The 144179-nt window shown below is 40.8% G+C and overlaps 1 protein-coding gene and 1 pseudogene across 4 annotated transcripts; one reads left to right on the forward strand and one right to left on the reverse strand.

The window, feature by feature from the left end:
• The first annotated feature begins 1887 nt into the window (after positions 1-1887).
• On the forward strand, positions 1888-71472 carry AP1S3 (adaptor related protein complex 1 subunit sigma 3). 4 transcript variants are annotated; one of them, XM_070071503.1, is made up of 6 exons: positions 1888-1941; positions 53716-53894; positions 55596-55704; positions 64446-64583; positions 65322-65395; positions 69554-69692. In XM_070071503.1, the coding sequence occupies exons 1-5, from the start codon at positions 1903-1905 to the stop codon at positions 65352-65354; spliced, it is 498 nt and encodes a 165-aa protein (XP_069927604.1). In that variant the 5' UTR covers positions 1888-1902; the 3' UTR covers positions 65355-65395; positions 69554-69692. The 4 variants fall into 4 exon arrangements, with proteins under 4 accessions (XP_069927604.1, XP_069927603.1, XP_051705087.1 ...); XM_051849127.2 differs by lacking the exon at positions 1888-1941 and adding an exon at positions 2267-2406 and having other exon boundaries at positions 69554-71472; XM_070071502.1 differs by lacking the exon at positions 65322-65395 and having other exon boundaries at positions 69554-71472.
• A 31542-nt stretch (positions 71473-103014) lies between these two features.
• Positions 103015-103323, reverse strand: LOC127491834 (non-histone chromosomal protein HMG-17 pseudogene; annotated as a pseudogene).
• Positions 103324-144179: the final 40856 nt, after the last annotated feature.

The raw sequence follows: 144179 nt of genomic DNA on the forward strand, positions 1-144179 counted from the left end.
TTCTGAGTGTGGTGTGAGAACCTGGAGGGAAGAACTCAAATGGGAGAAGCCCAGGAGAACTCTCACTGCTCACCTCGGCGAGGTTGGGAAGGAAAGCAAAGGTCGGGGCTAGTTAGGATCCCACCCTGCCTCTCCTCCTTCACTTCCTCTCCCACAGGGGCCACACAGTGAGGGAACTTTCTCCTGCTTGAATCTTGGACTTACTCGACATGGCAAGAGCACTGGGATTTCTTTCACAACGAAGCTGCCTGCAGTAATCCCACCTCTGTCCCACCAGGGCTAAAACTCTCCAGGCAGAAGGTTTGCGTGTTTTACACAGGATCTGCAAGGTGGCTGGCATGGAGTTGGACCTTTCCTGGCACCAAGGCTGACTGCTCAGGTAAAGCCGAAAGGTCTGAGAGGGAGGGAAACAGCCTGTGGGAGAGGGTAGGCATTTAGAAGGCAGCTCTCCTAAATACACTTCTCTTTCAGCAAAAATCACCCCAGAGCTTGGGGTTTAAGAGTTGTCAAATAATCCAAATCATGCTTCAGGCAGACACCATTACGCCAGGTGTGGTGACAAATGAGGACAGCAGGCAGCTGGGCTTTTAAAGGCTTTGAGGCTGCACTTGCTGCTGTCTTGATTGTTTTAGGGTATGCTATGCCTTGATGTAGAAAAGACTGATTGCCTGGGGCTCCTGCCTATCTCTCAGACATCTTTTCTCTTAACTCCAGCACTGAGGTTTTCTTTGAGATCTTTCCAGAAGGCTGGCTCTCTCCTCTCTCTACCCTCTCCCCCCCTCCCTCCACTCTCCCTCCTCTCTCCCCTCTTCTCCCCCCCAATGTATCCCTCCCTCTCCCCCCTCTCTCCCCTCTTCTCCCCCCCAATGTATCCCCCCCTCTCCCCCCTCTCTCCCCTCTTCTCCCCCCAATGTATCCCTCCCTCTCCCCCCTCTCCCCTCTTCTCCCCCCTCCAATGTATCCCTCCTTCTCCCCCCTCTCTCCCCTCTTCTCCCCCACAATGTATCCCCCCCCCCCCCCCCCGCCATGTATTTGCCTTGAAACTTCCAGGTCTCAAGTCTCAAGTCCTCTCCCCACAGCGAAGCTTCCTCCACCACTTGGCTAAACTTCTGCAGCTTCCCTGTGCCCACCCTAGCGACCTGCTCATCTTAGCATTTCTCATTTTACTTTGTCGGAATTTATTTATGTGTTTGTTATGCCTTGTCCTACAAGAGGATAGACGCTCTAAGAGAAAGACAGCTGGGTGTTTCAGGCAGGATCCAGAAGTTCCTCCCGCAGCTTGGCGCGGGAAGTCAGTACTGATAAATATTTGTGGCATGGACGCGTGGGTGGATGGAGCTCCCCTTACATTCTGGTCACCTGAGTTGGCTCACCTCCTGCAGAAGGTGCATGGCAGCTCCCGGAAACAGTTTCACCTGTTTGAATGCAGCGGCAGCCCAGGCAATTGTTCTTAACTTTTTCAGGGTCACGATTGTCTTTCTCCAAAGAACCTAAGTATACATTCATTTTTATGCTCACAGTTCTGCTTAGAAATTGCGGCTTGGCGCCTCACCACCCCCCATCCAAAAATAATAATACTCCCAAGATTTAAAAATCAGGGGAGCACAGAAAATGAAGAAGGCTCAATACCACAAGTTCTTAGTGACAGAACAGTTTAAAGGAACTTCTTAAAATGACCCACGTTCTTGGATTGCAGGGTTTACTTTAAAAAATCACTTCTAGTTCTTCTACCAACCGCTCGCTCCCTCCTTACCCGATTAGGAAAAGACACAATTTTCTCCAAGTGTATCGGGAAGTGTTTTTTTTTTTTTTTTTTTTTTTTTTTTTTTTTTTTTTTAGGTCTAACAAACGTTTGTCGAATGAATGACGGGCACACTTGCACCGCCTCATCTATGAAAGCTGATGACAGCTCCCAGGAGCTTTTGGTGCAGGTTGGTCCTGGTGGGTACCTGCGCGATTCTGGCCAGCCCTGGCCGCGGCAGCAGACACGGCCCCAGGCAGAGGCGCGAGCGCGCGCGCGCGCAGGTGCATTCGCACCTGCTGCTGCAGCAGCTGCCGGGCCAGCGCGGGGCGGGGAGGGCAGGAGGAAAGGGAAGGAGGAGAGGAGGGGGGAAGGGAGGAGGGGAAGAAGGAGGGAAGAGGAGGAGGAGGGATAAGAAGAAGAGGAGAGTGAGGGGGAGGAGGGAGAAGGGAGGAAGACGCCGGTGAGGAGCGCCAGGGGAGGAGGCGAGCGGCGCGGGGAGGAGTCTGCAAACTTTCAGTTCGAGGGCATTGTGGGAAGCAGCCATGGTCTGAGGCGGCCGCCTCACCTGTCAGCCGCGCGGGCTCCTGCGCTCGGCTCCGGCCCTCGGCGTCCACTGCGTTCGCTCGTCACAGGGCGGGGACGGCGGCAGCCTGGCCACCATGGTGAGTGCGGCGAGCCGCGGGGCGGCGCCGGCCCGGGGGCGTGCGCGCTCTCGGGAGGCACCTGCGGCCGAGTTGGGGTGCGGCGAGCCCCGCCCGGGCCCCCGAGACCCGCACGGCTGTGTCCCCGCCGCCCGGGACGGTGCGGGAGCGCGGGGGAGCCGGGGCGGCTGCTCGGGGATTGCCTAGGCAACCGCGCGTCCTGGCTCCATTCATTCCTTGGCGGGGCGCTTAGCCTGCCAGGCAGCGTGCGGGGCTCTGGGGAAGTCGCGGGGGACCAGGTGGGATTCCTGCTCTCAGGGAGCTTGTGGCTCTAGGAGGCGGCGGCGGAGGGAGGATGCCCTGTGATGTACGCGCAAAATAAAGGTAACTTCCGAGAGTGAGGAGGGCTCTGAGCACAAGGATGTGAAAGGGAACTTTTGACTCAGGGAAGGCCTCCTTGGGGAGAGAGCATCTAAGCTACTGGCCGGCGGCTGCAGGTAGAGCCACCACCATCTGGTAGGGAGCCCCGTGGAAGCAGAGCCCTAGACGCTAAAGTAAGGACTTTGGTTTTTGTTCCAATGATGTGGGTAGCATTTCAGCAAGCAAACTGACCTTGTTCGTTCGGTGCTTTGGAAAGCTCCCTCTGGCTGTTGTGATTGGATTGTGGTGCGTGTGTGTATGGGGTCGGGGGGCGGGTAGGACAAGCAGGGGAGAGATGCTGGGGTTGCGTGTGGGTGGCAGCAATAAGTAGACCACCCCTGCCTTCTGTGGGACAGCGGTTTAAGAGTGCAGTGGTGTGAGCTGCACCAACTCCACTTCCCAAACCCCAGCAAGAGACCCACTCTGCACATTGTAGGCTCAGCTGTCCCACCGCAGGCCCAGGCAGCGAGCAGGTGGGCCCTCAGGTTGAGAGTGATAATCGACATGGAGAGCGGTGGGGTGCCGAGCCCTGGGTCAGGAAACCCACAGATGCTGACTCCCAGGACACTTTGGCCACACACACAGGTGGTGCCGGTTTTGTTGGCTGAAGGTTTACAGCTTGATGCAAAAAGGAAGCTGTAAATATAGGGACAGCTCTGCTGACTTGCTGAGGTTTCCCAGGGAACAGTGTGGTGGAATGCCCAGCCCACCTTGCTTGTCGCACAGAGGTCGAATAAAGCCCTGAGTTTCTGAGTGGTAAAAGGCTGCTGCTTCCATTCTGTGGGTTGGGGAAGGGTATGGGAAAAAGGGGTTCCATGTCCCACCTGCTGTGCAGTTTTTTCTTTTTAAAAAGATTTATTTCATTTATTTGAAAGGCAAAGTGAGAGAGAGAGAGAGAAAGAGAGAAAGAAAGAGGTCTTCCATCTGCTGTTTCACTCCCCAAATGGCCACACAGCTGTGGCTGGGTCAGGCCAAAGCCAGGAGCTTAGGAGCTTCTTCCTGGTCTCCCCATGGGTGCTGGAGCACTTGAGCCATCTTCCACTGCTTTGCCTGGGCACATTTGTGGAGCAGCCGGGACTCAAACTGGCACCCGTATGGGATGCCAGTGTCACAGGCAGCAGCTTTACTCGCTATGCCACAATGCTAGCCCTAAGAATTTTGTTTCTTCTTGTTGCTGACATGTGATGAGTTGATTAGAAATGCAGGAAATGTTCGTGTTTTTGGACACTTGTGATAAGCCAGGGGTACTATGATATCTCTTTGCATTCATGATCTCAGTTTGATCCTTTTGATAAGTGAATGACATTAGGAATTTTGTGCTTTGTATTTTGCCTACTCCGACCTGTTCTAGCTGTGTGACCTTGGACAATTCCTTCATCTCACTCTGTCTCTGCTCATTATAAAAAATATTTACTTAAAAGAGAGGGAGAGAGAAATCTCCCATCTTCTCTGGATCCTGCAATGGCTGTGGCTGTGGCTGGGCCAGGCCAAAGCCAGGAACCTGGAACTCAATCCAGGTCTCCAACGTGTGTGGCAGGGACCCAAGAACTGGAATTATCCCCTGCTGTCTCTGAGGACGTGTGCTGGGAGGAAGTTGGAATTGGGAGTGGAGGCAGACCTCAGACCCAGGCACTCAGATTTGTGATTTGGGCATCCCGAGCATCATCTTAACCTCTGAGCCAAACGCCCACCCCATTGCTCATTTTTAAGTGCAGATAAAAATTTCTCTGAACTGATAAGGTGGGGGTTTTCCCAGTGTAACTCAGGCACCTTAGTACATAAAGCCTTTTCTGAGGGTCATGACTATTTTTCTTTTTCTTTTTTTTTTAAGATTTATTTATTTATTTGAAAGTCAGAGTTACTCAGTGAGAGAAGGAGAGGCAGAAAGAGAGAGGGAGGGAGAGAGGTCCTCCATCTGCTGGTTCACTCCCTAGATGGCTGCAATGGCCGGAGCTGCGCCGATCTGAAGCCAGGAGCCAGGAGCCTTCTCCAGGTCTCCCACTGGGTGCAGGGGCCCAAGGACTGGGGCCACCCTCCACTGCTTTCCCAGGCCACAGCAGAGAGCTGGATCGGAAGTGGAGCAGCTGGGTCTTGAACCAACACCCGTATGGGATGCTGGCGTTTCAGGCCAGGGCGTTAACCCACTGCACTACAGCGCCAGCCCCTCTTTTTTTTTCTTAAGATTTATTTTTTTATTTGAAAGGCAGAGTTACAGGGAGGCAGAGATAGAGAGGGAGAGAGAGAAATCTTCCATCCACTGGTTCACTCCCCAAATGGCTGCAACGGCCAGAGCTGAGCTCGTCCGAAGCCAGGAGGCCAGGAGCTTCTTTACTTCTTGGTCTTCCACGTGGGTGCAGGGGCCCAAGGACTTTGACCATCTTTTACTGCTTTCCCAGGCCATAGCAGAGAGCTGGGTCGGAACTAGAGCAGCATGCCCATATGGGATGCCCGCACTGCAGTCGGTGGCTTTACTCACTATGCCACAGAGCTAGTCCCAAAACTATTTTCACAACAGCACCACAACATTGATTTAGCCATTGCATTCTCACAAGACTAAGGTGAAATGTTCTTTAGCCTACACGACAGATTGAATGCTGAGATAGGTAGGAGAGCCCACTGTCTTCAATGAGGCCAGACATTACGAGATTTGTATAACTGCAAAACAATGCTCCTTTTTTCACTGAAAAAAATTTTTTGGCTTTGGAACATATTGTTATTGGTCATAAAATGTTATGTATAATGGGTTTATTATAACTTTAAATGAATTAATAAATACCTCCCTAATTTTTTCCATTTTAATATCTAACACAATATTAATGGATTAACATATAAACAGAAAGTCCTTTGGGGTCTCAGCTTTGAAGAGTGTAATGAGTCCGAAACGTTTCATAATCACTGTCATGGAGTGTGACGGGTACCATGAGTGAATCCGTATGAACGTGCACTGAGCAGCTTTCCTGAGTGTGTCTCATCTGTCATTACTGCCATGTGCTAGGGAAGAATTGGTGGCCTTTGCCAGCGTCCAGTAGTTGAAGATCCTTGCTGAGGGCCGGTTTGTGATTCCCTCTTAGTCCTCGCTCCTCTTGGTCCTGACTGTTGTCTGCTTTTACACTGGGGAGCTGGAAGAGGCTTCAGCTTGCTACCAGTGAGTGGTTTCCAGCACGGAGATTTCCAGTTTCATGCACACCGGGGCTGTGCTGGTATCTGATCTTACTGTTCACAGCAGCTGTAAACATCTTCCTCTTACCTTTGTTTCAGAAATCTCTACCTTGTTAAACAATGCTGGGAATCCTAGGGGCTGTGAGCCCCCTGTGCTTAAAATCTTATCAGGAAAAATTTACTTTGCAGTGGTTGACAACGCTGATGGGTAAGGGGGGGGGTTTGTTATCACTGCTCCTTTATTTTTTTTCTCTTAAGAAGATAGCTTGAGGATTGACAGATGGTTTTGGAAACACCATTTGGAAAAATGCAGGTGGACTTTGACAGATGCATCCCATGTGCTTTGGAAAAGTTAAGATGACTTTTTAAACCATGTTGTGAACAAAATAAAATCACCCACTGGAAGAAACTCAACTGGCTACCCCTATGGAAATGCTTCATTTTGTGTTGAAAACCCAGTTATAATACATGTTATTTAGATAAAGTGAGATACACATCATGCTACAAAGATCAAATGTGTGTGTGTGTGTGTGTGTGTGTGTGATTTTAATTCTGAATTAGAAAGAACTCTTCCGACTGAACTATGAGGTTGTCTCCTATTAGCTGGATACAGCCTGTGTGTGCATTTTCCTAACTCAGGTTGAAAACAAAAGCCTCCCCATTCATTGTAATCTCAGCACCTTACACAGAAACAGGAAAGGTACAAAGGAGTTGGGTGGAGCAATTGAACTATGGACCTGTAGATCCTGCCTCGCCCCCTTCCCCCTCCAATTTATCAATTTTATTGTCTGAAGCTTGAATTCTTTGGAATAAGTATGTAGTTATTTTGGCAGTGTAAATTCTAGTTTGAGAGTGAGGGAGTGTATTATAGTAATGAGTGTTTTCCTCCTTTAAGGTTTGGTCTGGGCTGCTGGCCAGGAGTTGCTGTGGGGTAGGGGATTGGGAACAGGAGAGAGAACTAACCCTTCGCGGTACTCCGATGTCCCAAGAGGGCCCACCTGTAGCAGGGCCTTCCCGCTGGTCTCCTGACAACTCCACTGAGACTGTGTTTCCCCCTCACCAGGACTATGACTTCTGAGTTCCTTGATTCATCTTTTTGTGGTGAATATTGTCAACTGCCTGCAATTTTTGTAAGGTGTTTTACTAACAACTGCAGGAAGTAGACTAGAGGTATGCTATTTGCCACACTGTGTTGTCAGTGTCTGTTCTTTGGGGTCCTGTGAATTATTTGATTATTGACTAAGGTGTAATAGATGAAGTTATTTCTCACAGTTCCCCAACAAACACATACACATAAACAAACTCCTTTAACAGTTCCCAGAGACAAGGATTTCTTGACATCTCCATGAAACACTCTTTCAATTTTATTTGGTTCTTACTATAGCCTGAGGCCTGAGACCACTGTGGTCTCTTTCTTCCAAGGAATATGTGAGGCCGGCCAGTGGGGCTGGGAGTCTGTGGGCTCCTTCAGACATAGGTAGAATGTTCTTCAAAAACAAACTGTCAGCTGTGGCTAGAAAGCCTGTCTCCAGGCCAACTGGCATCTCCCCACTAATAGCTTCTTGGGCTGCATGTGTGACCTTGCAGCCTTCAATCACAGCTTCAGGGTGGCTGCAATCTTTTACCCAAAGCTAGCAGAGGAGGGGGTCTGAGCCCCTGAGGAGACAGTCTCCAGGAGACCCCCGCTATCTCCATGATCTCCAAGCCAATCAACATACATATGTGAAATCCCCTGTCCAATGGGCACCCCCAACAGGATAACCCAATGAACAGATAGTAATGCCTTAGAAACCCGGGCCACTTCCTCAAAGCCAGTGTCCTGCTCCAGCATTCCGCCTGGTCTCCTCCCACCAGACGCTTTCTCTGTTGCTTACCAGTTATATAAAAGTTTCTGCCTCTTTGCAAATTGTTTCCCAGCTTTTTATTTCTATACTAAGCTGAGGAAAAGAACTTACGAGACTAGCTCCGGCAACCGCCCTCCCCTCTGTGACCCGTGACAATATGTCCCTGCCTCTTCCTTGGAAGCTCTCTGTCTGGCCAACCTTGTGCTTCCCTGACACCTCTTTCTGCCGGGATTCTCTTGTGTAAGTATCCTAGGCACTTACAAAGAAAAACTCTCTGAACCATTGGGGGCCCCCACGCCTTCTGCAGCAGAGGCAAGTGCTGCTCAACTGTTCTCCACGATGTACTGTGGTGTCCAGCTGGAGGAACGAGTTTTCAGCGTGGTTGCTAGTTGCAATGAATTAAGAATTTTAGCAATGGCAGGTGTTAGGCTGTCACAAAACACACCAAACACCGGAGTAAGGGAAAGGGTTTATTGGGGAAAATCCAGCAGACCAAACGGAAGGGGTGAAGAGGGCAAAAGAGAGAGAAGGAGAGTATAAGAGAGAAGGAGAGAGAGAGAGGAGAGAGAGAGAGGAGAGGAGAGAAGAGAGCCACCTGTTCAGGAACAGGTCCTTTTAAAACTTTGCTAGAGGGCGGGCAGGGAAGCAGGAGCAGCGAATCCCATTAGGATGGGGGTAGGGCTGACACTGGTGGTTGGGCCACGGCTTCTAGCAATGGTGAGGGGGAGTGGGGGAGGAGGGTGCTAGAGCCTAGGATGGTGTCAGGGTATAGATTGCACCACAGATAAAACTGCACCATTTTCCTAACAGCAAGGGACTATCACAAATCATTCAAGTTAGAAATGGGATGCCAATGACCAGTGGGAGGAAGCTGGCCTGGGAAAAATCTATGTTCAGTCCGGTATTAAGGGTATTAAGAATCCTACATATACTTTCATAAATTTTTTAAAAATATTTATTTATTTGAAAGGCAGTGCAACAGAGAGGGAGAAACAGAAAGAGAGAGAGAGACAGATATCTTCCATCTACTGATTCACTCCTCAAATGGCCAAAACAGCCAAGACTAGGCCAGGCAGAAGTCAGAAATTAGAAACTGCATCCTGGTATCCCATGTGTATGATAGGAGGACCAAACACTTGGACCATCTTCCGCTGCCTTCCTAGGCACATTAGCAGAAAGATGGATTGGAAGTGGAGCAGCTGAGACTTGAATATGTACTCTAATTTGGGATGCCAGTATTGTAAGCAGTGGCTTGACCACAGTGCCAACCCTGGGATCCTCAATTTTAATGTCCTCATTGGATCTGCTCTACCAGGATTTCTGGGCTCATAAGAAATGATTGGAATGTATTGAAGCTCAGTGGACACCTAGATGCAGGAACTTCCCTTCCACCCTAGGTCTACCAAAAAGGAGGAACTATGGCTGCGGTTTGCAAACTTGGGTGCCAACTCACTTTATGTACTCATCCTTTTAGAGGGAGATGCCAAAGAACAAACACAACTGATTCCTAGGGCACTATTTAGATTTGAAAGTAAAGCACAAGTAGATTTGGATCCAAGATACAAAATTCACATGCACATTAAAGGTAAAACCCTAAGACATATCTTGTTTATGGTTAGTTAAGCCTGAAGGTCAGCCCTTCAGGCTTAACTGCCATTTCTGCTGTTACTATTCCCTGGAAAGGAAAATTTGAATGTTCTGAGACAGAGGACAGCCAGCTTTCTCTGTAAATATTTTAGGCTTTGAGGACTCTACAGTCTCTGTCATTATTTCTCAAGTCTTCCGTTGTAGCACAAAATCAGCAATAGACAAGATGCCAATGAATGGGGCTGTGTTTCCATAAAACTTTATGTACAACAAAAGGTGGAGGGCCAGATTTGGCTAACAGATTGTAGTTTGTTGACCCATATTCTAAGGTAACTTTCTCTGATTTGTATGGTGGGCAAATAAATTGGATACTTGTGCCTCACAGGCAGGACTGGCTATGTCATTTACAGAGCCCAGTGCAAAGTGAAAACGTAGAGTCCCCTGTTAAAAAAGCATTGAGAATTTTAAGACCATGACATTAAACAGTAAACACATGTGCATGCACACACACACACACACACACACACACCTCTATCTGTTTATTTGTCTAGCCAGCTAACTATGCAGCTATCTATCTGCTTACCTATCATCAGCCATAAGCCTTTCAAAGTACTGCCTTTTCATTTGGTCTCATGACCTTAAGAATGCTGATAGTCTAATCTACATCAACGATCTTTTAAAAAATAAGGGCGAAAGGGAGAGGCTTGGTCTATGACAAGGCAGTTTCATCTCACATGATGTTTGCAGTTTGTTGGTGGTAAGCTTTGAAAAGGTGTGATGGATATGGTTGCCTGCCTCTTAACACATTTTGTTTGCAAATGAAGATGATTTTGTTAAGGTATAAAGGTCTTGGGGACAGATTTTTAGTGCTGAGTAGGTTGCAGTAAGAAGAAAAATTTAAGTTCTTAATAAACATTTAAGAGACCATTACCATACAGGAGTATAGCCTCTTGAACAAAGCTTTTAAAAATTCAGATTAAGAAAGATGAAATAAGCATGCTATGAAATATGAGCAGGACCCTTAGTTATTAATGTTGTATTCAACTTCAAGGTCACACTGAAAATTGCCTGAAACTTCCTGCTCTCTATTTCCAGTGTCTCTTTTCTCCTTGGATGATTTGAAACAGAACAAAACTCCAGTCTGCCTCTCACAGGACTCTAGGAGAAAATTCGATCAGAGCAAATTTCCCATTTCCCTATAGGAAAAAAGTTAATCAACGAGGAGATGTCATTGGCATATTCAAAGTTGATTACTCTGTCCAGGGAACATGATAAATGGGGAAATAATCTATTGACCCCCATTTCAGGGCATTTTCCGCTTGTTCACCTTGGTGTTCTTAACTGCAATGGTTATTAGGAAAGGAAACCCCATTAGAATAAGATGTGCTTCTTGATTGGAAGACTTGTCATGCTGCTGGATGACAAATTTCTTATATGCATAGCAAATCTAGACTAGCATAACAGTGAAAAACTCTGAAGGATGTTGTTCAAGTCATGTAATTGCTACAGGAATTGAGGGGGAGATGGGAGGGACATGGGAGACATGGGCTTTGGGCTGAGCACAGCAGGGTGGGGTGATCCTGCATTTAGCTTTTCAGAGAAGAGCAGGTGCGTGAGTGTTTGGACATGGATGTGAGTGGGAGGAGGCTAGTTAGCAAAAAATAGAGGAAGGACGTGTAAATCCTGGAAGTGACCTGGGTGAGAGTTGACTGCAGACCATAGGAACAGCTTTCTTCTGATCTCCCACCTCTACCTTTTCTTCCTCTTGCTCTACCCTTCAGTCTTCCCTATAAGAAATTATCCGGTATATGAGGGAGTGGTATTTCTCTCAAGTGGATTTACCAGATAGCTAAAAGAGAGCAAACTTTTGAAAATATGAAGTTCTTAAAATATAAATATTAATATTCTCCTCCGGCATTTGGGGGAATGGATCAAAAGGAGCTTGAGGCTCGTTCAAGGAAGGGCCTTACTTGATTCAGCTGTGTTTGGGGATGACTGTGCCTTCTTATCAGACAAGTTGCAATGCTACTGATTCTGCAGGTGTGTGCAGGGTCTCTGTGTGTGCATATTTTGTCTCTGAGTTCACTGGTTCCTCTGCATATCTCTAAAAAGTCATCTACTCTTATCTCCCTTCACTGCCTGTGTATCTGCCCACACCATGTTCCTGTACCACTTCACTGTGTGGTTTTGACAAGAGGAGCTCAGTTTTTGTTTTTAAGTTGACAAATAAAATTCAATGTATTTGTGAAGTACAACATTGTATTTTGATACATGCCTTGTGGAATGACTAAATAAAACTAATTAACATGCATTACCTTGTAGGCTTTATTTTTTTGTGGTGAGAACACATAAAATCTACTTTTTCAGCATAATTGAAGTATAGAATAAATTGGTTTATTTTTAAGGTTTATTTATTTATTTGAAAGGTGGGTTTACAGAGGCAGAGGCAGAGAGAGAGAGAGAGAGAGAGAGAGAGAGAGAGAGAGAGGTCTTCCATCCCCTGGTTCACTCCCCATAACGCTGCATCGGCCAGAGCTGGGCTGATCTGAAGCCAGGAGCCAGGAGCTTCTTCCAGGTCTCCCATGTGGGTGCAGGGGCCCAAGGACATGGGCCATCTTCTGCTTTCCCAGGCCATAGCAGAGAGCTGGATTGGAAGAGAAGCACCGGGACTTGAACTGGCGCCCATATGGGATGCCAGCACTGCAGGCAGTGGCTTTACCTGCTATGCCACAGCGCCGGCCCCAGAATAAATTGTTCATACCTATAGTTACCACGTTGTACAACAGGTCCCTTGAATTTATTCCTCCTACGTAACTGAAATTTTATATCTTTGGCTGACATTTCCATAGTTTTCCTCCTCTCAGCTTCTGCTCTCTGCTTTTATAATGTCATTTTCCAAATATGAGAGAGACTGTATGGTATTTACTATGTAATTACAGAATTATAGATAATATGCACCTCAATTATTTTACTTAAAATAATTGGGGCCAGCACTGTGGCATAGTGGTAAAGCTGTCACCTGCAATGCTGTCATCCCATGTGGGCACTGGTTGGAGTCCAGCTCCCTGTGCTTGAGAAAGCAATGGAGGATGACCCAAGTTCTTGGGCCCCTGCACCCACATGGGAGACCTGGAAGAAGCACCTGGCTCCTGGCTTCAGCCTGGCCCATCCCCAGCCATTGCAGCCATTTGGGGAGTAAACCAGTGGTTAGAAGATCTGTGTGTGTGTGTGTGTGTGTGTGTGTGTGTGTGTGTTTCGTCCTCTTTCTGTATAACTCTGACTTTCAAATAAATAAATATTTTAAAAAATGTCTTCCAAGTTCATCCATGTTTTGCAAACAACTGGATTTCCTTCTTGCTAAAGGCTGAATAGTATCGTATTGTGTGTATGCAGTGTATTTTCTTTTTCTGGTCATCCATCGATGGACGTTTATGTGGATTGTATATCTTGCATATGGTGGGCAATGCTACAGTGGACATGAGGGGTGAAAACATCTCTTCAGCACACTGATTTTGTGTCCTTTGGGTATCTACCATGTAGTAAGATTGGTGGATAATTTGGTCGTTCTGTTTTTAATTATTCGAGGAGCTTCTATACCTTCTTTCATAATAGCTATACTAATTTATAGTCCCACCAAGAGTAAGCAAGGGCTTGCTTTTCTCTCTCTCCCTCTTTCTCTCTCTCTTTCTCTGATGCAAGTTAACACTTATCTTTCATCATTGTTTTGGTAGTAACCTTTCTAACATGTTTGAGGGTGTGAGGTGATGTTTCACTGTGGTTTTAATTTGGATTTCTTTTTTTTTTATTTGACAGGCAGAGTTAGTGAGAGAGAGAGAGAAAGAGAGGTCTTCCTTCCGTTGGTTCACCCCCCAAGTGGCTGCTATGGCCGGGCCACTGTGCTGATCTGAAGCCAGGAGCCAGGTGCTTCCTCCTGGTCTCCCACGCGGGTGCAGGGCCCAAGCACTTGGGCCATCCTCCACTGCACTCCCGGGCCACAGCAGAGAGCTGGCCTGGAAGAGGAGCAACCAGGACTAGAACCAGTTTGCATTTCTATGGTGATTGGTGATGTTGAGAATTTCCTTCATCTGCCTTTGGGTATTTGTAGTTCTTCTTTTGAGAACTATATGTTTGGGTCCTCTGCTCATTTTTTAATGAGATTATTTGTTTTTTAGCCATTGAGTTGTGTGAGTACCTTGTATTTTTGCACCTTAGCCACTTATCAGATATATGGTTTGCAGCTATTCCACAGGTTGTGTCTTCACTCTGTAGATTTTTTCTTTGCCATGGAGAATGTTTAGTTTGATGTATAGGGGAGCTTAATTTAATAGCAGTTTAAGACAAACATCAGTAGACATGTAGAAGAGCAAGCTATTGCTTGGAAAGATTGTTGGACTGGAGAATAAGGAGTTGCATGTTCTGTTCTCAGCTGTGTTGATGGCTTCATCAGGTCACTCAGCTTCCTTGGGACCCATTCTCAGTTGTCAAATGAGAATTTAGGCCTGTGATGTGGCAGGTTAAACTGCCACTTGCAATGCCAGCATCCTATATTGCAGCACTGTTTTGAATCGTGGCTAGTCTTTTTCCTGCTAGTGCACCTGAGAAAGCAGTGGAAGATGACCCAAATACTTAGGCCCTTGCCACTAATGTGGGAAACCCAGAGGGAGTACCTGGCTCCTGACTTTGGACTGGCCCAGACCTGGCTGTTGTGGACATTTGTGGAGTGAACCGGTGGATGGAAGATCTTTTTCTCTCTGTCTATCTTTGCCTTCCTCTGTCACTCTGCCCTCCAAATAAATCAAATAAATCTTTAAAAAAATCCTTTACAGTTCTGAAAGTCTATTACCAACTACAATAAGATGATAATAGGGGTCAGCATTGTGGCACAGCAGGTTATGGTATAGCTGGTGTCCCATATGAGTACCAGTTGGAGTACTGGCTGCTGTACTTCTCATTCAGCTCCCTGATAATGGGCCTAGGAAGGCAGCAGAAGATGGCTCAGGTACTTGAGCCTCTGCATGAGAGACCCAGTTGGAGTTCTTTGCTGCTGTCTTTTTCTGGACCCAGCCTCAGCCATTATGACCATTTGGGAAGTGAACCAGCAAATGCAAGATTCATTCTTTCTCTCTCTCTCTCAAACTCTGCCTTTCAAACAAATCAATAAATCTTTAAATAATTGTAATGTATCTCCCCAAGCCTGGTATACATTATTTCCTGAATGGATCAGAATTGGAAGCAAGGATGGTCTGATGATAAACAGTTGAACATTGTGTCCTGCTGCTGCTGTTGCTCCAGCCTTGTGCAGCTTGCAGGTAAGCGTTTTCAACTGGCATGAAGGTACAAGGGCTGAGCCAACACACAGTGCCTGTAGCTATATACCAAGTCCTTGTGTTGCTCCTAAGGGGTGTGTGTGTGTGTGTGTGTGTGTGTGTAGGCATCATAGTAAGTGCAGGTTTGGTTTCATCAGCTCAAGTGTTGCTTTGTTGTAGCTACACATTAGTTGAAGACCTATCAGAACTTGAGATTAAGAGATATCAACAAAACTGATTATGTTTCTGCTCCTACAAGAAAAAAATCCATAAATAAATTATTTTGTATGCCATCCTGAGTGGTAGACTTGTTTCAAGAGCAGAGAAAATGAAGCTGTGGTCACAGTAAATGGGGAAACATGAAGTTTAGAGGGGGCTTGAGAGTATATTCTAGACTTGGAAAGGGAGGCATGTTTTTTTGGACCTGAGGGAGAAGAGGCTGGGGAAATGGGTTCTAATAAGATGTGTTTGGGAGCCAGCAAACAGGTTGGCTTGGCTGTGTGTAGCAATGAATGTGTGGGAAACATGCATACGCACCCCCAGGGCCCCAGAAATTGAGTCCCCAAGAGCGAATGAAGTCATTTGGTGGAGGACATAGAAAGGCAGATGCCATTTTTTTCTTGTGATCTGCAGAGCAGTTGTAGAAGGTCTGGCTTCTCTCCTTCAGTTCCCAATCACCAGTTCATAGACGTGGGATGTGAACAACTTAAAAGGCGCAGCTTGGGACCAACACACCCAAACTGAATCTGTCCTTTCGTGTTTTCTCAGATGGTAGGAACTGTAGGACATGCACAGGTATTGCTGACTTTAAGTTCTAAGTGAAGCTAAATGTTTTAGGCTCATTTTGTTTTGTATTGCACAAGTTAAACAACCACACACATCAGAAAAAAACTTGAACCCCTCTTTGTCCATGCCCAGTTTGAAAGAAGAAAATGCAGGTGATAGCTATTTATTGCACAGCTATATGTCCATCCATGACTATTAACTTCCAAACTATTGAGCTTACTTAAGAAGGCAACGTTTTACAACATAATGGGATGAACATGAAAGCCATAGCTCTGGTATGGGTGTAAAGTGTTTGGGGAAAGACCTTTATCCTGCTAATTGCAAGGTGAATTACTTTCAGTCTGAAGAAAAACTTTTTAAAGTGACTTTCCTTCAAACCATGGACTTGTCTGATTTATTAGTAAAAATCAATATCAAAAGTGCCCTTTAAACAATGATAAAAAGTAATTTTTGGAGCAACTAGCTTAGCAAACATTATACTGTTAAAATTTGCATTGGTGCAATTTTTATCCCACATTAATTAGAGGGTGAAAACACTGGCATTCTAAATATCACATTAAATCTTCCTAACAAGAGTTCCATTGTGACTTTTTAGCAAAATCAGCTTTTAAAACACAAATCTCCAGAGCTCACTTTTATTATTTGTGAATATAACTGCATCCTATCAGCTAAGAGTTTAAAGGGCAGATTATATAATTAAAATTTCAGTTATCATATTTTTGTAGTAATCTTTGCATCATGAATGCTTCTATAATATCATTCCAATTTAGAATTCTATTCTGCAGTAGAGTGTTGGCTTTGGAAGCTGGACATTTAAGACCTTGAGCAAAAGTGACCAAAAAGACAAAATATTTCTTTTTTGTTACCTGTGAAATAAGACAATCACAATCAGAGTGGCACCTCCCTTTCTTTGCAAAGCCTCTTGAAGCAGTATTTTTGTCACACTCTTGATTTATAATTAAATGTCAGTTATACTGCCAACTATGATTATTTATGGATGCCAATGATTTTATAGTTTAGTCAGTAGCTGCACATTGCTAAAATTAGGTTAGATTTCTGGATTTTAAAATAGTTATTTAAAAATTTTGGCCAGAGAAAGAAGTGAGAAAATAGAGTGTGCTTTTCTCCTCTGAGTGACGTAAAGAATGGTTATTTTTATCAAAAAGAACCCCAAAACATCTGTTGCATTCTCTTTCAAAAGCATTTTATGCAATTTGGCTATTTTGGCATGTCTGATTAAAACACCACCACCACCACCAACAAAAACCAAGTGTTCAGAATTGAACATGTTAAGTCCATCTGCACTTTACTGGTTGCTGTGACCTCCAGATGGGCCAGGGCCAGTCTTGTTTTGGTTGTTATTTACTGGGTGAATTCTGTGTGAAGAGCTGGAAGCCCCCAGGTAAAGAACAGATGTACATCTATTTCACTGCCCACCCTTAATCACCATTGCACTGTGAAAGTCGAAAATCTGCTGGAAAGAATCAATGTGATTTGACCATGAGATGTGGTTCACTATCAAATGATTAGCCCTGGAGTTTACTTAATGGCAATTGAAATAGTTTTAAACTGTTTCCCCACAACTGAAACTTAAATGTATGCCCATTTAATAATGTTACCTGCAAAGCAGTCAGTAGTTCTTAAAACTTTTTGGGCTAAGAAGAACTTGGAACGTCTGCTAAAATTTTTGGACATTTTCCCTAGATCAGTGCTTATAAATCCAGACTTTTTGCATATATTTACAGGAAGTTGACAGATTCTCCTTCTCCTTCACATTGTTCTTGGGCCCTGGGCATTTCTGATAAGGCTATGGAGTCCAACCTGCATTTGATATACCTCATCCTACTGCCTTTACCTTGATGATTCTTGGAAAGCCATTTAAGTGTCAACAACTTAATTATATTTTTCCTCCTCCTCCTTGTTCTCTTTTCTTCTCCCTCTCATCCTCCTCCTCCTTGTCTTCAACATGATAAATTGACCAGGTTTGTGGATTAAACAATATAATGCAAGCAAAGGTGCACTACACCTTGCCTGCTGTGCAGTAGGGCTTTAGATTGGGAAAACAATTGTCATGTGGAATACCGTGTCATGTGATGTGCAGCATATTTGAATTTTCTGAAGGGAAGTCTCCCTGAGAAGTTGGGTGATGATCAGAAGATTTCTTGGGAGAGCATAGAATCAGTAGCAAGGGTTAGTGTTCCCTAACTCATTGCTGTTGCATCTATTTCTACTCCAGGTAAATGAGTCAATGTAAGATACTCCAAGCAGACAGGGCACTTTTCTCCCCTGGGGATGTTCACAATTTCTTCCAAATCGTCGTCTTTTCCAGCACTCTAAGTAGATCTTTGCTGCTAACACATTTTTCTTCATACAGCCTTCTATAGAGTAGATCCTAGCACTATAGGTGTCATTCCAACCATGTCTTACTAAGATTATACCATGGTAGTGTTGATCTGACCACCTCTTCTGAAGAGGACTAATCTCATTGCCTATGGGACACTTTACAGATAGTCCCCCTAACTTGGCAATGAAAATAATCTTTGTGAATAGTCTGTAGTGTGTTGACTCTAGTGCTATGTATCTATTTAACATAGACCCAAGAAGTTCATGTTAGGGATCAACTGTCCCATTTATCCTGCACATATGTGAAGACTGCATTTGATTGGTGGGAGAAATTGGTGTTTGGATGGTGGGAAGACTTTGGCTTAAGGGTCAGACAGATCTGGGTTGGAATCCTCTCTGCCACTTACTAATCTTTGAACTCAGTCACTGATGTAGGTTCCTGTCCATGGCCTTCTATGTATATTTGATATCTCTTATTGGATAATGGTATCATGATTGTTGTGACTTGTGGTTTATCATGTATCCTGATTCTCTTAGCAATACTGCATATTTTGACCTGGAACCCTGGTTTTGCTCAGAAAGACTCATCTGATTTCTGGATTTGTTCTTGGCAAGTGCCCAATGGCAGTAGTTTTTTCCAAATGCACAGGGATGGAAGGAAAAGATAATCACGTACAGTCTGTCAAAGAGGTTTATCATCAAATGTATTACTTTAGATTCCTCATATAATCCAACTGGTAATAAAGCTCATTCCGATAATATTGTACACTATGAAATGCAAAGTAATATATAAATAAGCATTGTGGTTCATATGCTTAGATTGTTTGCTCTGGCATTTAGAAAAATTACAACCCACTACCTCAGTTTTTCTTATGGACTCACAGGTTAGGTTAGTTTTACAGATCAATGAGTGCATTCCTTTTAGGTTAGTAGCACCACAGTCCTCAGAAATCTAAGATGGTTCATAAACTTAAGAGAGAAAGTGATTGTTATCTTGAGAGGTGGGTCACACCCTAAAGAACCATTACTTGGGTCTGTCTGGAATTAATTAACTCAGTCTCTTTGCTTGCCTTGGAGGGCATCCAAAATCAATCCTGGATGGTTTCTCCCTGAATTAGCTCCTCCAAATTCTTCCTCTCAAAGAAATGTGTCCTACACTGGAGCCCATGATTGAAATTTACCAAGTAAGGAGAACCAGTGGCTATGTCCTTAGCTTGCTAGCAAAAAAAGAAAATTCTAAAAAGCTTTCCAATGTGGTTTATAGAGTAATGATATTTATTTTCAGAATCAGTGGTATTGTTTTACTAATTCTGTCAACACTATTGGTAAAATGCCACGGATACATAAGTTAAATACTAAACCATATCTATTTATGATATAGATTTGGGTCATTGTTCTGTCAGCTTAAAATCTGTATAGTTTTAGAACTCATTAGTTTAATATGCAATCTTCATTTTGATTGAAGTGCAACTAAGAGTTTCTGTGTTTGAAATGAAAGAATGTTTTGCAAACAGTGATTGTCACACGATCAGTGAGAATATTGTTTGTGAATTTGTTAGGGTTTTTGGACAACTAGTCTTTCATGCTCATGGACTGACAGTTTTGGCCTGGAAGGTCAGGAATGGTTTAAATGTGACCTGTTTATGTTTTTGTTTTTTAAAGATTTATTTATTTGAAGGGCAGCATTACAAAGGGAGGAGGAGAGAGAAAGAGAATTGTCCATCCATCTGTCCGCTGGTTCATTCCCCAAATGTCCACAACAGCCAGGGCTAGGCAGGTTGAAGCCAGGAGCTTCTTCTGGGACTCCCATGTGGGTGCAGGGGCCCAAGCACCTGGGTTGTCCTCCACTGTTTTCCCAGGCACATTAGCAAGGAGCTGGATTAGAAGTAGAGCAGCAGGGACTTGAACGGGCACCCATGGGATGCTGGCGCTGCAGGCAGGGTTTTATCTGGTATGCCACAGCGCTGGCCCCCTAAATGTGACCCTTCAAGCATATCTGGTTTCAGAATTCAGTGGTATCTGATGAGCAGACACACTTTGTCATGCTTGCTTCCTTATTAAGCATATTAATGAGGGTAGGCTCTGCTGGGGCTGCCAACTGTGAAGTAGATGGGGCAAAAACAGAAAATGACCGGCAGCTTCCCATTGTGAACAAGACAAAGAGCAGAGCTGGAGACACCCAGGGATGCCCAGCGTGCCCACCCGTCTCTTTCCTGTGATTTTTCTCTGACTTACTTAACAAAGACTTCCTCCCATATCACCACGGTCAGGGCTCCTCAAGATTGGGAAGTCCAGGCCACTTCCTCTTCTTGAAGAAGCCTCTGTATGGAAAAACGAAGCATCCAAACAAGGCTGTCCATACTGTGGCGTGTTTTAAAGCTTTTTGCTTAACAAGGTCATTCTTACATCATGCATAAAATTCTGTGCACTTTATTTGGCTACTTAGAAACTATTTTGAAGATTTATACAGATGTATTGATCCAGTGGACATGCAAAGAGCTAGGGCTGCTAAAGGGAACACAGACAAGGACGTATGAAGAATGTCTGTCTTCCTGCCCCCTGGGGTTCCTGGGTGACAGCCTGAAGAGTGCCACAGTTCTACTTTTCAGGCCTCTCTGGTGAGGGCTGCTCTGTCCTCTCACCCCCTCCCTCAGAAGAGCTCCTCTGATTCTGAGGATGATTGCTCATCATTGACCCACACTGGCTCTCACAGAGTCCGTCTTTTAGAACAGGACACACAGTGGGACACGGCGACTGTGCTGGAGTAGATTTAGTCTGGCCGTGTCCTCCAAACAGGGCTATAGTTGCTAAAATATTCAGAGCTGAGAGTGCACTGCTAACCTGCTCGGCTATTTAGTCCAGTTCTACTTACAGCTATGGGAAGTTGTACAAGCTCCTTAGCCCCCGTGAGTCTCAGTTGCTTTAGTTAAAGGTGACAAGTCATTGTTATTCAGCTCATGTTCTTGTTATGGGGGTTAAGTGATAAACTACTTAGCACGAACCTTGACGTGTAGTAAATGATATTCCAGATAACACATGAACTTACTGCTATTTGCTGTGCTTTTCATTCCTTCTCCACCATTTACTCTCTTGTCCTTCGGCTCAAACAGGCAGTTGAGGCCCTTGAGTGGATGGCGTGGAGATGCTGTCCTCCATTGTTAGGCAACAGTTCAAAAAGACAGACTTGGAAGTCAGAGAAATCATTCATTCAGGTTTTAAAAATGTGTGTTCTGAGATCAAACTGAGATACATGAAGCAATATGTGAATTTGTGTTGTTTTTTTCTGATACTTTTGAGCTCAGTTTACCCATTTTTTGTGAATTTACTGCACATGCCTAAGTTTATTTCTTCCCTTTCCCTGTGCTACTGAGTAACAGGCTGCTGGCCTCAAAGGCAGTAGAATTGAGACCAGGCTCCATGAGTCCTCAGAAGCCCCCAAATTGTTTAACCAGAGCTGCTCCAATTTTACTTTTTACTCTTTGGACTTAACTTTTATTCAGCTCTAGAGTTTCTATGTTTTAAAAAAAAATCCCCAAAACATGAAAACCACTTCTCTAAGGTCAAGTGGTAAGAAAGGGAACCAAAATTTACCGCCTTTATTGTATACTTAGGAACCAAAAAAGTCAGAAAGGGAACCAAAATTTACCGCCTTTATTGTACACTTAGGAACCAAAAAAGTCAGAAAGGGAACCAAAATTTATCGCTTCTACTTTGTAAAGGATCACATATCTACATGCATAAACAGGTCAAGGCTTTGGCCAATAAATATGATGTTTGTGTTATTCTGTAATATTTGTCTTCTGACTGCTGACCTGAGAATTCTCTGTATTCCATGATTTTAAAGAATATATGGTTATTATTGCCTTTTGGATAACCAACGTAGTGTCAGAGTTGAAAGGAATCTTGGAAATCATCTCAGGTCCATACTCCAGAGATGCTAGTCTGCTTACATAACGGCATAGAACTGGTCCTTGGCAAAATCTAGGCTGTGAAGCACATTTTACGCCACTGTGCCATATTGTTTTCTGTGGCTATTATTTTACTGGCTAAGTGGTAATCAGGCAGGGAATAACCAGATCTTAAACCTCTTATAGGATACCTCAAAACTACCAAATTGCATTTTCTTATTATCTACGGCCTATGCCTAAGAGACCTCAAGACAGAAGCACCACTCCTAAATCCCAAGTAACCATTAACTTAATGTCTCTAATGGTGAGTGGTGTATAAGGGTGCTTCAGAGTGTTCCTAGAAGGGTGGCCTTTTGGAGCAGTGAGTTATGCCACCACTTTGGATGCCCTCATCCCATATCTTCAGTGGTTTATTCAAGTCTCAGATACTCTATGCTTCTGAGTCAGATTCCTGTTAATGCACCTGGGAGGTAGCAGATGATGGCCCAAGTATTTGGGTTTCTGCCATCCACATGGGAGACCTGGATGGAGTTCTTGGTTTCTGTCTCAGTCTGCCCTAGCCCTGGCTGATACATTTGGGGAGTGATATTGGTTTTTCTTTGTTATTCTGCCTTGCAAATAAATACATATTCTTTAAAAAGTTCATGGAAAATAGAATTAAATGATGTTTATTTTGGTGCAAGAAAAGTTTGAAACATACGTCATTTTTTCATAATATATATTTTCCAAGAAGTTTATGGAGACCCCTTTCATGACTTTCACAATTTTTTTGGCACCAAAATAAACATAATAATAAAATATTTTAATTCCATTGTCCACAAACTAGTTGAAGTCCCTTAGTACACAGATGAAAATGTTAAAAATGGAGCTAAAACAACATGATGGAAAAAATGGGCTAAGGGCTTAGATAATTCTCCAAGGAAGATATGCAGATGACCAATAGGTTCCTAGAAAGATTCTCAGCATCACTAATCATTAGGGAAGTACAAATTCAAACCACAATGAGATAATATTTCATACCCTTTGGCATGGCTACCATTAAAAATAAAAAAAAAAAAAAACAACAACAACAAAAGCAAGGCAGGGGCCAGCACTATGACCTAGAGGGTAAATGCAGTGTTGGCCTCCCACATGGACGCCCATTCTAGCCTCAGCTGCTCCACTTCCCATCCAGCTCCCTGCTAATGTACCTGGGAAAGCAGCAGAGGATGGCCCGAGCACTTGTGCCCCTGCACCCACGTGGGAGACCTGGTGAAGCTCCTGGCTTTGGACTGGCCCAGCTCTGGCCATTGTGGCTGTTTGGGGAGTGAACCAGCACATGGAAGATCTTCCTCTGTCTGCCGCTTCTCACCCCCGCCTCCTCTCTGTAACTCTGCCTTTCAAACTCTGCCTTACACATAAACCTTAAAAAAAAAATGGCAGAAAGTAACATGTTTTGGCAAGAATGAGGAGCAATTAGAACCATTGTACCCTGCTGGTGGGAATGTAAACTGATATACCCACTGTGGAAAACAGTAAGGCAGGGCCTTAAAATATTAAACATAGAATTATCAATTGATCCAGTGACCCCACTTCTGGGGATATGCCCAAACATGATGAAAGTAGGAGCTTGCAGGTAAATTTGTAAACCCAAGTTTGCAGCAATGTCATTCACAATAGCGAAAATGTTGAAGCAACTGGGGCATTCATTGAGTTATGAATGAATAAACAAAATATGATCTGTACATGCAAAATGGAATGTTATACACTGTTGGAGGGAATGAAAATTAGCAACCACTCTGGAAAACAGGGGAGATATCTTTAAAAACTAGAAATAGAACAGTCCCACTACTGGGATATATCCAAAAAAACCATGAAATTGCGTGTTCCTCATATGTAGGAGGTTAAAAAAAATCTTCAATCTGAATGCAGAATGCTAGAAACTGGGAGAGTGAGAGAGGGATAGAGGAAGTTTGGATAAAATAATAAATGAAGCTGGATGTGGCTCACTAATTGTGACAAATATACTAATAGAAGATGTTAACATTAGGGGAAGCTTTGAGTGTGGTATATGGAAACACTGTACTACTTTTTGTTTTGCAAATTTAGAACTATTCTGATGTACAAAGTTTTTTTTTTTTTTTTTTAAATAAATTTTGCTGCACGCTGCAACATGGATGAAGCTTGAGGACAATGTGCCAAGGGCAATAAACCAGACATAAAGGACAAATACTGTACAGCTCCATGTGCATGAAATACTTGGAGGGATCAGATTCATAGAGAAAGAAGGCAGAGTGGTGATTGCCAGCTGGTAGGGGAGCGAGGAATTCAGTTTGAGAAGAAGAGCAATCTTAGAGACGCATGGTGGTGAGTTGCAGAACCGTGGATGTGTTTAATACCACTGAGAACTGTACACTTAAGAGTTTAGATGGTAAATTTTATGTATATTTGACCCCAATAAACAAAGCACTTTTAAAAATTGGGCCAGATCTTAAACTATAATAGATAATACCATCCTTAAAAGAATATTACAATGAATAAGTCTCTAAGAGGAGAATTTGTTGATACCATAGTCTATTATAAGTAATAACCACCTAATTGATTAGGAGTTTAATTTTCATTACAAGGTGTTTATTCACCCTACTCTTTTTCAAGAGGTACAGCACATGTTTGCATTCATATATGTGTATATCATTTCATGTGTTTTTCCAAGAAAGGGGAAAATATTGCTTCTTTGGATCAGGTGAAAACTTAAGAGTGGTGTACGATTTAGAAAACTATTAGAGAGGGGGTTGGGATGGGGCCAGGCATCATTTGTTCCCTCTCTATCATGTATTAAGCCACCAAGTCTAAATTTTCACAGGCTTTGCTATTTTCTTTGGTCAGGAGATAACTGTTTTTGAGGTCTGGATCCCCACGTTCTCATTCTGATTCACTGCTTCCCCAGCCATGCAACTCTGGTTACAGATTTTTCTAGAACTGTGAGAGACAAAATCGTCATCCTGTAGAGCTCACATTGTAGAGTATGGAATAATGACAATCACATAGTAAATGAATAAAAACATGGGCCACAAATACTATGAAAAATAATGGGGGGAGTTGGATGACTAGGAGTGTTGGGGTCAGGCAGTTATGCTGCATTTTACATAGGGTGGTGGAGGTAGGCCTTACTGAGAAGCAGGTGTGAATAGATTTGATGGAGGTGAAGGAGTGTGACCAGTGAGATATCTGGGGGAAGAGCTCTGAGCAAAGGGCATCGCTGGTGCAAGGGCCCTGAGTTTGGGTGCCAGGAAGCCGGAGGGAAGGTGGGATGAGGAGTAGATGTGTCGAGGGGTACAGGGTTTTGTAGACCATGGTAAGCATGACTCTTCCTTGGACAGAATGTTTTCAGCAGGAGTGTAATGTGTCTGACCAAAGACGAATCTGGTTGTTAGAGGGCATTGGTTGAAATAATTATTTTCCCAATGCAGTCTCCTAAAACTTCACTAACCTGCCAAATTTTAATAAATAATAGTGTGTTAAGCATTTTGAGTGGAACTGAGTATTTCTAAGGAGGCACAGTTGTCTAATTTTTTTCTATTGCATTTGCCTCATGTGCCAGAGTATTAAAAATTAGGGGCCTGGGGCCAGTGCTGTGGTGTAGCCGGTAAAGCTGCCACCTGCAGTGCCAACATCCCATATGAGTGCTGGTTTGAGTTCCAGCTGTTCCACTTCCAATCCAGCTCTCTACTTGCCTGGGAAAACAGTAGAAGGTGGCCCAGGTCCTTGGGCACCTGCAGCTGAGTGGGAGACCTGGATGAAGCTTCAGGCTCCTGGCTTTGGATAGGCCCAGATCTGGCTGTTGTGGCCATTTGGGGAGTGAACTAGTGCATGGAAGACCTCTCTCTGTCTCTCTCTGCCTCTATAATTCCACCTTTCAAATAAATAAATAAATCTTTAAAAAAATTAGGAGCCTGTTTAGATCTGCCCAAATGGGCTGAGTCATTTAAAGTTAGGAGTCACACACCCCACAACTTAATGTAAAAAGGATTGCAAAGAATCCTTTCTACAGTGTTTGCAGTTGGCCTGTGGGTCGGCAAAACCCAACAAACCTTTCATGTCATGTTAGCTTAACTTCCTTTTAATTAGTCCCAAATTAAAAACTCAGCCGAAGGGTGGGCTACTCAGGGAGCTGCAGAGAAGGCCTTTATCAGCCACCCCTAGGTCCTCGGGGGTCATGCTGGCAACAAGCTGCCTGTGCTGCCTTCAAGCAAGATGGGGCTCTGAGTCCTGGTGTGCTCCGTGGTCTTGATAGCGGTGTGAGAAGAATTTATGTAAACAGCCTGTTCGTTCTGATGCAGGGAGTGCTTACACGCACAGGGCTGCTTCTTCGCCCAAACCCGGGATGTCAGCAAAGCCGTATTCTGTTGGGGTGGGGTATATTGGGGCAGCGTCTCTGGGCAACGGCCACCTCTAGCTGCCAGCAATTCACACAGCCCAGTTCTGCTCAGCCTCTGCTGGAGTAGATACTGTGTGTTTCTCTAGCCATCTCTGAGTTTTGGAAAATTATGACAGAAATACATAATTATTACAGAAAATTTGGAAAAAACCAGAAATATAAAGAAGAAAATAAAAATCAACTCAAGTTAGACCTTGAGAGAGGTATAAAAGTAAACATGAGTAATATCTCCAATTATTTGCCCTCAAAGAATTTATAATCTCAGTGTTACACACATATGAGAATGGATATTCTAAATATACATCTTGTAACTACCGATAGTATAAAAGCAACCTCAGAATATAAGAAAAATAAAAGGGAGAATTTAGTTTATATACAACAGAATGACATAAAAGTAGTCCTTTGTTTATGTCAAAAACTGAAACGTGCCCATGAGTTTCACGTAGCTTGCATGTTGCCGTTACTGGCATGATCACCAGGAGGGGTTGTCTGGGCTCGGTGCTGTCAGTGATGAGTGCGTGTGGTTGTATACTCAATTGGAGACTGTCTGGTTTCCTTTTAACTTGTCAGACATGTCTGCTGGAGAGCTATGCTGCTTTTCTAGTGTGAGGCACAACTTTGTATTTTTATTTTTCTAGAGATTGAACATTTGTTATTCTTCTTAGTTCTCTCTGCAATTTGGTAGAATCTCTACTTAGGAAAGTGCTCACTCTCTAGTCCACTTGACCAATCAGAAATGGAATAGTCTGAAAAACTCAGATTGGTAAAGGTATAAACAGCTTTTAAATTTGCCTCAGAATTATTTGCAAAAATTTTGAAAAAATAACTAAATTGTGTGCAATACGTGGATAAAAGTAAATTAAAAGGAATAAAAACTCATCTCACTGAAACTTTAAAGTGAAACACTCTGAGGACCAGCCTTCAAGAAACATCACCTATTTGCAAAATATGTTTTTGAAGAAGTATAAGAAGTTAGACCCGATTCTGAACTGCAAGGAGGCTTGAGCAGATACTGGTTAAAATAATTTGGAACAGTGTTGGATAAACCATTTACCTCTCAGAATAAACTTGGAGACTAAATAATATGTCTAACTTTCAGAAATGTAGCACCAAATATTATAAAGATAAGGCAGAAAACACAATCTTCTGGAATATTTCAGGAAATTATACATAAACATATTAAAGCTGCTGTAGTTTCTATTTCATTCTTCCTAAGACCATGGACAGATTTTGAAGGCTTCTGCCCAATGCCGACCTTCTCTTTGCTGGGCCCTTCAGAGGCAAGTTCGTTTCTCTGTTGTTTCGCCATGAATGTTTGCTTACGGGTTCTTTCCATTTGACTCATAATTATACACTCCTGAGTTTTAAGCTTAGATCATCATTTCAGCTGATCGCGCAAGGTGGTTTCAACGCATTAGAACCAGAACTGCCTACTCCCTATAAAGCTGCTGGGAAATTAATCTTTTCCTAAATACAGGTTATTGAGATTAACACACAAATGAAATTCACATATTTTAACATTAATAATAAAGCTCTCTTTTCTTTCATTTGATCTTTCCTGTCTTCCCATAGTTTGGAATCTATGACCTGGAACACTAGAAGAATGGAAATTATGGCATTGGCAGAACAAGCTTGCTCACTTGCAAGTGCATTGTGAGGTTAATTAGTGGTTCCACCTCTGTGCTGACAACCTAGGTCTACAGCCAGGAGTTTGAAAGGCTTAGGATATGTGCTTGGCCACTGCCTGCTGATGTTCTTTCTTGTAAGAATCAGGGGTGGGACTGAAATTTAGGAGTTAAACCTAGCCGTCAATTGGGAGGTTCCCATGTCTGGCTTTACCTGACTCTCATCACATGATTTTCCTCCCTCCCTGTTGGGGATACAGGTTGACCTGTACTATCAATCATTACAAACATTTTGAATAATAGAAATATTCAAATTTTAACACAATTAAGCAGCTTAAAGTAATGGGAAAAACATCTTTCTTTGGTTCTAGCATATACTGGCTTAGTTAGCCAATAATATAGATTTATTGAAGTTTCATTTATAAAATGTCTTCTTTGTTCAAAAATATTCCTGACCTATATGTTTTTCAGAAATATACCTTTTCTGGGACCTATGAATGGTGGCACAGAATCAAAATTTCAGAAAAAATGTCCCTTCCCCAAACCACTAAGGGACTGTTAAAAATTTGCGGTGTGGTCAAACATGCTTCAAAGTAAATGAAAGGGAAGTTTACTATTAAAATGTTTTACCTTTGATGCATTTGAGGTTCATGTGGTTATTAAAATTGCTTTACTATATCTTTAGCATACTTCCATATATTGCCTAGAAGTATAGTTTATAATCATAAGAGTTCTTTTTTAAATACAGGATTCATTATTAGGGATCAAAAAGGCAAAGTACTAATGAAGTTTATAATGTGCTTTATTTTACTTTTTAAAAATATGATGTGTTAACTGTTGTGGAGAAAGAGCCAATCAGTTTAGCCTTTGTGTCTTCTTTTTTAAAGATTTATTTATTTATTTGAAATTCAGAGAGATAAATGAAGAGACAGAGAGAGAAAGAGAGATCTTCCATCTGCTGATTCACTCCCCAAATGACCTCAATGGGCAGGGTTAGGCTTGGCCAAAGTCAGGAGCTAGGAGCTTCTTCTGAGTCTCTCATGTGGATGCAGGTGCTCAAGGACTTGGGCCATCCTCTGCTGTTTTCCCACTAACAGGGAGCTGGATAGGAAGTGGAGCAGCTGGGACTTGAACCAGCACCCATATGGAATGCTGGCACAACAGATGGCATCTTGACCCGCTGTGCCACAGCACCAGCCCCTATAATGTGCTTTATAAGGAAACATATTTATATGCCCTTTATTTGAACATCTTTGAAATTATTAAAACAACCTAGCGTATTATTGATACTAGCTTTTCCTATACTATTAAAATAATATTTATTAGAATTCACTACGGCTGGCGCTGTGGCTCACTAGGCTAATCCTCTGCCTGTGGTGCTGGCACCACGGGTTCTAGTCCCAGTTGGAGTGCCAGATTCTGTCCCGGTTGCTCCTCTTCCAGTCCAGCTCTCTGCTGTGGCCTGGGAAGGCAGTAGAGGATTGCCCAGGTGCTTGGGCCCTGCACCAGCATGGGAGACCAGGAGGAAGCACCTGGCTCCTGGCTTCAGAACGGTGCACCGGCCACAGCGCACCAGCCATAGTGGCCATTTAAGGGGTGAACCAATGGAAGGAAGACCTTTCTCTCTGTCTCTCTCTCATTGTCTAACTCTGCCTGTCCAAAAAAAAAAAAAAAAAAAAAAAGAATTCACTATATGAGTAGTTCTGATTACATGATTTGTTATGGGAAAATATTGAAATACTCTCAATCTACATAGGATAGATACTTCTTGGCTTAAGGTAATGTGATGATAAATTGGAAATATTGTTAAGTGGGTAATGCATTAATACACTCAACCAAGTGAGCACCATAGCTTTACCAACACAGCACATTGTGGGTTGGTTTCTCTTGTGATTGACTGGATAACTGGGAGTTGGGGCTCCCTGCCGTTGCCCAGCACTGCAAGAATAGTATAACATATATCACAAATCCCAAGTGGAAAGTACAGTTTTTATTGAATACACATTGGTTTTGCACCATGATAAAATCAAAAATTAGTAAGTCAAACAAAAGTGGGAGACCATCTATGTGATTGTTTTTTTCTAAAAGGTTTAGAAATGCTCTCCTTTAGTGAATTCAGAATTTAAAAGCAGACAAACAACACAGGATGAAGCTAATGCTCTTCTCGCCAAGTTGAACAGGTTTGCTCTAGGGAGGTGAGGAAAAATAAGAAGTTTGGATCTTGCTCCGTGAGAAGCAGTGTAGGGTGATGAGTACAGGACAGAATCCCACATATGGTTTCATTAACTTCTTTTGTGATCTTGTTGAATCTGTTTTTTTTTTCTGTACCTCAATTTCATTATTTATGAAATATGGAATTCAGGGATATGATATAAAAGGGTCTCTTCATATTAAATATATATATTTTTGTTTATTTTTTAACTTTTACTTGGTAAATATAAATTTCCAAAGTACAGTTTATGGATTACAATGACTCCCCCCACCCATATGTTCCCTCCCACTCACGCCCCTCCCATCTCCCACTCCCTCTCCTATTCCATTCACATCAAGATTCATTTTCAATTATCTTTATATACAGAAGATCAGTTTAGCATATATTAAGTAAAGATTTCATCAGTTTGCACCCACACAGAACATAAAGTGTAAAATACTGTTTCAGTACTAGTTATAGCATTACTTCACATTGGACAACACATTAAGGACAGAGATCCCACATGAGGAGTAAGTACACAGTGACTCCTGTTTGACTTAACAATTTGACACTCTTGTTTGTGGTGTCAGAAATCTCCCTAGGCTCTAGTCATGAGTTGCCAAGGCTATGGAAGCCTTTTGAGTTCACTGACTTCGATCTCATTCAGACAAGGTCATAGTCAAAGTGGAAGTTCTCTTCTTCCTTCAGAGAAAGGTACCTCCTTCTTTGATGGCCCTGTTCTTTCTACTGGGATCTTGCTCACAGAGATCTTTCATTTAGGTGTGGTGTTTTTTTTTTTTTTTTGCCGGAGTATCTTGGCTTTCCATGCCTAAAATCCTCTCATGGGATCTTTAGCTAGATCCAAATGCCTTAAGGGCTGATTCTGAGGCCAGAGTGCTATTTAGGACATCTGCCATTCTATGAGTCTGCTGTGTATCTCGCTTCCCATGTTGGATCGTTCTCTCCCTTTTTGATTCTATCAGTTAGTATTAGCAGACACTAGTCTTGTTTGTGTGATCCCTTTGACTCTTAGACCTATCATTATGATCAATTGTGAACTGAAATTGATCACTTGGACTAGTAAGATGGCATTGGTACATGCCACCTTGATGGGATTGTATTGGAATCCCCTGGTACATTTCTAACTCCATCATTTGGGACAAGTCCTATTGAGCCTGTCCCAAATTGTACATCTCCTCCCTGTCTGATTCCCACTCTAATATTTAACAGGGATCACTCTTCAGCTAAATCCAAACACCCAAGAATAATTGTGTTTAACCACAGAGCTCAACCAATAGTATTAAGTAGAACAAAAAAAAGTACTAAAAGGGATAAAGTATTAAATTGTACTTCAAAAGTCAGGACAAGGGCTGATCAAGTCACTGTTTCTCATAGTGTCCATTTCACTTCAACAGGTTTCCTTTTTGGTGCTTGGTTAATTGTCACCGATCAGGGAGAACATATGATATTTTTCCCTTTGGGACTGGCTTAATTCACTCAGCATGATGTTTTCCAGATTCCTCCATTTTGTTGCAAATGACTGGATTTCATTGTTTTTGACTGCTGTATAGTATTCTATAGAGTACATGCCCCACAATTTCTATATCTGGTCTACTGTTGATGGGCATTTGGGTTGATTCTAGGTCTTAGATATTGTGAATTGAGCTGCAATAAACATGTGCAGACAGCTTTTTTGTTTGCCAATTTAATTTCCTTTGGGTAAATTCCAAGGAGTGGGATGGCTGGGTTGTATGGTAGGGTTATATTCAGGTTTCTGAAGAATCTCCAGACAGACTTCCATAGTGGCTTTACCAGTTTGCATTCCCACCAACAGTGGGTTAGTGTCCCTTTTCCCCCACATCCTCGCCAGCATCAGTTGTTGGTAGATTTCTGAATGTGAGCCATTCTTACCGGGGTGAGGTGAAACCTCATTGTCGGTTTGATTTGCATTTTCCTGATTGCTAATGATCTTGAACAGAACATTTTTTCATGTTTCTGTTGGCCATTTGGATTTCCTCTTTTGAAAAATGTCTATTGAGGTCCTTGGCCCATCTCTTAAGTGGGTTGTTGGTTTTGTTTTTGTGGAGTTTCTTGATCTCTTTGTAGATTCTGGTTATTAACCCTTTATCTGTTGCATAGTTTGCAAATATTCTTCCATGCTCATGGATTGGAAGAATCAACATCATCAAAATGTCCATTCTCCCAAAAACAATTTATAGATTCAATGTGATACCAATCAAGATACCAAAGACATTCTTCTCAGATCTGGAAAAAATGATCCTGAAATTCATATGGACACACAGGAGACCTCGAGTAGCTAAAGCAATCTTGTACAACAAAAACAAAGCTGGAGGCATCACAGTACCAGATTTCAGGACATACTACAGGGCAGTTGTTAGCAAAACAGCATGGTACTGGTACAGAAACAGATGGATAGACCAATGGAACAGAATTGAAACACCAGAAATCAATACAAACATCTACAGCCAACTCATATTTGATCAAGGATCCAAAACCAATCCCTGGAGTAAGGACAATCTATTCAATAAATGGTGCTGGGAAAATTGGATTTCCACGTGCAGAATCACCTTACACAAAAATTCACTCAACATGGATTAAAGATTTAAATCTATGACCTGACACCATCAAATTATTAGAGAGCATTGGAGAAACCCTGCAAGATATAGGTACCAGCAATGACTTCTTGGAAAACACCCCAGAAGCACAGGCAGTCAAAGCCAAAATTAACATTTGGGATTGCATCAAATTGAGAAGTTTCTGTACTGCAAAAGAAACAGTCAGGAAAGTAAAAAGCAACTGACAGAATGGGAAAATATATTTGCAAACTTTGCAACTGATAAAGGGTTAACAACCAGAATCTATATTGTTTTTTAAAAAAAATTTAAAAATTTATTTGAAAGAGAGAGATTGATCTTCCATCTGCTGGTTCACCCCCCAAATACTGCAATGAGTAGGGCTGTGCTAGACTGAAGCCAGGAGCATGGAACTCCATCACGGTCTCCCATGTGGGTGGCAGAGGGCCACAGACTTGGACAATCATCTGTGGTTTTCCCAGGCACATTAGCAGGGAGCTGGATTGGAAATAGTGCAGCCAATACTCAACCTGTTGCCCATATAGGATAACAGTGTTTCTGGCAACAACAACAATGCTAGCTACAGCTTGGATATATTCTGATCTGCTGTTGCAGGATGGTCTCTGTATTCAGACATCCCCTGATAGAATATTCAAGCTTGTTAACCCTGCATAAGTGCTCCCTCCCTGTTACTTTATCTCCAGTAGCTTCTTGTGCCTTCCCTCATGCTCAGATATCATTGAACTGTTTGTCTCACTCCATTAGAATGTAAGCTCCTTGAGGATAGGATCCCATCCATTCTGTTGTTAGGGGACATCCTAGCTTTATCTCTCAGCACAGTGCCAGCATTTGGGAAGCATTAGTAAATACTAAGTAAACACGAAAGCAGAAAGGAAAGGAAGAGAAAAGTAAAACTCAATGCATTTTCTGTAAGAAAGGTAGTGGGTGTTGTGGCACAGTACCCCACTGCCTGGGACTCCCATATCCCATATCAGAGTGCTTAGGATTGAGTCATGCCTTTGCCTCCACTTCTGATCCAGCACCCTTCTAATGCTCCTGGGAGACAACAAATTATGGCCCAAGTATTTGGGTTCCTGCCACCCCCTAGAAGATCCAGATGTAGTTCTTGGCTACTGTTTTCAGCCTGACCCCATCCCATCTGTTGTGGACATTTGGAAATGAATTAGTGGACGAAAGATATCAGCCTCTCCCCCTCTTTCTGATTTTTTCTACCTTTCGAAGGGAGGAGGGAACTTCCACTTTGACTAAAACCCTTATTCCGACTAAGTCGGAATAAGATCGAGTCGGAAAAGATCGAACTCAAAAGGCTTCCATAGCCTTGGCAACTCATGACTAGAGCCTAGGGAGATTACTGACGCCATAAACAAGAGTGTCAAATTGTTAAGTCAACAACAGGAGTCACTGTGTACTTACTCCTCATGTGGGATCTGTCCTTAATGTGTTGCCCAATGTGAAGTAATGCTGTAACTAGTACTGAAAGAGTATTTTATACTTTGTGTTTCTGTGTGGGTGCAAACTGATGAAATCTTTACTTAATATATACTAAATCGATCTTCTGTATATAAAGATAATTTAAAAATGAATCTTGATGTGAATGGAATGGGAGAGGGAGCGGGAGATGGGAGGGGTGCTAGTGGGAGGGAAGTTATGGGGGGGAAGCCATTGTAATCCATAAACTGTACTTTGGAAATTTATATTTACTAAATAAAAGTTAAAAAAAATAAGTTAACATAGTTCTAAAGATATGCTGTCAGTAATGCAGTTTTATTTGAGTAAAATTTTTATCAGTATATGCATCTTCAAACTTGTAAAAAAACATATAATTTAAAAAATTTTATGAGAAAAGATTCCTTATACCCTCTCCTTGATGGAATGATACTCTTAATAGTCCTTTTGAATTAAAATTAACACTAATATATAAAAAAGAAAATGTATTTATAAAATAGAAATATGGAATAAAATACAATGTCAATTGTTATAAAAAAAGTTGTACCAATATCATTGTAAATTTCTAAAATACGTAAAAAAAATAATTAAAACTTAAAAAAAAAATGGAAGGCAGCCCAGCAGGCAGCAGCTGTATCTTCTCCCTTTCCTTTCATCCTATCTGTCAGCTCCAGCTCCGTTTTAGTTGTCACAGGGTCTTCCATACCAATATGGGGCCTGTTTAGTTATCTTCTGATAACAAAGGAAATAACAGTTCCTCTTCTCATGAAAGTTAGAGGCCCTTGGGAGAAGAGGCAAGGGCCCATATTTAGTCTAGCTGTTACTTAGATGACCTGAGATATCTTTTTTTTCCAGCAAAAAGTTATCAGTTCAATAAATTTTGCTGAGAGCTTTTCTTGCCCTCTTACTGTCACTTCTGTGATATGTTTATACATAGTGGTGATTCAGAGCGATTTAGTGCGAATGCCTTTATTGTCTTCAGCTGAACTCTTAGTTCTTCTATCTTAGTCTCTGCAAGTGCAGGCCTTTTGACATCTCCCATTTCTGTGTGATTGGCATTGAAACCCTTGGTATTGACTGGAGCGTAGGAGCTTTAAGAACTAACCTCTCACTTTAAGAATGGCTCAGTGGGCCGGCGCCGCGGCTCACTAGGCTAATCCTCCACCTTGCGGCGCCGGCACACCGGGTTCTAGTCCCGGTCGGGGCGCCGGATTCTGTCCCGGTTGCCCCTCTTCCAGGCCAGCTCTCTGCTGTGGCCAGGGAGTGCAGTGGAGGATGGCCCAAGTGCTTGGGCCCTGCACCCCACGGGAGACCAGGAGAAGCACCTGGCTCCTGCCATTGGATCAGTGCGGTGCGCCGGCCGCAGCGCGCCGGCCGCGGTGGCCATTGGAAGGTGAACCAACGGCAAAGGAAGACCTTTCTCTCTGTCTCTCTCTCTCACTGTCCACTCTGCCTGTCAAAAAAAAAAAAAAAAAATGGCTCAGTATCATATTGACTTTAAAAGCAGAGGAGCTGGTCTAATTAGTGCCAATGTATATGTCTTTGCTTTCTCTTCAAAGAGGCTAAGTTTTGTGTCCCATGAGAGAGTGAATTCTGGAATTAAACACTTCTGCCACTGACCTGGAAAAAGAAGCTCAACTTTTTTGGAGGGTGGAGTGGGGATGGATGTGGCTGAAGTTTCTTTATCCATCAAAAGTGGTAATAGTAGGTGTACCACTTCCAGTTTTGAGGAAGATTAAAATGTACCGGGGCAAATGTTTGTCGCAGTGGTTAGGACACCACTTGAGTTGCCTGCACCCCATAATGGGATGTCTGGTTTGGGTCTGAAGTCCTCCAATTCTGATCCAGCTCTCTGCTAATGTATACAGTGGGAGGCAGAAGGTGGTGGCTCAAGTAGTTGGGTCCCTGCCACCCACCCACATGGTAGACCCAGATTGGAATCTAGGCTCCTGGCTTTGTTCTGGCCCAACCCTGGCTGTTGTGGGCATTTGAGGAGTGAACCAGAGGGAGGAAGATCTCTTTTTGTCTTACACTCTCTCGCTCCTGAAATAAATATGTTTTATACAGATAGACAAATATTACATGTGAGGTGCTTGGTGTGCTGTCTGGCATGTGCTCAATCCATCAGCCATTATAAGTAGGTCTCTAGCAAAAGACTAGCCTGGCTATAATTATCTGCATAAATGGAAAAAAATGAGGAGCAGAGTAGTTTTAGTTTTGCCGGACAAGGAAAGATAGGTAGGCTTCGTAGGCAAATAGCACAGGATTAGGAATGCAGAAATGACTTTAACTCTGCCACTTAGTGGCTACACTACAGAGGATACAGTTTTCAGATTTGTGGGTCTTCCATTTTCTCAGGCTTTTTCCTTCCCAATATGTACAGCTTTTATTTCATTTCTTGTCTTATTGCATTAGCTAAACCCTTCAGGATAATGTTGAAAAATAAAGGTGAGGGAAGTCAGCCTTGCCTTATTCTTGCTAGTTTCTCACTTTTCTTTTTTTTTTTAACTTTTATTTAATGAATATAAATTTCCAAAGTACAGCTTATGGATTACAATGGCTTCCCCCCCATAACGTCCCTCCAACCCACAACCCTCCCCTTATCCACTCCCTCTCCCCTTCCATTCACATCAAGATTCATTTTCGATTCTCTTTATATACAGAAGATCAGTTTAGCATACATTAAGTAAAGATTTCAACAGTTTGCTCCCACACAGAAACATAAAGTGAAAAATACTGTTTGAGTACTAGTTATAGCATTAAATCACAATGTACAGCACACTAAGGACAAAGATCCTACATGAGGAGTAAGTGCACAGTGACTCCTGTTGTTGACTTAACAAATTGACACTCTTGTTTATGGCCTCAGTAATCACCCTAGGCTCTTGTCATGAGCTGCCAAGGCTATGGAAGCCCCCTGAGTTCACTGACTCTGATCATTTTTAGACAAGGCCATGGTCAAAGTGGAAGTTCTCTCCTCCCTTCAGAGAAAGGTACCTCCTTCTTTGATGACCTGTTCTTTCCACTGGGATCTCACTCACGGAGATCTTTCATTTAGGTTTTTTTTCCCCCAGAGTGTCTTGGCTTTCCATGCCTGAAATACTCTCATGGGCTTTTTAGCTGGATCTGCATGCCTTAAGGGCTGATTATGAGGCCAGAGTGCTGTTAGGACATTTGCCATTCTATGGGTCTGCTGTGTATCTCACTTCCCATGTTGGATCGTTCTCTCCCTTTTTGATTCTATCAGCTAGTATTTGCAGACACTATTCTTGTTTATGTGATCCCTTTGGTTCTTAGTCCTATCATTATGATCAGTTGTGAACAGAAATTGATCACTGGGACTAGTGAGATGGCATTGGTACATGCCACCTCGATGGGATTGAATTCGAATCCCCTGGTATGTTTCTAACTCTACCGTTTGAGGTAAGTCAGCTTGAGCATGTCCCGAATTGCACATCTCTTCCCTCTCTTATTCCCACTCATATTTAACAGCAAACACTTTTCAGTTAAGTTTCAGCACTTAAGAATAACTGTGTATTGATTACAGTATTCAACCAAAAGTATTAAGTAGAACAAACAAAAAAAATACTAAGAGGGATAACATATTAAGCTGCTCATCAACAGTCAGGGTGAGGGCTGATCAAGTGAAATGAACACTATGAGAAACTATGAGAAACGGTGACTAGTTTCTCACTTTTCAATATGTTAGCTGTAGTTTTTTGAACACCCTTAACAAGTTGAGGGTGTTCCCTTCTATTTCTAGTTGCTGAGGGTTTTCCTTTTGCAATTTTCTTTCTGGTTTTTGTTTATTTGAGAGACATAGAGGCAGCCGATGAGGTCTCCCACCTGCTGGGTTCACTCCACATATGCTCACAATAACCTACCCTGGTCATGCTGAAGTCTAAGACTCAGATAATGCTAGCATTATAAAAGATAATAAAGCTGAGTTAAACCAAACCTTCTCATGTCAAGAGAAGAACTCCTCTCACAACTTACATGCAAAAGTTTTTAAGAAAATATTAGTGAATTTAATCCAACAATATATAAATAGATTTCTACACCATTTAGAACTTATTTATTCTAAATTTATTCTGGGTGTACAAACCTGGCTTGACATTCTAGATTAATGCAATCCATCAAATCAACAGGCTAAAGGAGAAAAATCAAGTGTAGATAGGTACAGAAAAAGCATTTGGAAGGGCCTGCATTGTAGCACAGTGGCTTAAACGACCACTTCTGATGCCGGCACCCCATGTTGGAGTACCAATTCCAGTCTCAGCCACTCTGCTTCTGATCCAGCTTTCTGCTCTTTTGCCCGGGAGGGTAGTAGAACGTGGCCAAAGTGCTTGGGTCCCTGTCATCCATGTGGAGACCAGAACGGAGTTCCTGGCTCTTGGCTTTGGTCTGGTCCAGCCTGGTTATTGCAGCCATTTGGGGAGTGAACAGCAGATGGAAGATCTCTCTCTCTTTCTCTCTCTCTCCCTCTGTTGCTGTGCCTTTAAAACAAAGCCATCTTTAAAAAAAATTAGCAAAATCCAAAGCTCACTCATTATAAAAATTCTCAGTGGTGCAGGCATTTGGCCTAGCACTTAATTTACCTTTTGGGACACCCACATCCCATATCAGAGTTCCTGGATCCAAGCACCCATTCCACTCCCCATTCCAGCTTCCTGATAATCTGCATCCTGGGGAGCAGCAGGATCAAGGATAAAGTCCCTGTTGACCACATAGGAGACCTGGATTGAGCTCTTGGCTCCCAACTTCAGCCTGATCTCTTCCTCTTCCTCTCTTTTTCCCGATTCTTTTCCTCTCCCCATTCTTATTTTGCCTTCTTCATGGAGTATTTCACTTGTTCTAAGCAGACAGTTCTGCCACCAGATGGTGTGCAAGGATTGGGAAAAGGCTTGAAATAGGTCAGCCAATGAGATTGCTTTTCTACATTTTGTTTCAGGAAAAGGTTGATAAAAGAGGCCATGAGTAAGATGCTAAAGTTGTGTAGGTGTTAATTATTCATATAAAATTTCTTTCGGTTTATTATGGAAACAAAAACCTAAATTGGAAATCTGGGGACCTTATGAAGTTTGAGTAAATATTAATGGGATAATTTGACAATAGAATAGATTTGACAGTAATGTTGGGCTGAGATGCGGAAGCAAAGTTTTGGGTCAGAGGATCCTTCCTCGAATAGGCAGCTTCAGAAACCACAGAAAGGCAAGATTGTGAGAGCCCTATAAAGCTGTAGAATGCTAGTATAACAGGGTCTGTAGCCATTACCTAATTCAGCAGCCTCAAAGGAGACTTGAAGCCAAGAGCAGCTCTCAGACCACAGTGTGCTTTGCTTAGCTTGAACATTTTTGAACTTATAATAATAATTAACTGCCAACATTAAGACAATCACCATATTTCACATCATCATCCAGACTGCAGGCTTCTTGAAGACCTGGCAATACTGTCTGCTGAGCTTTGCCTTGGCAGCCACTTCCAGTGGCTGAGTTGCTGCTACTGTTTTAGTTGGAACTTATAATTTATAGTCTGCTTCCATCTCTTCCACCCCTCATTATAGTACAGTGAACCTTTACTCACATTTAATATGTTACCTGGCTCTGCCCAGCCTACGAATGGTATTTGGATTTGTGACCCTGCGCTCATAGATGGTGATATGAGGTCTGGAGGGGAGCTGACATTGGGTCAGTGCCACACCTGTTTTCTAACTCCCACGAACCCATGCTGCCTCTGTAACTAGAAACCAGTGGGGGAAAGAGCCAGTGATTCACCATCAAGGAATGATGCAGTTCAAGTACAGAATCAGAAGGGAGGGTAAAAATTAAAAGTTAAACAAATAGCTGCTTTTATTCAATTATAGAAAAAGACGCAGGAAGAAAACACACATATACCTGAACAAAATGGGAACCTTAAAGTCAAACCCTTTACAAGGAAGTTGGAGACTAAATATATAACCTGATAAGAACACTGCTGGTCAACAGTGAGAAGAAAGGGAGCTTGGGCTGCTTCTGGGGTAAGCTCCTTCTCTGCACATGGGTAGGTGATTGATGAGACGGGGGATGGCAGAGACAAGGCACAAGGCTGACTTCCTGATGACAGCAAGCATTTGTGGAGTGCTTATTCTGTGCCTGATGCAGAGTTGATGTGTGTAATATCTCTTCATCCTCCCGACATCGCTGACATTGTGACTGTTGTCATCCTGATTTTTGAGATGAGACTGAGGGCCAGAAAGATCAGGTAACTTTTCCAAGTCCTCTTAGCTCACAAGTGATAGCGCTAGGATTCAAATGCAAGCTCTCAAACGACCCATTACCCAAGTCTTCCCACTTAGCCAAGCTGCTCTACACTCCCTACCCCTTGCCCCACCAAAATGTGGCCTGGTTTAGTGAAAATGATCAGATCTAAAACAGCAATTGAGTTAACTGGTAACCAGCTTAGAAGAACTAAAATGTTAATGTGTGGAATGGAGGAAGTTTGTTTTGAAGGACCATTAACTAGAGGACGTGCAGAGAGTGTCGGCAAACCTCCCACCCAAGAACGCGTGTGAGTGACATCTGGGAAACTTCTATCTGATGAAGCATCTTTCCACTCAGCATGCTGGTAAAACCTGTAACAGATCACAGAAGGCTTTCCAAATGGCGTTATTTTAGGGAGAAGTCAACTTGGCTTAGGGAGAGCTATATATGGCTGGAGCCCTTTGAGGAGGTGTTTTGGTTGTTGTTATTTTGGTTTTTTTATTTTTTAAGATTTATTTGAATGTCAGAGCTACACAGAGAGAGGAAAAGTCACAGAGAGAAACAGATCTTCCATCCTCTGGTTCACTCCCCAAATGGCTATGACAGCTGGAGCTGGGCCAGACCAAATCCAGGAGTCAGGAGCTTCTTCAGGGTCTCCCATGTAGGTACAGGAGTCCAAGTACTTGGGTCATATTCCATTGCCTTTCCAGGCCATCAGCAGGGAGGTGGAATGAAAGTGGAGCAGCCAGAACTTGAACCCACAGGGATGTCAGCACTACAAGCATTAGCTTTACCTACTGTGCCTCAGTACCAGCCCCATGGGCTACTGCTTCTTTACCAGCATAGTATAAACATCTTCTCGATACTCCTGGCTTTGCCCTGGCCCAGCTCTGGCTATTGTAGCCATTTGTGGAGTGAATCAGCAGATGGAAGATCTTCTCTCTCTGTCTCTCCCTCTCTCTGTGACTCTGCCTTTCAAATAATTAAATACATCTTAAAAAAAAAAAAAAAACAGTAGCCCTCCCTTCAGAAAAACCCCTCTGTTAGGGCCCAGCCCACTGCAAGGATAGTCTTGTGGCTCTCAGAGTGGGTGTAGAGGAAGAAAATCAGGATCACTGTTAAAAGGTTTATCTTCGCAAGCAAATATAAACTCGAATCATGAAGGAGTGCGTGCTCAGACCTGTCATGTGTGCCATTTTTATCAGTGATTATTTTTATAATTGATCTAGCAGAAAGAAGAGAGCAGCTGACCTCTTGGTTTTGCAGATTCTGTTCAGCTCAGAGAAGTCAGCGTCAGAATAAGCTGCCGAGAGATCTGGCAGGTGCAAGCTCCAGGCAGGTTTCTTCGCTCTGGGGAAAAGTAAGTGCGGTTGTAAGGTTATGATGCTCAGCAGGACCCTGAGCTTTTGAAGGAAGACTCAGGAAACCCAGTGCTCACCAACCCAAGGCAGTTTTCTGCCCAGGCTCTGAATATGTCATTATTTGCCTTTGCTCAAAATTCAACAGTTCCACCAATATTTGAGTCCCTTTTGTGAGCTAGCAATGGAGTGAGGCCTGGTTCAAGAAGAAACATACAACACGGTAAGGGAATTAAGAACCCCAGGACAGGAGGAGCAGCTTAGAGGCAAGAAGACTTCAATCCAGAGGGGAAGGCTGAGGGGAGTTTATGGTGACTGACAGAATCAACAAGGAACTTCTGTCAGTCCCCTCTCCTAAATTGCACTGGGGTGGGAAATGGAGAGACATTGGTTTAGTGTGCACAGTTTCAGTTACAATGAACAAACAGATCCTGCGCACCTAATGGATAGTTAGTACCCCTGCCTTATCTACTTGAAAATGCCAATATTCTTAATACTCAATACTCAGACTCTCACACAGATAATGATGTGAAGTGATGGTGATGTTAATTAACTTGATATTGGTAAGCATCTGACAATGAATATCTAAATCAAAACATATGTATATCGGCCGAGTTTTTCACCCAGAGGTAATTACTTTTAATAAGTGCAGCCTTTTCTTTGACTATTTACTTCTATATTTCTAAATAATAGGCTTATGCTGATAGTCTTCCATTCATCATGTTTTGCCTTATCTCCTGACTTCCTGTATGGTAAATGAACATTACTTCAGTTTGTTTTCTCAATTTTTTAAATTTTAATTATTTTTAATTGATTCAATGTGGTTTGTAGGTACAATTCTAAAAATACAATGATATTCTCTTCCTCCCTGCCTCACCCCACCCGTCTTCCTTTTCCCTTTCTTTCTTTTTCTAGTTTTTAAGATAACACATTTTAAATTTACATTACAGTAAAAAGGCTTAATACTTCACTGATTGGTTCGCCATCCCCCAAGCCAACGTATAGCATACACGTATGCACACAAACACACATACACACACATGTGCTCATGCACATACCTACTTCCTCTCTTCTCTTTTTCTTCTCCAAAAATAGTTTTAAGAACCATGATTATAACTTCTGTTGTGTTATTTCTTTTTCTTTCCTGGAGTTTATGGTTTCCTCATTTTTCTACTTGCCCAGCTTTCTATAAATCTATTATTATCTTGTTCTTAATCCACTAGCATAGCTTTCAGAAAGCCCGTCAGTACCTTTCCCAACTATACATATATACATGTATACATATAAATACATATACGTATATAAACAATCAACTGATGGACGCATTCTCTTCCTCCCTCCCCTTCACAACGGATCTGCTTCCGCTCCTGCCTCACCACTTCAACCGCCATGGTGGCCTTCCAGGCCTGACGTGCTGTCACTCAGGACTTTCCTTTCATTACCTTTTGTTTTCCCCAGAGACGTAGCTAACGCTTTCTTGCATTTACTCCTGCATTTATGAGGTATACCCTGCAGTGGCTTCTTAAGAAATATGCCACAGCGCTGGCTCCACTTTTTACCTTTTAGGAGCTTTTTCTGGTCTCTTTTTAAAAAACAGGCCACTATTTTTTTGTATTTATTGTCAGAGGAACTCTTTTACTCAGAGAGTGTGTGCGTATGCATGTGTGTGTAAATGTGTATGTGTGAGAGTGGGGGTAAGTACGTGAGTGTGTATATGTGAGTGACCTATGTGTGTGTGCCTGAATGTGAATGTGTATATGTAAATGTGTGTGCGTCAGCATGTATATATGCAAATGTGTTTGTGTAGCTTTCCTACTGTATCCCGTGCCTTATTTTTTTCCTGTTCTTTTTTTGTCTCTGTCTGTCTAGAGTCTGTTCTCAAATGTGCAGTGACCTTGGCCTCTGAGTGATCAGAAGCAGTGCTACTGTGGCAACAGACAGTTCTGAGGGCACAGTCAGCCTGCCTGGTTGACTTCACCGTTAGTATGCAGAAGTCTTTTTTCTGCTGTTTGGTGTCATTCAGTCTCTCAAATGAAGAGAGAGGTTTATTTTTGTACAACAAAGCTACAGATGGAGCACAGGAGCATGTTGATGTCTTGCTTGAAGATAGATGGTTTTGTAGGCTCTGAATTCCAGGAGGGCTGTGGGCATCTATAAATATTTCTTCTACAAGGCACAGATGAAGTCCTCTGAGTGCTAATGAAAGCCAAAAGTGTGTAAGAACTGTGGCATGGCACAGATTTGACCTTCTCAGATTAGGTGAGGCCTTGATATCTGTGGACAGTGTCAGAAGCACCCACTTGCTGCACTGGGGGCCAAAGCAAGTTGGGCTCAAAGTTGCACTAGAGCTTAACCTTTGCTAATTTTTTGTGTCGTTGAGTAAAGCAGTTGGAAACTGTGTGTGTGTGTGTGTGTCTGTGTATCTGTGTTGTATGTATGCATATGCACATTCATTCTCACTTAGCCAAAGCCCCTGAAAATGCTGCAAGTGGCAGGTGCCACTACTCTAGAGGTGGATTTTCAGCTGGTTTCCTCGTCTCCAGAACATTGCATTATTCTCTTTTAGAGACATGGTACCCATAAGCATTGCACTGAGACATTCTCTGGGGAGAGTTAATTTATTTCCCTTTCCCTACTTTGCTAACTCACTCACTATATTTCTGTCTCCCTTCCATCTTTTGAAGATTGGTTGAGACCTCTTTATTTTTTTTAAGATTTATTTATTATTTATTGGAAAGTCAGAGTTACACAGAGAGAGAGGTCTTCATCCACTGGTTCACTCCCCAGATGGCTGTCACGGCCGGAGCTGCGCTGATCTGAAGCCAGGAGCCAGGTGCTTCTTCCAGGTCTTCCACATGGGTGCAGGGGCCGAAGGACTTGAGCCACCTTCTACTGCTTTTCTAAGCCATAGCAGAGAGCTGGATCAGAAGTGGAGCAGCCAGGACGTTAACCGGTGCTCATATGGGAGGCTGGCACTGAAGGCAGCAGCTCTACCTGCTATGTCACAGCGCCGGCCACTGGTTGAAACCTCTTAACAACTGTTGTCTTGGGTGCCATTCTCTTTGACTTTGGGGCTTCACATAGTTTTGAAAATTCTACTGTTATGATAATAGTATTTTGAGAGGGAGATGAGATCAAGGCTGGCGCTTAATTCAATATGTTGACCTTGAAGTTTCTTTTGGTTCCTTTCACAATTATAAGGCCTTAAAGGCATAGAACCAACTCTTATATTTGTGTGTTTTATGGTGCACATACCAGGAACTCAGTAGATACTGATGGAAATAAATGATCTGTGCTGAGAAGTCTCTTGGAAATACGATTATTTTAGCTGCCAATGTGGTGGTTTCCCCTGAGATCATCTTTGGTTAATCTTGAAATGGGGGAGGAGGATTGACTGCCAAGTGCAGGGTTTCAAACTGACACCCATGGCTTTGGGAGATTTTAATTCTTCATTTGGTTTGTTGGCATTAAGAGAAAGAAATTTGAGTTCACTCCTGTTTAAAAGGAGAAGGAGACAACTTTCTATTTTTCATAAGTATTCTTAGCTGTCTAATCTTATACTGCCCTTCTTGAAGGTCAGCTTTTTGTTTAAAATGCAGTGGTTTGACACACCCAGAGTCCCACCCAATTATTTCTAATACTTGGAAAAAATTATATATACGAGTATTCTTCCTGGTAAACAACATTCCTTGAGTGTTTAAATATTAACACTAAGTAAAAAGCTGATTTTCTGTTAACATTTCTTTACTGGCCAGCCTTGGTTCTGCTTGTTTGACCTCATGAATGACTTTGTCACTGGGCCCAGAGTTGCTGTCCTTGTCATCTTCCTTCTTCCCTTCCTCCTCCTCCTCCTGTAACAGCGAGAAATGTACTTTAAACGACTACCCAGTAAAAGATATGCAGTTGAAACAAACATCTTGGAATAATACTAACCTTAATATATGTGATTGCTCTAAATATGCTGTTCTGTTCTGCTCTGTTTCATTAAAAATAGGTTGATTGTGACCCATTGTTTGTTTTACAGTCTGCTGGATTGCAGCCTGGTGTTGCAAAAACAATGCTCCAGTTAGTGTAAATAAAACCTAAACCATCGGGTGTGCTTCCTTGCCCTCTTACTTTTGTCACTTAATTGCTTTGAAACTAGAGAAAAATACCATGGCTCCCCCTGTTTAAGTCAATGACGATCATTTCTGTGTATGCCTAACCTACCTGTTTTGTTGTCAGCATAGCAGGCTGGCATCTCAGCTGGCTAGGAGACATTTTGTCTTTTTGCGTAGTTCATACCCTTTTAGTTTTAAGGCTTTATTTTTATTTTTTAAAAGCAGTTTTAAGTTCACAGCAAAATTGAGCAGAAGGTACCAAGACAGCCCGTATATCCCCTTCTCTGCATGTTCATAGCCTTGCCCCTTATACTGTTCCCTACAAGAGTGCTGCACTTGCTAGAACTGATGAACCTACACTAAATCATCACTATCACCCACAGTCCATGGTGTACATTAGGCTTCACACCTGGTGTTGGACTTTCTATCGGTTTGCACAACTTTATAATGACCTATGCCCACTATTATCTTACAGGGTATTTTCATTGCCTTAAAAAGCGCCTGTGCTCTGCCTCTTCTTAACATGCAGGACACCCCTCGACAACAACTGGCTGGCAAAATCATGACCTTTTTGTCATACTCTAGGGTTTCCTGGACAGTGTGCTGTCTCTTTGAGGTGTAGTTTTATTGAAAGAAGTTTGGCATTTACTTAGTATTAGGTCTTCAGATAGAAAGCTGACTGATTTTTATTGAACTCATTCATATCCTTTGTGTTAAGCATTTTTTCTGATTATAGAATCATACGTATAAACTTTGTAAAATCCAGGTAAGAATAAAGAAGAAAGTAACATTTATAATTCCTCTATTCCAAGATGCCTGCTATTAAAAATTAAGGTATTTTCTTCATGTAATTCCTTTGCAAGTATGATTTTACATTGTTATATAATACTGTACACACAATTATATATACATATATTAACTTAATATTATATCTGAGGAACTCTGTTGAAATATTACTTAAATATTACTTAAAATGTATTTATTATTGAATATTTAGGCATTTTCCAGTTTTTTGTTTGTTTTCATGTAATACTGTAAAGAACTGCTTTGAGGGGCCAGCATTGTGGCTCAGTGGATTAAGCCAGCACCTGAGATCCAATATGGATACTGATTTAAGTCCTAGCTGCTCTACTTCCAATCCAGCTCCCTGCTAATGTGCCTGGGAAAGCAGCAGAACATGGCCCAAGTACTTGGGCTCCTGCCACCCACATGGGAGACCTGGATGGTGTTCTTGGCTCCAAGCTTTAGCCTGAGCCAGCTCTGCCTGTTGTGGCTTCTTGGGGAGTGAACCAACAGATGAAAGATCTCTCCTCTTTCTCTTTCTCTGTCTCTCCCCTTCCCATAACTCTGCCTTATAAATAAAATAAATATTAAAAATATTGCCATGGACATTGACTGCCTAAATATTTATCTGCATTTTTAAGGTACATTTTAAATATATATTTTATTTATTTTTATTTGAGAGAGAAAGAAGGAGCTCCCATCTGCTAGTTCATTCTGCAAATGCTCATAATGGCTGGGCCTGAGCCAGGCTGAAGCCAGGAATTAGGAGGAAACTCAATCCAGGTCTTCCATGTGGGTGGTAGGGATCCAACTACTCATCATCTGTTGCTTCCCAGAGCAGACATTAGCAGGAAACTGGAATTGGGAACAGAACTGAGACTTGAACCCAGGCATTCTAATATGAGATATGAGACCACTGGGCCAAACACTTACCTCTAAGATAGATTAAACAAATAGACCTACCAAGTCTAAGGAATAGACATTTTAGGACTCTTAACATAGCTGAATCACTTTCAGGAAAGTTAGAGTTCTAGAGAAGGCTATTGTTTATTTGCTTATTTATTTATTTATTTATTTATGTAAAATTTATTTGTAAGACAACCAGACACAGAGATGTTCTATTCACTGGTTCACTCACCAAATGCCTGCAACAGCCAGGGCTGGGACAAGCTGAAGCCAGAAGCCAGGTCACCCATGTTGGTGATAGGGACCCAACTACTTGAACCATCACCTTCTGCTTCATGGGGTGCACATTATCAGGAAGCTGGAATGCAGGGGGCGGATGGAACTGGGACTCAAATCCAGACATTCTTATTTGGGATGTGGGTGTCCCAAATGGTATATTAACAGCTAGGCCACTGAGAATTTTTATCATGAGTGAGTGTTGAATTTTGCCAAGTGCTTTTTAAGAAGTATTTATTTACTTATTTGAAAGGCAGTGCAACAGTGAAAGGGAGGGAGGGAGGGAGGGAAGGAAGGAAGGAGGAAAGAAGGGAAAGAGAGAGAGAGAGAGAGAGAGAGAGAATCTTCTATCTGCTGGTTCACTCCCCAAATGGTCACAACAGCATATGATATGTAGCATATGTCTCAAGAGCAGGTTAACAGTTGTACCAAGCATCAGCCCCAGAACACTATTTTTCTAAAGTGAGCAAAACTTAGGGTTGTTCAGCATGTGCATGGATGCCTTGGGAGTGGGGTCACAGATTGGCAGCGTGGGAATGATGAAGGTATAGTCCTGAAGAAGTAGATGAGAGTTGAAAGCCAAAGCATACGATTTTGGTTCCCCAGCATCTTGAGGGGTGGGTGTTTGTGTGCACCAGGTTTGTGTGCACAGGTGTGGGAGAAATTCTGGGGATATCCCCAGAATGTCAGAATCAGAGAGTGAGGATGGAGATAGGGAATATGAGGGGCAACGGTGGTCATGGGTGGAATAACCCTGAGGGGAAAAGAAGGGAACAATGCTTGGAAATCTATGCAAGTGTCCAGGTAAGCTGAGCTTGGCCATTGTGCACTGATGGTACTAGCAAGGTGTAAATTCCTCTACAGTTTTTCTCAGGAATGCTCATTGCCTCCTTTTAGAAACGAAGATAAGAGTTTGTTTTTGGGTAAGGAATTGCAAAAGCACTGCAGAGGTTGGAAATGAGACTGGGGAGGTAAGGATCACAGAAATTATGCCATTGAAATAAACTATCATGTGGTCTGGACCATACCTGGAGGGGCCTATCTGGTTGATGGAACTGGAGGAAAGGAACATATTCTGTGTATTTATATTTGGGACTCGGATTCTGAGATCCATGTGAACCCTGAGAAAGTGATACTCATAATGAGACAGTGTTGGGGACTGGAAAAGGTTCCTGGATGCCTCTCTTCTTGAATCCTGGTTGTGCATCCATTTCATTGGTCCAGGCAGGGAGCAGAAGGAACTGCACATACTAGGAACAAGTTCCGCCATCAGAAGCCTTCACTCTGCACCTTGTACTAGAAGGAAGATGCTAACACTGGACAGTTGCCAGTGCAAACCCAGTGGTATTAGCCTGTCTTGCACTTCCCTCAAAGGCCTAAAAGTGTCCCCTGGACATGCTTCACAGATGTGTGACTGATTGAGGCTATGCCCACTTGGGATTTCTCTGGTGGATGCTTTAAGGACGGAATGTTTGGTGCATGTTTGATTTGAGGGATCATCTGTGACTGAATTAGGCCCTTCCAGGTGACAATGAACCCAGTGACTGCTTCTGAGGTGGGATGAGAGGCATTGATAGAATCTGATGCACACCTGGGACCAAAGCATTTGGCCCAAATGTAAGAAGTCCAACCCTGTTCAGCACACTTTGCAGGATTTAAAGTTATTGCTGGGGGCAGGTGCTGTGGTGTAGTGGGTAAAGCTGCTGCCTGCAGTGCTGACATCCATGTGGGCCTTAGCTCTCTGCTAAGGCCTGGTAAAGCAGTGGAAGATGGCCCAAGTCCTTGCGTCCATGCAGCCCTGTGGGAGACCCGGAAGAAACTCATAGCTTCTGACTTCATATCAGCTCAGCTCTGGCTGTTTCAGCCATTTATTTGAAAGAGTTACAGAAAGATGTAGAGACCAAGAAAGAGGTCTTCCATCTGCTGGTTCACTCCCCAAATGGCTGCAATGGCCAAACTTGAGCCAATCTGAAGCCAGGAGCTAGGAGCTTCTTCGGGGTGTCCCACGTGGGTGCAACTGCCCAAGCACTTGGGCCATCCTCTGCTGCCCTCCCACATGCATTAGCAGGGAGCTGGATTGGAAGTGGAGTAGCCAGGACTCAACCAGTGCCCACATAGGATGCCAGCACTGCAGGCCAGAGCTTTAACCCACTGTTTCACAGTGCCAGCCATGATATTAATTTTAAGTTAAGGTGACTCTTGGAAACTATTCAAAAAAATCTTCTGATTGCCTCTTTTCCTACTCAAGTTAATGCTAATCAAGAGCATTATTTGACTAACCTCTTGAAACGTCTTATTTAAGTCTGCCCTGAAAGACTAAGCTGATAAATTGGGTAAAATTAATTGTTGTGAGTGATGGGCTCTTCTGAATCATTGTAGCTCATTCTGCCAGTTCACTCAAGCTGCACTGTCAAATCAGGGGAGGTCACAGATGCCAAAACACAAGTTCTCCAGCACAGCAGAACTCAAAAAGACTCTTTCAACACTGTCTTATGCAATGCAATTATTGGATAAATGAATTTATTTGTTGCTCCTTTTGAACTTGGAATGCATTTTTATATTTAATATGAGCTTATACAGGGTGTATTATGTTCCTGCTCATCCTTCATCTTTGAATTCATTGTTAGAATGAAAAATTGTTCATTGTTCACTGTTTGACATTGTTGACTCATGTTAGGATGGCAGGCACCTGATCCTGAGATAAATTTGCAGCATAGATGAGCTGAGTAGTTCCAGCCTTCCCATGGAGCTTTGAGCATCAATTTGGGTACCCTGAATTTAAAGTAACACTTAACCTACGGAGAAATCTCGCAAGACTCTCAACAATGATGGTTATGAAATCTAAAAATGGAACAAATAAGGGGACAACATAGAACCAGGGATTTTCCTCTGCAAGGAAGAGTCTTGGGAGGACTTAATAGCTAACTCATCACACATTAGAAGCTGTTATTTAAAGGATAGTAATTTTTCTCCTTTTATATACACTGTGGATAAACAGGGAAAACTGGTTTAAGTTGTAGCAGAAGAGATGTAAGTTAGTTGAGAAGAAAAACAATTCTGACTGGAAATGCACAGTAAACATCAAATGTGTGGATTTCATTTCTCTGGTAGTAATCGAACATTCACTGAGCATTGGATTTAGTAGTCTTGTCTAATGGCAGTGATCCAAAACTGAGCCTTATTCTCAGGGTCTTAAGGTTTTGTGTTCCTGAAATCACTCAGTTTTGCACTTGTAGAATGTCACTTTTATGATGACCTCTTTTTAGAAACAAAATAAATGTGACTCTTAGAAAGTAGTAATTGTGTCCCATTATTGAATTATTTTAAACCAGCACTGACAGTGAAATGGGCATTTAAGGAATGCTGCATTCTATGGAGATATTTAAAACTAGACTGAGAATGATTTTTCTTAAGGCTGCTGGTTGGGCAGGGCTTTTTAACTTGGTTTCTGTGATGTCTTGGTTCTCACATCCTTCTTGAACCAGATGTTCCCTTTCTTTTTTTTTTTTATTTTTAGTTTCTTTTAAAGATTTATTTCTTGTATCACTTGTCCTTTTTTTTTAACTTTTATTTAATGAATATAAATTTCCAAAGTACAGCTTATGGATTACAATGGCTTCCCCTCCCATAACTTCCCTCCCACCCGCAACTCTCCCCTTTCCCACTCCCTCTCCCCTTCCATTCACATCAAGATTCATTTTCAATTCTCTTTATATACAGAAGATCAGTTTAGCATATATTAAGTAAAGATTTCAACAGTTTGCACCCACATAGAAACACAAAGTGAAAAATACTGTTTGAGTACTGGTTATAGCATTAAATCACAATGTATAGCACATTAAGGACAGAGATCCTACATGAGGAGTAAGTGCACAGTGACTCCTGTTGTTGACTTAACACATTGACACTCTTGTTTATGGCATCAGTATTCACCCCAGGCTCTTGTCATGAGTTGCCAAGGCTATGGAAGCCTTTTGAGTTCACTGACTCTGATCATATTTAGACAAGGTCATAGTCAGATTGGAAGTTCTCTCTTCCCTTCAGAGAAAGGTACTTCCTTCTTTGGCCTGTTCTTTCCACTGGGATCTCACTCACAGAGATCTTTCATTTAGGTCATTTTTTTTTTTTTCCAGAGTGTCTTGTCTTTCCATGCCTGAAATACTCTCATGGGCTTTTTAGCTGGATCCACATGCCTTAAGTGCTGATTCTGAAGCCAGATGTTCCCTTTCTAAGATAAAAGATGAACTGTTAAGACCTCAAATTGTGTCGCTGGGGGCAGAAATAGCGCTGAGTAAGGATCCTGGGGTTGGTGTGCCCTCAGATATTGCCACCTGATAATTTCCTATGGCTTAGCCGCAACATTCAGAACCAACCTCTCCACCAGAGTTGAAGATTTTATTTGTAAAAAGTTTTTTTTTTTTTTTAAATTCAGTATTGGTTACCATTATACAAGAATACTTTAAAATATTCATGGAAAATGGAATCAAATGAAAATGCCTGTTTTCCATGAACTTCTTGAAGACTACTCACATATCCCTCCATTATCCAAATAACTGCAAAAAAGCATTTACTTATTTATTTGAAAGACTGAGTTATAGACAGAGAGATCTCCCATCTGCTAGTCCATTCCTCAAATGGCTGCCACAGCCAGGGCTGGGGCAGGCTGAAGCTAGGAGCCAGGAGCTTCAACCAGGTCTCCCATGTGTGTGGCAGGGGCCCAAAGTACTTGGGCCATTCTTTACTGCTTTCCCAGGCACATTAGTAGGGAGCCAGATCAGAAGTGCATTAGCCAGGACTTGAACTGACACCATATGGGATGCTGGCATTACAGGAGGTCGATTTACCTGCTATGCTATAATGCCAGCCCCTATTTTACTTTTTTAAAAAATCCAAATATAGTTATGATCCTAAACCCGATCTTTTAATATTGTGAGTAGAGAAAATCAAAGCTCTCAAAATAAAGTTCAGACCATCTGATACTTTGTGAAAATCAAATTTACCATACTTCTCAGGTACTGAAGTAAATCTCTAGATGTTACAGTATCTTCCTTTCATTTAAAATTTATTAAAATATGAACCTTCTTTTCAAATGCACATTTTAAACCTTACTTGAAAATAAAATCAGGTTGCTTCCTCCTGTAGCCCACACCTTCTCACCTCTCAAAAATCTCTTGTGGTGCCAAAGACAATTGTAACTTGAAGTGGTTGATTCTAAGGATCTCAGCTAGGTAATCCTCAGAGTAAGGAGTTTATACTTAAGACTTAGAATATGGCCCCCTTATTACTTTCTATTTTAAAAAGATTTATTTATTTGTTTGTTTGAAAGGCAGGGAAAGAGACAGAGACAGACAGAAGGGGAAGAGAGAGAAAGAGATGAGAAGAGGGGGAGAGGGGAAGGGATGGGAGGGGAGGGGATGAGAGAGAAGACAATGATATCCTTCTTCTGCATTCTCCATTCTCCATTTGGCTGCAGGGCTGGGCCAGGCCAAAGCTAGGAGCCAGGAACTCTATTTGGGTCTCCTACATGGGTGGCAGAAACTCAAGTACTTGCTGGCGCTGTAGGCCTGGGCTTTAACCTGCTGCCCCACATCGCTGGCCCCTCCTTTATTTCTATATCATCATGGAATTGGAATGTAATTGCTGACTGAAATCCTTCCATCATTCTTAACTTTTTAAAAACTGTTTTGGCTTGTTAAGGAAGAATTTAATGTTTTCTCAAAGGGATGTTACTGTTTTCTTGATGTATTTTTATCCCTGTAATGGGTTTACAACCTTAAAGGAAATAAAAACAAAAAAATGTGTCTTTCCCCTATAATACAAATAGACCATCCTTATGATGTACACATTGCTTGTTCTCCTGTGCTAAATACCACTGGTCAGATGGTGTAGTCCTCACGCTGTAAGTGGTTTCTCATCTGTTTGGAACTTACCCCTTCTTACCCCAGCCGCTGGATTTCAGTATCTGTGAAGAATGATTGGATTGATCGAGCTCAGGTTTCCCCTGTCCTTTGTGTGTTCTAGATACATTTCATATTGCTCTTCAGTCGACAAGGGAAATTACGGCTGCAGAAATGGTATACCACTCTCCCCGACAAGGAGCGGAAAAAGATCACGCGGGAAATTGTCCAGATCATTCTTTCTCGTGGTCACAGGACAAGCAGTTTTATTGACTGGAAGGAACTAAAACTTGTCTATAAAAGGTGTGAGTAACTTTATGAGAACGGAGTTTCCCATTATTGCATTGGTTTGTTCTAGTCCGAATGATTTAGATTGCAATTCCAATCGCACTGTTTGCTGAAATCTCTGAAGACGGCCTGGATATCTGTACGAGCAGAGACTAAGGCATCGGTTACCTGGGACCTCATCGTCAAAATGACCACTCAGCCTCAGTTTCCTCATGTGTTAATTGAGATTCCTTTCTGGTAAGGTCTTGCTATGGCAAACAGGTGTCGTAAAAAATGTACAGGCTTTGAAGTCAGAAAAAGACTTTCAATTACGGCAAGACCTGTTGAGCCAACATGGGTTCATTTTTCTTTTTCCTTTGCTCTAGTATAAGAGCTAAACTTGTTTATTTATTTATAGCTTTTTAGTTTTTAACAGATTCTGTGTAGTTTGTAGAGAGAATTCTAAGACTATAATGATATTCCCTTCCTCCCTCTATGGGTTCTTAAACTACTTGATATTACTTAGTAGTACTTAAAGTACACATTGACAGTACAGGTATGCACTATTCAGGAAAGGAAATATTTCATGAACTCCTGTTGTGTCCCTGGCATTATTCTAATGGCTGAGGATACAGGGGTGAAAAACATACCTAATATTCCTGTTGTCATGGAGTGGACTCATTTTCTAAGTAAGCAAATAAGGTATTTTCAGTTAGTAACAAATACTGTGGAAAAATGCAGTTTCGTATGGCAGAGAGATGTGTGGCTTTGTTCAAAGCAGCTCTTTATAATACTTATTGCTCAGATTTGCAGGTGGGTAAAGTGAGGACACAGTTTAAGCAGTTAGTCCCCAGCCATAGTAATTGAGTGGTAGTTAGTAGGGCCAGGATTCAAATCCACTTCTTTCAAACTTTAAAACCTATCTACCTTTTTACTGTACCTGCTTGCTAATGGCAAGACCAGCCTAGAGAGGGACCTAAATTTATAGATGAGGAACCAGGCCTGAGAGGTCATTTTGCCAAGGAAGTCCCAAGCAATTGATGCCTAAATCAGGACCAGAACACAGCCCACTTGGCCCTGCATCCAACATCACACTGCATCCAGTATCCACAGAGAACACACACATGGGCCAAAAGATTCTGTCCCCTGATCATAGGAGAGTGGACAGTGAGAGAGAGAGAGAGAGAGAGAGAGAGAAAGGTCTTCCTTTGCCATTGGTTCACCCTCCAGTGTCCGCTGCGTCCAGTGCGCTGCGGCCGGCACACCGTGCTGATCTGATGGCAGGAGCCAGGTACTTATCCTGGTCTCCCATGGGGTGCAGGGCCCAAACACTTGGGCCATCCTCCACTGCACTCCCTGGCCACAGGAGAGAGCTGACCTGGAAGAGGGGCAACCGGGACAGAATCCGGCGCCCCGACTGGAACTAGAACGCGGTGTGCCGATGCCACAAGGCGGAGGATTAGCCTAGTGAGCCGCGGCGCTGGCCTGATCATAGCTCTTTAGGTAAAATCTTTTTTGGGAGATTTTCACATCATTAGCAGAAATAATCCAGTCACCAGAACATATTTATAGATTCTGTTTCATAGTTGTGGAGGGTATTGGATATGTTGAATGATGGTTTCATTCTTCATGATAGGGATAGCCACTGGGGAGGACTTTGCATATTCATTGTGAAAAACCATCTTTAGATTGTTTAATAGATCATTTTTTTTTTGCTTTCTTTTTTTCCTTTTTAAGGTATGCTAGTTTATATTTTTGCTGTGCAGTGGAAAATCAAGACAATGAGCTGTTGACACTAGAGATTGTGCATCGTTATGTGGAGTTGCTGGACAAATATTTTGGAAATGTAAGTGTTGTTCTTTTCTTTTGGAATTAGACACAGGCAGCATCCTAGCTCTTATTTCAGATCTTTCTCTCATCACATTCCTTCTCTCCCTCAAGTCTAAAATTCAAATCACATCAGTACTGAGGATCACATGAGTCCACCTAGGATCAGAAAACAAGGCTTTTCTCCCGACCCGTAATTCTTAATAAATTAAAGACCCAAAGCCTCCCAGAGGCAAGTGTGTCTTTATCTACAAGGCCATGGACATGAGAGACCTGTTGCTGAGCTAGAGTTTGTGAAGCCTGCCTTAATATTTTGTCCCATATTCTTAATCGTTTTTGTCATGTCTCTGCTTTTTTAAATTTCCTTTCTCATAAGCTATAAGTATTTATTAATATTATTTAAATATGAGGAAACAACGCCAAATAAACCAACCCCCTAAATCCTTTCCCTGCACATTGCTATCTAGTAATTGTTCTGCATTTACTGACAAATATGCACCGTATCAGCTGGCGCAGTGCTCAAAACCCCTTTCCTGTGCAACAGGGTACCGTGTGGCTCTCATCTCTGCCACTCTGAGGAAGTCCTAGTTACTGTAGGGTCCTCCCTACTGGTCAATACCAGTGACCCCTCTTGGGTCGTCACTGCCTTTACCTCTCTGCAGCCCTGGTTCCTTGCTGATCCTAACACTTTGTTTGCTTCTCTTCATTTTGCCATGCCATTGATTCTTGCTGATTCTTGTCCTATGTTTCTGAAGACCTCTTTCTGGTTTCTGCCTCTGAGCTCCCTTCCCTTCCCTTCCCTTCCTCTAAATACCTTCCTTCTCTCCCCAGCATCCTGTGTATCTGCTGACTCTCCCTGTACCAGGTGACTCTTCAGTTTGTTGGTGACTGTCTTCATTGGGCTTCTCATGGACAAGAACTGGTCTCTTCTGACAACCTGTTCTGCCTGTGGTTAGGATCTGTTGTGTTCTAGGACCCTTCAGTGCAAAAGAGCAGTGTTTCCTTCATCCTTCTCTCCCAGCCTGCCTCTGGCTGTTGAGACTAAAGTGCCTCTGCTTCTTTCAACTTTCTTTGTTTCTTATTCTTTTTTTGAAAGAGATTTATTTTGAAAGTCAGAGTTACAGACAGCGAGTGCATGAGAGAGAGAGAGAGAGACAGACAGACAGACACACACACACCCAGAGAGAGAGAGAGAGAGAAAAACTGTCTGCTGGTTCACTATTCAGATGGCCGCAAATTGAAGCTAGGAGCCGGGAGAGCTTCTTTGAGGTCTCCCACAAGGGTGCAGGGGCCTAAACACTTAAGCCATCTTTTGCTGCTTTTCCCAGGCCACTAGCAGAGAGCTGGATCAGAAGTGAAGCAGTCAGGACACAAACTGGCACCCATATGGGATGCAGTGTTGCAGGTGGAGGCTTTACCTGCTCTGCCACAATGCTGGCCCCTGCTTCTTTCAACATTCACCAGTATAGATTTACCTGGGATTTCAGTTTTGCTTTCCTTCTAAACTTCTTGTCTAGCTGTTTCTATACCTGGACTCCTCAGCTTCTCTTCTTGGCTGCTGCTTTCCAACTTGCATACAAACCCAGACCTAGGAGTGGTGTTTTTTTTTTTTTAACTTTTATTTAGTAAATACAATTTCCAAAGTACAGTTAATGGATTACAATGGCTTTTCCCCCCCCATAACTTCCCTGCCACCCGCAACTCTCCCCTCTCCCGCTCCCTCTCCCCTTCCATTCACATCAAGATTCATTTTCAATTCTCTTTATATACAGAAGATCAATTTAGTATATATGAAGTAAAGATTTCATCAGTTTGCACCCACACAGAACATAAAGTGTAAAATACTGTTTCAGTACTAGTTATAGCATTACTTCACATTGGACAACACATTAAGGACAGAGATCCTACATGAGGAGTAAGTGTACAGTGACTCCTGTTGTTGACTTAAAATAGCCTACAGACTTGGCCTTTTTGCAAGAGCCTGAAGAGTTACCTGAATTCTGACCTCTCCCGTCACCTGCCTTCTCTTCTTCATTTTTGAACCGTGATTTGAACCATTGTGTTTTCCTAGATGAAGGCAACTTTGATGTGAATTGTGGTTGAATTTTGTCTCAATCTAGCGGACCAAATTTCAACCAGGTGTTTCAAAGAAAGCTGCTTCTCAAGAGAATTTGGATGACCTTCACCAATGCTAAGCCCAGCTGAGGCATGGGGAGAATCAGAATGAGTTCCTATTTCCCTATCATTCATTTTCCACCCTATCCTGGTACACCATTAGAAGTTCTGTCTTTGTCATTAACCAAAATTTAATTCACTAAAAAAGTCAATGAATCTTTCATTAAGCTAAGAGTGACTAAGAGCAGTTCAAGGCTGTATGCCCAGTAGGTGTTCACTTCTTATTAATTAACAGGGCTCAGCAAAGCCTCCCTTCTGATTCTCAGTGACATCATCTCAGGAATAAAATGTTTCTCTTTGGTTTTCTTTACCTCTTGTGTTGTTAATATTAAAGGTTTTCTTGAATTCTGTCCTTATTTCTTTCCAAAGGAAAACTTTCTACTGAGCTTCTAACACTGGGAAATATTACCTTCTGAAGACAGATAAGGCAAAATCTCTGGTTACTAATTTAAGTTATGTATTTTTAGCACTTTTCAATTTCAAAGAGATTTATAAGGATTAACTAGTTAATCTTTCCATCTTCAGTAAGTAGCATTGACCCCAATTTATAGAGGCTAAGAGGAAATGCCTGAAAGTCTCATAGTAGATAAGAGTATGTTTGAGGATTTAGACACCTGCCTTACTTTCCCATTAAAGACTGTTGTGTGAATTTTCCATGATGCCCTCGGCGTGTGGATGCTGTTGTCCTAGAGCGGTTTTGAACCTGATTTAGGGAGTTTTTATTGTTGTTGTAAAAGACGAGACCGTGAGTCTTGTCAGATGCTGGGGTCAACTTGCTTCCATAGCCGACCCAGGATTTGGGGCCTGCCACCTGTGTCCATTTTACAGATGATAAAAAGGAAACTCAAAAAGGTTAATGTTACTTTGTTAACTCATGGGGCTGCCATGAGGGCCAAATATGTAGGGTGAATAACAATTCTGTATAAACTTCTAATTGCTGTATAGTTGTGCATTGTGTTATATTTACTTTTGTTTTATTTGTGACTTTATAGTATTTATGGAGTTTCTTTTTACCTGAAGCACTTACTGCATGTAACTTGAAATGTTTTGTATTTTCTTTAGAATAGAATTCAGTAGGTAAGGGTCTGTAGTAATCCAAAAGGATTTAGTTTGTGAAATGCCAGAAATAATCTCATGGCATCAAGTATTCTGCTATAAGAAAAGACTTTCAAGCCAAATTACAATAAAGCACATGGCTAAGAAATTGAAGATAAAGTTAAATGATCAGTTTCCGTATTTTGTAAGCTTTATTCCATAATCGAGATACATGAGAAAAAAATAAATAAAATGACTCCTGTATTTATTAACATTGTGATATGGAGGAAGCCATGTGTATTTGCAAAATTGGATGGAGTGGAGCCATTTGAACATTAAGGTGATATTTCTGATGTACGGAGACAGAATTTAAGGTAGAATTTTTGAAGAATTTGAGTAATTAGAAGAAATGCGAATATGATTTATGATTCTTCTAGCATGTTTTCTCTTCTTATTCTCAGATGGTATTCAATTCAAAGAATAACCAGGAGTAGCACTTTACAGCTGTGTATGATCTGTCAGTGTGTAATTGCTCACTGGTAACGTTCTCTGTCATGCCAGTGGAGCTTGTGGATCCATATCTCCAATTATCTAGAGATAGCAAATGCACAGTAATCTGTGTGTGTTTTTATGTAGCGGACTGTGTACCACCTCACTTGATGCTTACCACTTACTGGGTGCTAAACTAATAGCCCCAGGCTGCTGGGGTTGGATTGCTGTTCTCAGAGTGGGGTACAAGAAGTTCCTAGAGAACTTGTATTAGTGTCTATCAGGTTCACTTTGCAGGATTCTGATTGCCGGTTTGTCCTAATGAGACTGCTGTCTGTCTTGGATTCCTGGTGTGCACCTGCCTTGACCTCTGAGGTACCTCAGCTAATGCTACTCTAACTCCTGACTTCTGCCTCTCCTGACCTCTGGTAACTGCCTGCTTCTCGTTGTCTTCTTTCCTGTGCATGAATGCCTGACTTACTGTGATTTCATTGTGTTTAAGTTGTTCAACATTGTAGAACAATGCATAATTTTATATATCTGTTTAGATATGTAGGTTTTAAAAAATAAATGGGACTGCTCTATGCATGTTATTTGCAACTTTCCTTTTTTCCTTTGTAAGTCTGCATTGAAGATCTTTCCACATCTGTCTGTATAAATCTACTTCATTCTTTTCAATTTCTACATAGGAGTCAATGGGGGTATACCATATGTTATTTAAACCATTACCTTATGAGTAAACTTTGGTTGTATCTGATTATTATAATTGATGAAATTATAATCTCAATTGCTCATATATGTTATTGTATACTAATTTGAATACAGTATGGGAACAAATTCCTCATGGAATTGTTGGTCAAAGGAACTCTACGTTTAAAATTGGTAAATACTATACTGTAGTTCAACTCAGTACTCTATAACATTTATGAATTCCACTAACATGAGCTTGAATATCTATTTGTTCAAACCATCTCTAGTACTGGATATTGGATATTATCTCTTAGTTTTCAGATGAACATCAATTTAGCTTGCATTTCTCTGATTACTGGCGAGGCTGTACATTATACAAGATGTATCGGCCATTTCCATTTCTTCTTTAATTGACTATGAATTGCTTCTTGACAGCATTTCCTTGTTTTTGTGATGTTTGTCTCAGGGTTTTCGAGAATTCTTTCTATAACATGGATCCTATCTCCTTTCCCCATTGCCCACATAGGGGTACTTTATAAAGTGCATAGAAAGTAGGATTTAAAAATGAGCTTGCTTTTATAGAAAAAACTTGAAATCCCTGTGTAATTTTCTCATAATGTGCATTTTCTATGAATTTTTGAAGACCTCTATTACTTTCCCCAGCCTGGGACTGTAATTTTAAATGCCCAGTTCACACTGTGCTGTGCTTCACCACATTTTTGCCTTGGGGAGCGTTGTTCCATGAGCATCCAACTTCCTGGAATGAGAAGTAAAAGAAAAAGTTCATTTGAAAATATGTGTGCTTTCATCACACTGTTCTCTCCTGGATGCCTATTCTCAAGAGTAAAACCTTCTGGTTCTGGGTAGTCTTAGGTTATCATTGTTCCCAGTGAATATATTCTTTTACTTGAAATTTGGCCATCTTTGGTCATGTGTGCATATACATGTGTGCGTGTGGACACACAGCTGTATATGCATGCTTGTGTGTGTATGTGTACAGGTATGTATATGCTCATACATGTATACACAAGCCCACTCATACACACAGAGATATTTTAGGGGGGGAGGATTTATGTGTGTGTGTATGGGTGTGTGTATATATATATATGTTTATTGTTGCTTTAATGCTATTTTCTAGTGAACGAAGAGTTTGTAACCCTTGCAGATGAGTTGTATGAGTTTTTCTGAGCTGGCCATCTATCACAGTGGTGTTGTATTCATTTGTTCATGTGCTTCTACATTCAATTGAATCTGTCAACATAAACCATGTTGCTCGTGGAGTCTGCAAGTTTATTGACCTAAATCCTAAATATATGGAGCAATTTGCAAGACTATTGGCATCTATTTTATGTAAAGTTATAGCGTTCAGTAGAATCAGAAAATTATCTGGGAAGCCATTAATCCTCAGCATGATAGAAACAAGACCTATCTGGTGGCTGACTTGTTTGTTTACCCTGCAGATATATATTCCATCTCACTACGTGCAAGATAACAGGGACATAAAAGTGATGAAGACAAGTCCCTACCCTGAGCTCCCAGTATGGGGGATAGGGGTGGAGGGTGATTAGTGATCAATAAGTGAGCATGTTCTAGTATCTAGAAGATACAAATGAGAACCCAGAGGAAATGATAAGAAATCTGAAGGGGAACACACAACCTGGGCAGTCACTGTGCCCCTGACTTTTGAATTTGGCCTTGGAACATGAGCATGGTTTCACTAGCAGGAGAGGAGGAACATTCCAGGAATTTCTGGAATGTACAAAGGGTGAAGGCATGCAAGAACACAGCAAGTTTATGGCACGTATGGCTATAGCATGGGATAAGCCCTGACCAAGAACCAGAGAGCAGGGCCCCTGTCGGTTGTAAAGATTCCTTTATTCCATGCTGAGGAACTAAACTTTGTCCTGGACAGGAGAGGAACAAGATCAGCATTTTAGCAAAATGTCCTTGGTCAATGGCCTTGAGCAGACACAAACTTCACACAGAAGATCATTGCCGTAGCTTAAAGGTGAGGTGTTTCAGGCCTGACCAAGGACTGTGAAAACCAAGAAGAGGGGGAGGGTTTGGGATTTAGAGGGTCGAATCAGTAGGAATTTGTGGGATGACACTAAGGGAGAGGGAGGGATGAGGGGTGGAGGTAGGGGGGAATAAGTTGAACTCTAGGATGAATTATTGAGCAATTAGAAAGATGTTCCAGGTGTGGGTTGTGGTACAGTGGGTTAAGCTGCCACTTGAGTTGCCAGCATCCCATACTGCAGTGCTGGTTCAAGTCTTGGCTATTCCCCTTCTAATCCACCTCCCTGCTAATGCACCTGGGAAGTAGCAGACTACAGCTGAAGTACTTGAGTTCCTTTTACTCACGTGGGAGACTCACTGGAATGGAGTACCTGGCTCCTGGCTTCAACCTGTCCCAGTCCCAACTGTTGTGGCTTTTTGGAGACTGAGTCATCAAATAGAAGCACTCTCTCTCACTCTCCCGCCCCCCCCCCCCCCTTACTCTGCTTTCAAATAAGTAAATAGATAAGTAATAGGAGGTTGCAGCTACTAAACCAAATAGAAACCAAAGGAAAAAGAATAAGCTTGACACTAGTTTGGGATGTGGAAACATGGATTGAAACTATCCAAATTGTCTAATTAGCAACAGAAAATATGGTGAACTAGTGCCCCAGAAGGAGGTAAGGGCTGGACGTGGAGGTTTGTTGAGTCTCCTGCTTGCTAGACACAGCTGCAGAATGCCAATGTGATTGTCTGGAGGAACAGGTGTATTGCAAAGGGAAGAGACCCTATTGTGGAACACGAATATCCAAGGAGAAGATGGGTTTCCAGAATGTAAGGAGCACATGGCAGAGATGTTTGTCTGTTCTGCTGAGTGATACATCTTGTGCACTCTGTAAATCTTTCCTGAGTGAATGCAAGGTGATAAGGAACTAAATCATCCAGGGAGTTAGAGGAGGAATAATCAGAGAGGCAGGAGGAGAACAGAAATTAAATGGTATTGCCCAAGTCGGAGGAGCGAGAGAAAAGTGCATTCCATTGGCCAGGTATTGATGAAGAGGATCAAGTGCTGCTGAGTGGCAAATGTGGGGAAGGATTCTAAACTTCGAGCAAAGCTTTTAACAGAGTAGCTTCTGTTGGGTGGCTAGTATGCAAAGCAAAGTTAGGGGTCGGTGAGTTGAGGAATAAATAGGAGGCAGACAGCAAAGAAAATGCCTGAACAGCTGTCTTATTGGGGCATTGGATTATAGGGGGTGGTCTTGCCACTTGCTGCATTTAAACACCAACGTCTATCAGAGAGTGATTTTTGATGTAACATTTGCAAGTCCAGCAGTATCAGCTGCACTTGGGAACCTGTTACAGATGAGAACTCTCAACCTGACCCAGACCTAGTATATTGGAAGCTGAGGGCAGGTCCAGCACTGTGTTTTAATGAGCCTCTGGGTGAGCCTGATTCACTATAAAGGTCCCAAACCACTGGTCTCTGAAGTAATTTTGAGAAACATTAGCACAGTTGAGCTAATATGTTCCTGAAAAGCGAGCTGCAGAGAGAATCTTCATGCTAGGAGTCAGGATTTACAGACCAGAGAGCAGAGAAATGGAACTCTGCACTTGTTCCTAAAACCCAGCTAGGGGCTCAGCTGTCCTTTGTGCAGGTGGAAATAGGAGCTGAGTGACCATGTTCCTCTGTTGAATCTCAAGTGTCTTACTGCAACATACAACATTATTATCTAAGGACCTTCTCTGCTTTAATAGAATGTGATTTTTCTTTTATTAAATACCCAGAATTCCCTGGCTCTAGATTTCTGTCTTTAAAAATACAATCAGATATTTTTAAAAAAATATTTATTTTAAAGGCAAAGTGATAGGGGGCTAAGGGAGAGAAGGAGGGAGAAAGGGAGAGGGAGAGGTAGGGAGAGGGAGAGGGAGAAGTAGAGAGAGAGGAAAGGAGAAGGGAGAGGAGAAAGGAGAGGGAGAGGTAGAGAGAGAGGGAGAGATATCTTCTATCCACTGGTTCACTCCTCAAATGGCCACAACAGCAAGGTCTAGACCAGGCTGAAGCCAGAAGTCCAGAACACTGTCCAAGTCTCCTATGTAGATGACAGGCACTCAAGTATTTGAGTCATCTTCTGCTATTTTCCCAGGCACATTTGGAAGGAACTGGTTTGGAAATGGAGCAGCAGGGACTTGAACCTGTACTCTGATATGGGATGCTTGCATTACAAGCTTAACCTGCTGTGCCACATTGCTGGCCCCAATCAGATATTTTTATATTTGGTATGGCATATGGTTGCAAACCTGGGAAAGCTTGAGATATCGGCAAGTGTTTCCCCTGATCCTATTGCAAGTTTATCAAAATATTTTTTTTCCTACCAGGTCTGTGAGCTGGACATTATTTTTAATTTTGAAAAGGCTTATTTCATCCTTGATGAGTTTATAATAGGTGGAGAAATTCAGGAAACATCCAAGAAAACTGCTGTCAAAGCCATTGAAGACTCTGATATGTTACAAGAGGTCAGTACAGTTTCCCATTAATATGGGAAAATATGGTGATAGTGGTGATAATAGTGTTAATATTGTATTAGCCAACATGTACTGAGTACTTACACCATGCCCAATACAGTTTTCAAGCAATTGACTGTCAGTAGCTCATTTAACTCTTACAGCAATTTTAAGAGGTACGTAGTGTTTCTACCCCATTTTACAGATAAGCAAACCAGACTTCAGGAGGTTAAATGATGCACTTCTCTATGTCACACAACTAGTTAAGTGTGGAATATAGATTGGAATCCAGGAAGTTGGCTTCTAGAGTCTTTGCTCTTCATGTTTGGGTGAGATTTTAGTGTGAGGATATGTCCCTATTGAAAAGGCGCTATTGCTTGGTGCTACTCTTTTCAAGAATAATGAGATGTATTAAAAGACTTTCATTAAAATGTCTGTGCTGCCCTGGGAAAGGAGAATAGTGTCACATAGTTACTTCATTTGCCAGAAATATTAGAGCTTTATTATTGAAGATGGCATTTATCATTTTAATTAAAATTTCTTGCACCTCTGGGGAAGGCTGTATGCATGCTCCTGTTTGCTCCTTGCTTGCAGAGGTAAAAATGGGTCCTGAAGCATACGTTTTGTACCACTTCTGACTGTTATTCTGGTATAAAAACATAGCAGGACTTCTCTGTTAGAAACAGCCCTTATTTGCACCACAACTGATCAGGGAGCTTAAACTACATTAGACTCTTCTGTCTTCCCAAGGACTCTGAGAGATCACACACTCCACCCTGCTGACCTTTGCCCTCCAAAATAAAGATGATCTGACCAGCCCCAGTGTAAGTGTCTTCACACACACGTGTGTGTGTGTGTGTGTGTGTGTCTGTCTGTCTGTCTGAGGGCCTGGGTTTGGCCAGCTCTGTCTAGGTTTCTAGGTACTTCTTTTCACCATGTAAGTGGATCTTTCCATCTTCCTATCTTAAACCCTTCCTGCTCTTTGGAAATAAGAGGCCAAGTTTGGAAAACATTAGGCTTAATTTCTCAGCAAGTGCTTTGAGCTGCTGACTTGCTCCTGCCCATCGAGGAGATCAGTCCTCAGGTGACTGACTGGTCCTGAAGATGTCTGTCTGAGAAGGAGTCCATAGGCAGCAGCTGCATGTTCCCATTGAGAGGCCAATACATTCATTGCTTGATTTAAACATTGCTTACATTTAAACTCCCTCTTATTTACGTGGCTCTCTCAGATGCCACCAGAAGGGAATTTTACAAGGTACTTCAGAAATCAGTGGTTTGGAAATTCCACAGAACAGCATTTCTTAAAATATACCAGGGATGGAGAGGTAGGCAATGGAGGATGGAGGTTATTTATAATTCTATCCTCAGGATCCTTAATCTCCTTGTAGGAGAAGCAGACATTTAACAGGGTCTTTGACACTTCGATAATTAAAGCTCCCTGAATTGGGGCCAAGACACACCTGGGCTATTTTGAAACACTAGGCGTTTTAAAGAGCTTGCAGTAAGTCTGGTGCTCCTAGTTCCATTTAAATCTGGGAAGCAGGTGTTTCAAGAGTGAGATCCTTCACAATTCACCAATTGGAAGTACATGTAGCTGATGACAGAATGGAAGGTATTGAAGGGCAGGTCCCAGGGTGCCCAGCATTTATCTTTTGTGTTCCCTGTGGTGAGCAGGCAATGTCATGGCTGCCCTCTAAAACCCCCTTGTTGGATTAAAACCATCTGCCAAATGGAGAAAGTGTTTTTAGGGTGTCTGGGGCTCTGCAACTCACCTTGTTGAAGTCAATGAAGGTGTGGGGGATCGTATTTAAAAACTGACCTTGTATATCTTGTCTGCTTTAGAAAAGTTTAGAGTGGATAGGTTCAAATAATGTAATTGCATAAAGGAAAAACGTGACTGCCATTTCCTTCCTGCATGTGGATCTAAACACTTATTTGTAGTGACTAAAGGTTAAGGGAGGCTGTTGCGACTTGCCTTTACTTTCAGAACAATTTTAGACTTTGAAGTAGCCCCTGGGACTTTCCCCAATCCCTCAGTAATAAATGTTTCTTAGAATATTAAAAATATTCTAAGATGATGTGGTGCAGCAGGCTAGACAGGTTAATAATGAGATGACACCTGTGAGCCTGTCATCCCATATTGCAGCACCAGTTAGAGTCCCAGCTGCTCTGCTTTTGGTTTAGTTCTCTGCAGATGTGTCTGGGAAATCAGTGGATGATGGCCCAAGTGCTTAAGCCCTTGCTCTGGGAGACCAGAGTGGAGTTCCTGGCTCTTGGCTTCAGCCCGGCCCAGGCTTGGCTGTTGTGGTCATTTGGGGGAATCAACCAGCAGGTGGAAGATCTCTTTCTCTGTCGTTCTCTGTCTGACACTCTGCCTTTCAAATGAATATAAATAAATCTTAAATTTAAAAAAGAATATTAAAAATTTTTAAAAGCCTATCCTCACATATTTAGTACGAACACACATAGTCTCAAATTTCCAGGTACTCACAGTTTATTCTGGGTGTACTAGGCCTAGATGTTGAAAATGGGAAAATAAAGGCACAGTTTGGTTGGTTGGGGATGACCTTTTTTTGGGAGGGCAGAGTGTCCATGTGGACAATGACATAAAGGTATTTGGAGGAAAAAGAAACTGAAAAGATTAGTGGTTAACTGCAGAGTGCAATTCCTGAGGTGACCACGGAGGGCATCTGTTAGCAGGTGTTCTAGACCAAGAAAGTATGTTCAGAATGGACAGTCCAATGCTGCCTCTGATGCTGAAGCAAGAGTGCCTCATCTATGTGTGTGGCTGCAGGAGAAGCTGCTAGATGCACGCCAACACGTCACCTTTCAAAGCATAAACATGTCGACAGCTAACACAAACCATGATGCAATAGAGAATCCTGTATGTGCACTGTGAATGCATGAAACACCACAGTGCGAGGGTCCCTAGATACAGTCTCTAGCACTCCTCTTATGAAGACAAGGGCTGAGCTCCTTGGGGTGGTGCCAGTTTTCAGTCTGTCCAAACCTTTGAAGTAGCAAGTTCAAGAACATACCAAATCTTACATTATTAGTTCACATAGTTCAGTAACAGGATGGCTGAGACAGTACAGCCTGTGTAGTGTTTAGCAGGCATCCTCATCTGCTGCTTATTGCTGTGAGAAGTGGCAATAGCTACAGGCCAGTGAAGCGCTGACTCCAGGACCTTTGATTGGTCCTGCAGCTGACAATACTCTCATAGAGTTATTCATTTTTGTCAATTTGACAGAAATGTGGTATTTCAATTGCAAAGAATATCTAGCAATACAACGAAGTTAAACTATTTTAAGGGAGTATCAAGCAATTAATGAAAATACCATGTCATTATTCAGAAGTTTGTGATCCCAATTTTGTGTTTGCAACTTTGTGTTCCTTTTTGAATGGTATAAAGTGTAGACTGGGTAAAACCAGCATGGGATGTCTGGCTAAGTTAAGAAACGTGGGCAGTGTCTATAGGAGGAGACACAGGGCAGAAGTCTTAGGGTGAGGGTGTCTCTTGGCGCATGCTCATTTTGGAGGTGGTGAGCCTTAGGAGTGTGGAGTAGTCAACACAAGTACCATCAGCGAAGGAGCACTGGGATTCTAAATAGAGCTGATGGAAAGCATTTAAAATATCTGATTCATAACCTTGGTATCCCCTTGGCAATCTTGCTTGAGCAGTGGCCTTGTTCTCTGTGGCCCATGCTGCTCAGTGTCTTTCTGGACAGGTTCAAATAAGTCACATACACTAGGGTTTAAGCTTAAGAACAAATCACGCATTGCTGGCTGGATGAAGTGACAGTGATGCACATGGAAGAAGCAGGGTGTATCTGAGGATAACTTTCTGCCTCTTCGAGTTCTCTTACTGATCCAGCCCGGAGCCATGTTACTACACCAAAAATATGTGGTTTTATGTTTTTTATTTTTAAAATTTATTTATTTGGAAGGCAGAGTGACAGAGACATGGAGAGAGAGAGAGAAGGGGGCGGGGGGAGAGAAATGTGCTTCTATTCACTGGTTCACTCCCCAAATGGCTGCAACAGCCAGGGCTGGGCCAGTCTGAAGCCAGAAGCCGGGAAGTGCATTGGTGTGGCAGGAGCCCACGCATTTGGGCCATCCTCCTCTGCCTTCTCAGGTGCATTAGCAGGAAGCTAGATAGGAAGCAGAGCAGCAAGGGATCAAGCTGGCACTTTAGAAGAAAGTGCTCATATGAGACGAGCACTCAGATACTGGATGCCGAGTTGCAGGTGGCAGAGTAACCCACATGCCACAACATCAGCTCCTATGGATGTTTTTGCAGAAAGAATGCAAGAAGTCCATCCATCTTGCATGCTATTGGGCTTACAAAATTACTGTAAGTTTTAACTCTGCTTATACTTGTGAGTCTGTTCAAGTATTTATGTTTTCAAAAGTGCTGGAAAAATATCTAGCCTTGGTAATTGATGAAGAGGCTGAGGAAGCATAATTGGTAAATTACGTCCTATTTGGGAGGATAGCCTTTTCAAAACACACAGCAGGAATTCTTCACCATTATGGTGTGTTTATCTTTTATGTCTTGGCAATAAGTGTAATAAAGATGTTCCGCACAACGTAGGAGCCAAGACAATGTCACACAGTGTGATTCAGGCGTCTCTGCCACAGGGGCCTGGATGTGGGCTTCTTGATCATTTCAGAAGGCTCATTTATCTTTCAGTGATGTCTGGCAGATGTTGCTTGGGCATTTTTCTTCTTAGGCATTCATTTTATGATCAAGTTTTGCTTTTTCTCAATTGAAAATCATTTAGTTCCAGCTGTATGGTTGTGCATACAAATTATACTCAAACTCTGAACCACCTTTCTTGATTAGAGTGCAAAGATTTATGTCTACATATACATTTGGAAACTTCTTAATAATGGCACAAAGAAAAGACTAAAAGAAATTGCAGTCTGCTAAAGGATGTGGTTTAAAAAGAAGACTGTTCTAATTTGTGGTTCTTTTTCAGACCATGGAAGAATACATGAACAAACCAGCATTTTGACTGTGTTGATACTTGAAGATTCTGAGTGCTACATGTTGGGAACTTTATGAAGAAATAATGCCTTGCATCCGTCTTTAGATAAAGCCTCTGGCGCTATGCCAAAAATAACTTGAAGGGATTCTTGTTAGCTAGCAAAATTTAAAGTTGTTTTCATAACATATTTATAATTACTACATGTCTGTATTATATTGTATATGAACTTACTGCAGCTCTGAATGCTTAACCACTGCACAGATTGAATATTTGCACCATTTTAACTCCATGTGCTATTTTTTTCAGCTAATTTTGATAAAAGAGTTGCAATTTATTTTGCTGCATTTCATCCTCAGCTGACAGGCTGCAAGTTATATTGTAATAATCCATGATTTTGAATGTAAAATTCATCTCATCACTAGTATCTTTCTAAATGTTGTTTTTAAAATTGTATGTTAATTCAAATTTATGTTAATAGTTCACAGCTCATACATGTTAGACATTTTAATACACTCAATAATACCCTGATTCCAGTCCTGACACAATGTATCTGTGTTTAATGTCCTGAATTGACTTACTTTGTTTTTTTCAGGATTGGAATTAAGGAAAATAACCAAAGATGGTATAGAATTTAATGTTTCTGAGCTATTAGCAGCTGCCATCTAGGCTGAGGTTTAATTGTACCTTTTCATTGATTATAAAGGACATTTCAATAAGGTTACATTTTTTCTACAAACTGCATATTTATTAATGTTTCAAGAGATACAGTGCCTTTGACAACCCTTATTGTATAAAACAACGTAATAAGGATTTATAACATAGCAATAATTATTATCGTTACTGCTATTTTAAAAATCCCTAGGCGATCTTAGTTGCTTGAAAGATTGTCTTGCAAATACACTGTAATGTATGTGCAATATATTTGAAGACTTATTAGGTTTTTTCAAGCATTGAATATTCTTGCAGCTTGTGTAGTAGGTGATTTCCTTTTTTTTTTTTTTTTTTTGTTACATGACTCCCTACTGCCTGTCCTAAGAAAATATTTGCTACTGACAATTATTGTTGTGAATACGCCATCTTTGTGCTTCATGGAGAAATTGCTGTGATACTCTGTCTGTGTGCCTGTTTTCATTGTTAATGTTAATGTCTGGTATCATTCACACTGGAGTGGTTAGGGACCCTCTGGCATCCTCTGGCACTTTTTTAAAGAGAAGAGTGTGCTGGCTGTTAAATTCTGTAGGAGGTCCCATATGTAGACCTGTAGGAAATGTGATGGAAAAAGTTTTATTTCAGCAGACCTGTAGGGGAAAATGGCAGTATAAGAACAGAGAGGAAAATCAACCAATTCCTCAATGTAAACATTATTCAAAGGAAGGACTTCAGATTAGCATATGAAATAATCATTGGGCTTTTACTATGTACTTTTCCCTCAAATTAATGATATAATTACAACATGGCATCAGACTGAAGGTTATCATTTTTGATTACTTTAGTTTTGTGGTTTGACTTTTTTTTTTTTTTTTTTTTTTTGAGATGGTAGAGCTCTTTATTTTTCAAGACAGGTTGGTAAAGATAGACTTCATGTCAACCCACTGCATGCTTTCTGATTCTTTTCATATTTTCACATTTTGGGTGAAAGTATTTCTTGAACCTCATTCAAATGTACTACACAGGTTGCATAATTTCATATTAGACACTGCCTAACTACGCACAGGGATTCTCAGAATTTTTTATGTCAAGTGTCATACATAGGACACAGCCACATCTGTGTGGCACACTGGGGTAAATTCAAGGGAACTGGGAGACAAGGACAGAGACTTTGGTGAAAATAATCACTTTTATATTGTATAATTGTAATAAAACTACAAAACAAAAAAGATTAATAAACAATGAATTTGTATAAAACTTCCAAATGCTTTGAAAAATTTTAATGAGTAACTTGAGTGTGTTTTCATGAACATGATTTTTTTTAAGAAATCAGATTTTATGCTTGAAATTGATGCCCATAATTCTTGGTGAATTCCCATTAATGTAATCTCTTCTGGCTGGCGCCGCGGTTCACTAGGCTAATCCTCCCCCTGCAGTGCTGGTACTCCGGGTTCTAGTCCCGGTTGGGGCGCTGGTTCTGTCCCGGTTGCTCCTCTTCCAGTCCAGCTCTCTGCTGTGGCCTGGGAAGGCAGTGGAGGATGGCTCAAGTGCTTGGGTCCTGCACCTGCATGGGAGACCAGGAGGAAGCACCTGGCTCCTGGCTTCAGATCGGCGCTGCGTGCTGACTGTAACAGCCATTTAGGGGGTGAACCAATGGAAGGAAGACCTTTCTCTCTGTCTCTCTCATTGTCTAACTCTGCCTGTCAAAATAATGTAATCTCTTCAATATCTTGGTACTTATGAAGGAGAACCTTCACACAAAAGTGAAAATGAATCCAAGATGATACATTTATGATTTAAACATTTTTAGACTAGAAGTATTTCCATGTCTTTTGTATGTCCTTTATTAATCTTCTAACACTATTGTTCAAAGGTGGTGCACTCTCTCTCTCCTTTGGAAAATATTGACTGTTTCCAAGCAGAACAGACAGATGAGCAGTTCTGTAATTGTGAGTTGTATGGGCTTTTGCTATTGTTAGCATGACTTTATAACTAGCTTTATGAACAACACCTGATATTGTAATATTTTCTATAAGAGGACATTTAATATTTACATGTGCTTAAAATGTTAATCTCTTGTGTATAATGGGTGTCTAATGGAAATATGCCAATGTAAGTTATTCAACATTGCCTTACATGGTAATTTTGAGGTAAATAGGCGTTTTTGGCTAACAACTTTGAACCAGATGTGAGATATTCCTTTTATTGCATCAATAACTTTGAAAATGCTATTTATTTTGGTGGAGGGAATCTGTTGAATTTGTAAAGATTCCATTAACATTTTTTTCTAGTTATGGACAGATATCTATAAAACTTAAGACTACATAAATATAAACAATAAAGAATTAAGGAAATTATAAATATTTTTAGTCAGAAATTAATTTTATAAAATACTTTGAAATTTATTTGCATTAGTTGGAATAATAAATTAAAGAGCAATAAAATATAATTTTGCAAATAGATACATTTAAAAATTGGAAGTATTGAAATATTGATATTTGTTAGACAAAATGAGCTTCTGAAAAGTCTTAAAATTATTACTTTCACTTATATAGGATTAAATAGACTTTGTAGACCGTCTTCTGTAATGAATTGATTTAATTATATTTTACTGTTTTTAAACATGAGCATCTTTTTGTTTCTGAAAAGAGTATTTTAGTGAAATTTTATCAAGAGTCAGACTTTGACTAATTATGATATTAAAAGCTAAAACTGAAATGATGGATAAAGGAATGAATCAGCCAAAGCATAAATGAGAATAATGAATAAAATCAATTATGGGTTCTAGTTAGAGCATCTAATCTCACAATTATAGTAATAGTCCCAAAATAATTTGTACATACTTTATTAGTAGAAAAAATTATAAAATATAAGTGCATAGATCAAATTGAGTTCAGATACAATTTAAATCTTTTACACCCAAATAACTTCAGGAATGATAAATGATTAGGTAAAAATTGTACTGGCTGATTATTTTAGGAAATGCTTCATGAGAAGACATTTTTATTCTAGCTGTCTCTGCTTTCTAACATTACAGTCTATATTCAAAATCCTTTGAACCAAAGTACATAATTATTTAGGAATTTTCAAAGGCAGCCATCCAAATACTATTTAAATATAATTTCACCCTTGTGAACTCTTTGAATCAATGGGAAATAATCACTTACTTTTCAAAATCTCTATATATGATTTTTCGTCATAAATCTCAAAGCAAGCAAGTATGCCCTGGTGTACTGGGTGGGATGTTTTGAGTCGCAAGGCTGAGGATCCTTTTTATGTTTAGTAAATGCATCAAAATAGATTAGGAATTTAGGCCTTCATGCTGGTCCCAGCTTCCACTGACAAGTCTCGTGAACATTCTCTTTGGGTAAAGAACAGAAAGTCTGAGTTAGATGAAACCAGGGAGGTGAGAGTCTGAAGCACTCATTATACACAAGAGGAAAGAAAATCAGTACATTCATGCTTTGATCAGGTTCCAGCGCTAATTATTTGTTTAATTAAATCTTGTTTTGATCAAAGCTGTTACCTCATGAAAGCACTTGATGAGCCTGTTTTCCTGGTATAAAATACAAGCTAATGACATTCCAGCATGTTTTTCACCCTTGTAAATGATATAAGTGAAGCATATTGACTGCACTTTATATGAAGGATGCTATTATAGGAGCAGATGAGGGGCCACTCCTGGAGTACAGACGACAAGTGAATTACCAAGTGTATGTTGCTGAGCTTTGGAGGTGAAATTTCTCACGTGTTTCAGAGGGAAGGAGAGAGCAGTAGAGAAAGAATAGACAGTTTGCTGGTGTTGAATAACCTTTGAATTCTGTGGCTGCTTCTAACATTTATTTCAACCTTGCTTGTACTTAACTATGAAATAAGACCTTCACATTCAGATCTGAGATGAAGAGATGGTATTGGATGAAAACGAACACTGCTTGAAAAAGAATGCAGGGGCCAGCCTGCTCGCTCCAGAGTCCCAGCCATTCTGCTTCCAGCTCAGCTCCCTGCTATGGTGCCTGGGAAGGCAGTGGAGCTGGCCAAAATACTTGGTCCGACACTCATGTGGGAGACCTTAATGGAGTTCCTGGGTCCTGGCTACTGCCTGCCCAGCTGTGGCTGTTGTGGTCATTTGGGGAGCGAACCAGTGGCTGGAAGATATTTCTCTTTCTCTATCTCTCCCTCTTTGTCTATAACTCTGCCTTTCAAATAATTTGTGTCTTTCAAAAAGAAGACAGACATCAGATCATTAGATGTGGCTTATTTTCTGTTTCCTCCTCGGCTTACGTCTTGACTTCGTTTCTCAGCCTCTCCCGAGTTCAGTTCATTCACGGCAGAATTATTTGTCAGTGAAACGTAGGTCAAAGTAACACGTGCCCCACTGTGGGTCTGGTTTATAAAATTCTCCCGTATATGACGCTCCGTTCTTTGGCTTTCCTTGTCTATGGTGAAGGACATCAGAATCCAGAGAAGTCACAGCCATGAGATGGAAGGAACCTAAATGAAGGCTGACATGAAAGACAGCCAACAGCCACCCTGAATTGTTATGTGGGACAGAAGCAAACATCTATTGTGTTAAGCTGCTAAACTCATCAGGTTATTTGTTACAGCACTGAGCCATTCTAATTCAGGAAACTATGGGCTACTGTCAGCAGGATCAGGATCTGTGAAATCAAGGTTATTTTTTCAGAAATGCAAAATATAACACCCTTTAGAGCTCAGACAAGCAGCTAATTATCTAACAGAGGGTGTATAATAAGCCTGATTGGGAGAGAAGCTGTTAGGAAATAGGCACTGGAATGTATGAGTAGAAAGATTTTAATGTTGCCATCCACACCTTGTGTCATTTTTGTAGTCTCACAGGCTACCCTTAACCTATCTACAAGTTTTGTGTGACCCTTACTAAGTGAAACATTGTATCAACTCTGTGATTCTACATAAAAGTTAAATTATTTTCCTGCTCTCAGAAATTTATAATAACTGGCAATATTGAACTGGCATTTCTGCATGATGAGAGTCAGCTGGAGCTGGAGAGCTTACACTGCTGCTTTATTAACTGCCTACCACTGTGCCCACCCACATCACTGATTTTACACTGGCCCAATCCTGGCCCTGTGCTAATTTACACCCGGTTCTGTGTTTTAAGACATTCCAACCTGCCTTCATGGTCCTTCCAGATTAACACATTACTCTCTTCTTTTTGGCTGTTGCTTACTCTAGTTTTTCTTTTTTGTCTGAACTGTCATTTTCTGTGTCCCCTACATCCAGATTTTTGATACCCAACTGAAGTAGCACTTTCTTCCTGAGTCCGTTCTTGTTCTTCCGTTCACTGAAATCCTGTAGCATTTGTGTGTATGTGGGGGGGGGGGGGAGGAGAGAAAATTTAGATGTTTTGAATCTCTTAAGTGGTCTATTGTGCCTTATAGGAAGTGATGCAATTATGAATAGTTATCAGAATCTGAGAAGCTCCCCTTTAAAGAGTTGTGATTTTTTTTTAACACTCCCAGATTGGAATATTTTGGAGGAACCACAAGAAGTTCATCAAACAAGCACTTACTCATTTCCAGAGAATATCACCAGAATAGTTTTCAATGGTTGAGAGGGTTTATACAGCCCTTACATTGTCTTGACTTTAATGATAACACGTATTTCTGAAACACAGCAAATCCCAAAACTTCAGTGACAGGTGACACTCTATACCCAAGACTGCTTCTGTTCTCTTCCACTGCTGAGTCCCCCCACCCATGCCTGTCCTGACACATGGTGAGATACCAAGGAGTGTGGTTGCTGAATGGAAGTTTGGTGATGAAGACTCTCAACCTGGTGATGATGATTTGGCTACAGTTGTTCCTTTGATAAAGTGATGAAAATTAAAACTGAGCACTTAGCATTGGCACCATAGTTTGTTTCTTGTGAACATCATATTTCCAGGCCATCCTGGACTCAGTGTCATGAGAATGACACACTAAGCTTTCATCTGAGTGGCTAACCCATTGTCACCTCCTGCTAGACATGATGAATGAGGACCCCGTGGTCCATTGAGGTGTTGTGAAATGAGAAATGGCCTCTTTATCAAAATGTGATTCATGTCTATACAATGATGAGCATTTTTGTGTTTCAATTGTGCCACAAGGATTATAACTTCAGTACATTTTTTCTTAGAATGGAAGCTCTTTCTGATTTTTTTTTCTTATTCATGAAGTAGGAAGCAATGACATGTTAATTCCTCTCTCTCTCTCTCTCTCTTTTCCACCTTCCAAATGGACTTTACTAGAAAAAATGTGTTGACTTTCTCTTTAGATACAACGTAAGATTTGTGTAAATGTAAGTGATATGAAAAACTTTTCCAGGAAAGCACTTTTGTAAATAAATACAGAAAGGAAGCTTGACTGTAGATGAAAATGGTAGTTACCATGGGAATGATTGACTAAAAATCACATTATACACCAGACCCAGCTAAATGAGAAGGGCAATTTGTTTATTTTTAAGATTTAGAACAGATGAGCAGGTAAGGAAGGACAGACAGCAAAGTAGAAATTGATATTCCATATTGGTAAATGTAAAGATACTCCACTTATTCTCTCATTTCATGAACCTGTTGGTAGATGGGAACAGTGAAACAAGTTTCAGAGTAAGCAACAATTGTAAAAAAGGTCCCAGAACCAAATTAAGATCATATTATTGAACTCTCTCAATTGTTCTTAATAACTGGCTTTTAGTAACAAAGGAAAATTAATAGTTGGGAGTAGAAAATCACACTTAGTGAAAAACAGGGCATGTTATAACCAAGTATCCCCTTCTAAAATGTGTAGTATTCTAATTACTTTGCTGGAAATCACAATGCAAAGATTAATATTTAGAAAAATAGGGGTGCATGTTTGGTGCAGCAGTTAAGATACTGCCTTGGGACACCCGCATCCCATATTGGAGTGCCAGTGTTGGAGTCTCGGCTCTGCTCCTGATTCCAGCTTCCTGCTAATGCACACTTTGAGAGGAAGAGGTGCTCGAGTACTTGGGTCCCTGTCACCCACATGCAAAACCTGGATTGAGTTCATGCATTCTGGCTTCAACAACCGTGACCGCTGTGGTCATCTGGGGCATGAATCTGCAGATGAGAGATTTCTCTCTCTCTCTCTCTCTCTGTCTCCTTTGAAAAGAAATAAAAATAAATATTCAAAAACAAAAAGATAAAAAAAAGATGAACAGGAAAGTGATCGGGAAAGCATACATGGTCGGTCTCTCTCTCTTTGGCTTAATTGTCCCTGGGGATAGTACAACATTCACAACACTCACTACTGCCTCAGCTTTGCCGTACACCATGACTTCCAATGCTGTGGAAGCCTTCTTCCTGATCAAAGGAAGTGTGCCTGAGTTAGGATTATCTTCTGGGTGCCATGGCATATTAAAGGTTGGGATGCTCTGGCATGAACAACCTTGTAACAATGAGTCTTGCCATCTAGACCATATTGAGAGGACTTAGAGAGTCCTCTAATATGACAGTCCAGAAACTTCAAATACACCGTGTCATGTCTCCAGAGCAGTGCTGAGCAATCAGCAGGGAATATCCTACATTTTCCTGTCCGACCTTCAGAGTGCCCTTCTCACTGTTAACTTGGTAGCTATTGGTCACCATCATGGTTCAATATCAGTTCCTGTGAAACTACCCCATCCCTCTTTCTTTACAAAATAATGATTTTTCTTGGGTACTTTAAGAGCAGGAAATATTGTTAATCTTATATGAGGGAATTTCAAAATGTTTGTGGAAAATGGCATTAAGAGGTAAGCTAATTTTGGTGCAAGATTTTTAAATCCACACATATGAGTGGTATTCACAAAGCACATGGAAATTATGTGAAATTTTGCATGCATTTCATTTTTTTGCACTAAAATAAATGTATCTTTTAGCTATTTTTAAAGAGGATTTATTTATTTATTTGAGAGTCAGAGTTAGAGAGAGAGAGAGAGAGAGATTTTCTATCCACTGGTTCACTCTCTATATGGCTGCAACAGAGCTGAGCCAGGCTGAAGCCAGGAGCTTCATCCAGCTATCCCAAACACCTGGATCATCCTCCACTGTTTTTCCCATGTCATTAGCAAGGAGCTGGATTAGAAGTGGAGCAACTGGGACATGAACCAGAGCCAATATGGAATTCTTGCTTTGCAGGCAGAGGATTTACCCACAATGTCACAATGCCAGCTCCTAATTCTTTGCATACTCAATTTTACAAAACTGAGAAATGAGCTCCAAGAATCTCCAAGATGGTTGGTAAAGTGGATTTTAGGCCTGGAATGCCAGGTGCATTACCTGCCACTGGCAGACTGTGTGACTTTGGGTAGGTAACATCTTCCTATTTCAGTTTCCTTGTTTGTGCACAGGAGGGAGTCTGGAACCTAGTAAGTGCTCAATAAATGCTAGCTCTGCCATTGGTTTCTCTTCTAGATTCTATTGGATAAGCATCAGAAGAGCTATGCTCACTTTATTGTAGGGGAGAAAATTCATGTTGCCTAAAATAGTTTCATTGAATAAAAACAACAGGGTTCAAACTGGGTCAGCATTTTGTGAGATGATTATGCAAACAGAACTTTAAACCCATTTCTTATATATCTTGGCCAAGGAAGACGATTTCCTTATGGCCAGTAGGTTGGGAAGTGGTCTGTTCTGCTCGTCCTCCACCTCTACTTCCCCATGGGCTCTGGGCTGTTAGTAGCAACAGTAGCCATGCAGCTGGTCAGGATGAATGTCTTTAAAGGGTAAAACGAGTATGAGACTAACAACACCCCTGACACCAACAACCACATCCAACAAAATAGGAACTTAATCATAGACAAAGCTATTTTGAAAAGATTGAAAAGAGTCTCTTTGACACATTCAGGATAATCTCCAAAGGATAGGGTTCATTTTTATCAGATTCAAAAGCCGCAGGCCAGCTGCGACCCCTGGAACAGAATAGTGTGCTGGATCTGCTGCAGCCTGACCACTCTGTGCTATACCACTAGCCTATCTTCCATGTCATGGTAAATGAGATATAATACAGTATTTTTTTTTCTTTGGGGCATGGACTCCATTTCTATACCTTTAAAAGTCTGGGTAAAATTGAAATGTTTAAGTTAAATGAATGAAAATTCTTAGTGAAATTTCTTTGTCGTTAACAAACCTTCAATGACACTTAGCAAAAAGTGAAAACCTAAACTAATATCCAATCTAGAAAGGCACAGATAAGTGGCATAGGTTGCAGTTGCTATACATAAAATACACCACGATGAGCCTCTCTATTAGTGTAGAAACTCAGAGAGTCTAACCCAGGGGTCAGCAAAGTCTCTGAAATCTACCCTGTGGGCTGTTTTTCCCAGCCAACAAGGTAAGAATGGTCTTTACATTTTTAAGGGTTATTAAAGAAGAGTAGGAGGCGGGGGGGAGAAGAGAAGGGAGAGAAGATAGATTATATGATCCATGGAGCCCACACTGTCTACTAATTGTCCTTTTCAGAAAAAAATTGCCTGCTCTTAGTGTTATCTAATAAATGCAAGCTCTGCTCTATCTGCCTCAAATAAATATTTTTTTAAAAGATTTATTTATTTTTTTGAAAGGCAGAGTTACAGAGAGGCCATGGCAGAGAGAGAGAGAGCGAGCGAGCGAGAGAGAGAAGTTTTCCATCTGCTGGTTCATTATTTAGTTCTTCATTAAGATTTGCTTTCAATTAACTTTATATACAAAAGACCAACTCTATACAAGTAGATTTCAACAATTTATACCCCCCCACAGCATATAAAGTACTGTTTGAGAACAAGTTTTGCAGTTAATTCTCTTAGTACAACTCATTAAGGATAGAGGTCCTACATGGAGAATAAGTGCACAGTGACTTCTGTTATTAATTTAACAATTAACTCTCTTATTTATGATGTCAGTGATCACCCAAGGCTCTTGCTGCCAAGGCTATGGAAGCTTTTTGAGCTGCCAAAGCTATGGAAGCCTCTTGAGTCCACAAACTCCATCAGAGATAAGTACCTTCTTTGATGGCCCCTTCTTTCCACTGGGTCTCACTCACAGAGATCCTTCTTGTAGGACTTTTTTTTTGGTTGGGCCATCTTCTACTTCTTTCTCAGGCCATAACAGAGAGCTGGATGGGAAGTGGAACAGTCTGGAGTTGAACCAGCACCCATATGGAATGCTGGCACTGCAGGTGGTGGTTTTACCTGCTATGCAACAGTGATGGCCCCTCAAATATTTTTTACTAAGAGAATTATAATCCAAAATGTGAAAATCTGCATGAACAAGGATGAGCTTTGCAATGATATAATCATTCAGATAATTGGGGAAAACCTATTTTCCCAGGATAGAAGAGTGGTTACATACTTTCACTTCATTTGAGAGGATACTTTTCCACCAGTAGAGTGATGGCTAGTAAAGGCCACAGAGAGGTGCTCCTGGATCTATGAGCCTATGTTTTGCCTGTCTTAGGAAGCCTTTATGGACTGCCCCAACTCTCAGGCAGTTCCTAACTCCTGCACACTCAACACAGGAGATGATGACACCACACTTTAACAAACTTGGTGATATTCTGCCTTGAACAGAAAGACCTTGACTTAAAGGAATTGACTGTGGTTAATTACTGTCACCTGTGCTCTTTCTCAGGGCCCTTATAGCAAGAAGGTGAGACCCAGCGTCGCACAGTCCACTTTTGGAGGCATGTTCTAGCTCAGGAAACTCTTTTCTCCTCTCTTAGGGAAGCTTCTCTGTTCCTGGCAGCCTGCAGGATTCCTGCTTCCACATTCTGCAGAGTGTGGCATGGGTGGGTGTGATCTTAATTCATTGATTGATTTACAGCTCTTTTCAAAGCTAGACACCATGAAGCATGTTCGCTATGTAGATCTCATTGTTTGTGATTTTTGTGGTTATTTCTATAGAGTTTTGGACAGGAATATGATCAGGGACACATCAGTGTTTTGAGATGTAGTTTATATTGTTCATCCAATGACTATTTTTTTAATCTTTCCAGTGGAGAAGAACTTGAGAGGAATTTACAAACCTAGGTTCTTGGCCAATGATTTCTTCTGGGTGGAGCACAACACAGCTACGATACAAATCAAAGCTGTCCCACCTGTTATTTTAAACCATGGGATGGTCCTTCTTGCTCCTTCTTGCCTTCTTGTAACACCCATACTCCTTAGCATGGAGGCACACTTTTTCAGGGTCTCTGCAGCCTCACTGAACCCAGTATCCCATGTCACGTTCAGCTGTACTCAGAAAGGTGATGTGGCTCCTTTCCACTGCATTTCTGCATTTTAGAACCTGGGGCTAATGTGTTACCCCCAAGAGCCCTTCCTTAATCTCTCCAGTTAAGTAGCCGTCTATTTCCCCATCCTCACTTTCTTTCCCATACCTGCTTTATTTTTTTTTTTAACACTTACATTATCTGAAATTACCCTGTTGGTTTGCTTGGCTGTTTACTGATTTATTTACTTGTGTGTTGTACATGAATGCATTTACTGTATTTTTCTTCCTCTGCTTCTTCCTCACTAAAATTTATGTTTTCTGAAGGCAGGAGACATATGTCCCCAGCACCCGCAACATTGCTTAGCAGAGAACTTGACAATTAACATGTTCTCAAAAGGTCCTTTTTCTCGTCATTTACCCAAGGATACTTTTTTCTCTGTAGGACCCAAGCACTACCCTCTCCGACATTCTCAGGTAAAGGTAAAGATAAACAACTCCTTTTTGTTCTGCTAGCTTAGCTCTTTTTAAAAAAAATATTTTATTTAAGTTATATAAATTTCGAGTATTTCATATCTACAGATTTAGGAACATAATGATACTTCCCAGCCTGCTCTCCCTCCCACCCATGCTCCAACCCTTCTTTCTCCTCCCTCTCTATTCCCAGCCTTAATTTTTACAAAGATCTATTTCAACTGTTGTTGTCAGTGTATGTAATAAATACTCCATTAAGCTATGAGAAACTCCAGACGGCAAGGATTTGGGTCTCTGGACCCACAGTTCACTGTCTGGCACGTTTTTATCACTTAAATGAACAAATAAATGAATCTATAATAATTTCACAATGAATATATATATAATGTTTCATTGATTTAAGTCTGCAATTTTGTTCCCTTCTTAAAAAGGAAAAACAAAATATATTTCCATTGCTATATTATAATCCTGATACAATCCTTATTTGTCCTAAAGTTTATAAATATGCACCTTTATGAAGAAGATTGCCTTGATTTATATTTGATTTAGACTTTGCTCTTCTCTTTCTCTCTCTGTTCTTCTCAACTTGGTGGACTAACATAAACTCTTCATGGGAAAGCATAACACTTCTGTCCATACCATCACTGTATACACTTTTCCCCTCCATATTAAGGGTATTTTATAATGCTATGGAAAACAGAGGCCTTCAAACAAACTACAGTAGTTCATTTGATTATTCCAGTAGAAAAAACTCAGACACAAAGAAATGAGAGCTAATTATAGCCAGGGCTCAGACACCTCAGACCCCCCCAAATAGGAGTTAATTAGAGCCAGGGCTGGATAGTGGTTAACATAAGCTAAGGGCTTGAGTGCAGATATTGTTCAAATGTTCAGGGGGTTAAGATCCAGGGGTAATGGAAGACTCTCTCCCTCCCTCTGTGCCTGCCTTCCTTCCTTCCTTCCTTCCTTCCTTCCTTCCTTCCTTCCTTCCTTCCTTTTCTTTCCTCCACTTGGCCCTTTGTGTATTCCTATGGATCAGTATCTCACTTGGGCCCAAAGAGGACTTCTAGCGGATTACGCAAACAGCTAAGACTGAACAATCTTATAATCAAGCAAGTGGCTTGGAATAGGAGAGGACTATAAGGCTCGATTTCAGCTCAAAGCTCATCCTAAAGAAACCACCATGGGAGCATTGTTTCTCACTTGCTTGCTGATGGGTGTGGCTAGGCCAGGGAAGGGACACAGGCCCATGCACAAGACCGGTCAGATCTAGACTCAACAGCCACTTTGTACACCTTTTGTTTATGACTTTTTAAAAAAGATTTATTTATTTATTTGAAAGGCAAAGTTACAGAGAGGGAGAGGCAGTGGCAGTGGCAGAGAGAGAAAGAGAATCTTCTTTCCACTGATTCACTCCCCAGATGGCAGCAATGGCCAGGGCTGGGCCAGAGCCAAAGCCAGGCACCAGGTGCTTCATCTGGGCCTCCCATGTTGGTGCAGGGGCCCAAGAACTTGGGCCATCCTCTGCTGCCTTCCCATGCACATTAGCAGGGAGCTGATCAGAAATGGAGTAGCTGGGACTCCAACCAGGACTCCATATGGGATGTTGACACTGCAGGCAGTGGCTTAACCCATTACACCACAGTGCCAACCCCGTTTATGACTGTTTTTAAAGCAGAAATGCCAGAGCATAAGATCCAAATGAACTTGGCTTCACTGGGGAGAGATCCAGGCTTCATCCAATCCTATCCTGCTGTTGCTCATGCCTGTGTTGGAATTCCTCTACTGGAACTCACTTCAGGGATGCCACATTTTATTCATTTAATGATGCTGTGAGTACTCAGCTCCCACGGTGGGATAGCCTCAGTGCTAAGAACCCTCACTTCACTGGCCTAATGAAGAGTTAAAATTGTATATGTACGGGTGTAAAAAGCTAAGCTTACAGGTTTAAACCTTCCTGGTACAGCTGTGAAAATAAGACAGAGTGAAGTAGCACCTTGACAGTAGGGACTCCATTTTGGAGCACTTGAGACTCCATTCTGAGAAAGCAACCCCCACCCCACCATGAGACTGTGGTCTGAAACTATGATCTCAAATAGTCGGACAATAGCAGTGCACTACATCACCCTTGGCAGAGCACAAAAACCCCCTAGCATGATTGCTCAAGCTTAAAAGTAGAAAGGTTGCACCTGGGTTACCTGGGCTAATAATGAAGATGTGATTTGTCTATGTCTTAAGATCATAATCATAATTGCTGACTGTAAGATTTTAGCAACTGCTTAGCAACCGTGTATTCTCTCCCCCCTCCCGATTTTGCGGTTTTTGCCTTTATAAACCCTATACTTTAGTTCCTCGAGGCTCCTCTGTTCTTGTGTGTTCAGAGAGCCCCAACATGTTGGATCAATAAATCTTTAAGCCTTTGCTGGTTGCATGAGAGAAAGTCTCTTGGAGTCGTTCCTCAGGCGGTGGGCGTTTTCGGACCCTAACAACTTCAGGGATGCCACATTTTATTCATTTAATGATGCTGTGAGTACTCAGCTCCCACAGTAGGATAGCCTCAGTGCTGAGAACCCTCACTTCACTGGCCTAACAGACATTGTTCCCCTGTCGCAGATGGAGTAATGGAGGCACAGGAAATGATTGATTTGACCAAGGTCACACAGGTGTTCAGTGGAAGAAACAGGAATTCTTTCTAAATCTGACTTTAAAACAGCAACTTGATATTTGAAAACATTCTGAAGTCAAGCCTGGAGAATATGGTGGATCATTGACTTAAATGAAACCCTTTTAGGTAAAAATAAAGGCATGCCAATTTAATGATGTCAGTTCTCTTGTGTGAGTTGTAAGAAAATTTGAAGGCATTTTCAAAGAATTAATTTCAGAAGAATCAATTTAGAAAACATTTCAAACACAAGGAAATATTTGGCGTGTAGACTCATGCCTGCATGTTTTTTTTTTAAAGATTTATTTATTTATTTGAAAGTCAGAGTTACACAGAGAGAGAAGGAGAGGCAGAGAGAGAGCAAGAGAGGTCCTCCACCTTCTGGCTCACTCCCCAATTGACTGCAATGGCCGGAGCTGTGCCAATCTGAAGCCAGGGGCCAGGAGCTTCTTCTGGGTCTCCCACGCAGGGGGAAGGGGCCCAAGGACTTGGGCCATCTTCCCTGGTTTTCCCAGGAAGTGGATTGGAAGTAGAGCAGCCAGGTCTTGAACTGGCACCCATAAGGGATGCCAGCACTGTAGGCAGTGGCTTTACCCGCTATGCCACAGTGTTGGCCCCTGTTAGTATTATAGAGTTGTATAAGCAATGGTTCTAACATAACAGGTGGGGAGGAGTGAAAAGGGATAAAATCTACTGGAAGGATATCATAAAGTACATTACACTGATGAGGAATCAAAAAATCAGACTGGGAAAAAACAGGACTCAGGGCAGCTCCAGAGAGCTCAGCAGCAGGCCCACAGCCAACATCACTTTATAGAAACATTCTGGATGGGAAGCTGGTGCTGGCACAGATGCCACACTCTGTTACATCTCCTGATATCCCAGAGCTGCTATTTCAACTGTTGCTCAAAGCACAAGATTTTCTCTGACATCAACCCTGCTGTCTTGTGTCCTGAAGATGTGTGAGCCTCAACGTGAATGACTGATGTGCTCACATGTTCACCCCCAGTTTGTCAGGGAGAGAGTTTACACAAAGGAGCCAGTTCGTGTTTATAGACAGAGTCAATGCTTAGGGTCACTGCATGGCCAAGAGCATGCTATGTAGCCCACAGGGCAAAGTAAGAATTGCCAGCCAAGGAATTAGAGTGCTTTAAGGAAGGGTGATGGAATCTAGGCATGAAAATACAGAAGAAAAGAATCCAGAGAAATGTCCAATATGGTTTCAATGGACAGAATGGAGGTGTGGAAAATCATAAATTAAAGTGACAAATAGAAAGAAAAACAGTAGTCCTTTTATTTATGTATTGCATTTAGAAACATAAACACAAGAACTGTAGACTCTTATAGTTGAAAGGGCTTTAAATATGATCGTCTCATAATCAATGCCTCTTTTTTAAAGGAGAAAAAAAAAAAAACCAGTGAGCGATGTTCCATTTGAATAACGAATTGAAGAGGTGGCACTGGAATTCACATCTCCAGATGCCCATTTCAGTGGTGAAATAGACCAGAATTTCTTATTTAATGGTGTCTGTAAGGTCGTGAAGTTGGCCCTGGGTTTGAATTCCAGTGCTGGCATTTATTCTCTGTACAACATTGAGTTTTGCTCAACATCTAAGTTTTTTCATCACTAAAACTGGATATCAAACTTCCTTTTCCTTTAAGTTTGTTGGGAGGCATTAAATGAAATAAAGCATGTAAGATCTTAGTTCAATGTCTGACAATTAGAAAGTGGTCTGCAAATGTCAGCTAATGCAGTTATGGATACTTGAGTGGAAGTGAGACACACACACCCCAGTCAGAAAGCAAATTGGTCCAGGAGAGTGGTGAGTGGGTGGATGATGAATGCATTGAGGAACTTCGCCAAGGAAACAGCTGAGGAAAAGGCCAAATTCCTGGCTCGCGCTATTTGTAAAAATGGACTTCTGCCTGTTCCTAGATTGGCCAAGAATGTGCTCAGAATGGAGGAGTGGAAGTCAGAGCCTGAGGAGACAAGAGAAGAATGTGCCAGTGTCTTTAAGAAACGTCAAAGCCTTATATTCTTGGCGACAAGGAGAGCTTTACACAGGGCTCCTTTGTGAACTTGTGATGCTGAACAGGAGAAATTGTGTTGGGCGAGAGCCTGCTTCTCACCATGCGGCACTGAGAAACTGCTGGTTTCCTTCAGTGGCTCCTCTCTCAGCACTCCTCTTGAAAGGCCCCCACTCCAGCCTCTCCAAGGACCTCTACTGCGTCGGCACCAAGCAATCCATTTTTGTCTAGTTGGCACATTCGTGCAAACATCCCAATCCTCCAACCTGATTTTGCCTGTTTAGGTCCTACCCCTCACCCAGAAAGAATACACCAAAGATAGGGGGAGAGCTACAGGGCATCCATTCCATGTAAGTCACAAGATTTGCCTTGAGCCAAGATTGAGCTGTTCTCCTTCTCTTTTGACCTGTTTTCAATCCTCAGCTCCATTCTCTCTGATTTCCTTTACTGTTCTGTTGCAAGCCTTGGGGGCTCTGACTTCCCATCTCTGAGCTCTGATCTCTAACCTCAGGCTCCCTACTTGCCTTCTTTTCCCAGTTCCATATTTTGCCAACTCCTTCCCTGGTATTGGATCTCTTGGACTTGGCCTCAGGTTCTACTCTTCTGAACACCGCCTCCTCATAGCTCTGAAGGCTGGGCCTGGATCTTGCTACACCCACTTCCCTCCGGGGTGGGGGTGGGGGGGTAGGTGAGCTAAGTGGTTATTTTTCCTAAGCATTTACTAGAGGTTTTCGGAATACAATGCTTTTACTCTTGTCATTTGCAAGAAGTGAAACAACCAAGTCTTCTTAGGCAGTATTGAAGAAAAAAAAGGGACCCTTGTTGAAAAATACTTTAGGAATGTTTAGAAAGTTTGTATGCCATCTTCTTCATAGAGAGACATAACACATAATAACCCCTTGCAGGTTCTGGAAACTTCTGTAAATAGAAATTTTAATTTTGTGCTTTATAATTTTATTTGAGTAGCAGAAATGTATTTCCAGAAAGTATTTATTAATAACGTATGCTTCATGTTGAAACACCTTCGTGCATATGCTTTCCATATGGTTTCCTACTTAGTCTTTGCAACAGTCCCACAAAAACAAATTTTATTACCCTTGTTGTAAAAAGGAGGTTGGGACTCAAAGGCAGACAGTTTTGCAGAGCCTGCACCAGTGATAGCTAGGCGAGCCTGACTTCAAGCCGGAGACTGCTGACCTCTGAGACTGCTCATGTCTCTTTATGAGTATGTTTTGTGGTTGCACTGGTAGCCAGGAGCGAGAATGGGCCATCTCATGTGGACTCTGCTGGTGCTGCCTGTCAGAGTGGCAGGACAAGGCAATGTCACTTCTCTGGGCAAGAGTCTGGGGCAACCAAGAGAACCCACATTGCTGCAGAAGCTGCCTTTTGAGTTCAACATGCAGAATCTACTTCCAAGATTGACTACTGATGCCCCTCCCTCACTGGCCCACTTCCAGCCCACTTAGGAGACTTGCCAGCCGTATCTTCCATGTATCTTAAAAGCTCTGACTGTTCCCACCAATCGATGGTTAGGCTATCATAAAGGCCCTTAGCTAGTTACTTCTACTCTAATTCACAATAGTCTGTCCTAAAGTCACAGAATGATCTTTTTCAAATAATAGTAATATCATGGCACTTCCTTTTTTAAAAGTCTCCAATAGCTTCCCATCACAATTTAATTCAAATTCCAATAAGTTGCTATGACAGCCATGAATTTAGCTCCTGCCACCTTCTCTGTCCTGTTGCTCTCTTCTGTGTCTGCTTTCATCTGGCCATGTTGCTTTCTACCAGGCAGGGGGTACACCCAACCAAGATCAGCAGAGCCACCAGGCACCCTCTGGCTGATGGCTGAATTCCCTGCTGCATTCAAGGTCAATGCCCAAATGCCTCCTATTCAAAGTGGCTGCTCCTGACTGTTCCATCGTCTTCTGTTTATTATTTAATAAAACACACTCTATTGTGTTTTACTTTGTTTCTATTTCTTTCTTTTATTTGCCTGAGTGTCTTTAAGCAATAACCACTAGCTAAAGCTGTCATAGATATTTAGTGTTACTTTTTGTCAGTCTCTCTCAATAAGATTTTTGAGGGCAGGAATTTTTCTTTTTTTTTGGTCTCATTATTGACTACCATCCCAGGGTCTATAAAAGTATTTGTTCAAAGTAGGTGCTCAATAAAAATTTGTTTAAAGAAAGGGTTGACATTAGAGGCTGGCACTGTGGCATAGTAAGTTAAGCCTCAACCTGTGGTGCTGGCATACTATATGGGAGCCAGTTTGTGTCCCAACTGCTCCTCTTCCTATCTAGCTCTCCACTGATGTCTTGGGAAAGCAGTGGAAAATGGCTCAAGTGCTTGAGCCCCTGCATCCTCGTGGGAGACCTAGAAAAATCTTCTGGCTCCTGTCTTCGGATCAGTCCCAACTCTAGCCATTGTGCCCATCTGGGGAGTGAAACAATGGATAGAAGAACTTTCTATCTCTTCTTCTCTCTGTCTGTAACTCTACTTCCCAAATGAACAAATAAAATATTAAAAAAAAGGGTTGGCATTAAATTCTTTTGACCTCAGACTGTGGCACCCCAGAGGCTTCTCGGGTCATTGCCTGCCCCCACCTTATATAATCAGACTTGGCACTTCCGTATGGACTTCCCTATCTCCACACTTTCAGGCTGCCTACTTATTTATCTGTATTCCTCTGGATTGCTCATCATTTTACCCCTAGAACTTAGCACAAAGGTTAGGTATAAGACAATGGACATTAAATAGTTTCTGAAAATATGAATGTCTATTCAGGATCATCCCATGCTGACTTTTGCTATTGGGCCAAGGGAGGAAGTAAGTAGAGAAAAAACTCCTCCATGGGAGAAAAAGGCTTCTTTATGCCCATTTTTAAAGTTTTATCAGGATTTATTTTATGAAAATAAAATATTTTGGTTGGCTGAACTGTCTACTCAAAGATGATTTAAAATTGCTCCTGGAGAGTGAGTTTCTCAGACAAAGGAGATTGTCGTTGATGGGTAGATGACAGCCCTCAAAGCCCTGCAGTAGCCCGCCATGGGTTACATCAGTCTCCCTGCAGTTACTGTGTTTATGGTGTGACTTCTATTCAGAGGGCTAAATAAAGTGTCAGGAGCTCCAGGCAATTTAGAGGAACCATGACCCCAAACCTATCTCATGTTTTCTATCCAGCTCCTATTTCAGCCTGTTCTTCTTGTCCTGGCTTTTTTGATCTGACTTTATCCGAATGACCCAGGAGCAAGGAACATTTTATTAAAGATTGTCTGAAGCTAACACACACCACCACCTGTGACTTGCTGTGCAAAACATTCAAGGCAGGGCCTACCATCCTCATCTCCAATTTCTTTCTCCTTTCCTTCTTCTCTTCCTCTTCTTCATTTTTTTTTTAGGTGGAGGCTGAAGCTTCATTGAAAGAGAGTAATAGCTTCCCTGACAGTAATTAGATTGCTTGGCAGTGAGATTGCTGTCTGAGATCAGTGTGGCAGTCGTTATCTATTCCAAAAGGCAAAGACCAAAACCAGGGCTGGGCTGCCTGTGCGGGGGTTTAAGCTTTTGTCTCCTCTGGGGAAAAAGGCCCAAGTTCATGGTGTTAAGATGTAATCTGTGCCATTATTTTCTAGGTGAAAGGATCCAAAAGAATTACAGAAATGAGTAGCTAATGGAATAATGAATTATTCATACCTATCCACACTTGCCTTTTTTTTTTTTTTGATGCAGGACTGTGAAAATGGAAACTAAAGCAGTTGAAATTAAAAATCTCATCCTCATTAGTTACATCTGGCTGGGAGGGTGATTGACATATCCCCTGAAATGCCTTGAATTATACCTGGCAGAGGGAGTGTTCAGTAAATGCTCCTTGCTGCTGTTTTCTGTTTGTTTGTTGTTATCATTGTTGTCACTATTTACTGAGTTCTTACTAGGTGCTAGGTACTATCTTTTCACCCACTTAATTTTTATAGTGATGACTTTCAGCAAGTGTTCATTTCCATTTTACATTTGAAGAAACTGAGACAGAGAGTTCATATGACACAGTAAGCAGGTAACAGAGCCAGGTCATTATCAGATGGATCATGATTGCCAGCACCAGTTACATCTGCTTTGGGAAATATAGGAGAAGGAGAATTATCGAGCAGCTCCTAAAGGGAGTAGGACTTTTATTTGAAAAGATTTTAAAATACAATTTATTCAAAGTAAGAAACAAGTTTTAAAAATACAAAAAGTATAAGGATAAAACAAACTTACCCACTATCCCATTTTAACACTGGCTTCCAGTCAACTCCAAAATATTTTTTAAAAGATTTATTTATTTATTTGAAAGGCAGGTTGAGAGAGAAATCTTCCATCCACTGGTTAACTCCCAAAATGGCCACGAAGGCTAGGGCTGAGTCAGGCTGAAGCCAGGAGCTAGGAGCTTCACATGGGTGCAGAGTCCAAGCACTTGGGCCATCTTCCACTGCTTTCCCAGGTACATTAGTAGGGAGCTGGATTGGAAGTAGAACAGTTGAGACTGGAACTGGTGCCCAAATGGGGTGTTGGCATCACAGGCGGCAACATTACGCACTGTGCCACACTCCTGGCCCCTAAAAGGATGTGTTTAATGCCTTCTTAAGTGCCTTCTATAAAAATCATAGGTTTCATTTTGTATGAAGTACTCTGACATTGCTTAATTTTGTATTCTGTTATACTACTTAATGATTGTACTACAATTGATCTGTGCACATCTACTTGTTTGATTTCATTCAGAAAAACAATCACTCCCTCAAGGTAGCCCATAGCCTCATCTTTTCATTCCATATTCAATTCCATTTGGAAAAGATGATCATTATTGATTGACTTAAACATGCACACACACACACACACATACACACACACATCCCTCATAGTCACAAGTATATACTCTGAATCTTTCTGTAATCCTTCTATCAGAAGAACCCCAAGAACTGGGAAGATGCAGTGGTGGTGAAAATTTCATATCTACCTGGCTTGTGCAGAAGAAAGGTAGATGTTGGAAAATGTCTGTGATTATCATAGACATGATCAAATATGACTCTAACTGTAAATCTGTTCCAAGTATAGTACTATGAGATTCATGTCAAAAGCCAAAGCCAGGAGCTGGGAACATCTAGATCTATGCAGGAGGCAGGAATCTGATTACTTGAGCCATCACTGCCGCCTTCCAGGGTCTGCATTTAGGAAGCTGGAGTCAGAAGTTGGAGCTTTGTTGTGGTTTTCTGGGTATCTTTTTTTAAAGATTTATTTATTTATTTATTTGAAAGGCAGAATAACTGAGATGCAGAGGTACTGGTTTACTCCCCAAATGGCTGCCACAGCCAGAGCTGGGCAAATCCAAAGCCAAGAGTCAGGAGCTTCTTCCAGGTCTCCCATGAGGCCGCAGGGGCCCAAGGACTTGGGCCATCTTCCATTGCTTTCTCAGGCCATAGCTGAAAGCTGGATTGGAAGAGGAGCAGCTGGGATTTGAACCAGTGCCCATATGGATGCCAGCACTGCAGGCGATGGCTTTACCTGCTACACCACAGCGCCAGCCCCTTGTGGTTATCTTAACTGAGATGAAAATCCCACAGAAAATTAACAGGAAGTCCATGGAAACACAACCAGTGGTTTCTGGAGTTGGGAGGCAGCCTTACTTTCTTGACACACATTCAAATTTGGGAGATTCCAGACTGAACAACAGAAAGGGGTAGAGAGTGCTATGGCTTCAAAATTATTTGTCCACACACACACACACACACACACACACACATGTTGAGACTTAATTTCAATGTAATGGTCTGAGACATGACGGGGCTTTTAAGAGATGTTGGGTTTTGGGAATAGGGCCCTCATTAATGGACTAATGCTTTACTTGTTAGCATGAGTTTGCTGTTGCAGGAGTTTTGGACCCCCTTTTCTCTCCTCTCCATGCAACTGCCTGATTGTTCACTTTCTGTCTTGATTTGAGTCACCATGAGGCCCCCATATGAAGCCAAGCAGATGCCAGCACCACACTCCTGGAATTCTAGAACCATGAACTAAAGTAAACCCCCTTTCCTTATAAATTACCCACTGTCAGTTATTTTGTTGTTGCAACATTAAGTGAATTAAGACAAAGGGCTATCAGGCATGTATCTGATTGAAATTTCCTCCAGGATAAAGACTCTCAGTAAGAGTGTTATAACAACAAGCATAGGGAAAACATCATAAAGACAAAGAGGAGAAAGCAGGAAGTTTTGAAACAACAGGAAGAGATGGAATTCAGAGGTTGTAGATTTATTTAAAATTCAGAAAAGGGAGTCAAAGAAGAAGAATTTATCAGGGTGACTCTAGATTCTAAGACTGGGATTCTAATTCAAATTACCAATGTTTTATCCTTCTAGATAAAGAAAGAGATATTCATTAGCTTCCTAAAGTTTTTTGAAGATATATTTGCTTAACCGTTACCTAGTATCCATGAGACATCTCATCCTAATTTACTTTTCTTAGCAGATTTGCATGCTAGGAAGGAACTGCCCTCTGCTAGTGAGAAAGTTCATAGGCCAGGCCCTTCTCTCATTATAATTTGGTAAATTGTAATTGGCTTCCTGTTAGTGATCATTCTTCTGTGAATTTGGGTGATAATGTTATATTGAGGCCCTAGCTGGGCCAAGACTAGCATCAAACTAATTAGTGTTGGCTTTCCACTTTAATAGCATGTATGCAGATATGTAAAAGCGTTCCTGGAACGCTACTATTAGATTTATGACAATAGAGTGTAGCCCCAGAGGTTATAATAATGTAACTTCAATCAACTTAATAAACTCTTACTGAATAAACCTTTAGTGCAAGGTATTGTAATAGGTACTCTTAGTAAAAGAACAAAAGCAAAAACCAAAATGATGATAAAGTAAGTTTGGCATCTTCAAGAGCCACCAAACAAATCCTAAGATGCAATGAAAAGCTAATATATCAAAGAATGGCCAAAGGAGTGATAAAACTCTTATGCAATAAAAATGCAAAGAATTAAATGATCAGTGGTGTTGGAGTAGCTAGCACTTGAATTGGAACTTTAGAGACAGACCAGGTAAAAATTTAGGTTTGACCTATTAATAAGATATTGGGAAAAAGAGAACTTTTTGAATTGATCCCAGGGAGTAAAAGGATAACTAGTGGGAGTCCCATGACAGATACGCAGGGAGCTGGCTGTAGCCAAAAAATTCCCAAGCAAAAAAATTTTGATTACTTACAAGGACGTGAGACTTCATGGCATAGTTCCCTGTGAGTTCCTTGACACACTTGAACTTCTGTTTGAATAACTGTCAGAGTGAGCAGATGAATGGCCCTGGTGCAATCTGGTGAAGTCCTTGGAAATTCTGAAGACAAACTGGAAGTGGCCATGTGGAGATGCTGTAAGTTATAGACTGTAAAGGTGGGGCGCTCTCAAGTTATTGCATGGAAACCCTAACCACCGGTGGATGGCATTTGCAGGAGGGGCTTTTGGGAAGTGATTAAGATTGGATGAAGGGTGAAGGGTCTTGATGGGAATATTGTCATTATAATAAGCGAAAAGATACTAGCGTATTCTCTCTCTCTCTGGCTCTGTCTCTCTCTGGCTCTCTCTCTTTCTCTGCCAAATAAAAATACAGCATGAAGACCACCATCTGCATTATAAAAGAGACCCTCTGGTACCTCAATTTCAGACTTCCAGTTTCCAGAATTATGAGAGATAAGCTTGCTGTTTTAATCCACCCAATTCAACTGGAATAAGACACAAATCAATACAGAACACCTTTTGGAAGATACTGAATGCCTTCAGCCTTTTCCAAAGGAAAAGAACTCACAACAAACATTTGGTATTGCTTGACAGAAAAGAAAGACTTCTGTTTATAGTTTTCCAGGCAACTTGACAGTGAAATTGGGGTTTTCACAGTCTGAACTTTCTTTGTGTTGAAATCATCATTGCCAGGCGGGGGAAGAGGAAGCAATTATGTCCCACATGGGTCTCGGGAGGGCATCTGGGTCATCTACTCAGGCCTTGCCATTCTCTTCCTACTCCTCGGGAAGGATAAGAGGCTTTGACGTCAGGTATGGATGAGTCATCCTTCCTCCCAGGGCCTCCGGCTGGGATTTGCTGGCTGCCTTTGCTGCAGCTATTCCGTTAGTCATTCACGAAAAAACACATCGGGGAGGCTGAGGGGAAATGGCTGAATGAACAAGTGATTGCATTTCTATTTTCACAGCAGAGAACCCACCGGCTTGCTCACAAAAGCAGCTTCATCCAGTACCAGCCGCCCCAAGGGCACCCGGAAAATACTTGAGGATTGACTGATGAGAGGAGCTGCTGGTTCCTTGTAAATCTTGGTGTTGAAACTGAATATTCAGATACAACTTTGTGGCTGGTAGATAGGACTTTGTGCCTCTTTACTCCTCTCAGCTGTGGGATGTCAATCAGCTTGATTGGATTTATTTAAATAGGTTAGTGACCTTGCTGGCCGCACTGATGTGAGCATTCTGAAAATAAATACAAAGGGCCCTCCCTGGAGCTTTATCTGCAGGAACCATGTGAGACTCCACACAAGGGAAGACGAAATGTGATCATTCCCCATTGTGTCCCAGAAAGCCCCAGGTAACAATTTCATCTGTTTTGAGAACCTGTTAGGGAGAAGAATAAGAATATTCCTTACCTGTTAGAGATGGGAAGGAATAATCAAAAGTGAAGAGGAAGTCCTAGATTTCTCCAGACAGAGAAAGGCTGTGTCATTATTGCCTTATTAACAGATAGGGAATCTGAGACACAGACATGGTCAGCTCATAAGCCAGGGAAGTCATGGAACTACGGCGTAACCCGCTTCTCCTTTTTCCCTCCTTAGGTTACTTCTATGGCACTCTAAATAAATAAATAAATACTTTAATAAAAAAGGGTTGGCATTTGGCCTACCAGTTATGACCTCTGTTGGGACACCCACATGTCCTATGGGAGTGCCTGGGTTTCAGTCCTGGATCTACTCCGAATTCCAGCTTCTTGGTCAAGTGTGCCCTGGGAAGCAGCAGGTGTTGAGTCAAGAAGTTGGTTATCTTCCTCCTATGAAGGAGACTTGGATGGAGTTTCCAGATCCTAGTTTCAGCTCTGGCTGTTGCAGGCATTTGAAGAATGAGCCAGTAAATAGAAACTATTTCTATCCATCTGTCTTAGTCTCTCTGCCCTTTGAATAAATGAAACATAATAAACTTTTAAGTTCATGGACAAGAGAATCAAAAGATGTTTATTTTGGTGCAAAATTTTTTGAAATCTATGCATAGTTATCTCATAATATGACTTTTTCATGAACTTTTAACACCTTCCATATGTGTGGATTTCAAATTGTTTTGCACCACAAAACTTGTTTTTATTCTATTTTTCCAAGAACAGTTTAAATACCATCATATATAACTTTGTGTTTTAAACTCTAATGTGAAGGGCCATTATGTATTTCAAACTTCACATTTAAACTGAAACTCACGACTTTCCCCTTAGAACCTGTTTTTCCCTTATCTTCATTTGGAGGAACCACCGTTGATACTTACCTAATCCAAAACATCTAGCCATCCTCCTTTATTCCTCTGTCTTCATTCCCTACATCCAATTTCTCAGTAGGACTTAAATTCTCACTCCATTCCCTGCTCTGCACAGCCACTGCTAACACCCTTGTATAAACTATTCTCATTTCTCACTAGATCAACTGCGGTTACTCCAGTTTTTTCTTTCAGTCTTTTAAACATATTTATTTATTTATTTTCATTTTGTTTCAAAGGTAGAGAGACAGCAACAGAGATAGATGGATAGAAATTGTTCATCCTGTGGTTTACTCCACAAATGCCAATAATACCTGGGGCTGGGCAATGCTGAAACCTGGAGCTTGGAATTCAGTCTGGACTCTCTCACATGGGTAGCAAGGACCCAATCACTTGAACCATCACTTCACACCTCTCAGGTCTTGGCATTAACAGGAAGTTGGGATTGGAAACAAAGCTGAGTCCCAAACTCAGGTACCCCCATGTAGAATGTGAGTGTCCTAAGTGGCATTTTAACCACTGCAACAACCTCCTCCTCTTTCACTCTTGAATCCTTCAGTGTTTGCGTTCTCTAAGCAGATGTTCATGTGAAATTGTTAGGTGACAACTAACTGAGCACCAAAAAGGAAACCTGTTAAAGTGAAATGAACACTATGAGAAACGGTGACTTGATCAGCCCTCACCCTGACTGTTGATGAGCAACTTGATATGTTATCCCTCTTAGTATTTTTGTTTGTTTGTTCTACTTAATACTTTTGGTTGAATACTATAATCAATACACAATTCTTCTTAAGTGCTGAAACTTAAATGAAAAGTGATCACTGTTAAATATAAGAGTGGGAATAAGAGAGGGAAGAGATGTGCAATTCGGGACATGCTCAAGCTGACTTATCTCAAACGGTAGAGTTAGAAACATACCAGGGGATTCCAATTCAATCCCATCAAGGTGGCATGTTCCAATGCCATCTCACTAAACCCAGTGATCAATTTCTGTTCACAAAAAATTGACCATAATGATAGGACTAAGAGCCAAAGGGATCACATAAACAAGAATAGTGTCTGCAAATACTAGCTGATAGAATCAAAAAGGGAGAGAATGATCCAACATGGGAAGCAAGATACACAGCAGACCCATAGAATGGCAGATGTCCTAAACAGCACTCTGGCCTCAGAATCAGCCCTTAAGGCATGCAGATCCAGCTGAAAAGCCCATGAGAGTATTTCAGGCATGGAAAGCCAAGACACTCTGGGGAAAAAAAAAAAAAAACCTAAATGAAAGATCTCCGTGAGTGAGATCCCAGTGGAAAGAACGGGTCATCAAAGAAGGAGGTACCTTTCTCTGAAGGGAGGAGAGAACTTCCACTTTGACCATGGCCTTGTCTAAATATGATCAGAGTCAGTGAACTCAGGGGGCTTCCATAGCCTTGGCAGCTCATGACAAGAGCCTAGGGTGATTACTGAGGCCATAAACAAGAGTGTCAATTTGTTAAGTCAACAACAGGAGTCACTGTGCACTTACTCCTCATGTAGGATCTTTGTCCTTAGTGTGCTGTACATTGAGATTTAATGCTATAACTAGTACTCAAGCAGTATTTTTCACTTTATGTTTCTGTGTGGGAGCAAACTGTTGAAATCTTTGCTTGATGTATGCTAAACTGATCTTCTGTATATAAAGAGAAACGAGGATGAATCTTGATGTGAATGGAAGGGGAGAGGGAGTGGATAAGGGGAGGGTTGCGGGTGGGAGGGACATTATGGGGGGCAAGCCATTGTAATCCATAAGCTGTACTTTGGAAATTTATATTCATTAAATGAAAGTTAAAAAAAAAAAAACAAACAAGATCAGATCTTTTAACCACACCCCTTACTTTAAGATACATTTTTTTTTTTTTGGACAGGTAGAATAGATAGTGAGAGAGAGAGATACAGAGAGAAAGGTCTTCCTTTGCCGTTGGTTCACTCTCCCTTGGCCGCTGAGGCTGGCGCGCTGCGGCCAGTGTACCGCGCTGATCCGATGGCAGGAGCCAGATGCTTCTCCTGGTCTCCCATGCGGGCCACACCCCTTACTTTAAAATGTCCCCTGACTTCCCACTGTCCTTGAACCGACTTTTCTAACTCCAGCCTTGGCAGAAGCCTCTGACATGATCTGGCAACCGCGTTCTACAGTCCCCTCTTTCCCTGGCCTCTCTTAGTGGTCCCAGCAATATCAATCGCCTCCTATCTCAAGATCTTCACAATCACTGTTGCTTCTGCTGGAAATATTTTCCTCACCTCTTCATGGAGCCCTTCCCGGGATGCTTTTCCAAAGCAGTGGTGCCCCTATGCCACTCTCCCTGCCCCATAATTGTGTATCACATCACTGTTTAATTGTTTTGTAACATTAATCACACACTGAAATTATCCAGCTCATTTGTTTACTTGCTTATTAATTTCCCACCATTCTGCTGTGTCTTTCCAAGTACGTTGTGAGCTAGCTCTGTGTGAGCAAGGATCTTGTCTGAAGAGAGCAGTATAGAGCAGTGGCTATCCTTTCAGATTTAGTTCTTGGATTCAAAGCCAAGGTTGGCTGTTTGCTAGCTCTCCGTGGGACCATGGAGAAATTTTAAATTATCCTGTTCCTTTTATTTCTCATTGGTAAAACAATGGTGGTTAAAGCACCTGCTTCTGAAAGTTGTAAGACAATGACTCCCCATGTCACTTCCCTAACACAATAGTGGGTACTCAAAGTTAGCTGTCACTGTTGATAATCACATGGTACTTGCATGTCATGAAGTTATTGGATGACCAATACATTAATCTTATTCATTCAAGGAACACTGTTGCTTTATTACAGTTGAGGTTTTTAGAACACCCCTAGAAAGCAACCCTGCTTGGGAGAGCAGTCACATCCTTCTTGAATGGCTGTTTGGAAGTCAAGCGAGGCTGAATAGCAGCTGTGGACGGGGTGGGACATGGTGTGTTGAAATGATGACAACAGAAGCTGAGGGTTATTTTGTACTTATTCTGTGCTAAATACCGTGACCCATTTTTTCTGTTTTTCCTCTCAAAACTACTGATATATTTCATGAGAAGTCATATCAGGAAACAATTCATTTGGTTCCTTACGCCAACAACAGCCCTCCTCTTACTACAGACTGCTGAGGTCCCCTCCTCTGTCTGACACCTTATCTACACTCATGCCTCCTCCCTATCTACCCATCTTCTGCTCTCAACTGAAGTACCATTTCCTCAGAGAAGTCTCATCTGCCTCCGACAGAATGCTCCAGATCTCCTTGTAACATTGCTCAATGGCCCCTTGCTTTCCTTCCTGGCATGTATAGTCATGTACTTTAATTTGCATGGTCATTTAATTCATCTGTTTTCCTGGCTAGGTTGTAAACTTGATGGGGGTCAGGGCTTGGCTTTGTTTTTCTCACCGAGCTGAGCAACACCCCTTCCCTATAACTGGCAAGGAGGAAATGCTTGTTGAATACAAGTGGATGTCAGTACTGCAGCAGAACAAAACTCCCCCAAACTTAACTGTGCCTCTTCTTTGGAGATGGAAAAATCCAAAAGTTTGGACTCATCAGCTATTGTGCATTTTATTTCCTTTGCTACTAAATTTAGCCTAGGGTAATGATGATATGTCTTAACCCTAGAAGAAAAGAAAAGTAATGAAAAAAAGGAAATTGAAGAAAATAGCAGTGGTCGTGAAAGATAAAAACAACACACGTTCTAGGATCTTTCAACTTTCATTGTATTGAGAACATTTAAAAGAAAATCATAAATAATCTTTTTCCTGAAACCAAGTTGCTGCAATCTCATCTGACCCCTAGTCAGAGCATCTGTTCACTTGTGATAACAGTCCCTCTACAAGAAAAGCTTAATGTTCAAAAACTTACGTTATATTGAAGAGAAGTTCTGTTAGATTATCAAACTTATTAATGAGAAAGATAGCTCTGATCTGATTGACATTATTTCTTAGGAGTCTGGCTTAACAACAACAAAAACAAGTAAATTCAAGATAGAAGAAGCATTAAGTAGCAGGGTTTTAATAATCTCTTGATGAGAAAGGTCCTTCAGCACTTTATTTTCTTATTAAAATAAAAATGACTTTAACTCATCATGAGCCACAGTCATGATGACAGCTTTTGATTATTTATGCCAGTGTTTTCCACTAAGGCTTATTAAGAAACTAGCTGAAGTCTGATGGGATTCAGATTAAAGCAATATTGCACTGATGAAAATATCTTCAGTACAGTTGAGAAAGGACCAAAAGAAGCTATTGTTTTACCCACTCAGTTGACAGTTTATGAAAAACAGAACTACTTATGAGGGGGAGATCGGAACACTGGAATGGTACCTGCAGAAGGTCAGAAAAGAAAATGGGATGAGTTCGAATCCCGTGATAAATTGTAAGTCATTTGTCAAGTTTGATTGTTGAGAACTATTTCAAATGAAATGTAATGCTAAATCTCGTTTGGAATTTGACATTTTCCCAGCCTTTAACAAGTTGATATTTGAAGCAGAAATAAGATTTTTCAGAAAGGTATGTGAAGGGTATGCTTACCATTTGGGATTAGAAGTAGAAACAATAAACTGAAAGGACATCATTGATGAAGTTGCTGGAAGTTCTCTGAATGTGGAGTCAAAAAGAGACGTATACAGAAGAAAATTCTGCCGAACTAGTGTTCAACCTGAGACATGTAGGCTGATATAAAGGGAAGAAAGTGAAAGTAGAGAGTTAACAGATGAGAATAAAAATGAAACAAATAAAAATGAAGCACTTCTTCAGCATTTATCTCTCCATTTTTTCTATTTATTTTTAAATTTCTTTTTGTTATTTTTATTTCTTTTACATTTTAATTTATATACAAAATACAGGAACTATATTTCTTCTATAAAAAGTTATTTCTTTGAACTCTATACCAAATGCAGTCATTTTTGCTATTCTCTGTTTTCTTAGAAAACTTTTCCTCTATAAATGTAGACTTATATAGGTCTGAAAAGTAGTTTCATCAAGCAGTTATTGTATTTAAATAATTATTTCCCTCATGTAATTAATTTTGTCTACTTTTACTTTCTCTGTTTCCCCCTCAGTTAGGTTAGCTAATGCTTTGGATATTTTGTTGACTTTTTAAAAAAAAATAGATATTTTGTTTTATTCATTAGATCTGTAGTTCTTCTATTGTCTTCCTCATTGGTTTCTGCTTTTATATTTATTATTTCTTATCTTGTGCTATATTTTGGTTTATTTTATTGTTTAGATTCTAAGAGTTAGGAATTTAACTTACATTTTTCATTTTTTCCTTTGTATTTATAAAGCACTTAAGGTTATAATTTTTCCTCCAACAATAGTTTTAAATATGAGAGGTCTTCAAAAAGTTAATGAAAAATATGTTTTATGAAAAAACTGTGCATGAATTTCAAAATTTGCAACAAAGTAAATGTCTTTCAAATCCATTTTTTCATAAATTCTTTGAAGTACACCTCTATATCTCATAGATTCTGAAATACAGTATTTTTTAATCATCATTTTTAGAAGATTTGCTATTTTAGTTGCATTTTTCCTTTTTATCTATCAAACAGCGGTTTAATAGAAATGCTTTTTCTATTTAAAATTTTATTTACTATTTGATTTCAACATATAAAATATTTATTTAGTCATATTTTACAACCTTCCATTAATGATTCTTACAGATTAGCTATTTAACATATCATCACCTGGCATAGTTTTGTGTGGTAAAATCCACTCCATTAGTAACTTTCAAGGACACACTATATTATAGTCATTAAATAAAGTCATCTTACTGAACATTAGATCATCATGCTGTACTTATTCATGACTGAAAGTTTGTACCCTTTGACCAATAAATCTCCATTTATTTTAGAATAATTTTGTATTTATAGAAAAGTCGCAAAGATACTACAGAGTTCTCATATACTCTTCAATTTCCCCATTGTTAATAAATTATGTTATCATGGTACATCTGCCAAATATAAAGACCAGCATTGGTATATTATTATCAGTTATACTTCAGATTTTATTTGACTCTATTCTATTTTCCAATTATTGTCCTCTTTCTGTCCCAAGATCCAAGCCATGGTACAACTTGTATTTAATTGTCATGTCTCCTGAGAAATCTTTTGCTATGACACATAAATAGTTTTTTAATTTCCAAGAGAAAGAATATTTTAACTTCTTTTTTTCCAAGTCAAACTGTACCCAGTTTTATTAACGATTCTTTTCATAACAGTCACAGTATTTCAGGCAGGACATGGGCATAGAATTACGAACAAGTATACAACTTTCAACTCCCTGCTTCAGTGGACTACCAAAATCAGAAAGCCAATACAGAACCCAGTGAAGTCTCCATCTGATGCTCTGGGAAGGGAAAGTTTAGAGTGAGGGTTTATATTTCACATTTCTATGGTTCAAGAACTTTTCACAAGCCGACTCACTTTCAGGAAATGAAATGAAAATGGCAGAATGATCAGTTTGAAGATCACAGTCTAGAAAAGAGATACCATCTCAGTTGAGGCACTGTGTCATGCTGTACCCATTTTTTAGGATCAGGTCCCAACAGATCTCTGGGTTTAAGGAAGTTAAGTCTATGCTAAAGGCAGACAAGGAGGAGGAAGAGGACATAAAATTAAATTTCATTTTTCATGCCATTAGGTTCTGTGCCCGGGTGGGCTGTGTGTCAAAGGTGGGGAATCCCTCCTGGGAGCTGAGAGAAGTCTCCCAGAGCTGCAGGGGAAAGTGTTTTCCCCCACAGCAATTCAGCTTCGGAGACCTTCTGTTAGTGATCTATGCCTGTCCCCCAAAACAACAACGAAGTGCTCTGTGTGCCAACATCTTAAAAAAAGCAATACAAAGTTCTGCCATTTTTATAAAACTTGTTGAAAAATAGTGTGTCATACGGTGCAGTCACCTGAAGCACACTTTACGGAAACGCACACACTTCTCTCGGTGTCCCCAGCACCTTTGGCTTTGTCTGCCTGGTCTATTTTGGCATTGCCCGTGTCTGCAGGTCTATTCCTAGCCTTGCCAGCATCAGCTTTTCCCTTTCACTTTCTCTCCCTTTGTTGCAGGGGCCTTTTTAGGCTTAGGTTCTGGCTTTGAAGGAGCTGGTTTAGCAGACAACCATGCAGATCTTGTCTGTGTTTCATCCTTCACCTTGACCTTGTCTCCTTTCGCATCCCTTCAGCTTTTCTCTTGGGCATGGTGGGAGTGGTGGCGGCAACTGTGGAGGTAGACAATGGGCGCTGGGAGGCAACAGCATGCGGGTTTTGGTACATTGGTTGTTCCAAGAGGTCATTCTTTTTATTTATTTATTTATTTTTAAGATTTATTTTATTTATTTGAAAGGCAGAGTTACAGAGAGATGTACAGCCAGGGAGAGAGGACTTCCATATACTGGTTCACTCCCCAAATGACCACAACAGCCAGAGCTGAATTGATCCAAAGCCAGGAGTCAGGAGCTTCTTCCAGTCTTCTCACTCAAGTGCAGAGGCCCAAGGACTTGGGCCATCTTTTATGCTTTCCCAGGCCATAGCAGAGAGCTGGACCAGAAGTGGAGCAGCTGGGACTTGAATGTGCCCATATGGGTTGCCGGCACTTCAGGCCAGGGCTTGAACCTGCTGTGCCACAGAGCCAGCCCCCCAAGAGGTCATTCTTGCCTCTTCCTCACATTGCTTCTTTTAGCTTCTTTAAAAAAATCTTATTAATAATTGTTGGTCTTATTATGCTACCATCAAAGAATATCATTTTTCTGTTTTATACAACTTACTGTAATTCTCTTTGTAACCTATGTATGATTTATTTTGTGAATATTCTGTCTATGCTCGAGAAGAAACTGTATGCTCTATTAGCAAGGGGTAAAGTTCAGAATAATCAATAAAATCCATCTTATTGATTATGTGATTTGTCTTTAATATCTTAATTTTCTACTTGATCTATCTTGTGCTGAGTGGTGTACTAAACCTTCCTGTATGTTTCTATATATTTCTTTTTGAATCTGCCATGTTTTTTGCTTTACAGAGGTAGTTTCTACTTAATTTGTCACATTGACTTTTGAAATCATTTGATCTTTGTGAATTACAACACAGCACTTAAAATCGTACTTTGCTACATTTAATTATTTTTGGCCTGAATTTACCTTTGATGTCAAAATCTTAGGTCATGAGTTTTCATTACTGCCAATTTCCTGACATATCTTTGCCCATCTGTTAATTTTCAAACTTCTGAGTCACTTTGTTTTCAGGGTCTTTTGTACGTAGCAAACAATTAGGTCATTTATTGTGTGAGTTTAGTGGAGATTGTTTTCTTTTAGTAGATGAGTTAAATTCACTTACATTTATTGATACGAATTTTGTATTTGGTCTAAACTTGTCCAAGTTATTTTATGAGTATTATGTCTACTACATTATGTTTTCAATGTTTATCTCTCTATGTGATGTATTTGCTCTTCAAATTTTTTTTCTTTTGATTTCTAGGAGGATTTATATTTTTCTACTAGTTAATGCTACTCATATTGCTACCTTTAAAAATGTTTTCAGTTCCACACTGTATTATCTTTTTTTTTAACTTTTATTTAATGAATATAAATTTCCAAAGTACAGCTTATGGATTACAATGGCTTCCCCCCCCATAATGTCCCTCCCACCCGCAACCCTCCCCTTTCCCACTCCCTCTCCCCTTCCATTCACATCAAGATTCATTTTCGTTTCTCTTTATATACAGAAGATCAGTTTAGCATACATTAAGTAAAGATTCCAACAGTACATTGAGATTTAATGCTATAACTAGTACTCAAACAGTATTTTTCACTTTATGTTTCTGTGTGGGAGCAAACTGTTGAAATCTTTACTTAATGTATTATCTTTTAGCATCTGATTTGTGAATTTTAAATCATATCTAATGCCTACTGATTGCTTTTTCAATAATCAGTGAACTTAATCTACCCTCTTCAATACTACTTCCTTGACTTGTCATGGTTTAAACTTTTTTGATGATTTGTTTGAAACAAAAGGAGAGAGAGAGAGAGAGAGAGAGAACACACAAGCTCATTTACTGGCCCACTCTTCAAATGCCTGAAACAGCCTGGTGGTTGTAAGGTAGGTGGAGGGAGTGTGGCAAAACTGAGAGCCAACAGCAGCAGAGGATGGCCAAAGTATTGGGCTCCTGCACCCATTTGGGAGACCCAGAAGAAGCTCCTGGCTCTTGGCTCCTGGCTTCAGACTGGCCCAGCTCTAGCCACTGCAGGCTTTTGGGGAGTGAACCAGCAGATGGAAGATCTCTCTGTCTGTCTCTCCCTCTGTCTCTCTGTAATTCTGACTTTCAAATAAATAAATATTAAAACAACAACAACTGGGAACTTGGGTTCCCACGTGAGTGGTAGGAGCCCAACTACTTAGCCATCACTGCTGCCTCCCCATCATCTACATTGACAGGAATCTAGAGTCAGGAGCCCAAGCTGAGTATTCCAACATGGGATGTGTTTCTAATGTGGAAACTGATGTCTTAACCAGTAGGCCAAATGCTGCCCTCTCCCCTTGACAAATTTTGACTGCATTCTTTCTATTTTTTCCAGAATAGAAAAGCTTTGGTTCCTATCATTTTTGAGTCTTAAATGTACAAGTAAATATATTAAATGCTCACCACCCATTTTTTTTTTCTTTTGCTTTCTTAATTACCTCTTGGTTGGAGGAAGCCTGTCCTCCAGTAGATCCTCACGAAGGGCACAGGTACACACTATACCCTGAGTCCTTCCACCTTGGAAGCTATTTTCTATACCTTGCAGTTGTTTCCTTCAACTTCTGAACTCTCAACTGAATATAAAACCTATGGTTCCCACTCTCTTTTCATGACAGTGATGGGTATGATTATGTGCCCAAGTAGCTGTCAACTAGAGAATTGGGTTTTGGTACGAGGCTGATTATAACTACTTTTATTCCTTATGAATATCCTCCAGCTTACAAGAAATGTATATTCAAGGTACTTGTTACATAGCAGTTCTCTTCCTTTATTGATCCAGGTGTTTTCAGGTGCCTATTTTTTTTAAAAAAAGGTTTTATTTATTTACTTGAGAGGTACAGTTACAGACAGAGAGGGAGAGACAGAGAGAGAGGTCTTCCATCCATTGGTTCACTCCCCAAATAGCTGCAATGGCCAGAGCTGAGCTGATTGGGAGCCAGGAGCTTCTTCTGGTCTCCCATGTGTGGGCAGGGGCCCAAACACTTGGGCCATCTTCCACTGATTTTCCATGCCATAAACAGAGAGCTGAATAGGAAGAGGAGCAGCTGGGACATGAACCAGTGCCCTTACAGGATGCTTGCACTGCAGGTGAAGGCTTAACCTACTATGCCACAGCACCGGCCCCAAGCCAGGTGTATTATGTACACAACTTATTCACATAGGCCTCTACATGTGTATTATTAATAGCATATGATGAAATAGAAGCTCAAAAATGCTCTGGGTCACAAATTCACACAGCTGGAAAGTGGCTATATCATGACCTAAACTCTAGATCATATCCATTATGGCATGAAGGGCTGTTCAGTGTAATGACTGAGATCAGACTGTGAGGCCACGCTGCCCAGCCTCTAGATTTACTACCTACTTTACTTTGGGAAAGTCACTTAATCTCTCAGTGCTTCAATTTCCTCATGTGTCAAAGGAGGATAAATACAACCTTTGCCTTATAAAGGTGTTCATGATGAGGAAATAATTGAATACATGCAAATGCATAGAACAATAGCCCTAATAATGTCAGCTCCTGGCATAAAGTCAGCATCATGTGAGTGCTGTATACACCACCATGTACAGACTCTGGAAGAGATGTGTGTCTATTCAACCTCCATGAAGAAATCTGGACAATCTTTTGAACTTTCTGAATGCATACTTCAACATGGACTGACTGCTACAGCATTTAGTGATAAGGGGATTTTCATAAGAACCTTTTGCCGTCTCTAGAAAGATTTACCTGGTTGGTGAGGAAATCCTAAATGTTTATCTGTCTTCTTTGTAGTCCTTAATAATATTCTTCAAGCAGCCAACAAGTTCAAATTACTGAGTTGAATTGTTACCTGAACTTGGAATGCACGGCTAACGAGGATTAGATATTTTTAAACCTCATCTTCCTCTCTAACATCAATTTCCTTAGAAATTCACCACATGACAATCCATCTCCCATTCATTCATCTATTCATAGTATCATTATTATTTTTTTGACAGGCAGAGTGGACAGTGAGAGAGAGAGAGAGAGAGAAAGGTCTTCCTTTGCCGTTGGTTCACCCTCTAATGGCCGCCGTGGCCACCGCGCTGCGGCCGGCGCACCGCACTGATCCGAAGGCAGGAGCCAGGTACTTATCCTGGTCTCCCATGGGGTGCAGGGCCCAAGCACTTGAGCCATCCTCCACTGCACTCCAGGGCCACAGAATCTGGTGCCCCGACCGGGACTAGAACCCGGTGTGCCGGCGCCACAGGTGGAGGATTAGCCTAGTGAGCCAGCTCATAGTATCATTATTAAATTTTATATTGTTCCCAAGTGCACCACAGTCTTTCACCTCTATTCTTTTCCACATGTTCTTCCCACTGATTAGAGAGCTCATATGTCTCCTGATTGTTCCAAGTTGTTCTGAGGACAACTTGCTTGTGAGGTTTCCTTGACCTTCTCTCTCCAAGCCTGGTTTAAGTGCTACCCATACACCCAGCCCTTTAGGATGACACTCAAAGTCTCCTAATAAATCTGTTCACAAATTTACCTCCCAGCCTCATCTCTCACTATGCTTGATCCCAAGTTTATGGGAAGAATGGCATAGTGGTTAAGAGACCCAGCTCATCATGATAGAAGACCACTGGAACCAAAAGCTTGGTTGTAGTATTTCTCCCATCCAAGTATTAACCAGACCTGACCCTGCTTAGCCTCCAAGATCGGATGAGATCGGGTGTGTTCAGGTTGGTATGGCCATAGATGGTTCTATTGTTTGTAATTGTGTGATCATGAGCAAATTAATTAACTCTGAGCTTATTTTCTCATTTTCAATATGGGGATTTTAATATCATCAACCTCCTGCTAGAATCGATGTAATGATGAGATGAGGTAATCAGTGATAAAATAAGGGAATTCACTTAGCGCTTAGTTAGACAATGCTCTGTATAGGCTACTAATGTGGTTAGTGTATGTCATGATGCTGGACATTTTTTTTTTGCTTTATCTAAACTCTGATTGACATTGGGAGCTCAAATATTGAAGTACAGTAACTTGCCATCATGTAAAAGTTTAGCCATAAATATGCTAAAAGAAGATCAAATATGTATAGTGATGGAGGAAAAAGGCAGGGAACTGAAACTTGAGAAAAATATTAATAAGAGGTTAGAGCATAAGAGAAAGTGAAGAATAAGACAAAGACTTACTGTTGTCCAGCCAGGGGAGATTTTGGAATCAATGCAGAAATAGAATTTACAAAAAGAGCTATACTAAATTACCTTTAGAAGAAACATTGGATTAAATTATACCGAGATTTATTTTCAGGGACTAAAAGGAAAACATCAGAATGTATTGATTTTTAAATTTTATTTCATAAACCAAATTACAGATACTGTGTAGTATGTGAACTTTGTGTTTCAAAACCCTCAGGTCATTCACATATGCAGATGAATTTTCTTTCTCCACATGCCAAGAATCTGTAAAACAAGATGGTTGAATGGGGTGATCTATGGTTTTCAAGATCGCCTTATCTCTGACAGTTTATGACACATTAAAAATTTTATCTTCCTAAGAGGATTTCTCTGGTAGGATAGGAATAGTAATACAGCAGTAGCCTTCTTAATGAGCTTCCTCAGTGGAAGGTCGCATAGAGTTTAATGGGATTAATTTGGCAGACACGTTGGATTTTAAATGGAATCTCTGTGCTTGTGCCAGACGGCACAGATTTTGACAGGCAGAAAAGCTCAGCTCCTGCCAATTTCACACAGGAGTATGGCTCCTAATCCCTGGTTCTGGCTGCAAAGTTACTCACAGATACTGATTGCCTAGCTGATGAATAGATGATTCCATGAAAGAGTTTCCATATGGAGCAAATCCTGCTTGACCTCCAGGTTCCACCAGCCCTGGCACTGGGATCCCTTTTAGGATCTGTACTAGAAGAGTAATCAGATTTGGGGGGATTAGTATTCATCCATCCTGGGACTTGAGCAGAGCTGAAGATGAATTTTATTCTAAGAAAGTTCCTTCCAAAAGGCAAAGCAAAATCTTTCTATCAAGGGGCGATATTGTCAGCCCCGTGATTCCCCCTCTCCCTTTCTGAACCTGTCTTTCCTGTATCTTCAGGCTCAAGCAGAAATAGCTTCGTGTTGGCAACACTGGCGTTCTCCATAGCAACTGCTCCTTTAGTTTCCTCCAGTGCTGGCGGGGTCATTTCAGACTCCAGAGCTTTTACACTTTTTGCACTTTACACACTTCTTCCTATGGATAAGAATGGCTCTGGGGACTAAGGGCAAGGAAAATAAAAACAATTAGGGGTAACCAAGCACAAATGGAGCTCCCACTGGGATTCATAATAGATTTTTTTCCCTTTACATTGCCAGTTAGCTAGGTAGTTTCCACTTTTATATTTTCTCTGAAGCTGTGAGTAATAGCGAGCCTATGAGAGTAGACCAGATACCGGTCCATGGAACAGCTATCCGTGACTGCCATGTCTAACAATTTATTTTAAAAGGTCACACCATACAGTAGAGTCACAGCGATCAAACTACCTAATGGCTGCGGTATCTGGCTCTGGAAGCTGATATTTGAACTGATGAAGATTTACACATTTGGCTCAAACAGTCTTGTCATCCATTGAGGCCCCACTTATTAATTTTCACATCTGTGTTCCTCATGCAAGGTGCCTTAGCCTTCCCCTCTGTAAATCCAGCATTAATACTAACTATATTTATCTGGTAGAATTGTAGTAAGGCTTAGAGAAATAATTAAAGTGTTTAATACCCACCTGTTATTATTAAGTGCAGACAATATTCTCCTTCCTTCTGCATTTTTTATCCTTAAATACAGGCTTCTTAGATTCAATTGAGGTATTTTAAATCCTGAATTAGATTGGTGGAATTAGCAAGGGGAAGAAAAGGATAAATTCCAAGATTTTGTCAAGAAAAAATAAGGTAAGGTAAATCCTTTATGAGGGGCGAGGGAGGAGCCAAAGATTATTTTTAGGTTTTGAACTTGAGACAAAGGTGGTAATACTATAAAATGTGTAGTTAGGAGAGACAAATGTTTGAGACCAAAGATAAGGAGTTTGACTTTTGATTGTAGACATTGAGACATTCACACAGAAATGTCCAGGAGGAAAATTCAGGAGCTAAGAAAACAAATTCTGTTTGTTTCTGGAAATTATTAAAAGAATCTAAATATAGTATTACATTTTAAAAAGATTTATTTATAGCTGGTGCCGGCAGCTCAATAGGCTAATCCTCTGCCTGTGGCACCAGCACCCCTGGTTCTAATCCTGGTCGGGGCGCCAGATTCTGTCCCGGTTGCTCCTCTTCCAGTCCAGATCTCTGCTGTGGCCCTGGAGTACAGTGGAGGATGGCCCAAGTGCTTGGGCCCTGCACTCACATGGGAGATCAGGAGAAGCACCTGGCTCCTGGCTTCGGATCAGCGCAGTGCGCCAGCTGCAGCGCTTCAGCCGCAGTGCTTGGGCCACAGCGTTTTGGTCACAGCGGACATTGGGGGATGAGCCAACGGAAAAGGAAGACCTTTCTCTGTCTCTCTCTCTCTCTCTCACTGTCCACTCTGCTTGTCAAAAAAAAAAAAAGAGATTTATTTATTTATTAGAAGTCAGAGTTACGCAGAGAGAGAAGGAGACACAGAGAGAGAGAGAGGTCTTTCATCCACTGGTTCACTCCCCAACTGGCCCCAAAAGCTGGAGCTGCGCTGATATGAAGCCAGGAGCCAGGAGCTTCTTGCAAATCTCCCATGTGGGTTCAGGGGTCCGAGCACTTGGGCCATCTTCTACTGCTGTGCCAGGCCATAGCAGAGAGCTGGATCGGAAGTGGAGCAGCGGGGTCTCGAACCGGCGCCCATATGGGATGCTGGCACTGCAGGCGGCAGCTTTACACCCTATGCCATAGCGCTGACCCCTATAGTATTACTTTGATGACTTTAATCTGGATACTACAGCTCCAGATTTTAACGCTATATAATTTCCTTATTTCAGTCCACCAGCATTTGAAGACAATTTTAATTGAGTTTTTTTCTTTTATAGGATATTGACCTTTTTTTAAAAAAACAATTTTTGAAAACTTACTTTTTTACAGAGAGAGAGAGGGAGAAGCAGAGAGAGAGAGAGAGAGAGAGAGAGAGAGAAAGAGAAAGAGATCTTCTACCCATAGGTTCACTCCCAAAATGGCCACAATGGCTGAAGCTGGGCCAGGCCAAAGCCAGGAGCCAGAGATTCATCTAGCTCTCCCACGTGGGTGCAGGGGCCAACCACTTGGGCCATCTTTTGCAACTTTTTCTAGGTGCATTAGCAGGGAGCTAGATTGGAAGTGAAGCAGCCTGGACTCAAACTACTGCCCATATGGGATGCCCTGTTGCAGACAGTGGCTTAACCCGTTATGCCACAACACTGGCCCCAGGATATATTGATCTTAGAATTTGTGTGTGTGTGTGTTTTATTGTTTTTCCCCAAGAATTTTACCCTTACCTGAAGATGCTTGCTCTTTATTTTAACTTAAATGTCAACAGAATTTATGAACAAACTTTTCTTCCTGGAAAGGAGTTCTAACCACACAGCAGTGTGTTTATTACTTACTGCTCTGCTGAGTAGCCACTTGGACATCTCTCAGAGTGGAAGACTGTTAAGAAGTGTTCCCCTTTTAAAAGAGATATTCAGGGTCCAGGATTGTGGCATACAGGGATTAGCCACTGCTTGTGGCGCTTGCATCCCATATGGGTGCCAGGTCAATTCCTGGCTGCTCCACTTCCAATCCAACTCCCTGCTATTGCCCCTTGGAAAGCAGCAGAAGATGATCCAAGACTTGAGCTCCATGTGGAAGACTTGGAAGAATTTCCTGGCTGTGGCCTCTGCCTGGCATAGCCCAGGACATTATGGCCATGTGGGTGGTGAGCCAGTTCATGGTTCTCTCTTTGACTTGCCTTCTCTCTGTGTTAACTCTGCCTTTCAAATAAATAAATAAATAAATAAATAAATAAATAAAACTTAAAGAGAGAGAGAGAAGTAGATTTGGAGAATATTTTATCACTCTAGAAGACTTTAAACTTGTCAACTTTTCTACAAATTGGAGAAACAATTTAAATACAATGAATGATAAGCAAATAAATGGTAGAAAATGCACATTTAACTTCAAAAAAATAATGACCACAGTCCATCCAGGTATCAGGTTCATGCCAGGAAAAATTGGATGACTTTTTAAGACCTAAGATTAATATCATTTAAGTAAAAAGGAAAATCCAGTCTATATTGAAATAATATAATCACCCTGATTATTTAAATAGTCATGTCTCTTTTAAAAACTAAGTGGAAAATAACATTTTGTAAATTATATATTTACCATTTCTGAAGTTTGTTATTATTTTCTGAAGATTCAGATTTCCATCTGATTTCACATGCCTTTAAACTAAAGAACTTCTAGCATTTTCTGGCAGGTTATGAAATATTTTCGTTTTCTATTATCCAAACATGTCCTGATTTGACTTTGAGTTTTGATGTATAGTTTGCTAAAGATAAAATTTTGCATTGACTTAAAAATTATTTCAGTACTTTTAACATATACTGTCCTCTGGCCTCCATCGTTTCTGATGAGAAGTAAATGAGCATTTGATTCTTGTTCCTTTGTATACAAAGTGCTATTTTTATTTGCTGTTAAAATTTTTCTCTTTATCTTTGGTGTTTGCCAGATTGACTATGATGTTTCTAGGAATAGTTCTTTTTATATTAATTCTCCTTGATAGTCGCTGTAAATTTATGTCAGTCATCAAATTTGGAAGCATTCAGCTATTATTTCTAAAATTTATAGCTTGTATTTCCTCTCTAGTACGCAGGCATACAGGATAAAATTGATTAGGTTTGTGAGCTGGAAGGCCATGCCTTCACCACGCCCCTGTGTGACCTCATGCCCCTACCTGACCACGCCTTTGTGCCCACCTACTAATCAGGTTAATTAACCACTCCCCTGTGGAAGTGGATTAAAGGCCTGGAACACGGTGGGCCCAGCTCTTTTGGCCTTTTGCCTCTTTCTCCATTATGGGCCCTTGCTGCCCTGTGCCTTCTGGTGTGTGGCCTTTGGGCCTCCCGCCCCATGCTTCCTGGCCTGCATGCTCCTCTACATGGCTGGCTCCCGGTACTCAGAATGAATCCAGATCTCCCCCTCTCTTTTAGATAGGGCCCTCACTCTCCTATTCATTTCTCTCACTAAATAAAAAGCTTAAAACTTATCATCCTACCTCATTTATTTGTGCCACTATTTAGAATTCTTTGAATATTAGGCAAGAACACACACAGGCTTATTAATATTCCAAATCTACTAATAAGCACCCAGCAACATAAATGGTACCCACAGGCTCATTAAACACTCTCATTTCATTTAGGAGGCCTATTGATGCTGTCCCTTAGGTCTCTGAAAAGTCTGGTAATGTTATTTGTTTTTTCCAATCTTCTTTCCTACATTTCTTCAGATGGGATAATTTCTATTGATCTATTTTCAAACTGGCTTATTTTTCTTATCTCTGCTCTGATGTCTCCAAGAAATTTAAGAGTGGCCTTGTATAAGTGTGGGATAAAAATTTTTGATTAAATGACAGCAATGTCTCTGTTATTAGTTTCGTTATCTCTTTTTTATTTTTTTAAGATTTATTTGAAAGTAAGAGTTAAAGAGAGGCAGAGGCAGAGAGAGAGAGGGAGGGGGAGAGAGAGAGAGAGAGAGGAGTATCCTCTGGTTCACCCCCCATATGGCCTCAACGGCCAGGGCTGGATCAGGCTGAATCCAGGAGCCAAGAGCTCTATCCGGGTCTCCCATGAGGATGCAGAGGTCCAAGCCACAATGCTATCCCATCTCTCCATGCGTTTAAACTGCAGGGATTTTACCCATATCCTTCGGCAAGTAATACCTCAAGAGGCAGTGCACTGAGCTTATTAGGTAGGTAGAAGTGAAATGTAGCTGGAGTCTGAATTGCAGAGATTATTTGAAACCCATTACTTCCCTTAAAAGGGCTATATGGCTTAATAAATTAGAAAAACGTTTTAGAGAATAGGATGTAGATGATTACTTCACATGAGTACCAGATTTACCAAGATTAGGAGAACAATAGAACCCTCTTCTTCGTAAACTATGCCAAATATGCCTTGTTCTTTAAGGGATGATGCAGAAAGCCTACAAAGATCCTTCCTTTTTGGGATCGATGTTGTGGTGCAGCAGGTTGAGCCACTGCCCACAATCCTATGTGGTTGCCATTTTGTGTCATGTCTGCTCTGCTTTTGATTCAGCTCCATGCTAATGTGCCTCAGAGAGCAGCTTAAGATGGCCTGAATCCTTGGGCTCCTGCACTCAAGTGGGAAACCCAGAAAAAGCTCCTTGCTTTGCTTTGGCTTGGTTCAGCCCTGGCCATTGTGGCCATTTGGTGAGTGAAACAGCAGATGGAAGATCTCTCTCTCTTTCTTTCTTCCTCTACAACTCTGCCTTTCAAATAAATAAATAAATCTTAAGAAAAATTCTTCCTTGTCTTTATTTCTCTTTCTGCATTCTCTAACTAATTCCATCCATTCCCTTGGCTTTAAATGACATCTATGATCTGAATTCTCTCTATATTCTAAGCCTCTTTTCTGAGTGCCACAGATTAACCTGGCGGTTCTACTTTTTATGTTTTATAGAAATTTCAGAAGTATTATTTTAATTCAAAACTTTTGGTTTTATTTCTCATACCTTTTCCTTCAACATGGGGAACAAACTTTTTAAGTATATTAATAAATATATGGTGGTCATCCCCAAATATATCCCTGCCCAATCCTTTTCATTTCAACAAATGTCTTCACCATTTGCTCATGCTGGAAACTTTGGCATTATCAATGATTTTCACCTTATATCCAATCCATTAGTGAGACCTGCGGGCTGTTGGTTCTCCTCCAAAATATATTTTAAACTCATCTATTAGTCTAAGCCATTAACAAAAGCTATAAATATGGAGGGAAAATGTTCATCATGTTCTTCCCTAGGAAATGAAAGTCTCATGGATTATTAGCATGCCTCAAATTTACTGCTTTATGTTTTTCACTTCCTCATTATAATTTGCAGTAATAAAGAGAAGGAACTGTAAGATATCCTGTGATAATTTAGATTAGAGTTCAGAACACTATGGCCACAGTAAATAAAATTTTCTTGGAACACAGTCAAGTCTATTCTTTTGCATAGTGTACGGTTGTTTTCATGTTAGAGCAGCAGATTTGATTAGTTGTAACAGAAGCAACATGGCAGACTACCAAGCCCAAGATATTGACATACTTTATAAAGAAGGCCAATTTACCAATTCCTGATTTTAATAAATGAGTCATAAAGATATGGCACTTTATTGTACAAATTGAATCAGTGAATTGTGTCATTATAATGATTTTTATCTATACCAGATGGACTTACATTTTTTTCAAAAAATCATAAATGCAAAATAAAAGCATCCATTTGACTTCCTACATGTCAAAAAGAACCTGTACATTTGTCTAATACCTTGAAGTGATGATGGTGGATTGAATAACATCAATAAGCATGAATACATTTAAAGTTTGACGATATTGCATATTGAAGCTAATTCTATTCTCATTATACTGTGGACCTTATATAATGATTCCTGGTAGAATGTGTGTGGGACATGCATCAAAAAGTCTACATACCAGGTACACATATGTCCTTTTTTAGCCATATGACTTTAATCAAGTTGCTTAAACTCTTTGATCTTCAATTTCTCCACCTGCAACATTGAGACAAAAAAGAAAATCTACTCACATTGTATATGAAGAGGGTATGGGTAAAAGATTTTGTCTAGTGCTGTTATTTCTAAGATTTCAATAAAATATTTCATAATGTAATAGAAGGAAGAAGTCTAAAATTTGACCAGAAAATAAGAAAAGTCTGAGCTTTATCTCAAATCATATACATATTTATACTTTATACACTCAGACATATAAAACAATTCTATTATTATGCAAAATTTATAAGAAATAGGAAAATGTTTTTATGAATATTGAAGTGATGAAGACTTTCCTAGTCAAAGCCTCAATCTAGAAACTATAAAGGGAATGATTGACAGATCTGACAACAAACCTTTTGAAAATTCAGATTTATAAAATATTTCATAAACAATGTTAAAAGGCTGTGAGAAAACTGGGAAAATATATTTGCACTTGGAGACAAAAGAATTGATATTTATGGGATATAAAAGGTACTACAAAACAGTAAGAAAAGGAGAGTAAATTAACATAAAAACGGGAGATAATTTGAACAGATAATTCAATAAATTGAGTATCCAATAATCATAATAAAGAGATGCCTACCTCATTCACAAATAGAAATGCAAGTTAATTTGAAATACCATGTTTCATCCAAAGTAGTAAAAACATAAGGGCTGATGGCTGGGGGTATAGAAAAAGAGCTTTATTGTGTAGGAATATATATTGACATAGGTTTTTGAAGGAAATTTGGCAGTTACTGGTAAAATGTAAAATATGCATATTCTTTATAGAACCATTTTACGTGTAGAAATCTTCCCTTTATGAATATTCACATACAAATTAAGATAATAGTCACTACCTTAATAATAGCTTCCATTTTTTAAACACTTTATACTACTTGTGTTATCTCATTCAAATCTCATGACAATCTTGGTAGATCCCCAAAGGGTGAGAGATGATAACTTATAGAAACCCAAGTATAAGAATGATGATAAAATGATGTGTGACTTTTAGTGTGTGTTTTAATTTCTTAAATTGTTATTGTGGGTACATATTGGTTTTGTGATTATGTATATTAATTGTTATATAAAGAAGGATTTGGAAAATCCAGCTTGAAAATAAAATGTGTTAAATATCATTTTGATTCTAATGATGGATTGTACACAGTAGGATATACACAAAGACAATATAGATTCAGTCTTTAGATGAATTACTATTTAATGGAGAAAAGAAGATGGAATATTTTGAAGAACCCTAGACAATGTATACTGACTATTAACTCGTCTGGTGTGGATAGGAGTTACTTTCGCAATCTAGAGAAGGGACTCCAGTATGCTCTTGTTCAGTGACAGGTTCTGACTGACAGGCTGCCTTGACTTTCTCCAGTTTATGTCTGATGCTGCCAGTGTAGCCCCAAACCTCCACCGTAGTCATGGATTCATCTGCTAGAGCGGTTGACTCCTTTGTGTTTTCTGGCTGAAATTTAAGTCTGTATTGTTCCTTTCCAATTAAGGTAACTGACTAGAGTAACGACTGACTGCGGAGTGTAGAAATATGTGGTGCTTTTAGCTGCAAGATTTTCTGACCTCATTTCCAGAAATACGCTTCATCAATAAGTAGAACTTTCCTTTACAATCTATAAATGGCAGTCTATCATACTGCTAAGAGCATTGACTCTGAGCTAGACTTTAAATACTGACAGTACCACTTATTAGCTGGGTGATATTGGTAATATCCTTGACCTCTGTGCCTTAAACTCTTCATCCTTTATAAGGATTATAATAGCATCTTTGCCATGTGCCTTTAATAAAGATTAAATAACCACTACCTGGAAAATACCCAGAGTAGTGTCTGGCACATAATAAACAATCCCTAAGAGTTAGCTGCTATATATGGGTGCCCATATTAAATAGTTCTATAGTTCTGTATTTGGGAGTTCCTTCCTCATTATGTAATTGATACTTGCTCATAGACACTGTTCCCTAAAGTGTTCCCTCACTTTTAACTCCATTCTGGAGACTTCCAGCACATAATTTGCAAACTTAGCTATAAAATAGTTTTGGGAAAATAACTGTCAACTTGACCGTGGGTGGCAACTGAGATTAAGCACTGAATTCAAGAACCAGTTTTCCACTGAGGCTATGCAGTTATGACTTCATACATACACTAATTGGACTAAGTTGGGTGAAAATCAAATCAAATCAGTAGGAAAGAAAAAGCTTACACATTATGGTAGTAACGAGTAAATGAACAGAGACTACTAAATAAGTTGTCTGACAAATGATCTTGGTTAGCTAACTAGACTCTCCATACCATGGCGAATTTTTAAAGGATACTGTAAAGACTCATATTCAACATTTTTCGAACTTATATTAGTCAACTTGTTGTTACCATAGCTAAATACTGGACACAGGCCACTTATGAAGGAAGGAGGTTTGCTTTGGCTCATGTGTTGGAGGTTCACAGTCCATAATTGGATGACCCAGTCATGGTGAGAGGACAGTGGTGGATGGAAATGATGGAATACTTGTATGGGAAGGATCATAAGCCAAGCCAAGAGGTAGAGAGAGGGGTGAATCCCAACCCAGTTTTTATTACCAACTCTCTCATGAGAACTTCCTGGGAGATCTTCTGGTAACCTAAGATCTCCCACAAGGCACACCTCCTAGACATCCTAGTTGCATAGTGTTTCTACTCCTAAATCCACTAACCTTAACCTTAATAAATTAGCCATTAATATAAGACTTTGGGGACCAAAGCTTTATTACATGGGCCTTCGACTGATCCCCAAATTGATATCCAAATTATAGCATTTGTCTTGTAGATAAATAGATGGATATCATAATAGAAAATGAGTAGGATTAGAAAACATGTTTGCATTATCTTTATGATCTCAGTTTGATTTGAAAAGATGTTTTTATTCATCATGAATATGAATCCATGTATTTTGGTGGATATAAGAGAATGGAGTGAACAGAAACAAAATCATGTTTCCTGCTACAGTGAAAAATATGATCTTTTATCAAACATTTTCTAGATCCTGAGATTGTATTTTGATGATTTTGGCTGTTACATAGTTACAATTTATTGCTTTTTCAAATTGTTAATTTAATTTATTTTTAATACATTTGGGTTTATATGTCTCACAGGGAATGAGCACAGATTATTTCATTATGTTTATGACTTTCTCATAATTTCAATAAGTTCCATAATCAAGGCAAATATTTACTTGGAAAACAAACAGAAGAACATCTAAAACTCATGGTTTTTGAGAATGAACTTCACTGTAAGATTGAATCCAAAGTCGTGGGATTGAGAAATGTATTTTATGTTGGGAAATAAAGATCTTAACAATAGAAGTGTGCTCTAACTTCACTTCTCCACTTTCAAGCAAGCTGTGTGTCAGATGGGCTGCCTGAGTGTGATGCTGAAGCTCAAACAGCTAAATACACCATCTTATGACTCATTTCCTCTAGTTAGTGACTGAGTCACAACTCATCTTTGTTCCTCCCAATCTACGCAAAAGGTCTCAAGATAAACCCTGAAGTACTTTATGTTCTTTCTAACTAGGTAGAGAGGTATCTAATTACATTCCTGTTTTCTTTCAAATATATATTAAGTGGCTTTGATGGACAGCAACGTGAGACATCATTAAATCCTGACTAGATGATTCAGGGGTGCAAGTTCTCTTTCTCTTTACTTTCTGATAAACTTTTTCTTCAAACTCTTTCTAGCCTTTATATCAATCTTTTTGCCACCAACACAACCTCCAACACAATCCAATCAGTTTTCATTAGAACTTGGTGGAAGTTTTCCCATGCCTGAGGTTAAGTATTAAAATGTAGTAAAAAACCCTACCTCTTTTGGTGGTTAGTTTTTTTTTTTTTTTTTTTTTTTTTTTTTTTTTTTTTTTTTGCTACCTGACTACCCATGTCCTGGATTCAGTTTCTGAAGCGTAGTAATAATTTTCACCTATCATACCATAATGCCTTTTTGCCAGCCAGGAGGAATAGTTGTTAACATGGTCTGATAGAGCCATGCTTAAAGGGACATGGTGGTTGGATCCAAAACACAGATGTAGAAGTCTGAGAGTCACATAGCTTGAATTAACTTGGATTATAATTAGGAAAATGAAGGCATAATTTCAATATAAGTGGGCAAACTTCATTACTCCAAATTAAAATCTAATTCCTCCATTGGAGAGACAGTAACCTTAGAGAAAATTTGTTTGAGAGGCTAGGAAAGAATATAAGCAATGTGTGTTGAATTTGTCAAACTGGAGAGCCTCAAAAGATGCTAATAATAAGTTGCAATCTATTTTCTAATAGCATTAATGCTGGTTGATAATGAACAAAAATGCCTATTTAATTACAAAGAATATTATTTGGAAGTAAGAAATACCTCTTGGAAAGGACAAGACTTTAGGTCCAAGATAGCTTTAGCCTACACAAAGTTGTTTGGAAGACCACCTCCCATTGTCCCTCCTTCCTTCGGACAGTGACAACTTATCTAGTGAACACTTAAATGCTTTCAGTTATAATCAGAAGCATAGCCAGGGGAAGATGAGGCAAACACTTGTTCTTCTTGCACACATTCTGCAAATGTGGCTTCTTTTCAACATTTTTTTAAATGAAAAGTAACATGTTAATAAGTAAGGCTACGCTGAGAGCAAGTTTGTAAAAGCGAGACTATGGAATACAGAGGACATAATTATGGAGACGAGGGGAAAGTCTGCTGCCCTACCAATTAGGGACATAGATTCTTTCCTCCGTCCAGCCCAGTCCCAAGGACTACATCCTGTAAAATTAGAATATAATTTTGCCTTAAGTGACATGAAAGTGTATAAAACAGTAGGTGATCTGCCTGTTTGAGAGCAGTGGGAATCTATATTCTATACAGAATCCTATATTGCCTCTGGAAACTTCTCTGTCAAAGAAACATTTTTTCTCCTGACCTGCTGGTTCATCTGGCTGCTGCGATATGGATAGTGGAAGAAAACGCCTACATCTTGCTTTGGATATTTTCTTTGCTTTTGTAAAAGACATGCTTTTGTGTTGAGTCAAAACGGTTTCCTGATTCTTGCTCAGTGATGCCAATATTGATGAGAAAGTAGTTGTTTATTTCTAAACCCCAGAGGTCAGATCACAGTGTTCTCCTGACTGAGTCATAAAATGAAAGTTAAATGCATTACCTGTTCTTTAATGAAAAGCACGGGTATGAGATTTCCCTGTAGTTCATATGATTCATGGAAAATAAATAATAAGGTCAGCCTTATGGCACAGTATCAGTTAAATTGATCTTTCCCACTCCTGGTAACTGCAAGGCCTTAATCTCATGTAAGCCAATACATTCAAGGATGGAAGATCAGTATCTACAGAGAATCATTTCACTTAATTAGATGAGCTAATAACTGGTACTAATGACAAGCGTCTTTCAGCCACAAAAATTATAGTTTTCACTTAGTAATTTTTTAAAAAGCGCTACATCTTCAACAGTATCCAGTATCTCAAAGTGCTGCTGGGGTTGGCAGGCGTCATGGGTGCTCCCTGTCCCCTTCGTTTAGAGACTGGGAGCTTGAGGGAAAAGAAATGTCAAAAAACATTATCAAAAGGTGGCATTCCTGGGATAGGTAGCGATATAATGTTAGAAATTTAAACTTTCATCAGGGCCTTTAAAAATATATTTCCTCTATTCAATACATTATCATTACCCGTGTTGGTATTCACCAATAGTTTTATCTTGCATTTGGAGATTCTAAGAATAGTTCTAAAAGCCAAAGGACTTCTACTTATAAATAAAATTTTGTAATAAGAAATAGACTAAGAAATTTCCTTCTTTCTATCTTTTGAAGAGGAACAAATAAGTTTACAATGCCAAGTACAGTGATGGGAGAAGATCCGTCAGAGCTGCTATGAATAACTGCGGGATCTGTGTGTTTGTCAAGTTGTTCAGGAAGTGCTTGAATATGTATAAAAATTTTTAGTCCCTTCAAGAAGCATTTGTTCATTGTAGAAATTCAGTTCGACTATTAACCAAGGTCATCTACCAGAAGCAACATGTGTGTAAAATAACAACCCAGTGCCGAAACATGGGAAAACTAGACCATTATTGTATTATGTTCAAGTGCTTGTGTTCAACAGAAACGATCTATATTAGACACACAGATTCTTGGGAAATCAAGGGAGGAATCTATGGGGTTTTTTTGCCAAGTGGAAAAGTCTTTCTAATAGATTATGTGAATTAAAATCTCAGTGAGCAGAAGGTTGGGTAGCTAACTTAGTCATTGTTTGGATGACTTAAAGATAGAAGAGATAAGAGGAGAGGGAGGGAGAAGAAATGAGGAGAGGGGAGGAGAGGAGAGGAGAGAGGCGAGGCGAGGCGAGGCGAGGCGAGGCGAGGCGAGGTGAGGATATTTTCTTGCTTTGCTAACAGTATCTATTCACAGTGGAGCTGCCCTCATGGTCTGGGATTATCGGCTTTGGCTGCTCCTCAGACATTTGGGAATATTTGAAAATCAGATGCCTGAGCCCCAACCAGATCTGTTGAACCTGAATTACTAGCAGCAGAGTCTGGCATCTGTAATTTGGTAAGCGTCAGTGGTTATCTAGGAGGGCAGCCTGGATTGGAAATTGATGTCCTGGAGTTGTGTGAGTGGATGTGGGCAGGGTCTTACGACTCTCTTCCCTTTGCTTTTCATCCTGGAACAGCTAAGTCTATGCATGTTTACATATTGTGTTTCCTTGTGCGGAGAGTTAAGTCATCCATGTGAAGGAGGCCACTGCTCTCCCAAGCCCTGATTGCCGCTTAGCTTCCTCCTGCTCTCCTTGCTGTCTTGGGAGAGAGGGGAGGGTGCATTCTTCCCACAGAGAAGGTGGAGCCCTATGGGGAGGACAAAAGGACTCAAAGAACCAAAATGGCAGCAGCATCACCTCGGTGAAACATTTCTTTTCTTGGGGTACAAGAGTTTATATATAAGACTTTATAAATTGATTCTCAGATAATATTAAGTCCTCTCAGGATGTGCATTAGCAGGAAGCTTGCTCAGAAGCAGAGGTGGGGTGCCATCCCAGGTGATCTGATATAAGATGTGGGCATCTCAATTAGTGGCTTAACCCACTGGTGCTTTGTGTTTATACTTGCTCCTCATGGTCACAAGAAATGGAACAATACTTCATTGCTCCTTGGTTCTCCTAATCTATAAAATCAGGTAACAATGTAGTAGAATAGAACCGTACATATATGTGTACACACACACATAAATGAACTACAAAAAGTTCTTTGAAAAATTTAACTAAAAGATAATGCTAATTTCCCAGCACTTTTTGAAGATCTCCTCACATATGTACATATGAAAAGATTTTTATAAGGGATTGGCTCACACATTATAGAGTCTGAGAAGTCCCATAACCAGCTGTCTGCAGCTGGAGACCCAGGAAAAGCCAATGATGTAGTTACAGTCCAAATCCTAAGACCTTAGAACAAGAGGGAACCAATGGTACAAGCCATGGTCATAGGGCAGGAAAAGACTAAGTCAGCTCATACAGAGAAGCAGAAATATGAATTCCTCCTTCCTCTGCCTTTTGTTCTATCCTGACCCTCAACAGATCGGCTGATGTCAACCCATTTTGGGAAAGGCCATCTAGCAGAGTCCACTGATTTTTTTTTTTTTGACAGGCAGAGTTATACAGTGAGAGAGAGAGAGAGACAGAGAGAAAGGTCTTTCTTCCGTTGGTTCACCCCCCAAATGGCTGCTATAGTCGGCATGCAGAAGCCAGGAGCCAGGTGCTTCCTCCTGGTCTCCCATGCGGGTGCAGGGCCCAAGGACCTGGGCCATCCTCCACCGCCTTCCCAGACCACAGCAGAGAGCTGGACTGGAAGAAGGGTCACCGGGACAGGATCCGGCGCCCCAACCGGCACTAGAACCCAGTATGCCAGCGCTGCAGGCAGGCAGAGGATTAGCCTAGTGAGCCGCGGTGCCGGCCTAAAGGCTAATCTTGACCAGAAATACCCTCATAAACACACCAAGAAATAATGTTTAGCCTGGACACTCCCTGATCCAGTCAAGTGGACACATGCACCATCACACTTTGTTGTATGTTTCTTGTGAAGATTGAATCAGATAAAGCACGTGCTGTGCTTAGGGGCTTTTATTATTACTGGTAATAAGCATAGAACTGAGTTTCAAAGCCCTGTTTTTTGGGGTCCAAATTTTGTGTTCTTTCTAGCCTTTGGCTCTGCCTTTCAAAGTGGTGCTGAGCTGTAACAATTATGGGCTCTGGTTGTTTCTTATTATTCGTCTCCTCTCCCATCACATATTATGGCAGTGTTTTCCACTGCAAACTTCTCATCCACGACAGACAATGACAAGACTCACGGGATCCTCCAGGCCCCCGAAGGGTGGTGAGTAAGATGTGGTAAACAAGCAGAGGGTATGCTGCTGGTGTCTCATGCCATCACAGCGCTGATGGATGCGAGCTGAACATACTACTCTAGACAGCCTGGAGTCCCAGGGAAGTGGCAAATGCTTGCATGCATTCAGGGGACATTCTGCAGCAGGGTATCTTTGACAGTTGCTGAGAGAGGCTTTCTCTAGAGGTGCCTCTGAAATATCCCGTCCTCATGAGCACTATTAGCAGATTATGAGTAGAGAATTGAAACAATAGGGCATATGCGAAATGTGAGACTTCCAACCTGGCCACACTGTACCTGCCAGGGGCTTTCATGCTTGCCTCTGCAAGTAGTCTTTGTCAAGTAGGAGGATAGGCAAGGCCTTGCTTAAAGAGTTTGATATCCATTATGACCAAAGTTTGTGAAGAGAGCTGTACCTGTTAGTTCATAGTGTTATACAATTGTTTTATTTCTCATCCCACTTGGCATAAATCCATTAGAAGTAGTCCTCCTCTCATCCATAGCAATACAGTCTGATCATCTCTAATCCAAACTGATAAAATTTTTAAATGCTCCAAAATCTGAAACTTTTTGTGCACTGACATAATGTTTTGATATGATTTCATAACTTACTTCATGTCATGTGCCCAAATAGAGGTACACTAAAAATGTTGCATAAAGCTACCTTCACATTTATGTGTATAAGGGGTATATGAAACACAGATATATTTTTTGTTGAGACTTTGATCCCATCCCCAAGCTGTCTCATTATATATATGCAAATATCCTAGAATTCAAAGTCAGAAACACTCCAGCTCCCAAGTACTTTGGATAAGGGTTAGCCAACTTAAATCCATCTTTAGCTGAGTCTCCACAATGTGACAATCACAACACCAGGACTTGGCATAGTATCTTCTTTAACTCAATTCTTATAGTAGGCTTTTTTTTTTCAGATATGAAAATTGAAACCTAAATTTTGTTGCTAAGTAGTAGACTGGGTTTTGGACCTAGGTTTTCCTAATGCAAAACATGTTTGTTTTGTGACTATCTTATGCTGTGTTCTCAAACTCTCAAATTTTCATTTTTCCCCCCAATTTTAAAAATTTATTTATTTATTCGTGCTCACAAAAGTTAGGGATTGGCCAGGGTTGAAGTCAGGAGCTGGGAACTCGATTTTCTACATGGGTAGCAGGAACCCATTGACTTGAACCATTTTCTCTAGCCTCCAGGAGTGCCCATCAGTAGGAAACTGGGGTCAGAATCCAGGGCTGGGAACCAGTCCCAGACCCTCTGATGTGGAGGGTATGCCTAACTGGTGTCTTAACTGCTAGGCCACAGTCCACCCTCAGGTTTTTACTTTTAAGTATGTACCCACTAATGTTGCATCTGAAACATCCCTCGAGGAAGAGAGAATACAAATATCATCCCTGCATACAGATTTGCAAACCAAAGTGTAAGAGACTATATACTTTGTTCTGGCCCACACATTCAGTGACAAAGTTGAAAATAGAACTTGAGCAATGTTTTCAGCTTGCATATCTTGTGGAAATGTAGATTCCAAAGCCCCCCCCCCCCCCCCCCCCGCCATGTGGGCCCTTCGTGACTCCCTTTCTACTGATGAAAGAAGTACACTTTGGGGCTCTCTGAGCTCCATCTTCAATTCTGCTCTCAGGAATAATGCTACTAGGCCATACTGTCAGATGGAAACCTTTGGGAAGGGCAAGTTTGAAATTCTGAAACTTTGCCGCTGCTTTTGCCCAGAGAGAATGCTTGAACTTGAAGGTAAATTTGACAGCATTGTGAACCTACTGATTAAACTCCAACTGTGGAATTGGCTATGTGGAAATAAGCTGTCACCACCTACAGATATTCAAATCTATACTTCTGAGCAGGCAATCAGCCTAATTAGTTTAGAAATGAATAATGTTAACCTTTGGAATATCATTATAGAGTCCACCAATGTCAGTTTCATTATGTCCCCCCAATTGACTTTGTTATTTTGAATTTAGATGAAAGTGGTATCTTTATCATTTAAAACTACTGAATTAGGCAGGATAGGGAACTGAAAAAAGGTCAAATTAGTGATTTGAAAGCAAAAATAGCTAGCAGATTATTTAAATACTCCCTGTTTCAAATATGGCTCTGTCAAAATTGCTTACTCAGGGCTGGACCACACAAAATTATGGACTTAAAACTTAGCCTGCTATAGATTTCTTGAATTTTGAGTCCTGCCTGTGGTTGCATTGGCAGAGCAGACTAAATAGTTTCATTAACGTTACATGTCCAGCTCACAGGCTGAACATTCCCTACCTCTGTTCTGTTATTATTTTACTGAAATGTCACTGAATGGTTGCAGATTAGTTTAGAAAAAAGTTGATTTGACTGTGCCATTTGTACTTTCTAAGTCAGCATTTCTAAATCTTTCTTCCATCAGTTTTTAAAAGATGGGGTGGGGCTGGTGCTGTGGCATAGTGGATAAAGCCTCCACCTGCAGTGGTGGCATCCCATATGGATGCTGGTTCTAGTTCTGGTTGCTCCACTTCGAATTCAGCTCTCTGCTCTGGCCTGGGAAAGTAGTAGAAGATGGCCCAACTCCTTGGGGCCCTGCACCCACGTGGGAGACCCAGAGGAAGCTCCTGGCTCCTGGCTTTGTATCAGCACAACTCTGTCCATTGTGGCCATTTGGGGAGTGAACCAGTAGCTAGAAGGCCTTTCTCTCTCTCTCTGCCTCTGTCTCTCTGTAACTGTACCTTTCAAATAATACATAAATACATCTAAAAAATTCTCTGGTTTATACTGAGAATCTATATTTTAGTCCACTCCTTGAATCATTTTTTTATGAGTGCAATTTAGCCCTCATTCTCAGTCCCCTGCCTATCAACAAGCTTTGGGTTTGCCAGATTCTGTCTCTTCTTAGACTGACTCTCTGTCATCACAGTCAAGGTTACAACTTTTAATTTTTTTATATATTTGATATCTCAAAGATTCTATATTTAATTTTTGCAGTAGCAGTGACCCATGGTGACCCAACATGTTCTATCCAGTCACTCCTCCTAATTTAAACTAACACATTTCTGTGCATGGCAGACCAGATTAATGAGAGAGTACTTTGAGAAATAAGACTTCCATCCACAAGATAGAAACCTTACTTGGTGACTATAATGAATGGAGAAAAGCTTCAGAAAGGCAGCCTGCCTGCCCAGCAATTTAGCTTTGCCCTTTTATCTTAGACTTCTTAGCAAAATCATTGGTTTCTTCCTTTCTGATATTTTCCCATATTAGAGATTTGAGACCTACATAATCCCTCACAGGGCAAGTTAGAAACAGTTCACACCCTTAATTTTCCTAATGCTTTGAAGGAAATCAGGGGAAGTTCTTTAATCACTGGCTTAATATTTCAGAAGCAGAGTAAGTCACTTCCTAAGACATGGCTTTATGTACCCGTTTTAATATTCTTTGAAAGTCCACAATAGCAAGTAGTTAAAGGATTATTAGAATCCCTAATAATGAGATTATACATATATGTATACATATACTATACATTTTTATCATCTTTTAATATTGAATATTATTATATATTATATATAATATATAATATAATTATATGATATAGATAACAAAATATATAATGTTGAATATATATACTACACAATTTGTATATAATTTGACATTATTTTATCCCCAAATTAGAAATATGTGTAATTCACAGGTTTATTAGAAAGCCAGTTGATTGAAAAAAATGCCTTAGTTTTGAGATTATTATAGTATTATATTAACTGTATAAGAATAATATTCCATAGTATTGTGTTTTATCATATACTAATATATTATAAACTTATTATTTCCTGATATTATAAAAATGGTTGTCCTTATGGTTAGCCAACATAAGAATTTTGTTTATGTATTCAAGAAAATACTTTATACTTGGTAGAAATTATTTTATCATTTTTCATTTTGCTATCTAGTAGCATAATTAAGCTACAAGATAAACATACCTTGATATTCTCATTGAAATACACAAGCCACGATTATTCAGTTGTATCTAGAAGTATCATACAAATAATGTATCAAAAAAGTTTTGTACTCTTAAAAAAAGTGTTATTGTGACAAAGGAATGTGGTAGCCAAGAACAGCTTCTTCTTCTGGAGGGGAATGGGTAGTTGTCTAGTCCTATGAGGGAGCCCTGTCACCATGTGGAATGTCTAGTCATGTGTATGTTTGTGTGAATATTTAAAATTCTTATATTTGGGGTGGTGTTGTGGTGTAGCAGGTAAGGCTGCTGCCTGTGGTGCCGGCATCTCATACGAGTGCTGGTTCGAGTCCTGGCTGCTCCACTTCCGATCCAGCTCTCTGCTACGGCCTGGGAAAGCAGGAGAAGATGGCTCAAGCATCTGCACCTGTGTGGGAGACACAGAAGAAGCTCCTGGCTCCTACTTTAGGATCAGCCCAGCTCCAGCCAGCCATTGTGGCCATCTGGGGAGCAAACCAGTAGGTGGAAGCCTTTCTCTCTCTTTCTCTCTCTCTCTCTCTGCCTCTCTCTCGGTAACTTTGCCTTTCAAATAAATAAATAAATCTTTAAAAAATTTCTTTATTTATAAACAGAGAGAATCCACTTTAGTCTTATAAACTGATGGTAATAGTGTTGATGAAAATAAGAATAACATTGACTAAGTGGTTATTGCATTTAGGTACTTTGTTATGATGTTAAAATACTCTGTTTCCTGAATCACAACCTTATGAGTTGGTTACTGAGTGAACTGAACAAACCCTGCAGAGATTAAATGACTTGCCCAGTCATTGAGTAAAGCCAGGACTTAATCCAGCTTGACTCTGGCAAAAACATGGGTGTTTCTTCAACATGCTCTAACATTTGCTTTCTATTAATTAATTACTATTAATCTATTACAAGATTAAATTTTGCAAGTTATCTATTTTGTACACATGTATGAACACCATGTGGGACCTGGGTAAGTTACCCATTAAGTTCTGTAGCTCAGGAACTGTGACTATTGGAACTATAGTCCAGAGTCACCTGGGTTATGCCAAGGGAGCTGAGTAAAGACCCCATTGCATCCTGCAGCTCGGGTCTGTTACTGTTCTATACGTCTTAAGGACACCTGTATCACCCATGAGGGGTGGAAAAGGCCTTATCTGCTTCCCACAGATCTGGCCTCACATCAGCTAGTGAATAATCCCCAGAATACCTGTGATCAACCTGTGGGATAGGAACAAGTTACCCTCCAAGTTCTGCACCTTTGGGACTGGGAATGTTGGAACTATTCACCAGGGTTGCCTGAGTTCTCCCCATGGGACTTGGGAGGACCCCACCTGAATTCCAGTGCCCCACATCTGTGCCTTCCAGTGGACAGTTCCTGGCATAACCTGTGAGTGAAGCATGAGACCTAGGTAAGGTTTCTACTTCATTCTGTAGCTCTGGGACTGTGTCTAAAAGTCCTCAGAATACCTGGACACGCCCTATGGGGCCTGAGAAAGGCTCTATTTCCATTACATTGTTAAAGGCACACGTTTGCCACTGATAATCCAAAGCAAAACCTGTGGGATCTAGACAAGGCACTCTTATTATCCTGCAGCTTCAAGACTATGTCTATTAGTACTGTTCCTTAGAGTCATCGAATCCACCTTGTAGGACCTAGGGAAGACTCTACCTGCATGACATTGGTCCAAGCCCACACTTGCCAGTGCATAACCGTAATCACTCCATGGGACTGGAACAAAGTCACACTTACTGGGACTGTGGCTTTTGGAGATTTAAGCCCTAGCATCACCCATGCACACCAACCAGGACCTGGGGAAGGTCCCATCCAAATAACACAGTTTTAGGACTATAGCTTTTGGTACCACAAGTTCTATCATCACTCAGACTTGTTTGTTGGGAAAAGAGGACAACCTCCTTTATGTCCCACAGCATGAAGGAACATAGTCCCTGCTACCACAAACTTTGTGATACCCAACTTTCTGGGGCCTGAAGAAACACACCTTTGGAAGCTCATATCCACTTCAAAGTCATACTAATACCTTCACGAACTGCTGTGGACTAGACAACTGTAGTACTCATAGACACTGCTGACAATGATCAAAGCTGGGGAAATCACTGAGCTTATACTTTGGGGCTCACCTAGAACCAACACCAAAGCATCCACCCAACTGATACCCTGGATTCTAGCTGGACAAAAAGTCTTTTCCAATGAAAGCTACTTCATAAAGACGAAGGTGTGCTGGTGTGAATGTAGGAAAATGTGAAGAAGTATGGAAACATGACAACTACATAAAGAACACAACACTTCTCCAGAACAGAACTTGATTTGAGGAAAGCCCATGAAATTTCTTAAAAATAATTCAAAATAAGGATCACAAGGAAATTCAATGAGACACAAAGGAATACAGATAGACAATTCAAAGAAACAAGGAAAATGATGTGTAATATGAATGAAAATTCAAAAAAGGGGTAATAATCATTAAAAAGAATCAATAAGGGGGCTGACACTGTGGCATAGCAGGTTAAGTGATGGCCTGCAGCACAGGCATCACATATGGGAGCCACTTCTTTCTAGGCTGCTCCACTTCCATTCCAGATCCCTGCTAACATGCCTGGGGGAAATTGCAGAAAAAAGAATCAATCAGAAATGTTGGAACCAAAAATTCAAACAATGAAATAAAACGTAAAATGAGAGCTCCAACAACAGAATATACGAAACAGAAGAATCTTTTTTTTTTTTTCATCTTGAGGACAAGAATGTTGAATAACCTAGTCAGATAAAAGATGAAGTGAGAAGAAGTAAAACGAGAGAAGAAATCCTATGTGACATATGGGATAGCATTAAGCAAGCAAATACTCATATTACAGGTATATCTGAAAGAGAAGAGAAGGAAAAAGGCATTGAGAAGCTATTTAATGACATGGTAGATAAAAACTTCTTTCTTCTTTGTCTTGAAGACAAATGGATAACCAGATACAAGAAGCTCAAAAAACCCCAAGCAGATTCAATCAAAAATATTTTCTCCAAAGCATATTACAACCAAATTGTCATGTTAATAGAGAAGGAGAGAATCCTAAAGACAGAGGAAAACCTCAAGTCAAGTTTAAATGGTCTCGAAAGATAAACACTTCAAACCAAGAATTTTTATTTCAGTGAAGCTATCCTTTAGATGTGAAGGAGAAATAAAGTATTTCCCAAACAAAAACCAAGAGACTTCATCACAACCAGACCAGTCCTACAAGAAATCCAGAAGGAAGTTCTGCATTAGAAGGAAAGGGATCAGAACAACCATTGTGAAAACACATGACAGTACAAAATTGACTAACCAAGCAGATAAACAAAAGAGAAAGAAAAAAGAATCCAACCTCATCATGACAAAAAAGCTACCAAAACACAAATATAAATCATGAGGGAGGTAGAAAGAAACAGACTATATAAAATAATCAGTAAATAATCAATATAATGACAGGAATCAGTTCTTCGGCATAAATAATAACCTTGATTGCAAATGGATTAAGATATTGGTGTGGGTGATGATTTCTTGGATAAGTCTCCAAAAGGTGAGGAAACAAAAATAAAACTAGAAAAATGGGATTATATCAAACTCAGGAGTTTCTGCACAGCAAGGGAGACAATAGAATGAAGAGAAATCTGAAAGAATGGTGTGGGGAGCAACCCGGACTGGACTGAGTTACTGGAATTAAGACTTATTCTATGCATCTGCTCTCCCACAATATGGCGCTGGGAGAGGAGAAAACAGCTTCTACGCAGCTGCCTCTTGCCAACTTGAGTGATGACCTCCAGGAGCTGATCCTGCTCCTGATTGGAGGAGAGCAGCGTACTCGGCGTGTGGGCAGCCGAATTAGGATTGGCGGAGGAGGACTATAAAGGAGGAGAGAGACGGCATGCACCAGGAACATCTAAGGGGAACATCTAAGGGGAACACCTGTGCAGCCCCCGAGAGAGCCGGCCGGCGGTGTGCCGCTCCCCCGCGGAAGTGGGGAATGTGGCAGGGGGAACCGCCCTTCCACGGAGGTGGAAGGGACGGTAGCCAACCCGGGAAGAACCAGCAGCAAACCCAGGGAGGGCCGAGCAGACGAAAGAACAGCGCAGGGTCCTGTGTCGTTCCTCCACGAAGACGGGGAGCGACAGAATGGGAGAAAATATTTGCAAGCTACTTATTCAGTGAAGGATTAATATCCAGAATATATTGGGAACTCAAAAATTTTTAACAACAACACCAACAAAACCAACTGATCCAATTAAGAAATGGGCAATGGGGGTCTGTGCTATGGGTCAACAGGTTAAAGTCACAGCTACAGTGATGCATCACATATGATGCCAGTTCCAGTCCTAGCTGCTCCACTTCTGATCCAGCCAAAGCACCTGGAAAAGCAGTAGAATATGGTCCAAGTGCTTGGACCCCTGCACCCATGGGGGAGATCTGGAAGAATCTCCTGGCTCCTGTCTTTGGCCTGGCCCAGTTGTGACTGTTGTGGCCTTTGGGGGAGGGAACCAACATACGGAATGTCTCTCCTCTCTTTGTAACTCTGCCTTTCAAACAAATAAATAAATGTTAAAAAATAAAGAAAGGAAGAAAGAAAAAAGCAAGCAAGCAAGCAAAAAAGAGAGAGGAAGAGAGAAAGAGAGAGAGAGAGAGAAAGAAGGAAAGAAAGAAAGTAAAAGAGAGAGAGAAAGAAAGAGAGCAAAGGAATTGAATAGATAATTCTCAACAGAATAAATAAAAGTGATGAACAAATACATGAAAAAATACTCATTATCACTATCTATCAGGGAAATGCAAACCCAAACCACAATGAGATATCACCTTAAGACTTTTAGAATGACAAATTGTGAAAATCCGTTATCAAAAAGAGAGTAACAAATGCTGCCAAGGATATGGAGAAATGGGAATTCATACACTTTGTGTGGGAGTGTACATCAGTGCAGCCACTATGGAAAACAGTGTACAGATTTCTTAAAAAACTGGGAAGTCTTGCCACAGGATCCAGCAATCATACTTCTGGGTATACACCCAAAAGTCATGAAAAAATTGTTTCAAAGAGATACCTGCATCACAGTGTTTGTAGCAGCACTGTTCACAGTAGCCAAAAATATGGAATCAAGCAAGTGGTCTATCACCCAAGAGTTTATCCAAGATGGAATACAATTAAGATATAAAAAAGTATTAAATTTCATTATTAGCAGCAAAATGGTTGGAACTAGGTGACATAATGTTGAGTGAAATAAGCCAGACACAGAAAGACAAATACTGCATGATATTCCTTATATTTGGGAATTAAAATTAAAAAATAAATAAATTGGCTGGCGCCACAGCTCAATAGGCTAATCCTCCACCTAGCGGCGCCGGCACACAGGGTTCTAGTTCCGGTCGGGGCGCCAGATTCTGTCCTGGTTGCTCCTCTTCCAGGCCATCTCTCTGCTGTGGCCAGGGAAGGCAGTGGAGGATGGCCCAAGTACTTGGGCCCTGCACCCCATGGGAGACCAGAAGAAGCACCTGGCTCCTGGCTTCGGATCAGCGCGGTGCGTAGGCTGCAGCACACCAGCCGCGGCGGCCATTGGAGGGTGAGCCAACGGCAAAAGGAAGACCTTTCTCTCTGTCTCTCTCTCTCACTGTCCACTCTGCCTGTCAAACAAACAAACAAACAAACAAAAAATAAATAAATAAAAATAACAAAATGGAATACTATTCAGCCATGATAAAGAATGAAATTAACACCTGTCATTTGCAATAAAATGTATGCTGGAGGATATCGTGTTAGGTGAAATAAATTAGACACAGAAGACAAACATCATATGTTTTCCCTCAGGTATAGAAGCTACAAAAATAAAAAACCTCAATCTAATCATCAAAACTAGAGGTTTGGAGAGATGTGGATAGAGGGAGTTTAGATAATGGGTACCAAATTATAGAAGGACTAAATTCTTGGTGTTACACAGGATGTTGGGGAGAGTATAGTCTGCAATATCTTAGTATATATTATATAAACAAGCAGAAGAAATATGACTTAATCCTCCAAAGTAATATCAAAGAAGGGGAAATATTGATTATCCTGCTTTGATCAGTACTCTTTGTATACCTGTATTGAAATATATGTGCAATGAAGCCCATAAATATATATAATTATTATTAATAAAAGAATTATGAAAAAACAATTCTTTCTAGTGTATATGCCTTACATTTATTCTGATGAATTTATTGATGAGTATTTTATTCTTTTTGATTTGACTTCAGTACTTATTTTTTAAAACTTTTATTTAGTAAATATAAATTTCCATAGTACAGTTTATAGATTACAATGGCTTCCCCCCCATAACTACCCTCCCACCCGCACCCCTCCCATCTCCTGCTCCCTCTCCCATTCCATTCACATCAAGATTCATTTTCAAATATCTTTATATACAGAAGATCGATTTAGTATATATTAAGTAAAGATTTCATCAGTTTGCACCCACACAGAACATAAGGCATAAAATACTGTTTGAGTACTTGTTATAGCATTAATTCACATTGAAAGACACATTAAGGACAGAGATCCCACATGAGGAGTAAGCACACAGTGACTCCTGTTGTTGACTTAACAATTTGACACTCTTGTTTATGGCGTCAGAAATCTCTCTAGGCTCTAGTCATGAGTACCAAGGCTATGGAAGCCTTTTGAATTCGCCGACTTCGATCTTATTTACTCAAGGTCATAGTCAAAGTGGAAGTTCTCTCCTCCCTTCAGAGAAAGATACCTCCTTTTTGATGGCACTGTTCTTTCTACTGGGATCTCACTCGCAGATATCTTTGATTTATGTTTTCTTTTCTTTCTTTCTTTCTTTTTTTTTTTTTTTTTTGCCAGAGTGTCTTGGCATTCCATGCCTAAAATACTCTCATAGGCTCTTCAGCCAGATCCGAATGCCTTAAAGACTGATTCTGAGGCCAGAGAGCTGTTTAGGACATCTGCCATTCTATGAGTCTGCTGTGTATCCCGCTTCCCATGTTGGATCGTTCTCTCCCTTTTTTATTCTATCAGTTAGTATTAGCAGACACTAGTCTTGTTTATGTGATCCCTTTGACTCTTAGACCTATCAGTGTGATCAATTGTGAACTGAAATTGATCACTTGGACTAGTGAGATGGCAATGGCACATGCCACCTTGAAGGGATTGTATTGGAATCCCCTGGCACGTTTCTAACTCCACCATTTGGGGCAAGTCCGATTGAGCATGTCCCAAATTGTACATCTCCTACATCTCTTATTCCCACTCTTGTATTTAACAGGTATCACTTTTCGTTAAATTTAAACACCTAAGAATAATTGTGTGTTAACCACAGAGCTCAACCAATAGTATTACCCAGAACAAAAAAAATACTAAAAGGGATAAAGTATTAAATTGTACGTCAACAGTCAGGACAAGGGCTGATCAAGTCATTGTTTCCCATAGTGTCCCTTTCATTTCAATGGGTTTCCTTTTTGGTGCTCGGTTAGTTGTCACCGATCAGGGAGAACATATGATATTTGTCCCATTGGGACTGCCTTAATTCACTCAGCATGATGTTTTCCAGATTCCTCTATCTTGTTGCAAATGACCGGGTTTCATTGTTTTTGACTGCTGTATAGTATTCTATAGAGTACATGTACAATAATTACTTTATCCAGTCTACTGTTGATGGGCATTTGGGTTGGTTCCAGGTCTCAGCTATTGTGAATTGAGCTGTAATAAACATTAATGTGCAGACAGCTTTTGTGTTTGACAATTTAATTTCCTATGGGGAAATTCCAAGGAGTGGGATGGCTGGGTTGTATGGTAGGGTTATACTCAGGTTTATGAAGAATCTCCAGACAGACTTCCACTGTGGCTTAACCAGTTTGCATTCCCACCAACAGTGGGTTAGTGTCCCTTTTTCCCCACATCCTCGCCAGCATCAGTTGTTGGTAGATTTCTGAATGTGAGCCATTCTAACCGGGGTGAGGTAAAACCTCATTGTGGTTTTGATTTGCATTTCCCTGATTGCTAGTGATCTTGAACATTTTTTCATGTGTCTGTTGGCCATTTGGATTTCCTCTTTTAAAAATATCTATTGAGGTCCTTGGCTCATCTCTTAAGTGAGTTGTTTGTTTTGATGTTGTGGAGTTTCTTGATCTCTTTGTAGATTCTGGTTATCAACCCTTTATCTGTTGCATAGTTTGCAAATATTTTTCCCATTCTGTTGGTTGTCTCTTCACTTTCCTGACTATTTCTTTTGCAGTACAGAAACGTCTCAATTTGATGCAATCCCAAATGTTAATTTTGGCTTTGACTACCTGTGCTTCCAGAGTCTTTTCCAATAAGTCTTTGCCAGTACCTATATCGTGCAGGGTTTCTCCAATGTTCTCTAATAATTTGATGGTGTTGGGTCTTAAATTTAAGTCTTTAATCCATGTTGACTGGATTTTTGTGTAAAGTAAAGGTAGGGGTCTTGCTTCCTGCTTCTGTACGTGGAAATCTAATTTTCCCAGCATCATTTGTTGAATAGACTGTCCTTACTCCAGGGATTGGTTTTAGATCCTTGATCAAATATAAGTTGGCTGTAGCTATTTGGATTGATTTCTGGCGTTTCAATTCTGTTCCATTGGTCTATCCATCTGTTTCTGTACCAGTACCATGCTGTTTTGATTACAACTGCCCTGTAGTATGTCCTGAAATCTGGTATTGTGATGCCTCCGGCTTTGTTTTTGTTGTACAAGATTGCTTTAGCTATTCAAGGTCTCCTGTGTCTCCATAAGAATTTCAGCATCATTTTTTCCAGATCTGAGAAGAAGGTCTTTGGTATTTTGATTGGTATTGCATTATATATAAATTGCTTTTGGGAGAATGGACATTTTGATGATATTGATTCTTCCAATCCATGAGCATGGAAGATTTTTCCATTTTTTGATATCCTGTTCTATTTCTTTCATTAAGATTTTGTAATTATCATTGTAGAGATCTTTAACGTCCTTGGTTAAGTTGATTCCAAGGTATTTGATTGTTTTTGTAGCTATTATGAATGGGATTGATCTTAGAAGTTCTTCCTCAGCCATGGCATTGCCTGTGTATACAAAGGCTGTTGATTTTTGTGCATTGATTTTATATCCTGCTACTTTGCCAAACTCTTCTATGAGTTCCAATAGTCTCTTAGTAGAGTTCTTTGTTCCCTAAATAAAGAATCATATCATTTGCAAAGAGGGATAGTTTGAGTTCTTCCTTCCCAATTTGTATCCCTTTAATTTCTTTTTCTTGCCTAATAGCTCTGGCTAGAACTTCCAGAAATATATTGAATAGCAATGGTGAGAGTGGGCATCCCTGTCTGGTCCCAGATCTCAGTGGAAATGCTTCCAACTTTTCCCCATTCAATGGGATACTGGCCGAGGGTTTTTCATAAATTGCTTTGATTGTATTGAGGAATATTCCTTCCATACCCAGTTTGCTTAGAGTTTTCATCATGAAAGGGTGTTGTATTTTATCAAATGCTTTCTCGGCATCTATTGAGATAATCATATGTTTTTCTTCTGCAGTCTGTTAATGTGGTGTATCACATTGATTGTCTTGCGCACATTAAACCATCCCTGCACACAAGGGATAAATCCCACTTGGTCTGGGTGGATGATCTTTCTGATGTGTTGTTGCATTCTATTGGCCAGAATTTTATTGAGGATTTTTGCATCTATGTTCATCAGGGATATTGGTCTGTAATTCTCTTTCAATGCTGCATCTTTTTCCAGCTTAGGAGTTGAGATGATGCTGGCTTAATGGAAAGAATTTAGGAGGATTCCCTCTTTTTCGACTGTTCTGAATAGTTTGAGAAGAATTGGAGTTAGTTCTTCTTTAAATGTCTGGTAGAATTCAGCAGTGAATCCATCTGGTCCTGGGCTTTTCTTTGTTGGAAGGGCCTTTATTACTGTTTCAATTTCTGTCTCAGTTATGGGTCTGTTTAGGTTTTCTATGTCTTCCTGGTTCAATTTAGGTAGGTTGCATGTGTCCAGGAATCTATCCATTTCTGATAGATTTCCCTGTTTGCTCTCATACAAGTCCTTGTAATAATTTCTGATGACTCTTTTTATTTCTGTGGTGTCTGTTGTTACGTTTCCTTTTTCATCTCTGATTTTACTGATTTGGGTCTTTTCTCTTCTTTTTTTAGTTAGTTGGGCCAATGGGGTGTCAATTTTGTTTATTTTTTCAAAAAACCAGCTCCTCATTTGGCTGATTTTTTTGTAATGTTTTTTTGGATTCAATTCTATTGATGCTATTTCATTTATTTATTTATTTATTTATTTTGCACAGGCAGAGTGGACAGTGGGCAGAGAGACAGAGAGAAAGGTCTTCCTTTTCTACTGGTTCACCCCTCAATGGCCACTGTGGCCAGCATGCTGCGGCTGGTGCACCATGCTGATCTGAAGCCAGGAGCCAGGTCTTTCTCCTGGTCTCCCATGTGGGTGCAGGGCCAAAGGACGTGGGCCATCCTCCACTGCCTTCCCGGGCCACAGCAGAGAGCTGGACTGGAAGAAGAGCAACCGGGAGAGAATCAGGCGTCCTGACCGGGACTAGAACCCGGTGTGCCGGCACCGCAGGTGGAGGATTAGCCTATTGAGCAGCAGCGCCGGCCAACTTCAGTACTTTTTAAAAACATTTTCACTTTGTTACTCTGACAGTGTTCCACCTCATCATCAAACTGCATACATATTCTGTATATATCATTGTATTAATTTTGGTTTAGTTTTTTACATGAGCATCTTGACTTATTTGGATGTGAGAAGTGAGGCAGAAAATACTTTTCCCATTTTACACTTTGGAGCATTTCACATAAGCAGTCATTTTATACTTGCGGGGTAGATGAGAGATTTATCATTTCTGGCATTTTAAACATTTGTATGCAAGAATTTGAAAATTTCAAATAATTTGTCTGTTGAACCACATTTAGTTACTGGCAGATTGAAGCCTGGAATCCAGGTCTTTGTCACATGCCTGTCGGCTTTCATACACCAGCATGTTGCCTCTTAGTTGGTATTGATCATGCACAAATCTTTTCCATACTATGTCACTGATCTGATCATCAAGTTTATTAAATAATTACTGAATGTAGTTTGTTACTTCAGTGTTGAGAATTTTAGCTTTTAGAGGTCTTTGGCCTGTCAGTTAAAGTATGGTCCCAGGCAAGTGTTATCTAATGTCTAATAACAATGGCAGTAATAGTTTGCCTATACTGACACTTTCCATGTGTATATGCCCTGTGAAGCCCTTCACAATGGTTATCTCATCTAATCCTCACAAACACACTTTACAACTAGATACAATCACCGAAATATATAGCATGGAACACAAGAGCCATTCTTAAACTTTTGAATGTCAGGTTACCTCTCCTTTACTTTCTTAAAACTTACTACGGACTTCAAAAAGCTTTTGTTAGTGGTTTATATCCATAAATATTTACTAAATTAAAAATTAAATTGAGAAACCTTCAATATCTCTTTGTTATTTCCTTTAAAAGAACAATGCTCAACCCATGATTTGTGAACATAATATTTTCAAGTGAAAAACAGGTTGTTTTCCATAAAAGTGGCATTCTTTTTCATTTTGCAATGCCTCCTTAGTGACTTAATTAACGATGACTGCAGGATTCTCATATTTTCTTCACATTTAATTTGTGGCGATAGCTCACATTATGTCACCTCTGGGGCATTCTCAATGGTAGCACGAATGAAAGTAAGAAGGACAAATAGCATCTTCATAATGTTCTTGAAAGATTTTGCTCTTCCATAACCTTTAAAAGGCACATGGCTTTTCTGAAGAATTCCTCCAGTAGAGTCCAGTGGTAAGAGGACTGCAGACACTGCATCTGGATACGTGGGTTTGAATCCCAGACTCACCATTTACTTTCTTATGTCTTTGGAAAAGGTATTTTGCACTCTTTAGCTAGTTCTTTATCTGTAAAATGAGGATTATAATAAATGAGGGCTAAATAAATTAAAACATATAAAACATATAAAACAGTGCCGGAAAAATGTAAACACTTCATCTGTAACAACTATTATTATTATTATCTCCTTTCTCCATTAAGAAGCTGAGGCTTAGCGAATGATTTCCTAAGCTTTAATATTATTTTCCATCAGTTTTGGATCATGAAACATTGGATAAGGTTATTAATCTATAGAAGCCTTAACATTCTCATGGGGAGGATGGGACTACAGGAGTAACGACCAAAAGAGTTGCAAATTTTAAACGAGACAACACATGGAAAATATTTAGCACGGTGACAACCAATTAGGAAACACTCATAATGACACTCATAATGTGTGTGTGGTTGATGTAATTACCACAAATATTAAATATAACATTATATATGTTTTTGTATGTGCTCATTCACACATCCTTGGTGTTATGGGTAAGTGCTTCTGTCCCTGCCAAATTCATGGCTGCATTCTAACCTCTTTTTTTTTTGACAGGTAGAGTTATAGACAGTGAGAGAGACACACACACACACAGAGGTCTTCCTCCCATTGGTTCACTCCCCAAATGGCCACAGCAGCCAGCGCTGCGCTGATCCAAAGCCAGGAGCCAGGTGCTTCCTCCTGGTTTCCCATGTGGGTGCAGGGGCCCAAGCACTTGGGCCATCATCCACTGCCCTCCCAGGCCACAGCAGAGAGCTGGACTGGAAGAGGAGCAACCGGGACTAGAACCCGGTGCTCATATGGGATGCTGGCATGGCAAGGCAGAGGATTAACCAAGTGAGCCATGGTGCTGGCCCCCTGTATTCTAACCTCTTATGTGATAGTATTTGGAGGTGGGCTTTTGAGAGGTAATTAGGTCATGAATTTGGAGCTCTCATAGATGGACTTAGTGTCTCTATGAAAGTGACCTCAGAGACTTTTCTTGCTCTCTTCCCACCTCGTGAAGATTCAAGAGATTGGCAGCCTTCTAACTGAAAGAAGGCCCTCCTCAGAACCCAGTCTCTCCAACACCCTGGTCTAGGTCTTCCAGCCTCCAGAACTGTGGGAAATACATTTCTGTTGTCCATATGCTCCCAGTCTCTACACTGCTATGGTAGTCCCAACTGAATATATAATGGCCTCTAGGGAGATAAGCAAACAAATCAGGGCATGGCCAAACCATCACATTGGTCAACTTATTCAGATATCTGGCCTATTAGGTTATTAGTGGCTGAGATTTTTTTTTTTTTTTGAAATTTGTAGAGAACCTTACTTACTTTTTATTAATATTCAGCAGTAGGGATTTATTGATGCTTATCAAATTGCAAACCTCTAGCAACTAAAATTGTTGAAATACTAGTTGAACTCACAGAAACTCTTCTTATCTCACTTTTTATTAGACACTTTGAACGGTTGCCTACTGACAATTAAACCTGAAAAACCCACTGTGACTTGGTTGGATGGCTCATTGGTCTTTTGAAGTGATAATTTTTGGATCAGTTGGTAATAAAAGCAGCCTCTCATTTTGAGGGCGGTTGGGACTAAGAGCAGACCAGAATAAGGCCACCCCACAGCTCCTTCCCAGCATGTGCACACTAAACAGAACAGGATGGAAGCCCCTGGAAACAAATGTTTATCAAAGATGACAAGATCTAGGTTTTGAAGACAAGATCTAGGTTTAGGTAAAAACAAGCTAGAAAGGGATCTGTTAAGATTGCCGCTGGCCTTCGCAGTGAGTAATGTGCAGCCACTACCTTGGTTCCTTGGAGACAGCATGGTAAGGACATACAAATACCCTTAGACCGTGAGACCTCAGTGGCTTGGTCTCTCTACCAGCCCCTCCCATTGTACTGTTCAGAGCTTCTCTTTTTCTTACAAAAAAACAAACAAACAAACAAACAAAACAAAACACAAAACAAACAAACAAAAAAAACCAACAAAAAAAAAAACACTTCACTTCTTCTGCTGTCACTGCTGTGTCTGGTCTCCTAAACGAGGACATGAACTCAGATTCATCTCACCAGCTTTCCCACTGGACCCCTGGAACTCTCAAATGATGAGACTCAAACACGGAATTGGCATCATTTTTTCTTTTTTTTTTTTTTTTTTTTTTTTTTTTTGTTTTTTTCAAGTTTTTAAAATTTATTTCAGAGTTAGAGAGAGAGATTTTTTCTTAATCTAAGAATCCATTACCAGGTTATAGGGCCAAACTTCTGTTGTACTAGGATAAGGGCCTAAAGACTTAAACCCCACTCACTCCCCTCCTCAACTTCAGTCTTAGAAAATATAAAAGGCTTTTTAAACTTTTTGTTCTATTTTCAAATTGGTTTATGTATGTATGTATGGTAATTCCCCTTCCCTAAAATTTGAGCGTATAACAGTCTCACACATGACAATGACAGTGTAATGTCTCTTGTGCTAGTCTAGTTCACTTGTAACTGGACCCTGGATTTAAAGGGGATTTCTCCCTTTTGGAACTAAGAAGAGCATTGCCTAATGCTTTGTGTCAAACATATATGTCACTGTTTTTCAGCTAGAGCTGTTCTATGGAAAAAGAGACTAAATTCTGCATATGCAAGCTTTTATGTTGTAATATCAAAGTGATATAACAAATTTGTCCAGAAAAATTATTTTAATCCAGATGCCTGTCAGTTGGTTTATGTAGATCTTGGATGATTTGCTTTAAGCTTGTTGTTGTTGTTGTTTTGTTTTAGGGATAAAGATATGTTCAAAGTTGTTAACATGCATTTGTGCCTGTGTTTGCAGGTCAGGATGTTACGCTTATCCTTATCAGCTATTTAAAATTGTAAAAAAGATTATTGTTACCTAAAGACAAATGTTAAAGATTGCTTGAAAGTAATTAAGGTTGATACTCTATACGTTCTTTTAATTTGAAGATTTTTCAAACATTGTTTCAGAATGTGAATCAGGGAAATCAGGGGGTGGGGAAAAAAGGTCTTATGCATGAAAATGTGCTATTTGTGAGGAAAGTTAGTAAAGAAAAATTTTTTGGATGCAAAATCTATAAATCTATTTTTTTGACATAGAATCTGATCCTCTGTTAAAACAACAAGGTTTCTGAAATACATATATGTTAGTAAATATTTGGAAATAGTCCCAATCTCTAAATCTGAAATTTGTTTAAAAACTGCAGCATCTCCTTTTAATAGTTTTTGTTTAATTGGTGACTTTGTCAGTTTTCTAGCCAGCTTCAGTAAGCTCTTTTCTCTTTTCTACTTCTGACTCTGTTAAAATGGTTCCGAGTTATGGGATGATTTTATGTTTTATTTCTGTCCGGCGCCGTGGCTCACTTGGTTAATTCTCCACCTATGGCACCAGCATCCCATATAGGCACCGGGTTCTAGTCCCAGTTGCCCCCTCTTCCAGTCCAGCTCTCTGCTGTGGCCCGGGGAAGGCAGTGGAGGATGGCCCAAGTGCTTGGGCCCTGCACCCGCATGGGAGACCAGGAGGAAGCACCTGGCTCCTGGCTTCGGATCGGCGCAGTGCTGGCCATAGCGGCCATTTGGGGAGTGAACCAATGGAAAGAAGACCTTTCTCTCTGTCTCTCTCTCTCACTGTCTATAACTATACCTGTCAAATAAATTTAAAAAATTTAAAAAAAGGTTTTATTTCTGATTTTTGTGATGATCAAAGAAACACAGATTTTGTGTTCTGAAGTAGCTATTGTGTTCTCTACTGTCTTGGTTACGTTCTGATTGTTTAAAAGCCCCTGCATTTTAAAAGAGTTGTGGTTTGCTTAAGGATGTACTTATTCTAAAGTATTC

Source organism: Oryctolagus cuniculus, chromosome 3, assembly GCF_964237555.1.
Source record: "Oryctolagus cuniculus chromosome 3, mOryCun1.1, whole genome shotgun sequence".
In the NCBI taxonomy this organism is placed as follows: Eukaryota; Metazoa; Chordata; class Mammalia; order Lagomorpha; family Leporidae; genus Oryctolagus; species Oryctolagus cuniculus.

Excerpts from the sequence above, each read along its gene's own strand:
- AP1S3 (XM_070071502.1), top strand. The coding sequence starts at position 1,903 with ATGACAGCTCCCAGGAGCTTTTGGTGCAGGTTGGTCCTG. Across the intron at positions 1,942-53,715 it reads TTTGGTGCAGGTTGGTCCTG|ATACATTTCATATTGCTCTT; the intron begins GTGGGTACCTGC and ends TGTGTGTTCTAG. Across the intron at positions 64,584-69,553 it reads ACTCTGATATGTTACAAGAG|ACCATGGAAGAATACATGAA; the intron begins GTCAGTACAGTT and ends GTTCTTTTTCAG.